At 41.0% G+C, this 120,951-nt stretch overlaps 5 protein-coding genes and 1 long non-coding RNA gene across 12 annotated transcripts; 3 read left to right on the plus strand and 3 right to left on the minus strand.

Moving 5' to 3' along the window:
• Window positions 1-5,255: 5,255 nt before the first annotated feature.
• LOC111947661 lies at window positions 5,256-20,976 on the plus strand. Of its 2 annotated transcripts, XR_002873530.1 has the most exons (5): window positions 5,256-5,415; window positions 8,840-8,998; window positions 10,513-10,558; window positions 19,480-19,578; window positions 19,721-20,976. It is a non-coding gene; the product is annotated as an uncharacterized LOC111947661 (long non-coding RNA). The 2 variants fall into 2 exon arrangements; XR_002873529.1 differs by lacking the exons at window positions 5,256-5,415; window positions 8,840-8,998; window positions 10,513-10,558 and adding an exon at window positions 16,705-16,833.
• On the minus strand, window positions 13,210-17,345 carry LOC101175078 (dual specificity protein phosphatase 7). Its single transcript, XM_004070555.4, has 3 exons — window positions 16,648-17,345; window positions 15,891-16,298; window positions 13,210-14,895 (listed from the first exon to the last, which is right to left on the minus strand). Exons 1-3 carry the CDS (start codon window positions 17,015-17,017, stop codon window positions 14,594-14,596), a joined length of 1,080 nt encoding a protein of 359 aa, XP_004070603.1. The 5' UTR covers window positions 17,018-17,345; the 3' UTR covers window positions 13,210-14,593.
• A 4,112-nt stretch (window positions 20,977-25,088) lies between the features above and the next one.
• spo11 (SPO11, initiator of meiotic double stranded breaks) lies at window positions 25,089-31,116 on the minus strand. 3 transcript variants are annotated; one of them, XM_004070556.4, is made up of 13 exons: window positions 30,950-31,116; window positions 30,194-30,307; window positions 29,483-29,571; window positions 29,208-29,274; window positions 28,983-29,091; window positions 28,732-28,818; window positions 28,010-28,046; window positions 27,804-27,913; window positions 27,620-27,719; window positions 26,476-26,513; window positions 26,178-26,254; window positions 25,745-25,856; window positions 25,089-25,393 (listed from the first exon to the last, which is right to left on the minus strand). In XM_004070556.4, exons 1-13 carry the CDS (start codon window positions 31,087-31,089, stop codon window positions 25,274-25,276), a joined length of 1,200 nt encoding a protein of 399 aa, XP_004070604.1. In that variant the 5' UTR covers window positions 31,090-31,116; the 3' UTR covers window positions 25,089-25,273. The 3 variants fall into 3 exon arrangements, with proteins under 3 accessions (XP_004070604.1, XP_020560439.1, XP_020560440.1); XM_020704780.2 differs by lacking the exon at window positions 30,194-30,307; XM_020704781.2 differs by lacking the exon at window positions 26,178-26,254.
• An 8,746-nt stretch (window positions 31,117-39,862) lies between these two features.
• On the plus strand, window positions 39,863-67,675 carry LOC101173146 (bone morphogenetic protein 7). Of its 2 annotated transcripts, XM_011477302.3 has the most exons (8): window positions 39,863-40,556; window positions 58,224-58,301; window positions 58,395-58,416; window positions 60,683-60,831; window positions 62,892-63,095; window positions 64,362-64,438; window positions 66,448-66,558; window positions 66,709-67,675. In XM_011477302.3, the coding sequence occupies exons 1-8, from the start codon at window positions 40,157-40,159 to the stop codon at window positions 66,856-66,858; spliced, it is 1,191 nt and encodes a 396-aa protein (XP_011475604.1). In that variant the 5' UTR covers window positions 39,863-40,156; the 3' UTR covers window positions 66,859-67,675. The 2 variants fall into 2 exon arrangements, with proteins under 2 accessions (XP_011475604.1, XP_004070841.1); XM_004070793.4 differs by having other exon boundaries at window positions 58,224-58,416.
• A 1,695-nt stretch (window positions 67,676-69,370) lies between these two features.
• On the plus strand, window positions 69,371-78,067 carry LOC101173390 (interferon regulatory factor 4). 2 transcript variants are annotated; one of them, XM_023956722.1, is made up of 8 exons: window positions 69,371-70,288; window positions 71,497-71,692; window positions 71,840-71,874; window positions 74,144-74,183; window positions 75,447-75,548; window positions 75,636-76,022; window positions 76,121-76,239; window positions 77,636-78,067. In XM_023956722.1, the coding sequence occupies exons 1-8, from the start codon at window positions 70,118-70,120 to the stop codon at window positions 77,744-77,746; spliced, it is 1,161 nt and encodes a 386-aa protein (XP_023812490.1). In that variant the 5' UTR covers window positions 69,371-70,117; the 3' UTR covers window positions 77,747-78,067. The 2 variants fall into 2 exon arrangements, with proteins under 2 accessions (XP_023812490.1, XP_023812489.1); XM_023956721.1 differs by having other exon boundaries at window positions 69,373-70,288; window positions 71,840-71,916; window positions 74,129-74,183.
• Window positions 78,068-78,071: 4 nt separating this feature from the next.
• On the minus strand, window positions 78,072-100,789 carry LOC105354405 (ataxin-1-like). 2 transcript variants are annotated; one of them, XM_011477303.3, is made up of 3 exons: window positions 98,602-100,789; window positions 80,485-82,220; window positions 78,072-79,670 (listed from the first exon to the last, which is right to left on the minus strand). In XM_011477303.3, the coding sequence occupies exons 2-3, from the start codon at window positions 82,060-82,062 to the stop codon at window positions 79,206-79,208; spliced, it is 2,043 nt and encodes a 680-aa protein (XP_011475605.1). In that variant the 5' UTR covers window positions 82,063-82,220; window positions 98,602-100,789; the 3' UTR covers window positions 78,072-79,205. The 2 variants fall into 2 exon arrangements, with proteins under 2 accessions (XP_011475605.1, XP_011475606.1); XM_011477304.3 differs by lacking the exon at window positions 98,602-100,789 and adding an exon at window positions 87,266-87,706.
• Window positions 100,790-120,951: the final 20,162 nt, after the last annotated feature.

Raw genomic sequence — 120,951 nt, forward strand, 5'->3', positions numbered from 1 at the left:
TGGCAACGTTGTAGATGAAGCTGGACCGAGGGCACTGCCAGATCGAGTTCCTGAGAAGGAAACAGAGGTGGTGAGTACCCCAAAGAGGCTTCGAAGGGGGATATGCCTGTAGCAGAGGAGGGATGAGTGTTATGAGCATATTCCACCCAGATGAGATACTTGGACCAGTCAGATTCATTTTGAGCCGCCAGACATCTGAGAGCCGCCTCCAACTCTTGGTTTGCTCTTTCGGCTTGTCCGTTGGACTGGGGGTGGTATCCTGAGCTTAGACTGACCGTGGCACCGAGGGCGGAGCAGAACGACTTCCACACCTGAGACGTGAATTGAGGTCCGCGGTCAGACACGATGTCGCATGGTATGCCATGGTAGCGAAACACATGATTGACAAGAAGGTCAGCAGTGTCAGAAGCAGAGGGGAGTTGAGCCAAAGGGATAAAGTGAACGCCTTTGGAGAAACGATCAATGACTGTCAGTATTACTGTGTGCCCCTGGGAGGGAGGCAGCCCTGTAACGAAATCCATTGCGATGTGTGACCATGGGCGACTAGGTATAGTCAGAGGCAACAGATGACCAGAGGGAGGTGAATTTGAGTTCTTGGAGCGGGCACAGATGGTACAAGCAGCCACATACTCACGGACGTCCTTCTCAAGAGAGGGCCAGTAAAACCGACGACGTAGTAGGTTGATAGTTCTGCGTACCCCTCCATGACAGGCTATCCGTGAAGCATGCCCCCAAGTGAGTACTTCGGACCTGAGAGAATCGGGAACATACAGAGTACCAGGTGGAACGGAAACATGATCAGGTATCTCACCCTGGGCCTGTTGGACCTTGCTCTCGATTTCCCAGGTGAGAGTACCTACAAAACAGGAGGTGGGAATGATGGTAGAGTCAGTGGTGGGTTCGACAATAGAATATTTCCTGGATAAGGCGTCCGGCTTGATGTTGCGACTGCCTGGACGGTAGGTGATATTGAAGTTGAAACGATCGAAAAACAAACACCAGCGAGCTTGACGGGAATTAAGGCGTTTTGCACTGCGTAAGTATGCTAGATTTTTGTGATCAGTCCAAACTATAAAGGGTAGCTCTGCCCCCTCCAGCCAGTGACGCCACTCTTCTAAGGCTAATTTGATAGCCAAAAGTTCGCGGTTGCCCACGTCATAGTTCCTTTCAGCAGGGCTCAACTTGCGTGAAAAATAAGCACAGGGTTTTAACTTGTTGGTCGACTCCTCACGCTGGGAAAGGACAGCGCCGACTCCAGAATCCGAAGCATCCACCTCAACGATGAATTGCTTAGTGACATCAGGTTGAATGAGAATAGGTGCGGTTACAAACAGTTCCTTGAGTTTCTTGAAGGCTGTGTCGGCAGCCGGGGTCCAGATGTAGGGTTTATTGATCGATGTAAGTTGAGTGAGGGGAGCAGCAATACTTCTGTAATTTCGAATGAACCTCCTGTAGAAGTTCGCGAAGCCCAGAAATTGTTGCAATTTCTTGCGAGTCTGCGGGATCTCCCAATGGGCGACAGCTTCAATCTTGGCCGGATCAGGTCTGATGTTACCGGCTTCGATAATATAGCCCAGAAACGGAATCGTGGAGGTATGGAATTCGCACTTTTCTGCCTTAACGAATAATTGATTTTCGAGTAACCTTTCGAGAACAAGGCGGACGTGGTGTTCATGTTCAGTTAGGCTGGATGAGTAAATTAAGATGTCGTCGAGGTAAACAAAAACGAATCTATTGAGGAAGTCGCGAAGAACATCGTTAATAAGCCGTTGAAATACTGCGGGTGCGTTAGTGAGGCCGAAAGGCATGACCAGATATTCAAAATGGCCTAAGGGAGTGGAGAAGGCCGTCTTCCATTCATCTCCCTCTCGAATGCGAACCAGATGATAAGCGTTCCTTAAATCTAGTTTAGAGAAGATGCATGCCTGTTGGACTGCGTCAAAAACAGAATCTATTAATGGGAGTGAATATTTATCTTTGACCGTAATTTGGTTCAACTCGCGGTAATCGATGCAGGGCCTCAGGGTTTTGTCTTTCTTCTCAACGAAGAAGAAGCCTGCACCAACCGGAGAAGTAGAGGGGCGGATGTGACCAAGCGAAAGAGCCTCCTGGATGTATTTTTCCATAGCATTTTTTTCTGGACCAGATAAATTGAATAATTTTCCCTTTGGGAGCGGTGCGCCGTTTAGAAGTTCTATGGCGCAGTCATAGGGCCTATGGGGTGGAAGCGCGCTAGCTTTGAATTTACAAAAAACTGCCTTGAGATCATGATAGCAAACGGGTACCTTGGAAAGATCCATTTCCTTTTCAGCCTCCGATGTAGTAACGATGGCGGAGGGAATCGCGGAATGAAGACAGTTAGCCAAGCAGTAAGTACTCCAATTAGTGATTCGAGGAACGGCCCAGTCAATGTGTGGATTATGTTTTTGGAGCCAGGAAAATCCCATAATAATGGGGGTCTGGGGGCAATGGGTGACAAAAAAGCGATGATATTCTCTATGATTGCCTGATGTAAGTATAAGTACCGGTTTAGTGCGAGTGGTTATACGGGAAAGTTGTTTCCCACCTAATCCGGCTGCATTAATGGGGGAGTCGAGAGATTCAATAGGCAGTGAGAGGTGATTGACAAGATGCAGATCAATGAGGCTATGTTCGGCGCCAGAATCAATGAGCGCTTTGAATTCATGAACTAGGCTTTGATGCGCAATTTTGACAGGAACAAACAAGAACTTGGTTTCTTTGGCGTGAGAAACATTGCCCCCCCGTGGCCTGTCATCTAACGGGGGGTTCGGGAGTTTAAACGCCGTCCGCATTGAGCTACTTGGTGACCGGGGTGCCCACAATAAAAACATAACCCTTCTTCACACCTTTTTTGACGTTCCTCTGCTGTTAATTTAGAATGACCTACTTGCATAGGTTCATCCGATGAGGGAGCTGGTGGCTCATGGACTGGCAACGGGAACATGTAGTTAGGGGAAGCCTGATCTTGGGAGTGGCCCGGAGGCCTACGAGTGCGTTCGGCGTGACGTTCACGTAATCTGGCATCTGAACGGAGGGCTGCAGAGACAAGATCCTCGAAGGTGTTAGCTTCAGGCTGTGAGCATAAATGGTCTTTAATTCTTTCACTCAAAGATTGGTAGAATATCCCCTTGAGAGCGGGGTCAGGCCAGCCAGCCTCTACAGCTAGGATGCGGAAGTCGATCAAATGTTCACTTACCGAACGGTTGCCTTGTTTTAGATTCAACAACCGCCGGGTGGCTTCCTCCTGCTTACGAGGCTGGTCAAACACTAGCCGGAATTCCTCGATGAACCGGTCGAACGTGAGATGTGAGATGGGATGAGAAGCCAAGAACGCCTGGGCCCACTGGAGAGCTTTGTTTCTGAGGCCGTTCACTATAAGTGAAATTCTGCTGTGGTCCGTTTGGTAATGTCTGGGTGCCTGCTGGAAAATGAGCTGGCATTGAAGGAGAAATCCTCCACAGGCCTCGACCTCACCGCAAAATGGTTCCGGTTGAAGGCGGAAGTTTTCGGGGATCATGGCGGAAGCGGAAGCCAGGCTGTTGCCGGAAGAAGGAGCTTGAGCTGCGGCTGCAACATTGGGAGATTGTCCAGTTAATTCTGCAAGGGTATGTGTAATACTGTCGAGACGCCGAAAAAGATCTTGCTGAGCCGCCGACAGTAGCGGTTTTAGGCACGGGCCATACGGGCGATCGCCCGGGGCGGAAAAATGACGGAGGGGCGGCGCCAGCGGCTCAGCTCTTGTAAAATACTTTATGCATCACTATTGGTTTACTTATATCACAGAGTTTGTAACAGCCTGAAACCTGGCGGCGCCCCCGCCCCGCAGCTGCGCTCCCTGCTGTCTTTGAGAAGTAGACGCAAATGTGTGTGAGAAGGAGAAGGGAGGGGGCGCGGGGTGAAGAAGGAGAAGGGAGGGGGCGCGGGGTGAAGGGTGCAGGCTGAGGTGAGCACGGAGCACAAAACGCATGCGCAAACCTGGCTGGATCTTCTTCCAGGGGGGCAACGGTCGCGGGCCGCGGCTCAGTGCTTGATGAAAAAATAAAAATAAAAATTGCGCCGCCATGTAGCGAATTAGCGCCCCTGGGTGCAGCTGCACGCACTCCTGCTGGAAATGTTTGACGAACGGGAGGGGGGGGGGGCTGCGGGTATAAAAAAAGTATAAAAAAATCATGCTTTTTTGGTTATTTCAAATAAAAAATGGGAAAACAAAAAAAAATTCTTCACTTAGATGACAGTTGGTTTAGTCGACAGACTTGATACCTATGTCAGGACATTTATGCTAAATGCAAAAACATCTGAAATATGGAGAAAAAAGGTCAAAGCTGGTGCCCAATTTAGAAAGAAAAGAGAAGAAGAGGAGAAAAGAGACAAAGAAAAGGGTATTATCACATAGCTAGATGCACGTTTTCTAAATTCGAATGCTACCTGCCCTACAACAACAACGTTGCAGAGGAAAAATCTCTTGTTTGGTCTATCATGACCAAAACTGAAGTAGGCCCAAATATTGCAAATAACGTCATTTTTAAGATATTTATTCTTAAATGTTTGCTCTGCCTTAACTTGTAACATTAGTTATGATTCGTGTGTCTGTCTGCTCTGCTGTAACACAAAGTTTTTGTTGTGTTTTATTGTTGTATATTAGTTCATAATGTTAAATAAGCTGTGATGGTAGCATGCTGCTGCTGCTGCTGCTGCTGCTGCTGCTGCTGCTGCTGCTGCTGCTGCTGTTAGCTTTTCAAAACTCCAGTTGATCAAGTCATACCTGAGATCACCAATGTCTCAGGAGCAACTCACTAACCTGCTGTTGTTAGTATCAATCATTCAGGGGGGGAGCAGATTTCATATGATGACGTTATTGACAAGCTTGCACCAGGAAGGCCACAAAGGTTAGGTTTTAGTTAGTGTTTTCTCTTCTTAGTGCTGCAGTTACATTTATTCTAGTGTATTATTAGTGTGATTTGTAGTTTATAATATTTATTTCAGATTGTTTGTGTTTATTAAATATTTCCTAACTGTATTTTCAGTTACAATAAATGGACAAAGTGACTCTATGGGGGGGGGGGGGGGGATGGATTAAGATGGTTTAATTCACAGAGTAGTTAGGAGTCTTGACGTGGCGTGGCGGCTGACTGGAGGTAAGCGGCAGGAAGGTCCAGAGAGCGAGACTTCGGCAGAATCCAAGGAGGAGAGCGAGAGCGGTGGACAGCGACCTGAGGTTCACCCGTGAAGCGGACAGTTCCTGAGGGTGGAGAAGAGATGAAACGTTAACGAAGCTTGGACTTAAACAAGGGCACACAACGTGAGCTGGCCAGACGTAAGCACCGAGGAAGGAACAACGGACTGGCGTTGAAAACAGGTCCTGGATCTCCTTAAGTAGGCGGGGATGAAGATGAGGTAAGTGAACCCAGCTGGTCGCGTGCAGGGCAGAGCAGGAACGGGGGAGGGGGAAGGTAATTGACAGAGGCACCATGTCAAAACTATAATTATTTTGTTTTAAAAAAAAAACACGTTCTTATTTTTTGTTTGCAAAACAGAGAAAAAAAAACAGTTTTTCTGAGACAAGAGTCTTTTTACTTTCTTAAGATTCAGTTTTTTTTGCAGTGAATGTGAATGTGAAGTAGGGTGTGTTGTTCTCTGTTTGAACAATGGACAGCAGTAGCCTGACTGATGACAACATCCAAAGGCCCATCCGAAGACCACATCCCTCCACCTTTGGGCGTTTCTATAGCGATTCTGGCAGCTCTCAAATTGAGTTAAATAAAACACTAAACATGCAGTAAACCAACACTGATTTGCAGGGCTCTTACCAATACATTGTTTTCTCAAAAAAGATGATTTTATTTGAAGCAGGGGGAAAAGAAAACGTCTTTTCTCACACAAATTAGGCTGTTCTGACAGCTCAGATTTGAAATGGATCAAAAGCGGCACCTCCGGCATGGAACAGGATGAGGACTGCACACGGGGCATCATCAATGGGAGGCTGGGCAGAAGCACAGCAGAGTGTGAATGAATTCTGGGTGTGGTGCTCTAGCAGCAAGTCGGGTGGAGAAGTGACTCACTTATGTAAGGCAGGCTTGATGACTCATGCATGCTGTTATTAAACCACACTGCGGTTATAAGCCTGTGGATCTCGGGGACTTTTGTGTGCAGCACTCACAGTTTCTATAGCACTGACAGTGGAGCTTAACTTCATGGGTTACTGTAAGCTATCAATATTATATAACCTCCTTCATTCAGTTTTACTTTGCCAGCAAAGAAGTGGGTTATTCCATCCTCTAATAGTAGTTTAAGCCCACATACCGCGTTTACCCAATTTTGACTCAATTATTGAAAGCATAGATCACAGAATACTCGGGACAAACCATAAAACTGGAGCAAAGCTGTTCCACTAGGCTATATCAGCAGTGATGTTTTCATAGCTTCTTCCAAGGCTCAGAATGATTTATGGATGTGTAAAACCCCCACAAGAGAGTGGAATACCCCACACACGATTTAGAGTTTGGAAGACGTTAACTATTCATGCCATCTTTCAGACGCCCACACAGGCAAGAGCTCATTTGAAGCCAGCAGGCTGTTGGGTTTAGAGGATTCCTGTTTTTCTTGCTGCTCTACATCACACAGCTTTTGGAAGTTGTCCAGTGCTAGATATAACAGATTAGTCTGGAAATTTCTCCTGCTACTCACCACTCTCATAGGCACAGAACTAATGAACACTAGCCATCGAATTCTCCAGACTCACTTTAACTACTCAGACATGCAGTGCAGAGGGACGTTTATATTTGAAGCTCTCTGTTATTAAAAGTTTATCTCTGAAGCCTGAAAAGCGGATTTCTATCATCCGCTTCTCTGCTTTCAGCATAAAAATTCAGTTTCCGACAGGAATTTCAATTGTTCCAGCAGAGCTAATGGTTGCTTGTTTTCGTTGTCATAAATACACGACGGTGAAGTGGAGCACTGTAGACAAAGAGAGAGTGGAAGCGCTGCAGATCAAACTGGAACAGACAGAATATTGTATCGTGACGCTCCATCCCACTTCTGGTGCGGAGAACACTGAAGTACTGTCTCCGCTCTGACCCGCCATAATGACCCATGGAACGACAAGATTACGACACGGCAAATGCTAAAATTCCACAGACGCTGTTCACTGATTCGAGTGAATAACTGCGATTGTTTTTTCATAACAAAGCAACAACTTGGTTTGTCTCCGTTTTAACCACCAAACAGAAAATTTGCTGCTGGAAGAACGTTTCTGTATTTCGAAGGATGTGTCAACACTCATGGATTTTAGACTCTTCATAAATATATAATGTTTAACTGATATAAGATTCCTTATCATTTTTTAATTGTTTCAAATGAATTTTCATCAAAAAATTAATAATTAAATACAAACTTTACAAATAACCTTTAAAAAAAAGTTCAGTAGAGCCATAAAATGGATTTAGGTCTGTGAAATATTAACTATGGCTGTCATAAATGCGTGCCCTTTGATAAGCTTTCTTTTAGATTAACATTGCACCAAGTGAGATAAGATTTGCCCTTAAAGACAGAGAGATGTTCTTCTTTTCTGCTCTCTGAAATCATTAGTTTAAGGCCCAGATGATGTATAGGCACTGCTAGAGGTACAGGAACAATCTCTGTCAAACTCAACAATTCAATACAGTACACAGCCTCATATGCTGAGTGTGAATGGTATTCCATACAGCTCACCAGTTCCGGACACGGTCTTCCTTCAGGTTACTGTGCCAGAACACATGACAGACGGATGACCTTAGCTTAGTGTCGGCTCTATTGGGATGAAGGAATGTTCCCTTTCATTCACGCTGGCACAGATTACAACCACAAACAAACATCACTTTGTTCTTTGCGCTTGGTGAACGCGGGGCTACTGTACATCACCGGATGGTGAAATTGGCCACGAAATGGGAGACTTCTGGTGATAACAGATGGCTGCCTCGGCTTGCCAGGAGGATTTCCATGCGGCTCCGCTTTACAGATGACCCAAAAATCTTGTTGCCAAAACTCACACTTCTCCTTGTGACTCATTGAACATGTCTGTCATTTCAGCTGAAAGAGGCCTATTTTGAACAGATAACATGTCTATGCTGGAGGTTTCCTGTCTTATATTCTGTTTTGATGATAAAACTCCAAAACAACATGATAAAAGCGGCCTGCTTTGCCATTAAATGAGTCCTCGGTCTCTACGCAAGTTAGGGTCAAAGTCTTAGTTTCTCAAGTTCCATTCACAACACATTCTTTTTTTTTTTTTAAACTTGTTCTGTCCAACAAGTGAGCAAACAGATGAGTGCAGAAGGCCTTTTGTGTTGGACAGGTTTTACTCTTACAAAAAGGGGTTATGAATCTTCGGATAGCCAGGGTCTAAATTTGCATAAACCCCTTTTTGCTTTTTTATTATTTTTTATTTATTTGTTTTTTTCATTTTGTGTTTTAAGTATATATAAATATTCTTTTTATTAAAGGGGAGGGAGAGGGGGAAAGTGTGTGTGTGTGTATGTTTGTGAGGGGGTTGAAGAAAAAGAAATAAAGAGGGAGGGGGAGAAAGTGAGGGGATTCAAGTGCTGAGTTGCTAATTTGAATATGTTATGATTTTAAGCTGTGAAACATTTATGCTGGATCTGCAGAAAGGCAAATATTACATCCAAACGTGAAATTCTGGCACTAAGATAAGTGGAAGATATCTGTCCATCGATACACTTATGGTTAGGAGGAGGGATAAAGCAGACAGGGAGCAGTCTGCCGGTGGGCACGTGCATGTGGGGGTTGAGCTACACGCTGCCAAAGTAAACCATGTGATCATCAGGGGAACCAGATCCTCCCCAGCCCGACCAGCCAGACCAGGAGAGAGGGGGAGACCCCCGGACAAGGAGCGTCTCCAGCGACGGGACCCAGGCCGGGACCCACCCAGCCAGGTGCAGAGGGGGCCGCCCTACAAGGGCCCCTCTGGGACCGGGAGGCACAGGTGAGCCCAGCGTCAGGACCCCCAGGCCACAGGACAGGCGCGTTCCGCTTCCGGGATCAAAACTTTCGAGTTCACACATAGCTACGCCAGTTTCTAGGGCCGTTTTGGGCTCTATGTACAAGACATGCATCCATTTAATGCAATTGAAAAGTTGAACTTTGACCAATTAGGGATTTGGCATTTGTAGTGACTTATGGATTATAGGACACCAAGTCTTTCACATATCGGAATAGAGCTGTTAAATAAAAAGCCTGGAGCAAGATTTGGGAGATTTGCACTGCTTCGAAATTTCGCTCCAAGGATTTTCCAGCTGCACCCCTAGTATCTGGTAGCAACAGTCCAATGCAGACACCTTATGCGTTCTTGAATGCGCGTCACTCATGTGGGAAGTTAAAAGACAATAACTTGGAAATGCAAATCAAGAGTCTTGAGAATTAACTGGCCAACTATTAGTATTTTTAGTTAAATGCAATATAAAAAATAATGTTTATAAAATGAATCACATTTGTAAAAGGACTGGATCTATTTACTTCCTGCTGAATGAAGAAGCCACACAGAATAATGGAGAAAGCGTCCCTCATGGCACAACATCCATGATGTCATCCTCCTTCCACTGTGTAATGGCGTCAGACACAGCATCAAGCCAAATCCTGAGATTAGGATTATTTTCTGAGGTTCTTAACACCTGCTGTGCACAAACAGACCACCATGAGCTGTAATCCCCACACGAGGGGCGTGTTGTTCACACGAGAATAGCAAAGGCAAATTACAACAACTGGGACTCTTTCTTTTTCTTTTAAAGTGTACGGGTGCTCGCTAAAGACTTGATCTAAAGAGTTTGAAATGGAGCTTTTCCTGTCTTGAATCAGAAGCAGCTGTGAACTTGCTGTCAGTATTCCAGTATTCTAAGTATGTTGTCATGACCACAGCAGGTGTGAACCAGCTCTAGTTTAGTTCGGCTTCAATGCCGTTTCACCAATACACAAAAGATGTGCACCCGCCCTCCAGAGCTAAAATCCAGCTTCAGCCTCGAGCACATCTGCTTCTCCAACACTGACTGCTGAGTAAGCACCACATTAGCCTCTGCTTCCCTTCAAGAGGAATCACAACAGGACAGACACGCCACCAACATGAGCGTCAGACACAAAAAGATTGCCTAATATGGAAGGAAATATGGGGTCACACACAATGGCTTGTGTTTTTACGTCTGTTGGTCTGTTTTTGTTTCCTTATTGGTGGCTTTTTGTCATTACTTGTGCAAAACTTACTTCACTCTGAACTCTTTTTACATTTGCTAACACATGCAGATTGCGTTTCTGGTGGGAGATCATGTGACTTTTATGACTGTAATCCTCTTTTAACTTAAATTTTCTGGCACAAATATTTTACTTACCAGTTCAGAAATTTAGCATTGATTTCACAAAAAACACTGGAAAAGTAGAAAGTTTTGAACATAACTATATCATTCTCATTAAAGACTCGTCTGACTGATGGTTTTGTTTCTTTGTCTCCAGGCGTTCGATGTCCTTTCACAGACCAAATCTCAGGTTTTCCCTGCAGGTATGTGGCACATCATGTTCAGTCTTGTTGGAAAATCGTATCATCCAATAGTTTCACAACTGCTAGGTGTTAGCAGGCAAGTCTCTTCATGCTGAAGGTTTAGCTTTCAGATTTCTTTAGAAGTTCTCATCCCTTCATCCTGAAGCCCATTCTGTTAAGAGTACAAAAAAGCATGACATGTTGCACAATTCTTAAGAATTTCACTTCAGCCAACAGCAGTTGTTTTGGAGCTTAGAACTTGATTTTTGGAATAGTTTTTTCTCCTTTTTCACAGAGCAAAATTTAACTTTCAAACATCTTTATGACAAGACAGGAACAACATCAGCAATCTAAGACTGGAATGAACTGATAGAAGTCAAACTTTACATTTGCTTTTGAGCAACAAATCTATAAATACTAACTTTATCTCTTTCTTTATGGCAAATCCATGAAAGGGACGCTCAATTAAACACTGTTAAAGAAAGTTTTGACTAATAATGATGCATATATTCCAGATTATTTTCAGATTTTACTTTTACTTAACAAAGCAGATGTATTTTTTAAGAAAAATAATTACTATTGTGAGTCTTGGCATTAAAGAAACATACCTTAAGCTGATTGAAACATTGAAATATAGAAGTTTGTCAAAGGTTTTTCCTTTTCATCTTTGATGAAAAAGCAAAAATGTGAAAACAATGCGAGATATAAAATAAAAAAAATTTATTTATGTTTTCCTATGCTGCTGTCACACAATAGGCAAACGGCTGGTTCCAAGTGCAGCAGGTTTATCAGCACAGCTAAAAGTCCATTAAGCTAAATCAGGGTCAGGCAGGCAGGGGTCAATAACGAGCATAGGAGCATCAGAGAAACAAGGAGAATAGTCAGGATCCAGACCAGAGTCGGGGCAGGTGGCAGGTAAATGGAGTCAGAGGTGAAACAGGGTTAGGAAATCAGAAGATCAGGTCTGGATATAACACTGTAATGCAGGCAGACTGGCACAAATAATACTTTGCACTGAGTGAGGCTTAGCACAGTGCTTTAGTATGCTGTGAGTGATTGCAAATGAAAGTCAGGTGTGCGGCATCCAGAAACTGTGCGCTGGGGTTGCTGGGAGATGAAGTAATTTCAGATCTCTGGAGACAGTTCCCGCCAGTGACCAGAGGGGGAGACAGAGCTCTGACTTCTGACAGCTACGTTCACACAGGGCATGTGACCAGCGTCCAAGAACGCGATAAAAGCGCATTCTTGAACAAGTGTTTGGCACATGGTGTTTGCAATGGTGAAGCAGGGAAGAGATTCTTTTTCTTTTTCTTTTGCTACTGTTTACTAGCGCATCTACAGTTGGACGAGGCTTGCTGCAAAATGTCGAAGCTGTACACGTCATTAAATCTTGCTCCAAGATCAATTTTGAAATGATGGAGCCCCAAAATGGTTGTAGAAAGTTGTGTAGTGACACGTCAACGCGAGATTTTTAAACGCGGAAGCCCAAAATATGGATTTAAGCATGTTTAAAAAGACTTTTGCTTGAAAGTGGTGGCTTGAACATGCGTTGTAAAGAGCGGAGTGCATGTGATTTCATTGGGAATTCCCACCAGGTGCTGTCAAAGAACTGAAGACATGATAACAATATCAAGCATCCCACAGTATTATCATAATGGTTTTGTCCTAATTCTCTCACTACTCACTGCTTAGTGCACTATATAGTGTCTTTGCCATTTTGTAGGGCTATCTGAATGTATATTTCCAAAATCCAGGGCCCTGGAAATTTCCCAGAAGTCTCTTCGAAAAAACAGGATGAATCGATGCTCAACAAATTGGCAAAAATAGACCACAAAGGATTACGTTTAAACAATTTGAAAAAAATGTATTTAATATATTTTTTTTAATCATCAAAGTTTTTATCATCAGAAGACAGTTTTCATGGTTTTAAATAGTCGGGATATTCTCACGCAGAAGACAAATTCCTGGTATTTTGCAATAAAATCTTTAAGGCAAATGTGACTGTCCGCCCTGCAGCTTTAACCTTTTCAGAATCTCCTAACACATTTAAACCGTCAGTAGTTCAAATCAGAAAATTATTCCTTAAATCTGTTTCTGAAACTGTGAACTAAGATGAACTTCTCTGAGTGTCTGTTTTCCTCCCAAAAAGATGTGAGGACCTAAAGCGGTCAGACAGGAAATGGCGTGTTCATGTCTGACTGCCTTATTTTGAAGGTTTTCACACTTTAGACAGTAAGTTATGAACTTCGACACAAAAAAAGAAACTCGTCCGGTTGTGAAACAACTCGAGCCTTATCATTCAAGCTGAGTGAGGAGATCTTGTCGGAAGTTCTGCCTCTGTGGTAAACGCTGTGTCATCTTCCGCTTCCTTTAAGTGCAGTTTGAGTGACTGCTGGCGGGCGTGTCTCCGCTCTGTTATTGACAGATTTGGTTTTTGTTGCTTGTCTTTGTGTCAAAACGCCCCAGGGGACAGGAAGTCAGGCATCCGAGTGGACAGAAAGCAGGCGTGTAAGCCGCACCTACAGCTCTGGGCCCCGGACTGCATACTGCGGTTGCTTGCATCTCGATGAGTGTTCTTTCGCTTTGACTAAATCCCACAAACAGCTTTTGTTTTTAGTCTCCCATTCAAACCCCCCCCCCCCCCCCCCATCCAACAAAGAAAGACACTGATCTTCAAATAAAAATAAACAATATATTTCGTTGTGTATAAACTTGTACAGAATGCCTCATAAGCTTTACATAAAGGTTCAGATAAACTCCATATCCTTCATGATTTACAGAAAACGTCCCCCATAAACCACATTTATATATACATCTTTACAAACACAGAACAGCCGTTGGGAGCGCTTAAAGATGCATGGATGACATACAGATGCCTGGTAGAAAAATCCCTGAAATGTCTCTCTTTGAGGTAAAAACAGGCTATTCAAATTCACTTCCTTTCATCTCCTCGCACGCATCAAACTCATTCATATGTTCGGAGGCAAGACCGGCAACAGAGGACAGCTGATCACACGTCATGTCTCCTGTAATAATGTGCCAGTGGAGTAGCTGCAAGCTGAAGAGTTAAAGGTAAAAAAAAAAAAGGTGAAAATCAATGTATTTGTGCCAGAATAACACAAATGTGTTCCTTTCTACTGAACGTGGAAGCTCAGCTCTACAGTCAGGAATGGTTGGAGCCTGACATACGAGAATAAATGATGTAAAGGTTACAAAACAGCATGAAAAAAACAATAAATCTACTTACATATGTATTAACCAAAAGGTTATACTGTGGGTCAAAGCAGGGTAACAATTACAATGATCACAGTTTGAACATGTATTTGACATTATTTCCTCATCTAGATTTGTAAAGACTAAGGCTGAGGGATGTAAAAATGGATTAATCTTTACCTAAAAATCAATTTGGGTTTATCAAATCCACTATTTGATTTTTCTTTAAACTCATCAAAATAACAGCTTCAGTTACTTTTAAGTGTAAAAAATTTAATAAAAATTGCACCTTCTTTTCTGTTTGCATTACTTAAGTAGGTCAGAACTTTACACAATAAAACGGGTTTTGAATGAAAATGTCAAAATAAATTGACATTGTTGTGATTCAAAGTTAAATGGATTGGCTATTTTGGCTATGTGTTAGTGAATGTACTCTAAGAAAAGCTGACTGTTGTGATTTCCTTAAGGCATGTTCAGGAAATTTGTCATAAGTCCAGATTTGATCTAATTAGTAGTCTATTTTCTTGGTTTGAGTAATGACAAAAAAATCTGACTCCCAAAAAAGCATTCTGACTTGAAAAATACTTTCATTTTTATAACTAATCTGCAAAAGAAATGTGGTGAAAATAACAAATAAAAATCTGGTTTAAAAAAAAAAAAAGCCAATGATATTACGAATGTTCCACAAAATCAGTTAATGAGAAGACAGTCTCCCATTTATTCTAAATTAAGGCATTTGAGTCTGTTAAAAAAAAAAAAAAAAAGTCAATCTTGCTCCTTTTTGGTACGAATCGCCTGCTCGCCTCAGCAAGTTGGCCAGTCCGACAGGCTCAGAACATCCTCTCATGCTGACTCCAGCTGAAAAACATTGTGATTGGTTGGCGTGGTGAAAAAAAGCTGCTCGTCGGTGGTGGAGCGGTTGTCGCAGGGAGTGTGGCGCCCCAGCGTCCTCTCAAAGTCCAACAGTTGACCCATGAAGTTGAAGTTGGGCGAAATGTTGGACTTCTTCCTCTTGACAAAGTCGTAGGCGTCGTTCAGGGAGAGGTTGAGTCTCTGCATCAGGTAGGCCACCGTGACCGTGACGGAGCGACTGATGCCGGCCAGGCAGTGGACAAGGATGCCACAGCGCTTGGAACGAGCCTCGTCTGAAAGACGGCAAGAGTTAAAACTCAATTTAGCTGAGCTCCACTTTTAACGGAACGACTTTATCTTTCAACGTCAGCCCTAGACCTGCACAATAAATAGCAAATTTATCGTCATCATGATATCAGCCTGTGCAATACGTGTTTTGTAAAAGATAGCATAAATTGCAATAAATGGTTAACTTAACCATTTACAGATATGGCAGCTTGAAGTATTTAACAAATCAAATCAAACCCTTTACGCATTGGACCAATTGGATGAAGCCCTTTTATCTTAGATGCCTGCCTCATATGTAGATGAGGGTCATTTCGAGTATAATTTCTTTTGACTTGTATTTAAATAAAGCTGTTGAAGTGAAATGGAAATGATGTATCCATTTTTTTTGTTTTGCTATTTGTTCATGTACCGCAAGTCGTATTATCATCGCAATACTGATCACTAAAGCCGTACAACTTAAGTTATATCAGGTATATATTATGCAGCCCTAACCCTCGTGGGGTCGTCTGGAGCCCACAAGGTAGCACAAGGATTAATCTGCCCCTTTATCCCTTTTTCAGTGGGATTTTGATTCTCCAATAACAAACAGAAACATGTAATCATATATATGGAGGTACACTGTTCTGTCAATTACATAACAGCTATCAAATTGTAGAAAATAAATGGAAAAAAAGCAGCTCTGTAGAGTTGAGAGGCCCGTACTTCCTGGTTCCTCTTTTGCTTTGAGAAACTAGTTTCTACCACAGAGCCTAGCAACCACCAAAAAAACAAACTGTGGTTTAGATGGAATCATCGGTAAAGACGAGGTCAAAAATCAAACGACACCATCATGGCTGAGCATTGGCCAACAAAACTTCAGTACAGCCGTGTTCAGATAATCCTCTGTGGGCTGCGTCTCTGAGTTAGTTACATATGTTGAGACTGCTTTCTGACTTTTAACAAATTGTCATTTAACACTTTGAATGTATGCTAAAAACAACAACAACAAAATGTAGCTCACCAATAAATGATATGGCCTCTGGGAAGAACTGGGACAGGTTCTGACTCCAGTGGTCCGAAATGGGGATCTGCTTGTACCTGAAGTGGCCGTCGTGCTCGAACATGTTGGGGAGATTGGGCGTGACGTTCAGGATGTAGGTGATGTTGTACTGGCCCAGCACATCCAAGTTGGCGGAGTCTTTGGCACAGCCCAGGTAGAGGTAGGGGAGGATCTGGACGGGGAAGTCGGGTTGATTGCTGGGGAAGGGGCTCTCCTCGGGCTCTGTGGACTCCCCGTCCGAGCAGTCGGAGCTGATGCGGAGGTTCCCAAAGCCCAGAGCCGACACAGGGGGAGAGGAGCTGGGGCAGGAGCTGTCCAGGAAGGTCTCGCAGTGTTCTGGGTACTCTGTGTTGAACTTTACAAACCCACCTGGGGGAGAGACCGAACATCCTTTAGAACCATGAGCACCGGAAACACGGTTCCTGTGTGAGATCAGCCATTTTGGAAATTTCATTGAGAAACTTCAGAACAGTAAAGTGACAAGTAGGCGCACGAGCCACAACAAAACTGCGCCCATGCGCAGTCACACTTTCATTTATTATATAAAGTTTAAACCCCCAAAATGTAAAATTCAAAAGGATTAAACCACCAATAAAATAGCAGTTTAGGTAGATTCAATGTTTAATACAGATGTTTAGTGATGCTGCGTACTTTTGTGTCGTAACCCCCCCCCCCCAAAAACAAAGTATTTTCCGGCAAAATTATATGTTTGCGTTACCTTCCAGATAAAACGCCTTACAACCGTCTTCCCACAATTTCTGAAGGAGGACGAACAGAACCGACGCCGGCGCTCCGCTGGCCGGCCACTCCGCCGAGCACTCATCGTACAAGACGACCGTGTCGGTCTTGCACCTTCCGATGAACTTCTCCTTCTCCTCGTGTTTGGGGATGACGGTCTGTATCGGTATGTTGCCCTTCTTGAACCTCCGCAGCATCAGCCCCGTCATGGCCAGGTTGATGGCGCTCTCGATGTGGGAGGACTCGTACAGCTCGTGTGAGCGGCAGTCCAGCAGCAGCAGCGACGAGCCGCCGGACTCTAACTCCACTTGCAGCCACTCCACGCTTTTACTCGGTGTCCTATTACACATGTCGCACGCACTATCATGCTACAAGAAAGCGGAAACTTTTAGTCCATATAGTGTTATTCCGAAGTGTTGGGGGGGGGGGGTAAAAACCGTTGCCCCGTCAGTTTCTTCTTCAGGAGCGACGAGATTCCCCCACTTTCCTTCGCTCTCTGTCCATCAGACGGCGAGTCCCGGAGAGCCCAGGGAGGGACGGGAAAGCTTCCTGGACGTCGCTAGCTGCCACTTATTTCCTCATCTGGGTGAAGTGCTCCACATGGAGCCGAACTCTCGCCATATTCCAGTGGAGAGGCTTTTCTTTCTTTTCCTTTCTTTCGCTCAGTTGACAGAACAGCAACTCGAGAGGGAGGAGTTAGCTTAAAGCCACAGCCCAAACAGCCAAACTTTCACACTTACACGAAACAAGGAGAAAAAGCAGGGTTTATTTTATTTTTTTAAACTTTACCATATTTTGTTGACATGTGTCCCTTCCTTCCTTTAAATCTCTCTGTTTGGAAATCTACAGTTTTGTTAAAGCCCCCACACTTTTTTGTGTTTTTTTAACATGCTTTGTCATTACATATTAGTTTAAAAAATGGCTTTTCTGAGTATTCTTTATTCAAATTATTGTGAATTAGGATCAAACAAAAACAATTCCGTAGGTGTGACGTAGAAGCTACAGAAAAGCTCCATGCTGCACTCCATCCTGATTTAGCCACTTTCAGAAAACGTCTTTGTTTTCCTCGTCTGAGCTGGCATATGCCTCAAAACTATATGGCTTTTTAACACCAATATTGCTCGCCATTTTTGTTTCACGGGTAATGGTAGGTTGGGGGTGTGAGGAGCTGCAAGGGAGAGTGTAAATGAAGGGATGATGGGTAATGAGTGTAGGCTTACTATGCACCCCAAAAACGAATTTCTGAGGAACTTCTGCAGTTCTGCGGAAACTACGTCCCAAAAAACAAGTTTATTTTTTCACATTTTGGCTAAAATTTGAATTATGACCTTAATAATGAATATGAATAATAAATAAAGAAAGTGACTATTTGCACATCATTTTCTAAATGTGCAGTCAGTGCTGAACTTTCTTCTTGACCACACGGACCAGAAGAAAGGGTTATGGTTAGGATTCTGGTTAAGGTTGGGGATAATACATCACATGGTTCCTGAGCGTGCATGTCTGCAGCTCACCGCTCCACCAGGGGATGGGTCAAGTGCAGAAAACAAAGGTGTGCGACAGCTAATGGGACTTTAACTTTAACTTCAATTTTAAATACCAACAGCAACATCTGGCCTTGGACACGCTTAAAATATGTACGGGCAATGTAGCAATGTGCATCTTCGCTGCACGTATGACGTGTGACCAATATGAATTTCCGTCAGTTTTTGTGCCATAAATAAAAAGCCACTGAGAAGGATTTTACCATACTGATTTTGCAATTTTTTTCCCCCTTAAATTCACACATTTTGCTGACATTATTTTAGTTTCTGCTATAAAAAAATATAGCTGCTTGGCCCTTCCACCCTGACACTCAGTTTCAAAATCTACTTCATTACATTTGTGTTAAGAAGTCACGACAACATTTTTGCCAAATGCGTATTTACCCACTTTAACCCCAGCTGTGAGCCGCTCTTGGCACACATGTGTTAAAGGCCTACAAGCTAACACAGGGCAAGCTGAACAAGACTGTACACACAAGACTTTCTAGAAGAGGGACGGAGTACGACAAAGAAAACTTAGAATAAAAATAAAGATGTTATTTAAAAATATACTTGAGTTTTAGAGTAAAAAGATAACAGTGGGAAAATAACTACTATAGCTACTTAAGTAATGAGTAATCATTTAAACACATTTGATTTATCGTCTAGAAGTTTAAAAAAAAAAAAACTACTTATTTTATTTATTTATAAAACACTGATTCCCAACTGAGGTTGCGTCTCAAAGCGGGACACACACATGATGAAAACACTTAAAAAACGGTAAAATATGTCAAAATAAAAGTATAATTAGTCACAACTTATATAACAAAATGTATTCCAAATGCCATAAGTTTGTTATTGTTTGATCCAGATCACACCAGCCAAGAATAAGGCATGCAAAATATGTAAATAAATACCCATGTTGGTATTTGAATAATGCAGACTCAATAACCGGAGAACTGACGATCTATTCATTCAGAAGGAGTACTGTCAATTTATGCGAAAATTAAAGGACTTATGGTCTAATAAATACAACAGTGTTATTCTTAAATCATTAATCTTCTTCAATACAGGAAAAATGTATGGTAAAATGTTTAAAAAATTGGTTCTATAATTATATAGCACATTACTAACATCTAAAACCCTTTGGGGTAAAACTTTTACAAAAAACTATCCAAGTAAATTTTACTGAGTAAATGGAACTCACCTCTTCCTGTTTTGAAGGAGTTCATCTTTGTTTGACTATGTGAACAGAACATTTATCATGTGACTGTGTCTTTGTCTATCAGGGCTGTCCGAATCCAGGCCTTGTAGGCCGACGTCTACCATGTTTTCCAACCAACTTACCAATGTTGAAGCTCTTTATTGGCTGAACGCACCTGATCCAGGTAATCAGCAGCACATAAAGCAGGATTTTTGGAAAAACAGTAGGAGGCCATGCAGGAGTTCTGGTTTAATATGGTAAAAAATGTAATCATGTGTCTGAACTAGTATATTTTTGCTTTTTGTGTTTCATCTCTCTATTTTTAGGATCTCCTCGTGGTTTCTTCCAGAACAGAACACCAGTTCATTACTTTGGGTGTGTTTGTGTGTGTATGTTTTCATTGTTTCTATAACTCCAAAGTTTAGTAGTTTTGGCTCTGTTTGCTGCTGTTTTCCTCATATTTAGTCAAGCAACTCTTCATGTTTATGACAATTGTCTTGTTTTTTTGCACCACTAAAATATGTAGTTCTACGAAAATCCTACCAAAATCTGTTGTCTTGCTAATTTTGAACAAGAGGTAAATTTTGTTTTAGAAAAATCTCACATCGTAAGGATTTTGCCATTATTTGGGAAGTCTTTATCAGATTAGACTCCCTTCATGCTGACCCCTTTCTCAGTTTCTTCCTGAGTGGATTTTGTAGAGGAAGCTTCTCTTTCTTCCAGTGTGGTGCAGCTGCCTCTTTTCCTATATTTTAGACAAATTATCTCCAGTCATTACTGATCTGTTTTCTAGTGCAAAAGAATGACTAATCAGGAGAATCAGTAGCGGGTGGGGAGGAAAAGAAACTGAAAGGTGAGCAATGGGAAGTCAAGACATTTTCTGTGCACACACACACACACGGAGGGGATGCAGAGTTTACACTGAACGAGAAATGGAGCAAAGCCTTCGCCCATGCGTGTCTCAGATATTGGCCGACTCCAACACCCTGCACCCCACCACGTTTTTAGCACCTGTTCTCAAAAGGCGGAGAAGAATCCACAACAACATCTGATGCCCACATGACTGCTGCTCAAGCTGAACTCTCATTCTGGAGGGTATTGGACCTCTGCCACTCTCTGTTAGAAGGAACTAAGACCCATTTATCTTACAAATATGTAAAAAGAAGGAGAGAAAAAAAAATTAAGTCAAGCAGACCTCCCATGCTTTTTACTGGATTTTCAGTCCAACATGAATGTCTGTTTTTTGTTGGCATCCTCCGGTTGGGAAGAAGCTGTCTGTGATTTCAAAAATCCACCAGTTATCCTACATCACTTTCCACCAACACTTGGGTAACATGAAAGCATGAAAAGAATGAGTTTATAATTATTTTCCTAAAGATAAAAGGGGGAAACATTCTAACTCTGCCTCATCCTGCTCCTCAGGTGCAGTTCTGCACTGAGGAACTGTCATGCAAAGGTGGTGGATACTCAACGCCCTTATGTCGTTTCCAGATGTCCAGCTGAGTGAAATCAGACCTGAGATGGACTTACTTCATTTATGCTTCTCTTGATGTAAAACTAAATTAAAACAAAACCAAAAAGGGTTGTTTAGCACAAAACATATCATCAAAAATATCTTAAAAAATGGTTAGTTGTCTCCTTTCAAAAACCTTATTGACTGAAATCAGATTTAGCACGTTTGCTCGAAGACATTCATGCTTTTCAAAGATCAAAGCGATTCTACACGTCAACTGGGTCGGAAATCCAATATCCTGAAACCCTCTAGTGGTTCATGCAAAAGCTGCTGCTCTAGTTATGAGTCATCAGCACAGGAAGGAGGGATCAGATGTCAAAGCCTCACAGCTCCACTCCAGAGATCCACAATGCCTCCATGCGGTGAAAGGAAGTACAATTCAAAAATCCATCACCGCCCAGCCAACCACCAGGTTTCTTTGAAGATATTTTCTGCTCATTAAATCTTTACTGAAGGAAGGGTGAGTGAGCTGTGTTCAAAATAAAACCATTTCCTGTATTTTACATTTAATCTCAGGAGCAAATGTCAAAGGTTTCCGAGTTATAAATAGCTATTCACAACAGGAATTCACTTCTAATGACAGAGATTTGCCAATAGTGATATATCTTAAATGAAGAACAGTAATGAAGTAATAACAGCACTTAGAAAAGATGCAGGAAAAGACAATCCGACCTAAAAATATTCTCTTTTTTACAAGCAGACTGGACGACTTAAGTTTTCTGTAACTAAAGACATCAGAAATTCTGGCTAAAAAACTGTTTGGATTATTTTATTTAACCTTTTTTTTAATCCAGTGAAGACAGAGGAAGAGACTATTCTTATTTTAAACTGTGGCCTAAGAAAAGGCAAGACTTTTTGAGAAAGAGTTCCAGGAGACACAGAAAAAACTAGGATAAACAGCAATAACACAATCATTAACCCTTGTGCTATCTTAGATGACCCCACCCTTACATTGACGTGTTCTCCCTACCATGACAAAGGTGGATGAAGGTGGAAAGATTTCATGTAATCCATGGACACCAGTGATGATCACAAATCATTGAAGAAGAAAGGTTCAGAGCACTGTCTAGTGGGTCTAGATGACCCAACTCCCAATGTCAAAGTGCCTAGAATAGCACAAGGGTTAAAATAATTCAAATTATTATAAATTTTCCAAAAACTTTGGAATTGACTAATACACACTTTGTTTGAAAAGCATGAAAGTGTTATATGAATAAAGATTGATTGATAGAAAAGCATAAAGTTAAGAGCAAAAAATAAAAATCGACAACTTAAACCAAAAGTTGTAGCTTTATTAAGTGTGCCCAAACACTGAAAAATGCTTAAAAAATGTTAAATGTTGATGTAATTGGAAAATATTCTATGTATGTTTTAATAAAGGTCATGGTAGGACAGCTTAGCTTTTTCAATTTGAACGACAGTACAAGTGAAGCACTTTTTGGTCAAACAAGTTCAAGGCGAGGATGTTTAACCACAAGGCCTCGCATCTTTGTGGAGCAACACAAACATCTGCACAAACACCTCACTGACAGACGAAGCAGAGGGTCCTTCCGGGGCTCCGTCCACTAAAGGAAATAAATGTTGAGCCTTTGCGCAAGTCATCCAGAACGACAAAAACCCAAACCAACAAAGTTTAAAAGAGAATGTCCGGTTCTGAGAGGCAGAAATATGTGTACATAAAATGATGTGCTATTAAATCTAAAAACGAAAGCACAATGAGTATCATGTTTTTTTTTTTTTTTTTTTAACTTGTCCTGTCCAACAGGCAGATGAGAGCTGACGGCCTCTTGTGTTGGACATATTTTACTTTAACAAGAGGGGTTATTAATCTTCAGACAAACCAAAGGTATGTCTGAATAAACCCCTTTTGTAATTGAGGCCAAGCTATATTAATTTCAATCATGTTTGAAAATCTTTGGTGTTGGACCGGACGGAAAAGGAAAGAAGGGAAGAAGAGAGAGGGATGTTAGAGGGGGGGGGGTAAGAGGGTGATAATAAGAGGGGGGGGGGGGGGGGGTAACACCATGAAGCAGCATAAAGCAACAAGTTTACTGGTTGTTTATTATTAGGGTAAGGTTCAAATGTAGTACAAAAAGGGCGGGGCCTGTCCACACACACACTCAAATGTTATCAACACACCTGCTGGCTGAAAAAATGTCCACATGTCAACATGTACACAAAACAGATAGTGTTCACACACGCATACTTATGCCTTTAAACCAACTAGTGTGAAATATTTCAGTCATTCAATCATGCAACCTGTTAGTGCAAAGGTGAGCTAACACCTGTGCTCAGGTGAGTGTTTATGTTTTTCTAAAATGGACGGTGGAATGTGAAAAGAAGGAAGGAGAGTGCCCAGCCATCCCCGCACCAAGACCCCCGCCGCAGCAGCAGCGGCAGCTGGAACCCCCAACGCCACACGGCAGCATGCAGGGAACAACCGCCCCCCGGGCGACCAAGACCGCCACCCAGGCCAGGGCCAGCAGGGCCGCCGCGAGGCCCCCAGAGCCAGAGAGCAGGGAGGCACGGAGGGAAAGGGAGCGCCGCCCCAGCCCAACCAGAAGAACAGCCCCCCCGCCGCGCCGGGAGAGCCAATGCACGGCCCCACCCGAGAAGGGCGCCCACAGCCCCAGACGAGCAGCCCATCACCCCCCAGGAGTTCCGAGCATCCCCCCGCCCCAACCCCAGGTACGAGCCAGGACCCCCCTAGGGAGACCCGCTCCGCACTCCAGGCAGCCACCCACCTGGCCCACGGTTGGTCCAGGGAGGAGCAAGGCAGGGGCCAGCCGCCCCCGCCCAGGAGGGGAGCGCCCCGGGGAGAAAGGGGGCCCACCAGGGGTGTTGTAAACTTGGCCCGACCATCATAATATCATGTTTTTCTAAAGATACTCTTTACAACCATTTAGATTTTTCAGCCAACTAAGTTGATATGATTTTTTAGTATTTCTGAGTAGAATCAGCAATGAATACATCTGAGGAATAGCTCATGTGGCGACCTATTCAAAGTGTGTCCTGTATTCGCCCATCAAATACTGGGATAGGCTCCAGCAACTCAGCATCTCTCAAAGGGATTCAGTAGATTTGTAAAATGGGTGAACCCCTCAGGTTAGATGTTCTGGAGATAAATTGAGGGAGGTGGAGCCAGATGGTTTGGACAAATTCAAAAGAGGGACAGTGATTATGTCGGTAAAAGAAAGGTTAAGGCCAACAAGGACGTTCATGGATGCAGTCAAGGAGGACAAAAGGGTTGTTGGTTTAGAGTGTGGAGGATACAGATAACAAATACAGATGGAGGCTTTTGATTTGCTGTCACAAGCAACCAATAGGTAATGTAATGCTGTTTTGATGGAATTACCACTGGATTTTAAATGGATTCTTTCCTGTTGTGCCTTTTATGCTTGATACAGTACTGATGAGGCAGCTCAGATGAGTGGTGAAACATTTAAGAAAGAAAATTTTAAGTCTAGATTACAAAATGTGAATGGGATCTATTTACTTGATTACTTTAAATAGTTTTGGACATACTAGATACAACACGTGTCCATATATTTCACATAAATAAAATAGTTTTTAACAACTAGAAACCTTTTGAAAAAAACCCACACATTCCCTTCAAGTGGATAAACAATCAAGTATTTCTGTTTCAGCTCAGTGAGATGGAGCGAACAGTTAGTGTGTCTCTACCGTTCCTTCAACTATCCATGCAATCGATGAACTCAGACGCTGCAATCTGTGGAGTGGAAGCCTCTGATTTCTCAAGTAGTCTGTGAAGGCGGCTGGAAACACTGATGGAAAACAAACTTACTTCTTGACAATTTTACAACCAAAAGCTAAAACCCAATGTGCCAATAAACAGGAAATCAGCCAAAAAAGATACAAAAAAACCAACAACAATGCGTTAGCAATCATTTTTCTACTGTTAAGCTTCATCAGAACTGAATAACTGCATTCAGCTCACTCCAAAATCCTTTGCACACAGTTATATTCAGAGCCCTGCGCCAGACTGGCAATCTGTCCAGAGTTTACCGCCCCTTTCCCCTACAATAGCTGGGTAGGCTCCAGTGACCCTTTGACCCTGAAATGGAATAAGTGATTGCAGAAAATGTCTATGGTATTTAAATGTTACATCCCTAATTCTGTTTTTGACCCCAAAACCTGAAATAAATCCTAGAGGAACAAAATCTGTTGGTATTTCAACAATTTAGTGTTTATTTCCAAAACTTCCAACAGTCCATAGAAACAGAAAATCCTCAAAACATCAAAAGTCTGTGCATCAGTTTTCTAGACAACACAAGGTCAGATTTACAGATTTCAGAACCAACTATCTGCACCTTCATCGACACTCCACTAGGTGGCAGGATTGTGCTCATAACCAGCCTCCAAAACGAAGCTTATTGGGCAGGTAGATGCTTGTGAGGAAGTCAGGAGCAATATCTGCCAGAGACTGTATTTCAGCTTTGACTTTACTCTGCTGCATCAGCTCCATCTGCAGAAAAAGACAATTACACAAAACTCCACGAAAAAACAACAAAAAACAAATGTTTATCCAGCAGCGGAACCATTAAAGTCTAGGAAGCGGGGTTAAATTATTTAAGAATACATTTCAATCCTGATCTTAGAGGAATGTTTGGAGAAGTTGTCTATTTAAATGGAAAGGATCTTTCTTCATGAATCACACTCTGTAACTGTTTTCCTTTCTTTTGTAGTTGCACACAATCCCATTGCAACACATGCCATTAAAAACCTATTATACGCAGATTTGAGTATCTGCAGCGACGCCTTTACACCCTCTAAGCCAGACTTTACATTTTCCTCCTGGCCTTTCTCTTTCACTCACTTCTTTTTGCCATTGGGGTTGGCTGGCGAAGTACGGGCGCTTCAGAAGGCTGTTGAGTTTGTTTTCGTCTCTCCTGGTGAGGGGAAGTAACGAACGTTTGGGAACCATCAACCTAAAGACACACAATTTCAGTTTCACTATTCATGACAAAGTTCACTTCCTAAAAACTGAGAGCAGCAGTTTCTGCCCAATGCTGCTTTCCCATACCAAAGCCTTTCAGGGTGTTTGTTTTTTTTAAAAAAAAGACAAAACGGAGAAGTTGTTCAGGATACAAATGTATGTATCTGAAAAGAATCCATTTAAAGTCTATATGCTTTCAATAGAATTCATGGAAAAGAAAAAAAAAAGTCAAAAGCAACAAAAACAAACAATTCCTAAGAATATCATCCCAATTAGAGGCAGGAGGAGGAAGTCGTGATTGTGGAGTCCAAACCTCTGTAAGTCAGAGGGGAGGAGGCCTAGCCACATAACGCTGGGAACAGTCAGACTGTGGGCCTCGAACGACATGGCCTGTAGACAAACACACACACACACACACACACAAAAATAACGACACACAATCTAACTTCACAATGTGGCTGTGCTCTGGAACTTCATCAACTACATAGTCACAGCAGAGACTCCAACCTTTCTACATTTTCAGCTTCATTTTCTTACATTAAAATCGTTATTTTTACCAACATGAAGAGAAATTGTTATTGCAAAAATAACTGGCGTGTAGATGCACTCACCACTGATCCATATTTGTAGATGCACATGATCTCAAAGCCTGACAAAAGTCAAAGGGAGAGGTATTCTGCAATCACTGACATACCAGAGCAATTACCTTCAAAGACGGGCTACAGAGCAAAGAGTAAAGCAAAGCATTACGTGGTTCCTGCCATGAAACCACTGACTGGTAGGGATACCACGACCCTGGATCCAAAACCAAACTGAATGTTAAACTGAATTGTGGAAAAAATGAATTTACTAGTATGTTTACGTTGGAAGCGTCAAACAACTGTGCTAAATTTAGGAAGGAAGGCTTATCAGGAAGTAAAATCATCAAACCGCAAGAATCCCCCCCCACATACACACAAAAAAAAAAAAAAAAAAAAAATCGAGGTTTGAACTGAATCGTGGGGAAGGTGAATGGTTGCATCTCTATTGGCTGTATACGAGAACTGGACTAAGCGTGTGACATCATAGAAAATGGCTTACTTCCGACTCCAACGAAATTTTGTCCATTCAGCTATATTTCTGCAAAATGCACGCCGCCACCTTGGAGCCAGTTGATGTCAGTGAGCAGTAATGTGCCTGAGTCAACGTTTCTATGGCAACCACTCTCGCCAATCAGGAGTGAGCTTGTTGGAAGTCCACACCCCTTCTGCTTGAAAGCGGCCTTGAACATTTCAAACGTTTGACATGAGACCACATTCATTGATTGAGGCATCTGATTGGCCAGTTTAGAACTTGAATACGGTTTACTACAGAAAAAATATGGGGGGGGGGGATAGGATTAGCATGTTGAAAAAAGGTAGCAGATGAAGATGAAGTTTATTCTGATAAAGCATAAAGACTTAGTAATAGCTGTTTATTACTCTATAGAAGTCTAGTGGATTTTGGAGCCTGTGGGTACTTCCTGTTTGGAACGTCGGGGGGAGGGGTCACTCAGTCCAGTTCTTATATACAGTCAATGACATCATGTTTAGCCCTGCATGAAAACAAAATACAAAAAAAATGGAAAAGAGGCATGGTGATGTCTGGGGCAGGTGCTGCTTTAACAGAACATTTAACCCAGCTGTGTGTAAAGAGATGAAAGGAAACTGATAGAAAGGCTGAATTTTGCGAAATATGTGGGTGACTTAAGTTGATTAGCCTTCCAGTGATTCATACCATGAGGGTCTGCGTCCACCAGGGCAAAGATGGGAATCTGCAGCGTGTCCCACAGCTTTTTCACCATCAGTCGACTGTTGACATCCGGCACACCTTTACCCTGACTCACAAAAACGCAGAGAATCCTGGGACATTCTGTTCCCACATACACGTAAAAATAACAAATTAAAAAAACAAAACCAACTGTAATCATGATGCAAGGAGAGAGTTTTCTGCAGAAGTCGTCGTTTAACAGCCTCTGGAAGGTTGCGTCCTTCTCAACTATCATGACAAATTTGGCTGATGACACAATGTCTGGATGTGGTCAAGGGAAGGTCGCTCAAACTTCAACAAAAGACACTCACAGCATAACAGCTTGAAGAAAAGTCTGCAAAAACAATAGAAGGATACTTCTAATGCCGGAGACATTTGACGAAACTGAAACAGCCTGAAATCAGGAAAACATGAGAAAGAAGAAGCATGAATCCTCAAGAAGTTCCTGAAGCTTTTGAAAGCTGATAACAGTAAAAAGTGCCACCAAAAACAGTTAAAAGCGCTACTTTTTGATAAGGAAAAAATGTATACAGCATGTTTTGCTAAAAGCAGATGGGAAATTGACCTTTGTTTTGTGAGTCTTCTTTACAGAAACTTTCTACAGAAAGCGTTTTTACCAAACGCTTCAGCAAAAAGGGGCGGTTAGCTGAGCTTTGATGTGGCTCGTGTTATGTTGCTGTCACGGTCAGCGTTGGTAACCTGTGCTGAGGATGAAAACAGATCTCCACAGCTGCATCCTCTGCACACCTGATACAGATTTGGTGTGTGTCCATCCATAAAGAGGGATTTCCTCTCCTTTCCGGCTTTATGCCGAGTTGTCTGTTCTCCACATCGAGGGTCAACCCACAGATGGAGTCATAATCCATATATAATGCCAGAGCGGCCTGCGGCAAATTTGTTCATAACATCTAGAGGCAGACTTTATATAAATGAAAATGTATGACCCACAGATCGTAGCTCAGTCTACTACTTACATTTATGAGGTCATGCTTTAACGCCTAAGCTTAAATCTATAAATCTATAGGTGATGGTTACGAGAGCACTTGTCTCGCTCTTGCAGATGGTTTTGTGGAACTCACAGCAGAGCTGGAGCGGCAGTCGATTCTGGTGCCGTCTTCTTCCAAGTAGCAAAGATCCCCAGCAATTAAGCCTTTAGATGTGGCCATCTATCGATAAATATAAAACACAGGAGAATTAAAGCTGGTTTGAGATTTCTTTACTCATACTGCCACAAAACTTGAGTGATTTTGATTTCTTAAGTAGTAATCTTGCTCCAAAGAAATGTTCTGCACTCCAGCAAAGTGCTTTCAAAATAAAAGCGTGAACATACCACATGCAAAGCCCTGCGAGAAACCTTCAGCATGCAGGAGATGTCATCTACTATAGTGTCCACACTTCTCTGTGACCCAAACAGCTGAGTATTGTTGTAATACACATCTCTAGGAGCAAACCACAAAATGAAACTTTAAAAAACAGAGTAACTGTATAAGGATAGGATAAATAGGCAGATTATTCTTTTTATCTTTAACACAAAGTAAATAAACAACAAAATAACCTCTTTGTGGCGTAAGAGTTGCTCTGCACAAGTCTGTATATGACCGAGAGAATCTTCAGAATCTGTGCTTTAAACAGAGACCGAAAAAAATGACCAGCATTATTATCTCCACACTGCATAAATCCTGAGAAGGAATCTTCAAAAAACTGTTGAAGCATCTTAGTTTCATCAAATTTAAGCAGGTGATGGATGCAAACATCATGAATACAAAAAAATGTGTTTGGGGTGAAGCTTAACACAAAAAAACAAAAAAAAAAACCACTCCATTTTCTTACCAAATTTGGTGACAGATGCTGGACAGTTGCTTTTTACAGTGGTGACAGAATGTCCTGAGCTCATCTGAAGCCCTACCCCACTGTCAAAACTAGACAACGTAAACACAGGAAAACAAATGATCAATACCTGCTTTATAGTTGCTATTTTCCTGAATCATCTTCAGGAACCCCTGATTTTTTAAAAGGTTTGGGATGCATAAACCTGAAGCTGGAGTTGGGCAATGAAGATCTTTTTTTCCCTTTGATAATAAGACTCCACATGCAGGTTTAAAAAAAACATTTGTTTTTGTTTTTCTTCTTGATTCCAAATCAGGTCTACCATCTTTCGAGTTCCTGAAAACATTATTTTTCCCCCAACGGCTTGAATTTTTATGAACCAAAGCTAAACGTTTATTTTTTTCTTTACTGATTCCTCCCACAGTTTGTTTAAACCACACCTTGCACAAACAGAGCTGATGCTAAACTGTGTATTTCCTTTTTGCGAAAATTAAACATAAATCAAATCAACTTGTGTGGCTTGACGTCCCACCAAAAACAGTGTAGGTATACATTTATTTATTTTTTAGGAGGCACCTCTAGTTGTGTTTATGTTTGAAAGGGCAAGAGGCTTATAAAGATGTCATATTGTTGGTGTGAACAAAAAATGACTCAAGTTTTTCCAAGCTATAGAGCAAGTCACTTAACGTTACAAATGTGTTAAAAACAACTTACTCAACATTGGACCAACTTGACCTGTTGGGCAGCTCCAGAACAGGGGCCTCATTTTTAGATAGACTTTCCACTATTCTCAAAATGACGCTTTCAATCCGGCTCAAAATCTCTCGCCTACAGAAAAAAAAAAGACGGCTACTATGAAATTGTTAATTTTTTTAAATTAAAACCCACCCTAGTTTATTGAGATAAACAATAAATAAACAATATAATCAGTAGATTATACAACTATTAAATATATATATATTGTAATCATTCACCCCTATACCTATACCCATATCTATAATAACATCATTAGCATTATAATTTCACAATAAATGAAAAAGCTACAGAAATTTACAAATGACATCTTTAACACCATAATTATCAAATTAACATCAATGTTTGTTTGTTTTTCCTTTTTGCAAACAAGCATACATAACATCCAGTTTACATCAAAGTACATAAAATGTTTACTGTTAGCTTAAGACTAATATAAGAATATGCATTTTGTAGCTTACCTAGCTTACAGTGTATGTACTTTTGTACTAGAACTTCATAAACCACATGATAGCAAGGGGGTAAAATTCTACTAATAACTCTTTCAAATGCTATAAACGACTAAATGCGCCTTAAACAACAGGCAAATCTCACACAAAGCAAGAGATTGTTCATTTTCAACAATCAGGAAGGCGGTTAACTAGCATTAGCATTCTGTTTACACCAACTAGTAAAGAGATGGCGGCAGCTATCAGCGTATTAAAATGACGAACTTACGGACTAATTTCCTCTTGAAAATAGTCTTTTTCTGTCGCACCTTCGATACTGTTCAAAAGCTGAATGCGAAGCTTGTCAATTAGGAAGAAAAACTGAGTACTGCCAGACTCCATGGTGCAGCTTATTTGTTTTCCCAGCATGCCCCTTGTGGCAAGTTCCCGCCTCCACGTTTGATTTTGTTTTGCTGATAATATTTACATATAAAAATATTTAAATATCATATATATATTTTATCTTGGTATTTATTCTTATCCTTTTTTAATTTATTTGTTTTTATTAAGTATTTTTATTAACTTTTTTATTATCTATCTATCTATCTATCTATCTATCTATCTATCTATCTATCTATCTATCTATCTATCTATCTATCTATCTATCTATCTATCTATCTATCTATCTATCTATCTATCTATCTATTAATATAAAGTAAAAAAAAAACCTCTTATTTAGATGCATACAGATTTTCTAAACACATTTGTTGAAATTAAAAACATTTTGGGAAAATACTTTCAGATGTGAATTACTAACACCTTTAATCAAATCAATGCATGCTAATAAATCTATATCTGAATTACTGGTGACCTCCCTGCTTGATTCTTAATCAAACTAATGGAAATTATTAACAAATATTGACCAGAAGACAAAAAAAATGACTTTCTCAATTATTCATTGTGATTTTTAATAAATTAAAAGCAGGCGCTTTAGTGAAAAAGTATATTTCAAACTTATCTGTAGTTGATGCAAAGATCCAAAGTAGATCCAAAGCAGTTTGTGGAGGTCAGAGGTTAGACGTTTTGTCTAGAGAACCTAAGGACTCCTTGACTGGGGTTTAAGATCAAGCAATGCAATTTGAGTGCAATTGATCGACTCTCAAAGCTACAGCCACTACACACCAACAAACCGGACCAATCTGGGAAAATGCTTCAACAACAACAAAATGAAGAAACTATACTTTTTTTTTTTATTTGTCTCACATAAACCAATGTAAGAGTAGACAAATAGTGGCTCCTATAGTTTTAAGACCACAATTGATGTTGTTAAAAAATACTTTTTTGTTTTTTTGGCTGCACTTCTTTTGATGTTCTGTGTCTTATCCCACTGTGATCATTTTTTAAGCATTCCCATGTTTAGTCAAAATCAAGTAATTTTTTCAGACATGGTTTATGCAGAGCAGCAATATTTCATTAGAAATAAATAAACCTCTGTGTTTTGGGCTGTTTTGAGTTAATCTTAACTTCCTTAATACATGTCCCCCCATCATGAAAATATGCAACAAAAATACTTTTAAAACTCCAAAATTTGGAATTGGTCTTTAACTCTAACTGTCAAAGGCTCAGCAGTTTGAAAACTGTTGTGTGACATTTTGATGTGGACCCAAGTAAACAGTTTGTTTACCTGTAGCTTGTGACTCCAGAACAGCTGAATCAACCTTGAATAGAGATTTAAAAATTGTGCATTCTTATTTATCTTTGTTTTGTTTTTTTACACACATAGAAAGCAGGAATACAACAATTATGAGAAATGTCCTCATTGGCATGAATACTCAACAAACAAGAAATATTGTAAAGTACTGTAAATCCTCTTGAATTCAATTTGTTTATGACACGGATGAGTACCGGTATGTCAAGCACAGTTTGCACTGCATCCTTTTAGACAAGATTGACTTGCTGTAATGCTGTCTTCAGAAATAAGTCAGCTCCATATCAGAAATATCCCTTCACATCTTCACTCGTGACCCAACTTGCTTTTAGTCCACAAACATAACTGTAGTGCCTTGATTTAACCTACCTTTTGTGTTTCTGTTCCCTTCAGGTTCTATGTATTTTATTGTGCTTTTAAGTGAATTATGGCATCCTTCCCTACTAAAAAGACAATTTATGATGAAGATTATAATGATCCAGGCTTATTTATAAGTCATGTGCTTCTTCAAAGATGCAGAGAGTGAATCCTAAATTGTTTGTGTTGCTGGAAAAATCCCCATTTTGTGTCCTCTGTGGGCTTTAGGGATGAGGCTTTCTGTCTAAACTTGCTGCTACTTGTCCAATGTGCCTCTTTGTTTGTGTGAATGTTGTTCATTTAAAGACCCACTCCCTTGAAAATTGTGTTGTTGGTGTCTGTAACATGTTCTTGTGTAATTTTCTGATGATGAAAGACAAATATAGAGAAAACTAAGCTTAACATTGCATTTCTGAGCGATTCTTTATTCAAATTGTTCTGAATCAACAGCATATGCAAAGTGCTGTTTTAAAATTTGTGTATTTGTCACATAGAAAATACACTGGGCGGGTCACAAGCTTCCTGTTCCGCTCTATTCTGATGCGTCCACTGGTAGACGACTAGATCCACGTGGGACTTTGTTTTCCTCATCTGAGCTGACATCTGGCTCAAAACTGTACGGCTGGATAGTTTCAATATTCCTCACCTCTTTTGTTGCACTGGTAATGTTAGGTTGGGGTTATGAGGGGCTGTGGGCTAACAGAAGAAGGTGTCAACAGATGGAAAAGGGGAAGTGGGGGCGGGGTTGCTTTGCACCAACAGTCCTGCCCCCAACTAAAAGTCAAATTTATGATATCTACTGCCGCTCTGCAGGAATTATGTCCTAGAAAACAACAGGTTTTTGATTTTGATTAAAAACAGCATAATCAAAATAAAAGACCAAAAGATGATTGAAGTGGGACTTTAAAGATGCTTGCTTGGTTATAGTCACGTCAGCTTTATTTGAAGTAAATTTAAAAAAATGTAGTGTTTGTGTTAACCATGGAATAACGGGATATATCTGTTGACAGATGTTAACATATTGCCCAACGATCTCTCTCAGAAACATGTGTTTCAGGGTTCAGTGAGAAATTGCTCAGTCCCTCGATAACACTTGAGTTTACTGTTTCACTTCTAGCAGCTGTTTTGAGGCCCAAACATTAACATGACATTAAATTAACGTGTCAGAGAATTTATGCACGTCTTTGAAACCCGTTTCTGTTTTGACATCAGAAAAAAATATTTTCCTCACAAACAGCAGAATGTGTGGAGATTGTATACTGATTAGGTCATTCAAGCTCCCCACCTTTTAAGAGTTGCTAGAAGGCACGCTGTGTGTGTTTGCAGAGGTGCTGTGGTCTGTCCTTTATAGTGTGAAAGCCCAGTCAGTGTGTGTGGGAGCCAAGATCTAAAGAAAGGAGGTCCATGCCCCTGACCTGACCCTGAATATTTTCTAATGTGCTGGTTTACTAAAGTATCCGTGTCCCCTGAGTGGCTTTGACAGGCCGCTTCCGTAGTAATGGCTCTTAATTTCTTCGTAATTGCTATCTTTTAGCAATGACAAGTGACCCTTCACTTAAGCTAAAGCAATCTTAATATGTAGAAAACCACAGGTTGCAGGGGTCCTTTTGCTCCTGTTCCAGAAAACCCGGGACCCCTGCTGTTCCTTTGGCCTGGGAGAGATTTGCGTCGAGTGTGAGGCCCTAACCTGAGGAGACAGAACGCATTGAGTCATGTGCTTGTCTCGGGATGAGTGTTTGTGCTGGGCAGGAGGGTGGAGAGGAGGGGGAAGTAGAGGGCTACAGGGTCAGAGGAAAGACGGAGTTGGGGGTGGGAGCGCGACTGCTGCAGGTGAGGGGGATTAGCTGCAGCTAGAGGCCCAAAGAAACTAAATACAGATCTGTCAACCTAATCCTCACAAATACAAAACAGAGCTGCCCTCCCTTCACAGTCCACATAGTTCAGCACATCCACCTCCTGCTCCTCTGTCCCTAACCTTCAAACATGCACATTTTCTACCCCAGGCTCATTTCATCTCTGTTTCTGATCAGCTTTTGGCCAGGGCCAATCTGGCTTTGCAGCCCCTTCTTTAGCCAAGCATCCGCAGCAGAGAATCTAAAGGATTACTTGTTGTTCTCCATGGCTGACAGAGCAGGGCGGACTTACGGAGTGATGAGTGCAAGAGTCAAAGGGGCAAGGCCCTCTCTCTGCACAAGCCGGAATCTTAATGGGACCTCTGTCTGGAGCTGCATTAAAGTGGCCGGACCTTTATCAGGCCCACACACCTCAGTAATGGATGCTGATTGGTTTTAGGCTGGCTGAGGAGGCCTTTTCAGTGTCAAGCCCCAACTCTTCCCTAATGACGCAAGTGACAGACTGCGTGAGTGATAACATCCTGCAATAGATCACCGCCAATGAGCAGGGCATTACGGAAAGCTTAACTAAAACGGTGTCTCTGACTCTCGTCAACAGCAGCCATAACTGATGGGTCTGGCCGGGCCGCTGAAGGCTATAAATCGGATCCAAGTTACTCTGGTGTTCCCAAGTGGCATATCCAGTTGCAGACAAACACAGGGCGGACAGGACATACCTCACAGAGGCGAAAGTAGGCAGTGAGTGAAGGCAAAGAGACCTGCAAGGTGCAGCATTTCAAATGAGATAGATATTTCCTTCAAGAAAAGCCATTTTTGACATGTGATAAAACAGATTTGTTGCAGAAGTTTTAAGCGACTTAAATGATGAATGACACACGCTTCTCGTTTTTATTTCTTATCTTCTCTGACTTTTTATTAAAATTCCTCCAAACCTAAATGTGTTCCACAAAGTTTACCCTTTCAAAGCTGTTTCTTATAGCCACCCTCTCTTTTCTCCTGCCGGTCTCACAGCTGTGTCTCATATGTTCTTGAGGCCCCTGGAAGTGTGAGACATCAGAAGGGGAGCATTTGCAAAAAGCTCAGCTCCACCTGGTTAGACTGTTTTAACAGGCCATCAGTTTGCGCGTTGTCCACAAAGGGGCTCTGGCAAAAAAATAAAATGCAGGCAAGAGAGAAATAGAAGGTGGGGGGACATTCAAATAATTGCGCCTGCACCTCTTTGTGTCCTTGCACCCGGACCTCACACTGCTTCCGCTGAGGAGGGGTTCACCAAGGACAAAAAAAAAAAAAAAACACGTTTTGCTGTCTCATCTGCTTGATCAGACACCCCTCCGGTTAACCTCATCCGCCGCCTTGCATCCACAGGTCTTCAAAGGCGCTTCTGCTCTCTGAAGCAACACATGAAATAAATATTAATCTGAACTCTGACCACATGTTTAAGCTGCTAAATAGAGCTAGGCAAACAGGCTGGTGTGTGGTAGCTTTCAGAGTAGATAAAATGAATGATCTTCAGATGAGTTTTAGAGCAAAATGAATATTTTATTGTGCGGCTGTGGTCTACTCGGAAGGTGGTGACAAGCTGTAACCTGTTGGTCTGTGATGAAGAAGTATGTATTTGCGCACTAGCCATAATGAGGAGGGTGAATGTGCAGCAACAACGCCCCAGGTGAAATGCTTTGTGTTGAACCTAAAACCCTTAGAAATTGACGACTCTATTCTTCTATTTAAAGTAAATCCAAATATCAGGTTTATCCTCTATTTTTGAATGTTCACTTAAATACAGTATGGTTCTGTTTCCTTTTTGCCGCCAAACGTTTCGTTTGGTCTGGCACCTTGAAGGAAAAGGTGAAGATTTTCTTGTGACAGCTTTATCTTACGTGCTCTGCTGATGGTTTTTTGAAATCTTTTTTTTTTTTTCTGCCTTTCTGCTTTATTTCTCCCTGTCAAAGGCCTCTCAGTGCAGCTCACCCATCCTGGCCTCAGCTTGTGCCCACTGTTTACCAAGGCTGTCACCGGGGCCTTGGACGCCTAAACAAAGGGGGGTCTGTTTCTTTTGTACCGTCCAAGATTGTCAGTGCCCCCATGGGCACAAAACTGAGCAGAAAACCTGGGGAGGGGGTTGTCGGAAAAGTGCAAAGCCGAGGGAATTTGACCACACATCCTAAAAGCAAAGGGAAAGAAAGTGAGAAAGAGAGAAGGAGGTGGTGCAGTCGTGTCCTTTTGGATATTTAAAAAAGAAAATCTGGGATAAGGAACGGCAGAATGTTCTGGCACTTGAAGCAGCTTGCTTGTTTGGGGGGGGGGGGGGGGGGGGGGGGGGGGGGGGGGTAGAAGGGGCCTTTAAAGCCTTTAAAGCAGAAACAGCCACTTTAAAACAGACAGGAAAGGGAGCAGAATTAACTAAGGAAGACCTTAAAGGCCTGTTCACACCGGGACGAATTTCGCCGCCGAATTTCGCCGACGTTTAACGCCTCGTGACTAAACAAAGGGCACCAATGAGAGTGTGCACACCGACGCGAAAAAACGCCACGCGCCAAAGCGTCAAAAAAAAAAAACGCCTCGGGTTCGTTTTTTTTTTTCGACGCGTCGCGTCGAAATCTATTCGACCAATGAGAATGGCGCTTTTGCACACGTGTCTGGAGCTTCTGAAGTTACAGTAAAACACAACTTGGGGGCGCTCAAACACAAAACTGCCTTGCTGAGCACACATACCAGCGAAGAAGATAGACGCCAAGTAGCGTCAACACTGCCGCAAAGAAATAATGACGGACATTCTAAAATATCCCCTTACCAAGTACCAGTTGGAGCTACTGGTGCTTGAAATATTCATGTTTTCTTTGTTTGATTCTGACAAGCGTGTAAATACTTGCTCTCTTCTTCTGAGTGAAAAGCGACTTTAAGAAGCGTAAAGTTGCGCAGCGCCACCTTGTGTACAGGAGTATTTCTGTTTTACATTAAGCGCCATCTAATGTCAGGGAATGAAATTGCATGTTCGCTCGGCTCACCGTCAGCGAAAATCGCCTGGGTGTGAACGCAAAAAACGTGGCGAAAAACGCTGGCGAATAACGCCTGGCGAATATTCGTCCCGGTGTGTACGGGCCTTAAGACAATCTTTTCTCAATTACTGTTAAAGCTAAATCCTTTGATGTTCTGTTGAAGTCTATCATCAAATCAAATCAAACTTTATTTATAAAATAGCGCTTCTCATGCATTGCGCAGCTCGAAGCACTTTAACATTATAAACAGAAAACACACAATATTAGAATAAAAACCCAACCCACCCTTCACCTTTCCCACTACCCTCTGTTAAAACATGCAACCCATGACCCCCACGTACAATGGATAATGACTATGTAACTTCTAAAAAAATAAATGAAAAAAAGGCTTGGCTCTAAATGATCACATGTCTTTAAGCTCCGACAATCTTCAAAAAAAAAAAAAAAACTGCACCCAGTAAATCTCTGCAAAGTTAAACTCCAGCCGCCCCAGCAAGGGCGACAACCACGGCAACAACCACCGACCAAGCCGGCAAGCCCTGGCAGAAATGATCCCCACAAGAACACTGGGGCTAAAATCATGATAAGATTCTAAAATGAAAGACATAAGATGTATGTAAAAACATAAAATTGAGAATAAGATGCATAAAATGAAATTAAATACATAAAATAGCCTATACTAAAACTAATAGAATAAATTATCAGTTAAAATCAACTAGAAATTAAAAAGGTGGGTCTTGAGCCTCTTCTTGATAATCTCTACAGTCTCTGTGGCCCTGAGGTTCTCCAGCAGACTGTTCCACAGGCGAGGACCATAATGGCAGAACAAAGCCTCACCATGTGTTTTGGTCCTCACCTCAGGAACAACTAAAAGGCCAGTACCGGAGGACCTCAGGGTCCGCGAGGGCTCATATTTTAAAATAATATAATATAAATAAGAAGGCCTAGACCATTAAAACATTTATAAACCATTAAAAGAATTTTAATGGTCATCATTTAAGTCCCACTCCAATCATCTTTTGATCTATTTTAAAAGCATTGTCAGTGTTTTTTTTTTAAATTATGATTGTTATTTTTAGGCAAAACAAAATAAATGTTATTTTCAAGGACATATCGTTTCTTTAGAGTGGCAGTTGCTCAATAGAAATTCGCTCCTTCCCCTCCCGTTGCTGAGAGCTCTCTGTTTACAATCTCTGCTTGCTTACACACATCCTCACATCCCCAAGCTAACATTAGCAGTGCAACAAAATGCAAACTACATCGAAACAATCCAGCCGGACAGCTCTGAGCCAGATTCCACCTCAGTCGGGGAAAAAAAAGACGTACTTGGATCTAGTCCCCTACAGGCAGATATACAAGAATGGAAGGAAGCAGGAAGCTTTTTGACCACCTTGCGTATTTCTATATCACAAATAAAGTGGATTTCTGCAACTGCTCCTAATTCATGATTTAATTAAGAAATACTCAGAAATGGCGCTCTAAGCGTAATTTTCTTTATAAATGTCCTCCATGATGAGAAAAATGACACAAAAAGATGTAGAAAAAAACTTCAATAACACAATTTACATCTGAGTGGGTCTTCAAAAAATAAAACGTGCATATTTTAGCCCGAATGAATGTAAACTCAAAAGGCTAATAAGGCTCTCCTCTTGTTTAACTCCTTTTGGGCCATCTGAAAACCTTGACAATAAGGATCAGGGGCGTTCGATTTAAAAGTTGTGTTTAAGAGGTGCCAGTGCCAGGGGTACAGATGGGGAAGTAAGGCAGCCGCCGAACATCTGCACCTCTCCTTTGCAGTCTGCACTTTTGCCTTTGTCGCAAACTTCCTGCTCTCTAGCAAAAAGGCGGACGTAGAAAGCTGGAATGCCTTCAGAAATGCAGTAGGGCATAGCAGCTGCTGGGTGCTTTGAAAGGACAAGTGAGTTTAGTCCCCAGGTGTTGGTGCACCTGCAAGTCACTCACCATTATAACAGCCATGCCAACCTATTATGAGGCATGTGATACATAGTGAATTTATGCTAGAAAGCATGCTGTTAAAATACAGATTCAAGGTTTGGAGTCTTTTTGTTTCTAATTTCAAGGGACTTACGCAACACACTTCATTGTTTAAGCACTTTCTTCAAGTTTATATAGAAATATTATCATTATATGTCCAACTGAGCTTTATATTCCTCATGTTCAAAGCCAAACGTCCTTAAATTCAGGTATAGAAAACAAAATCACCCTCTTTCTCTGTACCCCTCCTCCTGCTCCTCCCAACAGTTCATGTAGCGCCTCCTCACAACTTTCCCAGTCAAACGCGTGTGCTCTCAGCCTCGTCTCTGCAGTTGCAGGCTGCAGCACAGATGGTGGCTTTTGATGACCGCTGGTTTCGTATGAGGACTTAAGTCCACGCGACCGTCCCCCATTATAATCACGCATTGAATAAGAACGCTCTTTCGGTGGGCGGATGTGTCAATTGGACGTACCTCCCTCAACATGAAGGGTTTCGGATTCTGAAACAGTACTGACAGGCTTTTGCTTCAAGTTAGATTTGAGAGTGTCGGTGGATAGATCTGGGCGCAATTACGCACGGACGCACAATGGCACCGGGTCTGGATAGACGCGCGCCGGCTCTGCTTTTAGTTTGGACCTTTTGCGTCCTTGCAGACACAGTTTTTACAAACTTTACGCTTGACAATGAGTTTCACTCCAGCTTCATCCACCGCCGGCTGAAGAGCCAAGAGCGCCGGGAGATGCAGCGGGAGATCCTGTCCATCCTTGGGTTGCCGCACCGGCCGCGACCCAACATCCACGGAAAGCACAACGCTGCCCCGATGTTCATGCTGGACTTGTATAATGCCATGTCCACGGGCGGAGACGAAGACAGATATTCCTATCCTTATAGGCCCTTCTTTACCACCCAGGGCCCTCCTTTAGCCAGCCTGCAGGACAACAACTTCTTGAACGACGCAGACATGGTCATGAGCTTCGTGAATTTAGGTAAGAGCCCTTTGACCAATGGGATAAACCCTTTTAGAGCAACATTTAAGAAAATAAGCCTATTAAATAACAGTTAAAACAACTCATTGTGTACTAATGTATTATTTACCTCAACTACATAAATGAATAATGCTTAATCTTTGTGAACCATAAAATAAATTGATCCAATTTGAGAGGGAAGTTATTTTTCTTTCACTCTGTCCTTTGAGAAATTGCAGCTATTTTTTTCTGTACTATGCGTCAGAGGTATCTGCATGATTACTGTAATGAAACTGCTTAAGAGTACACACATAAAGTAAAAAGAATACATACATGATCTTTTTTTCTCATTTTTTGCTTCTTCACCTGCGCCCATTCATGAGCACAATAACTGTGTTGACATGCAAGTGGGTGCAGTTACCCAGCTAATACCAGGAGTGTCACATTCCAAAAAGCCCTTTGTTAAACAGCTGTGCAGCCTAAATAATGTTCAGGTGCTCTTGCTGCAGATGAAGGACTGAGGAGCAGCTAATACATCACTCATGTGTTATCTAAAGAATGAGTAAGTCAACAGCATGAGAGGGTTCAAAGTGCACTGGATCCTCCCTTTATTCTAATCTAGAGAAACCCCCATAGGCAAACAGACCACGGAATAATGCTGCTCAATAATAATTTGAGCTCAGAAACAGTGGGATTCTTCCAGAGAAATACACTTTTTTTGTTGTTGGATACACCATTGTTGCTTTTCAGCTCTGCTTGATTTTAAAGTGTAATCAATCTGACTGAACTGAGCAGGTTGTGAAGACAGAGAGTCACATTAGGAGACAGTCAGATGGATCAATGTGCTGCCATACTTAAGTGTTCTCAACTCATAATATATGCAGCATTAGTTAAATTTTCTTTTCAGATGAGCAGATGCAACATATTGATTTGACAAACAAAACAACCATTTGAATTTGTGTAGTGGACAAATCAAATTACACTTTTATGATCCAATTTTTTTTGTTTTTTAAAGTCCAACTCTGATCATCTTTTAATCTATTGTAAAAGTGTTCTTAGGTCTTTTGATTGTAATAGTGCTGTTTTTAGCTAAAATAAAATAAAAAACAGTCATTTTCTAGGACATTGTTTCTACAAAGCGGCAGGGCTTTATTAGAAATTTGCCTCTAAGTTGTGAGCAAGATTGTTGGCGCGGTGTAAACCTGCATTTATTTCCCATCATCCTTTTACTGTTGCAGCAAAAATGGTGGCAGTATCGTAACTATCCAGACGTAGACTTTTAAAGCCAGATGCCAGCTTTAAACAGAAAAAAAGACTAACATGGATCTAGTCATCTACAAGTGGAGGCATCAGAATGGAGCGGAGCGGGGAGCTTATGTCAGCTAAAGTCTTTTCCAAGAAGAACTTTTTTGATATACATACATATATATATATTTGATCTATTGAGAAACACAATTTTAAAGCTTAATTTTCTCTATATTTGTCTTCCATCATAAGAAAAAAAGGCTACAAGAAGATGTTAAAATACAATTTTCATTGGAGTGGGTGTTTGAAAAAGAATTTCTATGTGGAGTTAGGAGGTTGGTACTCAAATCCTTTAAGGATCATTGGAGTCTCTTGGCAAAAAAGAGGGAGGTGACACTGGCTTCTCTTCTGCACTGGGTAATTACTGTGGGAGCTGCTGCATTGTGACTATTTTCAACAGGCTACAATACGGAGGGATTCAACCACAGAAACTCACAAAGTTAAAGCCCAAGGCTGCACTCCCTCTGATGGAGTTGAGGGGTTCTTCTGAGTGACAATAGATATGGTTAGTCTTATAGGGCCCTGAGCTGGTTACATCTGGAGAACATTTGGTGTTCTACAAAGCTTTCAGGAAGTTTCTCCTGTCTTCATGTCACGCTGTTAATGAAATTACTCGGCCTTCTCCGCAGGTTCACGTTCAGCATTCACATAAATGTCACATATTTGGACACAAAGTGGGCATTTGTTGCTCCTTCCTGCCACGTGTTAAAAATGTCAGCAGGCTTCATTGTTGGGTTAGTTCCTGAGTCTCATGTGATACCATCAAATATTTGTCAAAGCGGCTTGATTCAAAACAGCAGTACGCAGTTTCAGGATCTTTCACGTGAGAGGTAGAGAGCGACACAGAGAAGACAGAGATGGGTATCACTTTCCACATGTGCTTTCTGTGGAGCTTTCTGTCTTATTTGGGATATCTGGGAGAAAAAAAAACACAAGATGTTTTTTTCTTTTTAAAAGCTGGCCTTCAGGAGTCTCCTTGTCTCCATAATTACAAATCCACAAGTAGCAAAACATTGTACCCTCTTTCTCTCTTTGAGACAGGCCTGCTTTACATTTTCAGGGTCCCCAAATAAGGTAAAATACACATCGCACAAGAACTAAAAATATGTGTAAGGTTTTTTGTTGAAATAATACATACCGTAACTCATGTTGGAAAACTTGTTACTTTGTCTTTAAAGTCCCACTCTGATCATCTATTGATCTATTGTAAAAGCGCTCCCAGTTGTCTTTTAATTATGTTTATGCCCTTTTTTAGCCAAAAAAATAAAAATAAAAAATCTGATTCATTTTGTAGGACATAGTTTTAGAGCAGCAGTTCATCAGAAATTTGTCTCTGAGCTGTGGGCGGTACTGTTGGCGGAGAGTTGGCCCGCCCCCTTCCAATTATCCACTCTCTTCTGCTAGCTAACAGCCCCTCACAACCCCTGCTCAACGGTGCGACAAAAATTAAAGCGGATGCATTAGAAGGGAGCAGAGCAGGGAACTTATGGCTTGCCAAATTAGCTTCTACGTCACACCAGATTTTTTCCAGTGGCATTTTTTTGTCTGCTCCTGATTCACAGCAACTTTAAAAACAAAACACTTAGAAATGAAATTTTCCGATTCTTATCTTATATATAATTCCTCCATCATGATAAAATCGCCACAAGAACATGTCAAAAACACGATTTTCATTGAAGTGGGTCTTTAACCCTTGTGCTATCCTAGGCACTTTAACGTTGGGAGTTGGGTCATCTAGACCCACTAGACAGTGCGCTGAACCTTTTTTCTTCAATGATTTGTGATCTTCACTGGTGTCCATGGATTACATGAAATCTTTCCACCTTCATCCACCTTTGTCATGGTCGGGAGAACACGTCAATGTAAGGGTGAGGTCATCTAAGACAGCACAAGGGTTACAATAGTGCCACATTTGTAGGAAACATGCATCTGTGGGATGAGCAGCAGAGCTGGATATGTTTGTTTCTCCCATGAGAAATGTTCCAAACCTACTCTGGAAATCCCAAACAACTTATTCTTCCTTTGTTTGGTGTTTAGCAGATTGCAGGATTAAAGTGATTGTGTCCGTCACTCTGGCATGAATGGCCCACTTACGTTGATTCCACAAGTGTTTAATGGATTTAAGGTCAGGAAGGGTGGCAGGCCATGACATCCTCTCCACTCCCATTTTTAGGAGGTATAGTCTCTGATAAACCTGCTCTGTAGTGGAGTTTTAGAGATCGGGCCCAAGCTGTGGGGATATAAGATCGTCTCTGGTTGTCAAATCTAATCTCTATATTTCTGCGCATTGAGATTACCTTCAATGAAGACATGCCTCATTTTTTCCGTGAGGGAGGATTACCATCCGGCAAAAGTTCCAGTTCCTGGCCACGTGTTGCCGACACTAAATAGGGGTGATGTCAAAAGGCAGTCATAGCAGGTCTGATGCAAGCCACCAAGAGCAGAGATTTACTGGGTGCAGTTTTTTTTTGGAAGATTGTCTGAGCTTAAAGACATGAGATCATTTAATTCCTAACTGTAAATTTGTAGAAGACACCAAAGGGCTGAAGAGGAGAAGAAACAGACATGAGTTGAAACTCAAAGTCTTGTTACAGAAATTTACTGACAGTGGAGCACCTGATGGTACCAAAGGTTCAAACAACAGTCAGTCACAACAGAAATATAAGCAGAATAACACTGGAAGAGAAAACTTGAACAATTTTACATGTCCACCCACAAACACTCAGTTCTGCTGGTCACACTAAAAATGCATTTCCCATATAAGTGTGGCAAACTTTGAAAGATAAATAAACATATTAATCAACAGTTTAGGATTTATTGTCAAGAAACATTTATAAATTATTTGCCAATCACTAAACTCTTCACTTTTAATGCTAGGTTGAGGACCCACTGAGATGAAAATTGTGTTTTTGGTGTTTTTAACATGTTCTGGTGGCCCTTTTTCAATGATGGAGGACAAATATAAAGAAACGTAAGCTCAAAATAGCATTTCTGAGGAGATTTGATTTGATGACATAGAAAATGTGCTTTGTGAACCACATGCTCTCTGCTGTGCTCAATTCTGATACATCCAAAAATAAACAACTAGATCAAACGTCTTTATTTTCCACATCTGAGGTGGCATCTGGCTCAAAACTGGACAGCTGGAAAGCTCCAAAATTGCTCCCCATCTTTGTTGCACTGTCTTGTGGGCTTGTGAGGGGCTGTAAGTTAGCGGGAAAGTGCGTAAACACAAAGTTCTCAACAAAAGGGGGGGGGGGTTGCTGTGCACTAATAGTCCTGCCTACAACTAAGTGGCGAATTTCTAATGAATTCCTGCAGCTCTGCAGTGACTATGTCTTAGAAAAAGACACCGTTTTTTTTATTTAGACTAAAAACGGCATAATCATAGTTAAAAGACAACTGGGGATGCTCTAAAATAGATCAAAAGATGATCGGAGTGAAACTTTTCAATATTCTTTTCCTTGCTGACTGTCCTCTGAATCTGAGACCAACTGGGAGGGTGCAGTTTTTTGGGACAGACCCCAGGCCAAGGACATCCTCTCTGTGAGTGACATCAGTTTTAAAGGCCCAGCTGTGTAAATGGCTTACAACACACACTTAAAATGCACCCTAGTGCATGCAGCCCAAGTCACTGCAAGCACTGGGCATGCGTTCCAAATGTCATGATAATATGCCAGCAACCTAATACAACACCCAATCCTGAGAATGGCCAGCCAACCTAACACCTTCAGTCTGTTCTTAATGAATGTTTATTGTAGTCTCTGGCAGTGGTTACCACCAGCCACGGTCAGTTTAAGCATTTTCTCTCAAATCAATTGCAGGTTGCCATGTTGCCACTATTATTGCCTGCGCAGTAAAGTTTGTATTAAACTGCAATACGTTACTGTCATCCTCAGCCAACCAGTCAGGTGATATTAATAAAGTTCATTCTAAAATGTAAAAGGAAACATCTGTGTTTTGGATTGTGTGCAGTTTGAGTCCTGAATGACTTAAAGCAGCAGTATGCAATATTATCACCTGTGCTTGTGTATTTGTGTGCATGTGTGTATAAAGGAGACTGGGAACCAAATCTTTTACTTTAAGATGTTATCAAAAGATGAGTTAGCCACACCAACCTTGTTTTCCCTGTTCTCGTGCAACGCAGGCATTTAGGTTTCAGAGCTGAAGAAAGAGATTGACTCCAGATCAGTGGAGTTACAATGATAAGCTTTTTATCCCATCATTGATCTGAGATAAGGGTGAGACTTGGATCATATGTTTTTTTTTAAAATATTATTACAATGATGTAGAGCAGCTATGGCCAACCTCATTCGTCAGGAGCCACTATCCTGACTCTTATCCTTCCTGCGCATCACCGGATCTGTGGCAGTCAGTCATTCACCCGAGTTAGTTAATCAGCAGCAAGCGGTGCAGGGTGAGCTAGAAAACAGACTGAGCTGTAGCAGAGGATGCTTTTACACTTGGCTTTTTGGTACTGACTATGGTTAGGCTCTTTGGATGCTTTTGTTGGGCATGTACTAGAGTTCAGCTAACCTCTGGCACAGGCCAAATCATAAAACCCTGAGCTACTTGGGTCTTGGTTTGCTGGTGTGGTTTTGAGAGAGTTTGAAAGCAAATGCATTTTACCAGGATGGAAAAAAGTAGATGAAAATTAAAACAAGTGAACTAAATGGTGAATATTTGAGTGGAAGAAAACCCCAAAAAGCTCTGATATGAATATAAGTGGATAAAAAAAGGTTGGACAATGTTTTATCTGTCGTCTCATCAGATAGTTTGTCCTATTGCAGTCCATAGAATAGAGAGTGGATTTTATATGCCAGGCTGTTGTGGTATCGAATCATCCTAAATTCATTTTCTATAGAAAAGATAGACCTCAAAATGAAATTAAATTGCATTCCATTTCCAGATTTGGAAAAAGAAACACTATCGTAATTTGTGTGCATTGTGGAACTAAAGACTCCATCAATATTCAGAGATGCTTTATTTTGCGGCTAGACTTCCTTTAGTGTGGTCAGGCGTCATTTGGAAATAGTTCCTCGAATAGAAAACCATTGTTACCTTTTCCAGAAAGTGTGCTTTGCTTCCATCTAGTGCAGTTTCACTTTCACCTTTCCTCCAATGAAACAAATTTTCTGCTCACTAATTTGTAAAATAAATCTAAAAACTGATTCCACTAACACATTTTCTTGCATCCTAGAGTAAGATTATTCTCCCCCAGATTTCCCTTGTCATTGCAGCATTTTGGAGGTATTACACATGAGTTGTTTTGTCTTATTTATCATGCGCTGCTTTCTGCCTGTCACATTTGTCAAGCATGGTTACAGTCTGAACTGGACTTTTTAATATGTCTGTGTCCTTCCCTACCCAACCTGGTGACAAAACCAGGAAGCGATCATGGCTGTCTATGTGCTGGATGCTTATACAATTACAAATGAGTAGACAGATTAGCCTAGGCTGCACTAATGTAAGTAACAAAGACACATTTTTATTTTATAATAAAAAATATAATTAAAAAAATATTTATATTATTATTTCTAGGGACAAATGAGACAGGATGACCCAACCTTTGATCACTCTGTGAAACTGAATTGCTCATATCAATAATGAGTTGTAAGAGGCTTCGTTACGAAATGGTACAAAATCTTGCAAACAGGGCACAAAACGGAAACGGTTTGGTTCATTGCTAGCATCCTTGCAATGGTGGATATGGATAACCATCATGTCAGGAGAGTGACCTGGGTTTATCTTTATTTGAAAAACAAACACAGACGTCGTCAGGCTCGTTGCCGTGTCCGGGTTAACCAGATGAGCCAGCCGTGCTCTGAGTTTGTTCATTACCGAAACTGAGTCTGTGATTGGTCAACCTGATTTAGCTGGCAATGCTCGTTCTCATGTTTGAGAACCCAAAAACGATCCTTAAAATTTGCATAGCTACACTTGAACACAAGAAGCCCGAAATGTGTGTTAACATAGACTTTTCATTGGAAGCGCTCGCTTGAATGTGCGTTACCGAGTGCGGTGTGTACATAGCATGAGGCTGGTCTCACAGAGCTGGTAATGCAATAAAGAAAACATTTAAGTAAATAAATGCCGAGCCACTGGAAAACATGTGCTTCCAGGGAACATTTAACAGTTGAGTGTTGTGCTGCTGTTTATCAGGCCCAGATGGCATACATCTACTCACTTCAAAGCAGTAAACAATCAAAGATTCTTCATTTTCCTCCTGTCATTTCTGCTGTAGTTTTAGACAATTCAAAGTTGAGATCTTAAAACTGTTCTAGAGTGTTGTCACGTCAGGTTTGGGCACATGACCTAGTGATCTCAGACCGGAATGAAAGTAGTTAGAATTAGCGCATGGATGTGGCACCAAACATGTCATTTTCATCTGTGTCAGGCTGATGACCTAACCGGACGCCCCCTGGCCCTCTAGCATTCATGGGCTTCTATAGGAGCTGGAACGCACTCTTTCCACTTTGTTGTACGGCGTAATAAGAAGATTACAGAGGACAGCGAGCGGAAAAAACGCCAAACTGGCAAATTAGTTTGGATACATTAGAGGCCTTGGCTTTCAAACAGAATTGTGTCACAAACTCTTGCTTTCTCACGACGGCACAAAGCTCTACTTTCACAGCTCTCAGTCTCGTGTCTTCTCCGGTAAGATGTTCCGGTGTGTTATTTTTTAAAATCATACTTGTCTCTCATGTTCATTCTCTCCCCACCCTTCCTTTCATTGCTGCTTGCATTCCTTTCCACAGTAGGGTGCTTGTGGTGCTGAGGTTAATACAGATGTTTCCCTCTGTATGCAGGCCAAAGCAGCTGTGCAGAGAAACATTATCTTCTCAGAATCCAACCTTCTCTAACCCATTCCGAACATTGGATCATCTAATGCAGAACTTTCCTGCCGGCCCTCCTCCTCCAGCAGCATATTGATTATCTGCACCAGCCTGCTAGTTTTAATTACTCTGTCATCATATGGTCCCAGCAGGGTTGGGAGGTGTTTTGTCTCCGACCTCCTGCTCAGGCCTTCACCTCCCCAGAGGTGTAACCCTCCTGCGCTCCCAGACATAAAACATTTCAACACTTTCTCAAGTTCTTTTGCTTGTTTTTTCATTCCCTTTTCTCATACATCCACACACAGGCACTCGTTGAGTTAAAATGTTTTGCACAGCGGTAAATCAGTCCGTCATTTACCACTGTTTTAAACACTTCTGTGTGAGTCTAACTATGTTTAAGCAGGTTTTCTCATACAAGGACAGTCAAAAAAAAAATAGTCAGGCAATGAAAAGTATGTGTTGTTGGTTGTTTTTTTTCTTGTGCATGCAGCCTGTCCTTGACATGGTTTTGTGTGCCTTTCTTCCTGCTTTCTGAAAACCGATTCTGTGTATACTTCTTGTGCCCTGAAAACACGTGTAAGTACATGCTTACTTAGAAGGTTAGAGATGAACACTCCTATTTTAGCCAAAGGGAATGTCTCTGGAGGTAATTAGTGTTATTGGGGGGCATGTTTTATTGCTTTCTGCTGGATGGGGAGTGAGCAGAATCATAGGAATGTAACAGTTGGTACAGAGAGCTCAACCTCCCCATCAGGTAACTTTTCATAATGCACTTGACAATGTGGTGTATTACACGGACGGGCTGCTGTGCAAATAAATACCAGAAAAGCCAACAAAAAAAAAAAAAAAGGAAAAACAGAAGGAACTTTCTTTTTTGCTTTATTTTCAAAGTACACAGCAGGAGAGATCCAGGAAAATTATGCTTTTTTTCCCCCCCTTCGTCCATTTGTAATTCACCTGCTGAACCAAGGAATCCAGAATGACATCTGGATGTTCACAGTAGAGGCTGAGAGCATTTGGCCAGGCTGAGACACTCGCTGGGAGAGATAATGAAAAAACACAGCGGGTAATACTTGACAATATGGCCGATGGTCAAAAAGCCCAGATGTACAAAACAGCAGGTGTTGCAGCTCAGCTTCATTGATGGACTGACCTCCTTCACTGCCAAGAATGTAAGACTCGTCGTCTCTTTTTTTTCTTTCCCCTGATAAGTTTGAGCTTGGATTCGTCCTCAGAGCGAGCCAACATAGTTAGCCTTTCATGTTGCAGATGCAAAAACTGCAGAAGCTGATTCAAAAGGTGAACCAGTAACTCTCAATGTCAAAAGGGGGTAACGGAATGGTTATTGCAGTCAACCATCCGTTTACTGCTTTTAATGTTTGGACCTTATCAGCGGCCAGCTGCATCTGAGCCTCCCTTGCTCTGCTATGACGACAGGTACCAAGCGGCGAAGCTGAGAGGGCAGATGTGGGCCGGAGCACAGCCGGAGATCCTGGGACCAATAGCTCCGCCGCTGTGAAAACAAATACAGTACTTTTTTCCCTTTGGTATTGGGGCACTGACAGGGCAGAGAGGAAAAAAAAAAGGCGGCAAAAGAAAAAAAGAAACATGGATTTCATTAAAGCAGTGCAATTCTGTCTCGTTTCTGTCTTCTCTATGTTGAAGCTTTGTGTCACAGCAGTTCTGCATGTGCTTGTGCATCATAAAACACTATTTTAAAGCCACCTAACCAACCCAGCCACCAGCTGCACTGTGTCATGTGTGTTCACTTGCCAAGCGGAAGATTGTGTTAGCGGAAGCCCGTAACTCTGACCACATTCCTCACCAGGCTTTAAGCTTCAAATCAAACCTTGTAAAAATGCAGCAATGTCTGTGCACAACTTACATTATGATAAGTGATGAAAGACTGAACAAACTGTGGTAGGTTTCTGCTGTTGGTTTGGACTGAATCCCCCCCCCCCCCACACACACACACAGCTTTGTCATTATAAAATGAATAGGCTGCTATTAAACAAAAAATAAATGAACAACATGTTGTTAAAATGAAGGTGCCAAAGCGCCCATCATTTGTGCACAAGGTGCCACACACTGGGATGCAGCGGAAAACCTGAAATAGTTTGTGCCAATGAGAGTGTAGCATGTGACATTTTCTTGAGGTCTATAATAAGAGGTGGTTTGGCTCGATGAACAGGGTGTGGCCCCATGTGGCCTCTAAATTAAAGAACACAAAAACAAGGGGATGAGGGCAAGAGTGGATGAGTGGGGTAAAACTGAATGGCTGCGGTTTCATGTCTGCGACTTGTTCCGTCCTGCACTTAAGAGGAAATGCAGATGGTCAGAGTGACATTAGCGCATAGCAACTCCTTACTACTTGGCACAGTTCGCTCTTCACTCCTTGACTCCTGTTGCACAGAACTTTGCATCAGAACAATGACTGATTAAGGTTGACATTATTGTTACTCTGGCAGCACTGTTGCTCCCTTAATGAGTCAGCAGAATTTTTAATGTCTAATCTCAAATCATAGTCATGATGAAAAAGAACTTTGCAATCATATATATATTTTTCAAACTTTATAATTTTTTTTAACATTTTAAGTGGAGGAACATCTTTATAGTTTTGATGTCCTGATCTTAATGCACACACCAGTTTATTATTACACTCAGAGACCCAGGACAAAATGCCAATTCACATCCATCAGTTTACTCAAAACAGAGCTTAGCTTGTAGTTTGACACTTTAAGAGCTTTTGAATAAGAAATATATCAATAAAATCTACATGTATGTACTTTAATAATTGCTCTGTAATTGCTTGGAAAGCTCAGCTATCAGTCTGTTGACTTTGAAAGTGCAAACGTTCACATTTATGCGTAAAACCTAACATTTAGTGTGACTGTATTTTGGTTAAAGTGAAAAGCCATGAAGCGAGATTCAATTGGTTTCAGACAAAGGACGTTGGTGTATACAGTAGCACTCTTTAGCCATGTTTACACCGCCCTCAGCAACGTTTAAGAGACCACTTCCAATTAAGTCTAAGTAAACGCGAGTAAATGCACGTTTTGGGCTTCTGTGTTGAAAACTCGCGATCGCACGTAGCTATGCAAGATTTTCAGACTAGTTTTGGACTCTCTGCACAAATGCACAGCATCTGAAAGCCCATTGAAAGTTAAACCAGGGCAAACATTGACCAATCATGGACTCGGATTTGGAACATTAAGACATATGGATGGCGTCCGCTCTCAGTCACATAAGTGCCAACTGTTTGAAAATTGATCGTGGTGAAGAATTAATTATTGTGTTTTGTCCCCGGAAGGAATTATGAAACCAAGTCTGATATTGGAATAGAGCTGTGGAAAAAAAAGAGGCCTGGAGCAAGATTCGTGAGATTTGTGCCGTTTTGGCATTTCCCACTAAGCCTTTTCCCACTGTAGGTGGTGGACATGTGCTGGTATCAGGTAGTGACAGCCAAATATAAACACCATGGGCTAAAGAAGCGTTCAGGAACCTGCGTTTAGCCCATTCTTGAACGTAGTCACATGCCTGGTGTGAATGTAGCATTAGGTTTATGGTGCCTTGTGAAGATAAAACCTTAAACAACAGTGTATATGTGAGGAAGAAGGGTTTTGCGTGGTTGAATTAAGAGAGAAAAAAAAGCTTAGTGAAGTTGCGGTGAGTGAATTCTAGCCAATGTTCTTTAAGCTTGAAAGGTTGAAAATGTTTGGTCTGACCACAACTCCTTAATGTAAAGATCTTCATCCTGTGGTTGTTTTATTTACTTGAGCGCAGGCTTTGAGGTGAATAGGCCAAGACACACATGCTCACATGTGCACGCACTGTGCGGAAAGCTAATGGCCGTTATGTTTGAATAAGTTACAGCATGAAACCCCGCTGACCTTTTCCTTGGGAACCACTTCTGTCAGAACCTGCAGTAGAAATACGTCCCACAGGAATGATGTCATGTGTGCTTTCTAGCAGCCAGGATGTTTCCTAACGTGATAATCGCCGTAATGTGGAAAGCCACTGTTCCCCAAGAGGTCAAACTGTCTTTACTCTTTATAGGATAAACATCTTGAACAGTCCACCCCTTCCCCGTGCTGTATTTTTTTTTTACTGGTCTCTATTTAGTATTTGGAAACTATGATGTCTTTCAGGAATGGAGTTTGAAACAAAAATAATTTTAAAAAGAAAGGTAAACTACTGATATTTGTGTCCAAGTACATTAGGGCTAAGCTGTTCTTTATGGGTTTTCTTAAACAAGAGGAAAATGTTCATTTCTGACTGACCACTAATTTCTGGTTGTGGGTACCAGGTGTGCTGTGGAAGTTAATAAGGTCTAAAGGGGATAGAGAGGGGGGTGTGGAGAGCAGTGGTTAACTCAAGGGATAAGAGGGGGCAAAGCCCCTCGCCATCAGCGGGGAGAAGTGACAGCGGTGCGAGAGGTGAGATCTCCCCATACTGAGTAGCGGAAGCGTGCGAGGCAGAACTGAGGGGTGTGAGGGTGCAGAACAGACACTTTGGCTAATGTGAGCTGAAAGATCTGTCCGCTGCTTCGCTTAAGCCTGAGGTGTCGAAGAAGTGTCTTAGGTCCACAGGCTAGCAGGATAAAAGGAGAGGGGGGCAGAAGAGGAGGGGAAAAAAGAGAACAGTCAAGCTGAAAGAGTAAGGGTCAGGCTTTTAAAAACGTTTTAGGAAGTACTCACATGGTTGCCCTGATCTGTTGAACCGTCCTTAAAACACATTTTTCCGTCTCTCCCGAACCCCCACTGGCCTGTGCACACATTGATCTTCGTTTATCTGCATCTCATGCTGGGCTAATTGGTGTAAGCATAATTCACATATTAGGCCGAGCCTAGGAAAAAGCTTTACAGTTCATTTAGGAACACTTACCTTAACATATACCTTATACACTTAGCTGACATTCAATTAGATTTCTTGATATTGACTGTTTTTTTCCTCTAAAGTTGCATGAACTAGCAATCTTTTCATTAACTCATCAAGCTTAAAGTCAGATCATCTTTTGATTTATTGTAAAAGCGTTCTCAAGTGGTCTTTTAATTATTATTATGCAGCTTTTAGGCTAAATCCGCCTGTGTTGTTTTCTTGGACATAGTTTCTGCAGAGCGACAAGGGTTTATTAGAGACTCATCTATGAGTCGTGGGTGGGACTGTTGACATTTAGCTATCCCACCTCTCCCTGATACCTCGGTGAAGGAGCTTGTGGCCTGCACTGCATATTTTCTACATTGCTAAAACAGTCTTTTTTAAATGGCATTTTATCATCTGCTTCTGATTCAAAATAATTTTAATAAAGAGATACTCAGAAATGTGATTTTAATCTTCTTAATATATGTCCTCCATCATGAGAAAAATGCTACATGTTGAAAACAACAAAAACATGGTTTTCATTGGAGTGGGTTCTTTAACTCACCAGCGTTTGAACCCCAATGAGCAGAATGGTGCCTAAAAAGTGTATGGTGGTATGAATGACCAATGCCTTTGGTATCCATTCCATGACTCTGTTTTTCTGGTATCCCTGCCTGAACCAGGTGATAGGTGTGTTAGACAGAAATATGGGTACTTGAGGACCAGGTTTGAGAAACATCACCTAAAAACAATAACAGGGTAAATACAACAAAGTTTTTACAGAACTAAAATCAATTATATCACAAAGTCAGAACACTAAACACTAGAGCAGAGGAGAACCAATTTTACCTCAGTGAAGGTTGTGGGGGCTGCTTTTGTTTTGTGCATGAGGTGTGCTTTTTAGTCACATTGGTTAGATTTAGTGTTCACACTTAGTTTTTTTTTCTGTAGCCTTTTTCTTGTGATAAAATCTCAGCACTACCCTCTCTAATCGCCTAAGCTGTTTCTGTTTGATGTATATTTAAGCTCATGGTTTTAGTTTCTCCATGTTAGTTATCCTTTTTTGTCAGCCATCTGTTCCCTGACATTTTTGATTTAGTCAGGTTCAGGTTTTGTTTGCAGTTTCTTTTTGTGGTGTTCCAGTGCGTTTATTAAATGTTATAAATGTCCTTCCACTATTCTCCGTGAGCTTAAATGTGGTTCCTCATCACCATTACAAGAAGAGGCAGAACGAGGGAGAAATCACAGCAAGTGTTTTTTAGTAGCTGTTCCAAAAAATAATCAAAGCATGTTTTTATGGTTTCCATTTATTGAATTTTATTCATATGCAACTGCAGAGTTGAGGATTTTCTCTGATAAACTTTTCATAGAAACTTATTTTGTTAATATGCAATCATTCTTCAAAATCTGTTTACATTCACCAGCACCACAAATGAAAAAACGTTACCAAGAGATGAATTGACTGACAGTCCCCCCCCCCCCCCCCATGACTTGTGATAGGGGAGGAGTGGATTTAAACCCAAGGTCACAATTTGACAACAATTATTTTCATCAGAAAGAGTGATCGGGGCATGAAGAGGGCATTTTTCTGGTGTTGGAGCATGGAAGGTCCTTTTTTTTCCCCCCAAGGCCATTTTTTAAACACGCAAGCATTCTCTTGAATGCATAGTCTGGTTCTTCCAACCTTGGTTGGGGAATTTTTAGACAAAACAGAGACGCTGTTTTGTTTCCTTCAGTTTGGCTCTATGCGACACAGACACAGTACCTCATCTGAACAGTAGGGGCTTACGAAGGTGAACAGAACTTGAACTAGTTGTAGCTTGAGGTTAAATGTGTTGAAGGAAAATCTTCTGAATGGTTAATCTTTTTTCTGTTTTTTCCATGAAGCAGGCCCCACTAACTAACATGCACATTTTTTCTATGGGCATGCTGCAGGCGACAGGCTGTGGCGAACACTTAAACAACAAGTAAGGGTAACTTAGAGTGAAGGTGAGACGCAGGCATGTCGTATTAATTTTCCATTTATTCAACCCCTCCCAAACCCTGCACAAGAGGCCTGTTAGTGCTGTTCAAGTGATAAGTGCGCACTCATTGCTTGTAGATTCACTGGTAGAAAGGAGCAAAATAGACAGAGTGTAGTTGGTTTGGGCATCCTACTGGCATCTTATGGGCATTTACACATCACCTGCACAACCCACGCACACCTAGCTAATAACTAGAGTACGGTGTAAGGACAGCGTACAACAGCACATCTGGACGAAGTGTGTGAAACTTTAATTATCCTTACAAATACTTCATGACACACCACACCCAGAACAATCATATGTTCCATTTTCACGAAGTCCCTTTAGGTGACTGCACGACCTGCGCTCCTTTTAAGATGCAGCTGCTTCTGTCTACGACCCTCCACGGACCCAGACAACCCAAAAATTCATAGCACGCTTACAGGTCAACCCCACGTACGCGTGCATGTGACTAACCCCTAAAATGTGTTTAAGTTCACCCACAAATAGCTGTAAAAAACGAGATACACAGAATATGAAATAGTAGTTAGTGCTGTATTTAGACCTAGAGGATGGAAACACTTTCATTCGACCATCTCTGATGTCCTCCCAGTCTATGCAGATGCTGTGGTCCGTCAGCAGCTTTTTTAAAAGACGTAAATCAGACGTTAATAAATGTTAATCACAGCTTACCCTGGTAGAGTGCGTTTTTATCTTTGCATGCCGCACCTGTAATTATGGACTACAGCACGCATAATAATTGTGTTACTGCACTGTGACTCACCAGACAGGTAACTCAACAGTCCATGCTTTAATAGCTGTGTATGCTGTGGACTGTGTTAGGATGCGTGCATCATTCTGAAGAGCTGCAAGTCATTTGAATGCTGACTCCTCAGAGTGACGGATCAGACGACATCACAGGGCGTGTTTGCCATTCTTGTGGTGTGTGTGACACAGGTGGGGGGGGGATACTCACTTCCTCTTGCAGGAAATCATAAATGCAACCCACTCGCCTTTAACCATGCCTCTCACTCATCTAATGACTGCCATACTGCCGTAATAGTCTGTATGACAGCAAAGCTAAAGGACAAAGGCAAAATGACTGCAGCTTGAGCTACGCCATGGGCCATCCTTTTGTTCTCGTATTGTAAAAAACAAAATTTTTACATTAAAGGGTAGAAATGAGGCAAACAGTTACTGTGTGGCTTAATAGCAGTATCCAGCTGTTCTCTGTGGAACAGATAAAAAGGCTTTTACTGTAAAGGGGCAGGCCACCGCTCCTGAGGCTTGAGAACAAGTCTCACTTTCTTCCCAAAGGAGTGCACCTGCAATGGCAGAAGTTCAAGTGTAGTGGGTCAGAATGCCACAAGTAATGTTCATTTTTCAGCGTACCAATAAAAATACTCAGGTTGCTGAAGGGATACTAACCCAAAAATTCCAGTCTAAACATTTTTTTTTTCTGTAACGCCTTTTTAAAGTGAGCAAAGGTCATCTCTTATCTACATTGCAATAGTGCAACACCTCAAATTTAGTTGACAAACCACACAAAATAGCAATGCACATTTTCAGGTCAATCAGTTGACCATGCAGGGCAAAGGCTGGAGGGGATCAAATAATGGCTTCAAACCAGGTCAAAATTCATGTTCACTGCTCATTGAATGGACACATGTTTTACGTAGTGCCCATGTGACTACTCGAGTATTAAACGTGGAAGCCGGAAACATTACGTGTCTTTAGACTTTTGATTGAAAGTGGTCGCTTGAGGGCACGTTCCTGAGCCTGTTGTGAGGCCTTTTTCTTTCCAATCTGTCCTATCCTAGAGAAACTAGCCTTATACTTTTGATAAAACAACTGTTGTTCTAAGCAAATTGAAAATTAGGGCCCCATCCTTTTTAAATTAGTTTTGGAGCATACGACCTGTCTAAGAAACCTTGACCATCTTTAATTATGTTTGTTTAAAGATCTACAACCTTGACAACAAATGCTCTCTCAAAATATATTTTCGAAATCCCCAGTAGGATTTGGATCAATGGATAAAAGCTGGAGTTGTAGGTTTGATGGCTTTTGATCCCATGACCATGAGGCTAAGAGTCTCTGTTCTTGGAAAAGGGGTTTTGGAGGTACTGAAAGGACTGGAAAACCAGAATGTGACAAAAGCAAAAAAGAGAAGTGCATGGGGTACACAAAACAAAATACTGCCCAAGCTCATAAGAAACAGATGAAGGGCATTCTGGATGACTCTCTGGAGCAATGAAAGGAAAAGCGAGGAAAGAAACAGACACATAAAAATGTCAAGAGTCTGCCTACATCTCTCTATCCTGTGTGTGTGTGCCAGATGCATAGCTGCTTGTGCTAGTTCACATAAATGTTCCTTCAATCATAAATCAGCATTTGAATTGCATGTCTGTAGATGTGTCTAATCTGGAATTGCTCCACAGATTGACAAGCTACAATATGTCAGTTTATTGCTAACAACTGATGACTGATGGGATATGGGGGGAGGGGGGGGGGGGTAGAGAACACAGAATCTCTGACCACTTACTTACTTTCTGCGTTGTTGCAAACACATTTTTTTGGCTTTTCTGTTGAGCTTGCGGCTCAATAGCCACTAAAGAGAAGCTTTTATGTTTTGTATAAACTTCAGTCATTTTAAGGGGAATCTTTTTGTGCTTCTTTGTCTTCAGTGGAATACGATAAGGAGTTCCTTCCAGTTCGGAGGCATCGTCGAGAATTCAGATTTGATCTGTCACGTATCCCAGAGGGTGAGGCAGTCACTGCTGCTGAGTTTCGCATATATAAAGACTTCATCCATGAACGTTTTGATAACGAAACCTTCCGTGTCACCGTCTACCAAGTGCTGGAGGAGCACTCAGACAGGTAAGCTTAGCTGGAGTGTCGGAACCTTGTTGGTTCAAGTTGTGCCAGCAGCAGCTGTCATTTGGCCAGTTTAACACTAGAGTAAAAACTACACAGCTTGACGGCTTTCTAGTTTTCCATTTTTTGGGGAGTTTAACAAATTAGATTTCCAGTCAAAATTCCCAATGATAGCTGACTAAATTATGGCATGAAAAGAAGCTACCCTGAGAGTGAACTCTGATCCTTTTTGACTAGTTTCCAGCTGTTTATTTTGTTTATAATTGTCAAATCAAGAGCTCTAGATCATCTGATCTGAGAGGGCTAACTAGGAATGACCTTGATGTAATTAAATTACAATTTAGCACTATGAGTAAGTAAGACCAACAGCATTTGAATTTACCGACAAATTTGCTGCTGCTCCTGTGAGCCATAAAAGTCAGTGAAGTGCAACCTGAATAAGATTACAAGCTTTTTCAAATGGTATTGTTTCAATACCATTTTCAATAAACCAATTTCAATAAAGAAATACACAAATGGAGTTCTAATTTTAATTTTCTTTATGAGTCCCTCATTATGAGAAAAATACCACAAGAAAATAATAAAAACATCAAAAGCACAACTTTCTTCATCAACACTTTTCTTCAAAGTTTATTCTGATATATGACCAATTTCTTTTCATTTAAACTGATGTTAGGTGCATATAGATTATGTGGCATGAAGTTACTTTGAAATGGTAACACTTTATATTAAGATTCCTTAATAAGCTTTGTCAACACATTAACAAGCATTATAATAGAATTTAAAGGGTGTTAGTAAGACATTTATTAGTATAATAAGTCGAATAAGATAGGAAAAATTACTTAGTTAACACATTTGCAAGCATTATTGTTAGGATGTTTTTAAGATGCTAATGATACATTTATTGGCATTATAGATGCCTAAAAAATTTGTCAGTGTTAATGAGCATAATAAGATTTATTATCAATCTTAGTTAATAAATCAAGAAGTATTATTATTGTTTGGGGTTCTAGTAAGACATTCAGCATTATAGACGTCTCACACAAGCCTAAATCTTAATAAGCTTAATATGTTTTATTAACTAACTTAACAAATGAATAGGCTTTATTCATGTGTAAGAAGCTAGTAAGATATTTATTAGCATTACAGATGTCTTTTAAATACCTGAAAGTGTTAATAAGATTCATTAACATCTAAAGTCAGACCATTGTCTTCAAAATCCATCTTTCTTAACTGCTTATAAGCTTTACAAATGTATTAATTGACTTTGTTAACAGTTTATTAATTGTTTTGCTGGAAACTTTTAAATTAAATTCTTTATATGTAGTAAACTTCATTTATAGTTTGCCTTTTCATGTGAATTTCTTACCATGTGTGTCACAGTAAAAAAAAAAAAAAAACATTTTTTCTTAAAAGACCAATTTTTTTTCTTCCAAAAAACTGTGTGACATTACACAAAAAACAATTCGGGCCAATCAATTAAAGTTATGAAACTAATTAATTAATATTTAGATTTTAAAAAAGTGAAACAAGAATAGTATTTTATTAAGCAGAGAATATGCCTTCATTTTGTCAGTGAGGTTAATCTGGGCCATTGGAGCCCATGTGCTGCCCTCCTCAGCCCCTCCTGAAGGTTTCTGTTGTTTGGAGGGAACAACACAGTCATTTATTCTTTTGCCAGGGAGAGGCCTGGGTACATGAATGAAGCAGAGCTCTGTGACACATTATCTGTTCAGTCAGAAAATGGGTCAGGATGCACAAACGGCCACATAAAGAACACAGGATTTTACTCCTCAGTGGCGACAGAGCAGAGATGTAGAGTTCACTGTCAGACAATAGCTCTGACTTCGTCACGCACTATTTCTCTCACTGCTTTTCACACAGATTTTTTTTTTCTGTTTCACAGCTGTGTTTTATTTTTCTCTCTACCCCTCTCACTTATTGGCTTTCTGGCTCGCCCACAGGATTCCATGTAGTGACAGACTGTGAGCTGCGTACCAAAGAAGTTCTCATTTATAAAGCCATTATCTTCAATTAGGAAAATGAAGTGCTCCCCAGGGCCTCACCATCTGGAGACCTCCTAACCTTCCTCCTTTACTCCCTGTCTTCCTCCATCTCCCTTGTCAATTCTCTGTAAAACTGCTTCAACTCCATCAGTCCTCACTACTTCCATTTTTGCTTCATTATTTTTAAGTTTTTGATCTTAGTTGTCTTTTTGTATTTATTTTACAGCTGTATCAACTGTGACTGTGCTTTTTGTCCTTTCCAGAGAGTCAGACCTTTTTCTGCTGGACTCTAGAGTGATTTGGGCAGCAGAGGAGGGCTGGTTGGTGTTTGACGTAACGGCCACCAGCAACCACTGGGTCTTGAACCCTGGCAGAAACCTGGGTCTACAGCTGGTCCTGGAGAGCACAAACGGTGAGACACCATCATGGAGGTGTAACCCATAAGACATAGATGTGTGTAATATGGGTGGGGCAGGATCTTTCCATAAACAGGTAGTTCGATTCGAGGAAAAGGGGGCAAAAAAGAACAACTCTACCACAAAAAACTGTTATTGTTTTCTTATCTGATGTTCATTTTAGGGTGTATTCAGACTGGACACATTTTGTTCACTTAAACTGAACAGTTTGTGTCCCCCGATGGAGCATATTTTTAGTCTGAAAACAGCCAAGTGGACCCTGGTCCAGGACCAGGTACCGCTCTCTGACCCATCTTTCGAGGTGGTTTCAGTTTGTTTCGCTCCGGTTGGCTCAGAGATTCATCAGTCTGAACAGACTCTATGCTTGGAGCAGAACATCTGGACCAAAACGGCCACCAGAGCCGTTAAACAGAGAGCAGCGGACAAACGTGGAGCAATGATGAGACATAGCAACTTACTGAAACGTGGTTGAATGAATGTGAGCTCATTAAAGCAACATTTAACGTGATACATATTGCTTCTCACACTATTTTCCAGTTAATCTATATGTCATAAACAGCGGCATGTCTCTGCCGTACCAAAGTAGCAAAAGTAAATGTTGTACCTTACTCTCTTTATGATTGAAATAGAACAATCGTAGGTGACAAACAAAAACCCAAACAAAAACAAAAACGCAACGGAAGCGTGCATCATCAGGAATTAACGCACACTGTGGAAGCCTGGTTGCTTCTCCAAAATATGTTTATTTCTGATAATGCACACTTCGAAGGCCAATACCCGCTTATACCATGGTCACTTACAAAATAAATAAATATTCAACCAGTTTTTAGTACTTTATTTTTCTGTTTATTTTTCTGCTTTTCACAAACACCGGACTATTTCTTACGTGCCAGCATCAGCATAGACCTCGACTGCAGCGATACATATGCTGATCATCACTATGGGTTAAATATAGCATCAGTTCAGAGAGAAACTTCACCACTTACCGCTTGTTTTTGTCCAGATGATGATTTTTGTTTTAAAAAAGCCAGCACAGTGACATTTAAACTATATGACCTGAACCTTTTTTTAGGTGTGCATTATCATTGTGGATTATCACTTTTTATTCCACACCCAGCAGCCAATCACAATCGAGTATTCACCGGGACCATGGTATAAAAGATGTTTATGTCATTTTTTGACTAAACAAGATGTTTTTTAAAATGATTATAGACTAAACCATGTATCAGATGACTTATTACTAAATACATCATGGCATGTACTTAGATGAAATATTGTAAAGACTCATTCAGCCTTTGCAGTTAGCATCTATCAGAGTCCATCAGTCTACCAAACATGAGGGTCAAAATCAGCTGATTGTTCCCAGAGTCTCTGCAGAAAACACCTCCTCTTCATTCATCACCATCCCGGACCCTCATGCCCTCAGCATCACTTGCAGGCATGTGGGAAAATACACTGTTATCCCGTGTCATCATCAGGTTCCAAATGTTTGTCACTGAAAAACCTTATCTCAAATAGCAGGCAGCAAAGGAGTTCGCTCAGAATAATATCATTCTCCTGATGGCAGGATGTTACACGCTAGGTGAGGAAGAGAGACACTGTGGTCCTTTCAGCTGCTGCAGAGGATAGATTCATAGCTGTGTGATTGCATGTTGGATCTGCTATGAAGCTTTATGGGGGAGCATGTGCAGACAAGAACACGGGACATCCTGTCGCCAGCAACGAGCTGAAGCTTTGATAAACCACGGAAGGATGATCAGACACGTACTGTTTCGCAGAAGAGGAAAGAAATATGCACGTGTTCACTCACAAACACACAAAGTCAAAAGGCTTTGATGTTGCTGCTTTGTTCTTGGCATTTTTGAGAAGGGATGAGAGAGAAAAAAGGGAAAGTACAGTAAAAAATGTATGTTTCAGCACAAATAAATGTAAAGCAGCTCTGTGTTTAGTTGATGCATAAGCTCTGTGCATTTTTTTACCTTATAGGAAAGAAGTTTTTTCTGGTTTGCTGACATTAGCTTACCTTCTTCTCTGCTCCCCCTCAACCCCCTTACAGCAGAGAGCATCAATCCTCCTTTGGCGGGGCTGATTGGCCGTAATGGACCTCAGAATAAACAGCCCTTCATGGTGGCCTTCTTCAAAGCCACTGAGGTGCACCTGCGAAGCATCCGCTCAGCTTCTGGAGGGACCAGACAACGCAACAACAACCGATCCAAAAACCCAAAGAGCCAAGAGGCACTCAGAATGGCCAATATTGCAGGTAAACAGAAGGAGGCTCACTCTGCTCCGCTCCGTTGGGATTTGTTGGTAATTAGGAAAATGTTCATGCATATTGAGAAAGAAAAAGCCTCAGTTTTGGCTGCACACAAACACAGTGAAGCTACGCTCAAACCGGGCAAGAATGCGCTAAACGCAGGTTCTTGACCATGCTTTCGGTCCAGTATTCACACTGGAGCGCGGAGAGGCTTTTCTTCTTTTTCCTTTTCTTCTATTTTCTAGAGCATGTCCGCCACCTACAGTTGGAAGAGGCTTACTGAGAAATATCTCAGTGGTGCAAATCTAGCTTTTTTCACAGCTCTACTTCTTTACATATAAGACTTGGTGTCATAATTCTGGCTGGGTGCAAACTTCAATTATTAATTTATCTTCCACTATTGGTCAAAGTTGAACCTTTTTTATCTTTCAACAAGTGTTAAGTGGCCACACGTTTTTTACTAACCCTGAAAACTGTTGTAGAAACTCTTGTAGCGAATGTTAGAGTTTTGAATGCAGTAGCCCAAAACACATGTCTGCATAGACTTTTCATTGGAAGTGGTTGCTGAGGGCGGTGTGAACGTTGCTTTAGCTTTATACTGTGACAATGCATTGTTGGTCGTTACTCCTTCTCGGCAAAACGTATTGAACATCTTTGTTTTGGAGGTGTGAGTGGGCTATGTTTATGTGAAATGTTAGAGTGCTCCAGCTTCAAATACCCCTCTGCTGTCTTTGTTTATTTACACAAGCATCACAGAGCAGCCGGGGCCAAGTTCCCTGCATGGAGGTAAGGCAGCACAGGCTTTTATGGCAGAGCACATCTGCAGACCAATGTGGGGCAACTTGGGCCACCACTCATGGGCCAAATGGGCCTGTTTGGAGATTTGAATACCGGTGTTCTTTAACTGGATGATGAGAACCAGTCGTTCCTGATCATGTTAAATGTGAACAGCTTTCAAGAGCTAATGTACCACAGAGCCCCAGTGTTCGCCTGAGGAGCAGAGAAACCACTGGATAGAAAACAGACCGCTCTTTTTTCACACATAAGGGAGAAAGAAAATAACATCGTTTTGAGTAAAATTTATAACAACTGTACGCAAAGGCTTAAGTCTAACTTTTTTACAAGGAGATGATTTTAGTCTTTTATTGTTCATTTGCTGTTTGGGTCTGATTTCCAACCATTTTCTAGATGTCGTTTTACCACACTGTGTATGTTAAACAATGTAAAAGAGTTTGTTCTGTTAAATAATACATTTTTCTGTGTGTTCCCCAGAAAACAGCAGCACTGATCAGAAGCAGGCATGTAAGAAGCACGAGCTCTACGTCAGTTTCCGCGACCTGGGGTGGCAGGTACACACACATACTCTCCATAGTTTTTCATCCTAAAAATACACCCTTGTAGACATTGTTTTAGGCTGTTCCCAACACCTATACATTTATGTTGAATATCATGAATGTAGAGAAAGGAGAAAAGCAGCAATTTTGCATAAGTAGGTTTTATTGTTTAGTGAAGAGGAAAATGACCCATAAAGTGCCACCCTAAGTATTTGATTCCTGGTGAGAACCAAGTTTCAATTTTTTTTGGTTGAAATGCCGGAGTTGTTGTGCACAAATGAGAACCACTCCCCCCACAAGGATCAAATTCTCCTCGTATGACAAGAATCGACAGATGTTGTTCCTTTGTGGTTATTTGGGGTTGACAAACAAAGATGTGATGGAAGACTCTGGTTTGTTGAGACATTAGAAAGTCATCATTTTATGCTGGCTGTTGTCAAGGAAAGTCTGTTGCAGCCCAAAAACTTTAACCTTATGGCTCAGTGAAGGGCGTTTGACAGTGGCCCGTTTGTCTGCACCTGAGTTCCCTCACTCAGATATTTAGCTGCGGGCTTATAGTCACAACTGCCCATTATGGGTGGATACGTGTATGGGGCATGAAGGTAGCCCAAAGGAAATATCAAAGTCGTAGACTGCTCAGTGAGCCCGTAGAGCCTAAATGTTCATGCACATTTTCTTCTACGGGCATCCTGCAGACGACAGGTTATAATGAAACACTTAGATAACACATAAGGGTGAGGTAGATGAGACGCAGGCATGTGGAATAGATTTTTCTGTTGTTTTTTCAAAACTCCCAATATCTTGCACACTGCACAAGGGCCCTGTTAGTGCTGTCCAAGTGAAAAGCACATGCTCCTCACAAAACATGTGGGTCAAAATCATTTAAAAATTAGGAAATAAGTCAATCAGAGTGCAGTTTATTGGCACTTATGTGTGGCGTAGGCGCACAATCAGTAGGGAGGCAGCGCACTTACCTTGCTAACGAGAGTGCGTACAATAATATCACCTATACATCATAAGTGCCCATACCTTACAATATTCTTTCAAATACTTGGTAAACAATGGTACGTTCCATTTTCATGACGTCCTTTGAGGAGGTCGTGCAAACCTAAAGGGAACTGCAAGATACACCTGCTCTCCTAAAATGCAGCCGCTCCCCCTCCTAATCCAGGCCTCCAGGGCCGGCCTCCTGCTGGTTTTCCAGAAATCCTGCCTTATCTGTTGCTGATTACTTGAATCTGGTGTGTTTGGCCAATAAGGAGCTTTATTGGCAGGGTGGTTGGAAAACATGTTGGACACCAGCCCTCGACACCTGGAATTAGACACCGCTGCTGTATGGGCTTGCACAACCCAATTAGGTAATTTATGAAAAAAGGTGTATTGGTTCACTTGCTAGTGAACTCTGGTGAGATTCAGTTCAGTGTGGATGCAAATTGACAACTGAGTAGAAACAATAATAAAAAAAAAATTAAAAAAATAAAGCAAATGATGTCAAATAGACCCATAAAAAAGAAAAAAGATATTTACCTAAAAATGATGCGGTCAGAAGGTGAGGGTGTTTAATTAGTAGAAAAAAAGTTTAGAGGACTATCTAGTTTTTTATGGAGGGGTTAGGGGTTGTTTTGAGCAATTGCAACCCCTAACAAAGCCTCACAAATGTCTGACCTTTTAAATGAAGGCACTCTCTTTGTGTGAACGTAAACTTAACCAAATATATGTTTACAGTTTTTTGCATTCGCCATCCAATTGATCCAAATCAGCCAGACTGCCCTTGAGACTGTGTGTTGCTACAGCTTTGGTTCAGGGAGCTATGTCACATCTTGGCTTAAAAAAAATCAACTCTTGCTTTCCACAAAATAAACTGGAAATACAATTCTTCTGACTTAGCTTTTGTTGAAAGTTTCATGCTAGAAAAGGTTTTAAGGCCTCTCTGGTCACATAGGATGATATGTGAGGAAAGATACTGCTTCACTCTGCAGGAAAAACAAAAAACAAAAAAATACTGACCTCTGCTTTACTGCCAGGACTGGATCATTGCTCCTGAAGGATATGCAGCGTTTTACTGTGAGGGAGAGTGCGCCTTCCCATTGAACTCCTACATGAACGCCACAAACCATGCCATTGTGCAAACCCTGGTGAGTAACCATGAAACCAGAGACGAAAATGCTGTCACATTAGGAGACTAATTATCTCATCAAATGTCAGGAAAGTGAAGCCACTGTTGAAAACACTGTGTCCAGCCATTGTGTAAAGTGTTGTTTTTACACGACTCTTCTTCTTCTCAGGTTCATTTCATTCATCCAGACACGGTGCCCAAGCCTTGTTGCGCCCCCACACAGCTCCATGCCATCTCTGTGCTCTACTATGACGACAGCTCCAATGTTATCCTCAAGAAATACCGCAACATGGTGGTCAAAGCATGCGGCTGCCACTAAACCTCCCAGTATCTCTGTCACTGACACAGACAGTTTGCTCTCGGTGACAGAGGGAGCCAGGCTGCTGTCATTTGAAATGCTGCAAAAAGATCACAGAGACATTTATGTGGAAATGACGTTGTGGGTCCAGACTTTAACCGGCTTTCAAAAGGACATTCACACCCACATCAGACAATAAGGATTTCTCTTCTCTGCAGTTTCTTTTATAGTTCTCATATTTTTCCTAATTAAAAACAAAAACAAAACAAGAACTTCAAACCAAAAAATATATTCATTTTTGTGTTAAAGTGTACACTCCCAACACTCCCAACACACACATTCTTTGTGCTTTCTACTGTGTATGCATTTCCAGCAGTGACTGTACTGTATAGTCAATCATTTTTATAATTATACTTTAGTATGTCATGTGTATAAAATCAGAAAGGTGGGGAGGTTTCTGTAGTTCGTGTACGATAGTGTGTAAATATTTTTTTATTTTTATTTTAAACAAAGCAAGTGTATTTATTTCCTGGTATGTCACCCGGATGTGTGTTTTTTTCCCTGATATATATGATGCTGCTTGATTTCTTTCTTAACTGGACACAAACAATGGAAGTCAAATGAAAAGAGGCTGGCAGGAGCTCATTCTCGGCATCTTCAGGTTTGTTTTTCTCTGCTGTAATGTAATCCGACATATTTAAAAGTAAAAAATAGGGGTTTTATTTATTGGGAGCCAGCAGCATTGTTCCATAGTTGGCTCCAATGGTTATTCTAACTGCTGAACTGATGAAGCAATAAACTTGGGAGGGAAAAAAACAAAACAACAAAAAACAGCAAACCCAGTTTGAGATTTCTTTGTGTAATTTGAAGGAAAGCAGAGTTATTATGGTGGGAGGACAACATGTAATACTCTTACAATCCCTTATATTTCGTTACATAAATATTTGCTGGGATTGTGGACGTATCGTTTGACTTGCTGGGCTGAGGTTTGCCATCAATGTTCCCATGATGAAAAGCAAACTGAAACTTGTCAAGCAAACACTGTGTGGTCATGTCTCTATCTGTGGTTTGTTTCTCTGAGGTTTTTCTGCGCATGCATTGATTGTGATTAATATGAAGCTTGCATTGTGTTTTGGTCTGATAGTGTCACGTAACTGCTAATTGCTGATATGATTCTTTTGCATTTCTGATGCACAGCATATAGAAGTGATACAAAACAGTACTAAAGGAAAAGTTGATGACAAAAAGACATAAAAAAAGCAATTGATGGGCCTCAAACCAATTACAAATGCTTTACTGCGTGAGGAAATATGAGTCACAGCCTCAAAGAGATGTCATAGATAGAGTACGGTCATATGCAAAAGATGGTCAGATAAACCAGAGCCAGTAAATAGAGACTGATTGTTTCTGCATGCTTTTAGGTTTGACAAAAGCTAACCCAGAGTTCTTGCAACTTTATTTATATAGCATCCTCTCAAACAGAAGTTGTAACAAAATTCACTTTGAAAATCAAAGTTTGTAAAATAAAAAAGGAAGCTTTATGAATTGTAATAATGCATATCCATCCATTCCATCCATTTTCTTAATCTGCTATATCCCTTTCTGGATCACAGGGTAATTTACATTTGAATGAAATTATTTTTGATTTATTTCATTTATATTCATGTCTTATTTAAGCAATAATAGATTTACAATTCTAATATTTAACATTCAAATGAAATAGACAAAAACAATCCTGACTTTTAAGAGATTGGAGATAAGACAGACAGCTATTAGATAATAATAATAATAATAATAAACGTTTAAGCTTTTCTAAAAAAACTAAAATAAAATAAAATAAACTACATTTTTTATGCAATTAATTGACTTTTTTTTTACTTTACAGCAATTATCAAGTAAAAAAATGGGAATGTGTAAAGAAAATATGCAATTAAAACAGTCAAATAAATTGTTTACACATAAAGAGTAGTTCTGATGCTGCTGTAATTTTTGCGTGTTACAAAAATCAAAAAGCAAGTCTGTGCAGTCTGTTATGTGCTTTGTTGTCATTTAAAAAAAATTATAGCCAGCAAACCTTATTCTAAAACTTAGAATATCTATCTATCTATCTATCTATCTATCTATCTATCTATCTATCTATCTATCTATCTATCTATCTATCTATCTATCTATCTATCTATCTATCTATCTATCTATCTATCTATCTATCTATCTATATATATATATAGATATCTATCTATATATATATATATATATAGATATCTATCTATCTATCTATCTATATATATATATATATATATATATATATATATATATATATATATATATATATATATATATATATATATATATATATTATGTATGTGTGTGTGGGTAAAACCATTTATTTTAATCTAACTGAAGAAAATCTCAAACACAAGTGTTGAATGCTGCTCTCTGCTGGAGGGGACAGGAGCTTACAACTTCTCCTTTTTTTTGTCTTGTTTAATTTAATGAATCATTTACTTAGATGTCTTTTTTTTTTCAAGTTCTTCCACTTTGACTTCGGGTATAATTTTCGGTCTCGCTTTCCACCGTACCTGTTGAGCACACCTGAGGCATCGGGCTGACAGTTCCCTGGCTGATAGGAGGAGCCTGTGTGTCAAACAGAAACTTCCACCCACGCAGCCTGCTGCATTCCTCTTTAAATGAATCTTTCACTTCGACTTTTTCTTTGCGTTTTCCATTCTTGTCAATAACCTGCAGGTCACTTGCGGATTTGGTTTGACCTAAAAACTCACTTTCTCTTTTATTCTAGTCTTATCACAATCCTAAAACTATTAAGACAAACACACAAAGGGTTTCCGAAGAGTGTCATTTGATAGATTGGGGTGTTTTAATGTAGATCATTTAAAAACTGCATAAACATTTATATTTTTGTAGGTTAAAATGTTCATTCAAACGCCTCCAGTCAGTTAACTGAGAAGCGATTCGTTTCTTCAGTTTAAAAGCAAACAACGGAAACTGAAAGTATCAAGTGTCTCAAAAAAAAAAAAAAAGCTTTCGCTTTCGCTTGAAGAGCGCACTTTTATCCGTGACTTCTGCATTCAAGTTTGCAGTTAGACCAGTCAATCCTAAACCTATCGATCTGGTCAGCCAAAGTACTTCATTTCGACGTGAGAACTTGCGGTAGGAGTACCGTGATCGGGGCCGCCTTTTTCGTTTGTGTTTTGATTGTATTTTCGGAGCGGCTGTGCACATGTGACATGTGAGAGTGGTTCCCGTGGAGCATGTGCTGAAGATGGATGAAGGGACAAAGCTGCACCTGAAAGAGTGGCTGGTCGCGCAGATAGAGAGCGGCAGATATGAGGGCCTGTGCTGGGAGGACGAGGCCAAAACCATGTTCAGAATCCCGTGGAAACACGCAGCCAAGAAGGACTACAAGCAGACGGAGGATGCGGCTCTGTTCAAGGTCGACGCGACTTAAGTTAAACTTTCGGGACACTCGGGACGTGGAACTCAAGTTTTAGATCTCCAAAATTGTATAATTTGAAGAGAAAAAAAAGTTACAGATGTATTTGAATCAATTGAAAGTTTACATGTCCAGTTACAGTGCATATGTGCAATTAGGTTTCCAATTTTCCTCTTTAAAAAAATATTTTTGATGATTAAATAACGTTTTTTCGTGCATAAATGTTGTTCCCTTGTAATTTACATGAATGAACAATCTCAAAACTGCAGCAATGGATGGAGTCGTGCGTTTTTTTCTGGTTTTGCGTCACTGACGCACGTGACGCACCTTTAAATTGTACTCCTTTCTGTAGAAAAAAATTATTCGTTTTTAAAGAGTCCGGCACAAAAATAGAGGATATCTACCTATGAACTGATGATTACATGAAGAATATATTTATATTTACAAATCTTGTATTTCTTTTAATAATGATGTTTGATTTTTGTAAGGGGGTGAAAGTTATTTCAGATTCAAAGATTTTTTTTTAATTAGGAGGGAAAGATTTAATATTTCTGTCTACATTTTACCACAAGTGTCTGAAGTCTGTAAATTGCATCAATACAAACCTAAAATCCAAAAAGAATGAGTTCCTGCAAACTTTTAATAATAACAATTATTAGAATAATAACTCTTAAATAAAAGCTGAGAATTACAAGCATTGTGAAATGTAGAACACAACTTTAATTCCTAAATATTTATTATTAAGTGGGTTTGAGCGTAAGTATATTAGTTTGACCACTTGTTATTTTAGTTTGCATTATAATGATATTATAGGAGAATGAATATATTTTTTTTAATTATTTCTAATATAGAATAGAATAGAATAGAATATCATTAATCCCACAAGGGGAAATTCACCCGATTTTGAAATTGAAATATTGAAAAAAATGAACACAAATGTAAACACAAATTTTTTTATGTAACCTAAGGTTTAAAAAAAACAATGTTTTTTATCTTTATTGCACGTTAAAGAAAGCTAAGTCATTTTTTTTAAAATAAAACAGTTTTGTACAGGTAAACCAAAAATATTTTCATCAAAATAACTTATTTTTTCCTGATGGGTTCAATTATATTACCCCAAGATGCGTATTTATAGAAGTTGTCCAATAGACCTAATTTTTCTAATAGATACGATTTGTATTTTAATAAGGATTCTTGTTCACATTTAGGCCTGGGCTGTGTACAAAGGCAAATACAAAGAGGGCAGGGACAGAGCGGATCCCACCATGTGGAAGACCCGCCTCCGCTGTGCTCTGAACAAGAGCACAGACTTCCAGGAGGTCCCTGAACGCAGCCAGCTGGACATATCAGAGCCCTATAAGGTCTATCGCATCCAGCACCATAATTTCCAAGTCAGCCAAGCAGGTGGTTATGGAGAAAATTATACCTTCTGAATAATTGTGCTGAGATTTTGTGTTTCTGACCCCATATATTACCTGTCCTCTTGATGTCTCTGGGTTTTATTTAACTATGTGTAATATTTTTTTTCCCTTTGCCTTGTCTGTTTGTCAGAGTTTCACGTGACAGAACATCAAGTTATCCGCAAGGTAAAGCCATTTCCCAGAAGTCCCAGCTGTCCAGGCAAACAGGTATTTTGTTACATGATTATAGAGACTGAACCTGATGTTAAACATAAGGCCATTTTGGCAATTACAGAATATTCATGACACCTAGGACATCACCCACCATACTTGGGTTTTAAATTTAGAGTTGTGTCTTTATGCACCTAAAAAAAGGTTATAAAGTTATTATGCCTTATCCTCCTATTGCTCCTCATTACCAGATGATAAACAAGTCTTTCTATTAACTTTCTGTGGTTAAAACATGTTTTTTATAGCAGTAAAAGCATGAAAAAAACCCACTATCAGTGGATGTCTTGTATAATGTAATATTTAAGCATGTTACAAACACATCAGCCAGTTTGAACTGTTTTAAAGACCCACTTTGATGAAAAGTATGTTTTTGGTGTTTTTACATGTTCGTATGGCATTTTTCTTATAATGGAGGACAATTTTAAAAAAAGTTAGGCTCAACATTGCATATCTGAGAATTTTTTTTAATTAAAATTGTTATGAATCAGGAAAAGACGAAAAAAAGGATAGTGTTTGAAAAAGCTTGTAGTTTTGACATAGAAGCTACAATCGCTTACACTTGTAGACGACTAGATCCATGTACGTCTTCATTTTCCTTGTCTGAGCTGGCAGCTGGCTCAAAACTGTACGGCTGGATAACTCCAACATTGCTCGCCATTTTTGTTGCAAACGCTAATGTTAGGTTGTTGTTGTGAGCTAGAAAGACAGCGTGTAAACAGATGGGTGATGGGAAGGGGGGCGGGACAGGTACTGGTACTGCCCACAATTAAGATGCAAACTTCTAATGAACTCCTGCCACGCTGCAGGAACTATGTCCTACAAAATTTTTTTATTTGTTTAGGATAAAAATGGCATATTTATAATTAAAACACAACAGGGAATGCTCTTAAAACAGATCAAAAGATAATCGGAGTGGGACTGCGATTTCAAACAAAATGAAATATGATCTGGCAAAAGTTGTAGAGAGAAATAGAGAAAAATAGCATCAGAGTAAAAATCATAAAAGACGCATCTTCATATTAAAAAAATGTTTTTCACATGAAATTCATCCTTATGCTGTCCTAAAAAAAGGTACATTTGTCACCTTGGTGGAGAGAAAAGCATAAAAGCTTCAACAAATGATCAAACCTGAATATTATAATCTAAATGTGAAAACGGACGTCACGTTTTCCCAGCGTTATATCTTGAAACAGATTTCAGCTCTTTAAATTCTAGTTAACTTACCAAAAGATTTCTTAATACTTAAAAAAAAAATCTATATTGAACTTAATATTAGTTAAAGAGGCGTGGCTTTAGTTGTATTTGAAGACTTGGAAATGTCAGAATCAAAAGGGATTTACTGCACTCATCTTTTGCCTGTAGTAAAATGTGATCTCTTAACACATTCATGACACAAACATTAAACTTTCAGGAATCGGTGCTCAAGGATCAAATATGCAGGAGCCATAAACACTGAGTAAATAAACTTTGACATAACAAAATCCTGAACTAAGGCCCCAACAAAAGCCTGAAAACACAAACGACCTGACAATGAAGAATTGAAAAAAAAAAAAACAGACTCCTAAATAGACTGAGGATCATTAATTTAAATGAAGACAGCTGTGGATAATCAACAACTTGAAGCAGGTGTGAGTGTGACGGTGGGCCAAACACCCAACTTGAAAATAGAACATGCAGAAAAAGAACCGAAAAACAAAACTAAAAGGGACCATCCGTACTATCTGACAGCTATTTAATCATCTATTCTCATTGGACCATTCTAGTACAAAACCATGCAATGCGTCATATTAATATACCCTTTAAGTTCTGTTGTGGACCCTTAAAAAACAGAGTTGATTAATTCTGTTCTTTATATTTCACATTCTCTATATCAAAGAGTGATGGAAAATTTTCAGAAGCACCAAACTCACACCATAGTTTAAAATACAAACTATTCTAAAGTAAACTATTAACATGAAATAATAAAACTAACTGTGGCTCTTGTTTTAGATAGTAGATCTTATTTCACGAAAAAGTAATCATTAAAAAAAAAGAACAACATTTTATTTGGACCAAAAATGCTATATTATTCCGAAATATGCAAAAACAGCATGTCAGTGGGCGGATGTGCGTCCGGGGGGGAAAACATGAATCAAATTGTGTAATATGAAGAATTTCTGGCCCCTGCAGTCTAACCTTGTTTTCTGTTTTTTTTTTTTTTTTTTTTTAGCTTCTGTGTCAAAAGGAAGTGTTTCAGACAAACAGAGAAGAAAAACCATCAGCTGGTAAGAGAAAAGTTTTCATGATGGAATCACAGCTAAAGAAGTCTCACAGAAAATTTTTGTTTCTCAGCCACAACAAACCAAACGTTTTACAGCTTGAGACAAATAAGTGCACTTGGGAGATGGATTGTTACTTCCTTATTTTAACTCACAAAAAGTACAGAAATGACTCAAAGAAGGATGTTGTTGTTTTTTGGGGGGTGGGGGCGTTTTGAACTATTGAACTATTGAAAAAAACATTTAGGTAATACTTCTGCTGTAACATTCACTTTTTTATTCTTTTGAGAATAAGTTTTCACTTAAAACCTGGTGTTACACTCAAAAATCAACCTCAAATGTTTTTGTTTTTTTATCCTTTTTTTTTATTTTTTGTGATAAGAAAAAAAAGTTTTCCAAGACAGGTCTAGCTGATAAAGCAGGAAGCAGTTTAAATATTTTGGTGCAACACCTCTTTCCTTTTAGTTTTTCCTTCTGGGTTCATTTTTCAAAACCATAACGACCAGTCATTCGTGCATGTTCTTTGGCAGAATCACCTAAGTTCTCGTATTTCCGCAGCTCAATGACCCAACGACTTCAGTTACAAATGTCCCACAAAGAGAGGAAAACGATCTGAACCTATAAGAGGTTTTTTAGTTAGTTTTTCCAGGACTTGATGTAGTGAGTTATGAGCAGTTTTAAGGGCCTCCAGTAAGGTTTTAGTTTCATTTTTATTTTTGCTGTCATGGAGATTCTGCAGTTGAAATGCAACTCTATGTAAAATGTTGAAGTTAGACAATGTGCCCTTGAAATAGATTGGGAAGAATTCTTTATAAATTGTCTGCCAAGGAGAATAAATTATTATTTTAGAATTCAAATAAAGATAATTTTCAACTTTCAGTTCCCCAATATTTGCATGGTTTTACCTTCTACACGTTAAGGACCCACTCAGATGAAAAATGTGTTTTTGGCATTTCTAACATGTTCTTGTGGCATTTTTCGAATGATGGAGGACATCTATGAAGAAAATTAAGATTAAAATTGCATTTCTGAGTATGTCTTTATTCAAATCATTTGAATCAGGAGCAGAAAAGGTGTTAAAAAAGCACTGGAAATGATTTTAAAATAGATCAAAATATGATTAGAGTGGGTCTTTAATGGGGCAAAAATCGGCTAAAACAACTAATTCGAATTAATCGATTAATCTTCCTTGTCTTTTTTCAGGAATTTTGATTGTTAATTTGCTAAAACTAAATACCCTGTCTTTGTTTCTCTGCTTTGCTTCATCAGTCCTGATGATGGAGCACATGTACTGTGGCTTATCAGGGAAAAAACCCCAAAGGGAGGCTCGTGCTCCTTTAGCCTTCCTCACTCCACCTCTTGAAATATCAGGTAAGACAAAGTCCAGGATGTACGGTAAATTTAACTCCTTAACTTGCATTGTCTGTAATGATGTTGTTTTTATTTTTTATTTTCCAGACTTCCGCCTGCAAGTGACTCTGTTGTACCAGGGCCAGACAGTTTTGAAGGCGACCACCAGGAGTACAGATGGATGTTTCATTCTACAAGGTCGTGTTCCTTTGGGAAATGAGAGCATTTATGGACCCTGCTCTGCCCAGCAGCTCTCTTTCCCTTCCCCAGGCTCCGTATCCCTGCCCCCCTGCATGGGAGAAGCAATGAATCGCCTTCTTTGTCACTTGGAAAGAGGTGTGCTATTATGGGTGGCCCCAGACGGAGTGTTTATCAAACGGTTCTGCCAGGGCAGGGTGTACTGGAGCGGCCCCATGGCCGAGCACACCAACCGCCCAAACAAGCTGGAGCGAGAAAAGACTTTCAAACTGCTCGATATACCCATTTTTCTTCACGGTAATGCTGCAATAACATGCGTTCCTTCAGTCTGTCATGAAGATATTTTGGTTTGTATGTCCAACTTATGTGTGCACCTTATCTTCTTTTCATTTTAGGGCTTCAGAGCTGCTTACAGGGAAAGGGCCCCCCACCTCCGTATAAGATTGAGCTCTGCTTTGGAGAGGAATATCCAGACCCCGGTGTGCCGAAAAGCAAAAAGCTCATCATGGCTCAGGTTAGCTGAAAAGTTAGGAATAAGTCTCCACTGTGTTCTCTAGCCTTTTCACTCACATTTGGCCTTTATTTTGAAATGGTCCAATAGAAATGCACAGTAATTGAAATCCCAACTAACAATTTGAAATCAATAAAAAACTAAAACTTCTAATTCTTTCAAAATTAATGATTTTGGGGGTTTACAAAATGTTATTTGTTAACAACAAATGATGCTAGTTTTTCAAGCATTAATTTAAGAAGTTTTTTTTCTTATACTTTTGAACATACATAATATAAAGTATGTCATATCAATCCTATGATGCCAAAATAGTCTTTGTGGTATTTGTTTTCTCTGAATCTAAAGGAACGTGTGCCTACTTAACAAACTATTTATAAAACATTAATAAGACCATAACTTAATGACATCCGGGGAACCTGTACAGAGGCTTCGAGTTTAGTAGATGATTAGTTGGTGAAAGTGCAAAATTTAGGCAGATTTATCCACAATTCTTTAACTTTTTCAAATCATTTTTGTCTTTTTTTTTTTTTAGCTGGAAACCCAATTTATGTAGAAATAAACAAAGAGATATGTGAAATTAGGCCTGCAGAAGAAACCGCAAACGTTTATTATGCGCATAAATTAAACAGTTGCAGTGAAATAAAAATTATGTTTTTGTTTTTTGCTATTTCTTGATGTATTGCAAGTTATACTGTCATCGCAATATCGATCACTAATATCCCAAATCACAAGTTTTCCTCATACCATGCAGCTCTACTTGAAAATAAATAAACAGTGGGCCCTAAATCTATATTCTATTAAAAATGAATTATTTTGAAAAAGAATTGTGAAAACAATACACTTTTCAATAGTATTCAATTTTTTGCTGAAGGTCTGTATTTATTAAGCAGCTACAAAATGCAACAAACGCATGTCTTTATAAGCAACATCTTCACACTTTATCAGGCGTAAGACATCCACCAATGCTAATAAATGTTTTATAAATAGTTTGTCAATTCATCTTATTATGCTTATTTACTTCTTAAAGAGCCTTACTTAGACATCCATTAATGCTAATAAATGACTGATAAACACACTAGTAATGCTCCTTAATGTTTTATAAATTGTTTGTAGTCTTTTTAAGCCCCTACTTTGATGGAATCAACCTGGATAAATAAAGATCCACCAAAACTTGAAGCTTAATCCCTAATGCCTAAATGTATTTCCAGCTGTAAAAAAAATGCCACTCATCTTTTTTCTTTCAAGTAGAGGATAAATTACGGTAATTTTGGAGCTAAAGGGGTTTGATGCAGATTTGCATAAATAGGCGTCTTTTTAATTTTTCTCTCGCAGCAGCAATAGCATTTTCTAGCCAGTAGAGGTCCTCGTTTGCTAATAAATTGTGTCCCTTGCTGCCTAGGTGGTTCCCTTGTTTGCAGAGGAACTGTTGCAGAGGTTCAACTTTGGAGAGATAGACGAGAATCGCACCCGCATCTTCAAAACAGAAGAAGAAAAAATGCAAGAACCGTGATGATTCTTAGAATGAGGCTAAATTCCATTAGATGATAAAAGTGTATATTGAGCTTGTTAATATGCAGGGCCTCAGCTTAATTACAGTAATGTACTTTATTTAATGTTTTTTTTATGTATTGTACTGGTGGGTTGAATGTGCAGCAAGATTTGCTTGTAACGTATGAACATCTGGACACATATCTCCATATATAATGCTAATAATATGCGGTCAATGTGAATTTTTTTTAAATCCCTGTGTTATGTGGCACCCATACAAAGCAAATAATGTTTCCAGTTTATATGACACAATACAGAGAATAAATTCACTCTCATAAATAAATCTCTAAAGCTCATTTGTTCTTTTATTTCTAGCAGACATCATGTAACAGATTCACAATTTTTTTTAAAAATATACATTTTTGTAGCTGTAACATTTAAAAAGAAAGACAACAGGTATCTTTTTTTTTCTTCAAGTAAAAAAAAAAATACACAAACTAAAGTGAGAAAGAGTGCTGAATCAGATGATATACCCGTATCTGAATTTAAAATACTTTCATTATTTTCCCTGCCTTCAAACAATTACAGTACATAAAAAAATGAGATGGGAACAGAAGCATACAGTACAAAGGGGTCAAAAGAATTCACAAAGCATCAAGTTCCAACCTGTTATTAGCACCATTACTCTTTAACCACACAGTACGCTTTACTCTTTCCATCATTCAGTTTTTAATGGAAAAAAAAAGAAAACAGTCGAGGCGTTGTGCCACAGACCTGTCTGTGTGGGCGGGATTGTCTGTTACGCAGCTTCCATTTAGTGTTCTCCCTTTCTCAGAGATAATGTTAAGAACATTTTGGAGAGTAATGCCTTGACGAAGACGTTTTTGAAAGGACTCCCAGCGATGAGTTGAAAGAAGGCGAAGAGTTGCTCATACATTCACCTTTGCCCGCCTGAGCCGACACCAGAGCATCGGACCAAAGCGAGAAACCAAAGAAAGAATAAGGAAAGAAAAAACAAGACTGCATTGCAAGATTGACAGAAATTGCATCAAATCTGTTTAGCATATTTACTGTATATAACACCTGTAATGTAAGATATACCGCCATGTTATTTATATATTTATACCTTCACTTCTTTAATATTATTTCATAACACTGATTAAAAACCCTGCAGTGAATACTTTCATTCAGGAGTGTAGGACAATCATGACATAAAAAGAGTGAACAGACGAATGTTTGATTGTCTCACACAATGTCTTCAGTGTATCTGTTGGGAGTCATCCGGAAATCCTTGAGCTGTTTTTTCTTTCCAGAGCTGGGAAAGGTTAGGTTAAAGGAAAGGCAAAGATCATGTGTCAATTTGCGATTTCTTTTTATGTTGTGATCCTTCCCTGCAACCCTACCTTGAAGCCTCTCCATTGTTTTGTCTTGGCGGTGGGGCAACAGAGACAAGGAGGGTGTGTATGTGCATGTGCAAGTTTCTACTGCCACTTCACTAGCTTAGAGCCTCGAGGTAAATCCAAAGGTTTTTCATCAGGTCCGGTTAAAGGAAGGGTGTCCGGTGCCGACCAACGCCGTTTCCGGCGACACTGCTGATCCCTGGCCGGAGGCTCTGCAGCCAGAGCGCGCTGAAGGACCGGGGTGGGAGCAGGTGCTTGGTGAGGAAGAGGGGGAGGAGGAGGTGGGGGTGGCATCTCCTCCCTGTGAGAGCTGCTAGATTCCCCGGTAGCTTTGGATGGGAGATGGGGGCGATGCGTTCTTGAGCTGGTGCGCACCTGTGTCCAGTGAGTTTGGTTGGGTGTGGGGGTGAGGGCCAAGCATATGTCACCCTCTGAGAGCTGGCGGCAAGGCAGGCCATAAAGCTGTGTGGTTCTCTGGGGAGAGCAAGAAGACCAGCCCCTGTCTTGCACAAAGAACGGGTATTCCACCAAGACCTTCAGTGACTCCTACACAAAACCACAGAAAAAACACAAACAGAAAATATTGGAGCCATCCAGTCGTACAGTTTTGAGCCAGATACAAGCTCAGACGAGGAAATGCAAGACATACTTGGATCTATATGTCTGATAGTGGATTTCAATTCATTTTAACCCTTGTGCTATCCTATGGGGTCCAGATGACCCCATCCTTACATTGACGTGTTCTCCCTACCATGACAAAGGTGGATAAAGGCGAAGAGGATTTCATGTAATCCATGGACACCAGTGAAGATCACAAATCATTGAAGAAAAAAGGTTTGGCGCACTGTCTTGTGGGGTCCAGATGACCCAAATGTTAAAGTGCCTAGGATATCACAAGGTCAAATTAATAAATGTAAAAATTTTCTTTATAAATGTCTTTCATCATGAGAAAAAGGTCTCAAGAACATGGTTTAAACTCCAAAAACACAATTTCCACCAGATTTGGTTTTAAACTGATTTACTAAACTATTTCACCAACTTCATGTAAGGTTATGTTAACAGAAAAATCTGTTCCTCTTCCCTTTTGTTCTGCTTTTATTTATTTATTCTATCTTATTGTTTTGCTGGATTGGTATGCAGCATCAAAACTGTATTTATGAAAATAAGATGTGAAGCAGCACTGAAGCATAAGCAATAAGCATCAGATGAAACTCAGCAGGAGATTTGCTATAAAGACAGGACTTAAGTTAGTCAAAAATTGCAAAATAACCAAATTTTTTTTGTAGATTAATACAGGTAGTTATTTTCCTGTTATGCATATGCAATTATGGATAAACTTAATCCAACTTTGTAGACTGACCTGAGTATTACGATCTGTGAGGTGCAACTGCAGCTGGCTGAAGCCCTGTGCACTGCTGGGCGATATCGAAAGCACAGTGCATGTACTGAGGTGGAATTCTGAGGATGTGTCTGCGCTTCTCAAGAAGTCCTCGGTCCGCAGCTCCTCCACCCGCTTCAGCCTCCCACTGGCCAGCTCAATCAGAGATCCTTTGGTGAAGTGAGGTAGGAGTGCAGGGGGAGATCTGTGAAGGGTCAGGGATGGGCTGTGAAGACGGGAAGGAGATGATTCGGTTCCCCTGTTGCATTGTCTCTCACGCTCATTGTCTTTGTCTTGGTCTTTGTCGTGATGTAGTTGCTTCTCTTTGTCTTTGCTTTGTTCTTTGTCCCTTTTTAAGACTTTTTCTTTCTCTTGGTCTCGGTCACTGTCCGTTTGTGACCTCTCATGGCTGTTGGGCAGACCCGGGTGTAAGTGAGGAGAGTTCCTTGGATTGTGCTGTCTTGGGCCTGGCTCTTTGTGCAGGTTATATGGCGGAGTTTCTGAAGAGCTGTAGAGAGGGTAGGTCTGGACCTGAGGATTGGGGTGGGACACTGATCCCAAGGAGTAGTAAATTTGGGCTTTAGTTTGTGTGGTCCCCATATAGTCTGAAAGCCCCCCTCTGCCAGGCCTGGGATCCGGTCCGAGGGGATGGGGACTGGTGGAAAGTAACGCCATACTCCCTTTCTCATGCTGATGTCTGTCTAGCACAGAGGAATGAGACTCGGGGGTCTCCTGGGCTTGAGAGTCTGACAGGAATTGCCTTCCAGAAAGAACACGGGCTGTCAAATCCTCATGTTGCCTCCGTCCGCCATTAGCATGGGAACTGTGTGGACTGACATCAAGCCTGGATCTGTTGTTGTTGTCGCAGTATTCTCCTGTCAGCAGAGGTCTGGAGGCTGAGGCAGTCCTGCTACCTAGCCCATCCAAGCCATTAGGCCTTTTGTTTAAGTACCTGGGTCTCACTTCTACTAAGTTTGGATCTTGAGAGTACAGATAGGGAGGGTTAAACAAATAAGAAGGAGAATAAAGAGAGGAACAGTAGTCCCGCCGACCACTGTTAAAGTAAGACCACATCTCCCTGGAGCTGGCAGGGTAGGGAGTCTTGAAGGAGGGGGACGGAGAAGACGATGGAGAAGGAGGCAAAGATAAGGGGGTATCCCCTCTGAGCCACCTGGAGTGGTGGTGCAAAGGTGCAGGAAGTGGATCGTCTCTCCACGTTGGAGACCTCGAGTTCCTCCTCTCACCCATTTGCCCAGAAAAAAGGGGAAGGGAGCCAGAAGGTGAGTAGTTAAGGGGCCATTGTGGGGGTACAGGAAGGCCTTGTGCTGATGGGGGCAGGGGTGTGGGACTATGCAGAAAATGGGGATTTGGATTAGAGAGAACTCTCTCTCTGTCGCAGGCCTCTCTGCTTCCTTCACCTCTCCCATTGTTTGTCCGACTCCGGAGAGGCACAGGGGGTTTAAACTCATCTAGGGGGACATAGTGGTCCGCTGATCCTTGCCGAGACTCCCTCTTCTTTGGAGGGAGACACTCTTTGCTGCGGTCAGGGCTGGGATTCATGTGTGGGCTCCAGCAGCAGTAGGGGCCCCCTTTGTGTAGGTGTAGGCTAGGTTACATGGGCCTCACGGGAGAACGAGGGGCACAGGCAGATGGGAAGGCTGACACACAGCATCACTATCGGATCACTATTGATGCCTTTGTGTCAATGCACCGCTTACCTACAAAAAAGAACACAAGAGGGAAGGAAAGAGAAAAAAGTTTAGGCAGAAAAATGAGAACGTGGCGCCTGTTACTATATTTCTGCACCATGAGACAACTTAAAAGCCTGTGGGACAATCGTGACATAAACAGAGTAAACAGACAAACGTTTGACTTATCTCTGACTCTTGTCTCGCTTAATGCACCCTATAGTTTGGTGCGCCTGATGCTATGTTCACACCGGGGACTTTCAATGAAAAGTCGGGCTTCCGCGTTCAAAACTCTTGCATTTATGTGTCGCTATGCAAGTTTTTAAGTCTGTTTTCAGGCGCACAGCCACTGAACACGCCTTGAATGTTAAACAAGTTGAACTTTGACCAACCAAAAACTCAGACTTAGTAATGACGTATGGGTAGCATCCTTTGTAAGAAGTGCCAACCATCTTTCATATATCAGAATAGAGCTGTGAAAAAGGCTGTGAAGGGCCTGTGAAGTAAAAGCCTGGAGCAAGATTGACCAGATTTCGTGTCAAACCTCTTCCAACTGTGAAGACTTGCACTAGTTTTGGGTGGCAACAGACCGGTGTGATCACCATTTGCTAAAAGCGAGCTCAAGAACCCGCGCTTAGCACATTCTTGAACACGCATAACCATTCATAGACCATTCATTAACTGTGCACATTATAATTCAGTGTACTCTATGGTGCGGAAAATACAGTAAATATTTAGCCTTCAGTTTGGCCACACATTATTGAAACAGATGGGAAGAAAAGTATTTCCAATTCTTTTCTCCAGAAGACTGAACAAATAAGGAGCAGTTAGTTGCTGATAGCTGTAGCTAATTAATCATTACCTATGTGCAGGGTGCTGAAACTACTCAACTTGCTAATTTCATTAAAATGCACCACTCCCACATGTTGGCTAAAAATATTTTAAAGCCAGAGAAGTTCAGAGGTATGTTTGCAATGAGTTGGCATAAACATCACTTCCTACAGAGGCAGTGCTGTTTGTGTGTACCGGTAAACACACACACACATACACGCACATAAAAGGCCTCCCAGCAGGAGAGTTTTCATCCTTGACTCTCTGGGGATGATTGGAATATGTAGATTGTTTTTCTGCAGCACTTCTATAAACCACCCCCACAACATCCTCGGGTGCTCTCTGTATTCTATATAAGCTTACAACTGACACCCCCGCCCTGCTCTCTTTCAAACACATAAAACAACAGAGAGATACTCCCTCAAGCTGCAATATACACATTGCCATTGATGGGTAAATCCATTGACCTCCCAGAAAAAGCTCACTGAAACACCTGTAGATGCAAAATATGTGTTTTTACCTTTAACAGGTGTCACATTGGGGCTGCAAGGCAACTTTTTTGCCTCTTTTAAATCTAAAAGTGTCTACGTAATGGCAAAAAACATCAAATGATCTCAGTTATCTTCAATCCGCTTTAGCTGTATTAGAGAATAGTTGCCTTGGTTCCTGTTCTGTGAAATATAGTTGATCTGTTTGAATTGTTCTTCAAAGGTATATAAAGTGTTCTTTTGAAATAATAGATCATCTTCTACTGCTGCTTTGGCTGTTGCCTGTACACCATAGCGCTGTACAGTTACTGAGCTCCACACTTGCCAGCAAGTATGTCAACTGCCGCCAACCAACTCAATGGCATTTCATTATATACCATGCGTCACCATGGCAACTAAATTCACACAAAATATAGCCTTATATATATACACGTATATATATATATATATATATATATATATATATATATATATATATACCAGTATATATACATATATATGCTCACAGTTAGGGAGTAAAAATGTAAAAATTGTATGACAGAATAAATGGAACAAAATTAACACGTAATCAAAAGCTATGCTAGTGGAGTAACCTTAAGTAGGAAATAAAAACGGATTATTTAGTTCAGGGACTCATCTACTCAAGACAGATGCTCCAAAGATGTAACATTACCAATTCAGGAAACTATTGATTAACTCTAGCCTTTTTAGCCTAGTTAATTATAAACCAGTTAAGAAAAGCCCTCCCACAGAATTTATCATTGTCTCTGGAAGATTGTTGTGTCTGGAGAATTTCATTATGCATTTGATGTTTTAGTCTCTGTTAGTTGTGGCATGCTTTTTTCCAAATCTCAGCATGGTGCTTGCTGGACTCTTCCAGAATCTTAGATTATGCAATGTGTGGATGTATGCAACACGTGTCACTGTCGGTCAAAGAAGCAGTTGTCCTTTTGCAAAGCTGTTTTGACTAGATCAATAGCAGGCTTTGCGAGGAACATAGAGTCAAGTAGAGAGCTCTTGCCAACTTCTCAATAGTCTTAATTTTGTCCCTTTCAGTGTGCCATATGGAGAGGCGGGTACACTGTTGCTCATCAAGCTACTTGGTCCAAAAACAGAATAAGTGTTAGAGTGGAGCAAGCTGTTCGTGCATCTGACTGGCAAACTGAAAACTGGTTGGTGAGAGGAGGGGAATTCATTGTCCACAGCGGTGACTGGATGGATGTAACAGAGCAGATCAAAACAGGCTGTGATGCACATGAAGAATACACAATGGGTTCGTACAAACATAAAGAGTATTTAAAAAAACTTTGAAAATATTTTTGTAACCCTCAGTTTTTTAATTTTCAAACTCGAAAGTGAGCTTTTGTGGATTCCTTAAGCTTAAACACACCATGTCGTTATTAACCTTACCTATGCTGAGAGCTAAGCTTTTGAGTTAAAAGAAGTCTCCACAGACCAGGAGGAGACAGAGTTCTTCCTTAATCAGATAAATAATTTAGAAAAAAAAAATGTTTTTGTAAATGACCTTATAGATAACAATGAAGGCAAAGCCACTGTTGAGTAAGATTCTACTTTAAGACCCACTGAAGTAAAAATTAAGTTTTGTTGTTTTTAGCATTTTCTTTTCTCATACAGGACATAAATAAATAGGCTCAAAATTTCTGAGTATTTATTTATTCAAATCGTTTTTGAATCAGAAATTGAAAAAGCTTGTAGGTGTGTCGTAGAAGCTTCCACGGCAACCACAAGCTGCCTGCTCCACTCCATTCCGATGCATCCACATGCAGACAAATAGATCCATGTACGTCTTTGCTTTCCTCATCTGAGCTGGTATCTGACTCAAAACTGTACGGATGGATAGTTTAGACATTGCTCGCCATTTTGTTGCACCGGTAGTATAAGTTTAAGGGTGTGAGGGGCTGTAAGCTAGCAGGAGAGAGAGTACACAATTAAATGATGGGATATGGGGGCAGGATTACTCTGCATCAACAGTCCCTGCCCCAACTCAGAGGCGAATTTCTGATAAACTCCTACCGCTCTGTAGCAACCATGTCCAAAAAACGGACGCAGCTTTTTTGATTTTGGCTAAAAACGGCATTATCATAATTATAAGACCAGTGGGAACACTTTAAAAAAGATTATTGGAGTGGGACTTAAAAGAGCACACATCAGCATTATCATATGCAATGGCATCATTTTGAGTTTGTCAAAAGAAGATTGTGGTAGATTCATAAAGTAAAGTCAAGAACGAAAGTCTGTTCCTGATAGAATGATACACAATGTGCAAATTCCTAGGCACCTTAACATTGGGAGTTGGGTCATCTAGACCCACTAGACAGTGCTCTGAACCTTTTTTTCTTCAATGATTTGTGATCTTCACTGGTGTCCATGGATTACATGAAATCTTTCCACCTTTAGCCACCTTTGTCATGGGAGGGAGAACACGTCAATGTAAGGGTGGGGTCATCTAAGTTAGCTCAAGGGTTAACCTGCAATCCTAAGTGAAAATTCAATATGAAATTTAATGTATTAATTAATTTAAAAATGGTTTTCATGCTAACATAACAATAACCATCTTTACCATGAAGAAAATCATGACTAAAGTCGGAAAAAAAATACTCAGCCTATGATTAGGATCTACATGGATTTTCCAATGATGATTTTATTAAGTCTAGGTTTGATAGAATATTTTTGAATGAGTACAAATTAAAAAAAAAAAAAATTGGTTAGCAAATTAGTTATCCAAAATTATCAACAAAATGGCTTTAGGCCAAGGCCAGTAACAAATTATGAAAAGTCTCATTACTTTATTTTTTTTCAACGTTTTTTACACATTTGTTAATTTTCTTTAATATAGATCGTCATTTAAATGAAAATTCAAGAACAATCCATTTTATTTTTTTATTTCTGAAAGTGTCTGTTTATTTCTGAAGGTGTCTATTTGACTGATTTACTTTAATTTCCATTTTATTTGGACATACAGGTAGTCACTAGAATAAAGAAAAATTAAAATAATGGAAACATTGTTTGCTTTAGTTTAATTTTTCCTAAAATGACCAAAAAGAGCAAAAAAAGATGTTGTAAACTTCAGAAGTTTTCAAAGGAACGTTCTGAAGAACAGACGGGTTCCTTTTTACCCAGAAGTGTTTATCTGCAAAATTGGCCCGAACTTATATTTTTTCAAATGTGTTTGTCCTTAGATGACTCTTACATCTTCATGAATCTGACAGCACTTCAAAAAATGCTGTCATGACAAATTGAATATAAATTCATGGGGGGGGGGGGGGGGGGGGGGGGGGTAAAATGTGCATGTGGAGGAGTTTCAAGAGATATGTCTAACAAAATACTCCTACACCATGTAGAAATACATGGAGTTTTATACTATAACCAATTACATCATTTATGGTGGCATAATTTTGCAAACACTTTGGTGAAGTTTTTCTTTTTTTTTTTTTAGAATGAATCCTGTTAAAAAAAGTTATTTAAGTAAGATTAAAAAAATGTTCTATTTGTATAAATAGTCCCTCTGAATTCACGCAACATTTCTTTATCCTGTCGTTTTTTTGAAGCTCATATGACCACAAACCTCAGGAAACACAATTACAAAATACTATTGCCTCCTCTTGCCTGTTATTTCCCCAACAAAAGTTAAATTAAACCTTAAAATGCAATAATTGGAAAAAAAAAAAAGCCACCTCAAAGAGAAAGGTGGACAGCAAGCGAGATCTCGCAGTTGGTTGCTGGTGTGAGACTGACCTGGGTTCAGGTTGAGCAGACGTCCGAGACTTAGCAGTCATTCATATCCACTCCTGAGCTTCTTGCTCTGCTACAGTGGGTCTACACAGCCCTGCTGTTGCTGGTCCCAACACCCGCAGACAGCACAACTTCCAGCTACACCCTGCCTCTGATCTCTGAGCGCGTGAAAAAAGAAAACCCGCGAGCCCACCAAACTGAAGGAAAAAGCTGAGAGCTCGATACCGTCTCTGTTGTTGTGCATGTGAGCATGTGTCTGTGAAGAAAGAGTGTGTGCTTGTGTGTGCAAAGAGCTGAGGAAATGAGTAATATCTAGCAGTGAGAAACATGTCTGCTATGCAGAGCCACACAGGCAGACCAGTTGCTGCTGCCGCCCACTTGCTTTAATCACTGTGAAGGATACAAGCATGCATACATAACACACTTACTAACATGCATATACATTTATTCATGAGTATTTGAACTCAGTTGTACAAACATCTTATATTCTGACTATATTGTCGTTTTTATGTTGCATTTTTAAAATAAATGTTGCCACCTCAGAACCAAAAAGAGACTGAATGAAAGAGTAATCAATGCATTTGTCTGATGAAGGTGTTTTTGAAGACATGCAGGCGTGTAAAGAAAAGGAGGAATGCTGGGAGGCAAAGAGACATTTGGCGAGAGACAGGGAGGGACACGGTAACAGGCTCATCCAACACACAATCTCAGATTCAGGCTTTCGCTGCTGCCTCTGACTCAAAACTGAACCTTACATCCATCCAACACACACCAGCAAACACTACTGTTGTTTTTTTTTTCTCTTTATCTGCAGCTTCATCTGAATGAGTATCCTTTGTTCTCATCACAGCACTTTGTGAAGAAGCTGCTTGTTAGAAGGGCTTTTATGAATACATTTTGATCTGCCTTTACACCCGCACACACCTGGAAACACACACTTACTGATGCTCATTCGAAAACAGGAGCACTGCAGGGGAGCTCTGAATGATCTGCTTCACTGAGTCAGGCAGTACGAGTGTGATGTGTTGGTATTGCTGCTTCGCTTTATCAGGACTGTACTGGTGAGTGTTCATTCACAGCAAGAAAAACGTCAGAATTGTCTGCACAGAAAGGCCGGCAGAAACCCAAACTTAAAGAAAAAATAAAAGTCCATTGATCCTTTCGGAGTAAAGAACAGGCTCTACACATAAAACAACAGATCAAAAGTTACACTTGTCTAACTTTTCAACCACAACAAAAAAAGTCACATTTTGAGATGTGAGCACAAAACCGTGCTTAAAGGCCATAAAGAAATGTTCCTGTAGCGAGGCGACAGCTGCCAAAAACATCTGCTTTGACATTTAGGTGAAGGTTTCTTTTAGATTTTCAAAGTGAACACTGATTGAAGATGATGCACGCTGAGGTTGTGTGGGCTTGAGTGCTGTCTGCGCCAGCAAGTTTTTTCTGTGTGGGAACCAATTCATGGAAATGCCACAATTAATGTACAAGTTCTTCAAAATACTGCAGGTATTTACCGTGGTAATTGGAGCACTCGGGGCAGTAACCCCCAAGCTGGAGGAGTGGCTACAACAGATACCTGGAAAGACCTCAGACCTCTCAGTCCAGAAAAGTGCAGTGCTAGGAACAGCTAAGATACTCAAGCTCCGAGCTCCCCTGTATGTCTCCGTGGTGTAGGAGTATTTTGTTAGATATAAATCGCATAGTATCGTAAATTGCATATATAGAAACGCCCCACTGACCCTTCCGCAGGTTGTTTCTTACCCAAGCTCAGGTCCTTTACCTTGGAGCTTGAGGCCTATACCTATATAGCGCTTTACTACCTTCTTGGCGGCTCTGCTGCCGAACACTGGCGTCAACCTACCACTTGAAAAGAGAATTGCCTACCATGCACTTTTCTGGACTGAGAGGTCTGAGGTCTTTCCAAGTATCTGTTGTTCGAGTGCTCCAATTACCACAGGCACCACCGTTGCCTTTACTTTCCAGGCTTTCTCCAGTTCTTCTCTGAGTCCCTGGTATTTCTCCAGTTTCTCATGTTCCTTCTTCCTGATGTTCCCATCGCTTGGCACTGCCACATCCACCACAACGGCTTTCCTCTGTTCTTTATCCACCACTACAATGTCTGGTTGGTTGGCCATTACCATCGTATCAGTCTGGATCTGGAAGTCCCACAGGATCTTTGCCCTCTCATTCTCCACCACCTTTGGAGGAGTTTCCCATTTTGACTTTGGGGTTTCCAGTTCATATTTTGCACACATGTTCCTGTAATTTTTTAAGTCTAATCTATCTATTTAGAAATGGACTATATATATATATATACAGTAAACCCTTGTTTTTCGCGGGGGTTACGTTCCAAAAAGGACCCGTGATAGACAAAATCCGTGAAGTAGAAACTAAGACACATCTATTTTTTTTTTTTTTTTTACAATTATTATACAATTAAATACTCTATTATACATTGAAAAGAAAGAACAAACCATTTTACCGGCTCAAACATTTGTTTCACTAATCATAGTAATTTAGAAATGTTTTTTTTTTCAACAAATAACTTCTGTACTGTACTGTCAAATAATAATTTTAATCGTCGATGTGAACAAAGGCTTCAAATCGTGGAGATTAGCCCCGCCCACCGGGACCCGAGTAATTGGATTAAACGGGAGAAAATTTAAAATGATTATGAAAAAAATACAAAGTACAGTCGGACAAATAGTGACTCATGTGTATTTCACTGCTCTTCAGACTGAGCCGCTGCATCCTGACACCGCTCTGCAGTGTTTTCTTCTTTTGTAGCCCGCGGTGCAGCTGTGTTTGTTCGGGAGAAGAACATAGTGATAGGCAGTTGTTGTCGCTCTTTTTTCTATGGGTTTTAGAGAAACTCGAAATTGCAAGATGATTTGCACGTACGTAATGTTAATTTGGCAAGCTGTTTTACGTACGTGTGCATATTAAACTGCAACGTTATTGACGCACAGATAGAGAAGAAGCAGAGTGACTTTTTAACCAATCAGAATGCAGAACACAATGCACGATGCAAATCCGTGAAGTAGCGAAACCGTGAAAGGGAAACCGCGTTATAGCAAGGGATCACTGTATATATATATATATATATATATATATATATATATATATATATATATATATATATATATATATATATATATATATATTAAAAAAAAAACGCCCCTCTCACCCTCCGCGGGTGGTTTCTCCTCCAAGCTCGGGTCCTCTACCAGAGGCCTGGGAGCTTGAGGGTCCTGCGCAGTATCTTAGCTGTTCCTAGCACTGCGCTTTTCTGGACTGAGAGGTCTGAGGTCTTTCCAGGTATCTGTTGTAGCCACTCCTCCAGCTTGGGGGTTACTGCCCCGAGTGCTCCAATTACCACAGGCACCACTGTCACCTTCACTTTCCATGCTTTCTCCAGTTCTTCTCTGAGTCCCTGGTATTTGTCCAGTTTCTCATGTTCCTTCTTCCTGATGTTTCCATCGCTTGGCACTGCCACATCCACCAAACGGCTTTCCTCTGTTCTTTATCCACCACTACAATGTCTGGTTGGTTCGCCATTACCATCCTATCAGTCTGGATCTGGAAGTCCCACAGGATCTTTGCCCTCTCATTCTCTACAACCTTCGGAGGTGTTTCCCATTTTGACCTTGGGGTTTCCAGTTCATATTCTGCACACATGTTCCTGTATATTATTCCAGCCACTTTATTGTGGCGCTCCATGTATGCTTTCCCTGCCAGCATCTTACACCCTGCAGTTATGTGCTGGATTGTTTCAGGGGCCTCTTTGCACAGCCTACACCTTGGGTCTTGTCTGGTGTGGTAGATCTGAGCCTCTATCGCTCTGGTGCTCAGGGCTTGTTCCTGGGCTGCCAGGATGAGCGCTTCGGTGCTGTCCTGTAGGCCAGCCCTTTCCAGCCATTGGTAGGACTTCTTGATATCAGCCACTTCAGTTATGGTCCGGTGGTACATCCCATGCAGGGGTTTGTCCTCCCATGAGGACCTGTCCTCCAGCACTGTATCCTCTGCTCTCCATTGCCCTAGACATTCACTGAGCACACTGTCAGTTGGGGCCTTGAGCTTGATGTACTCATGGATCTTGGATGTTTCATCCTGGATAGTGGCTTCTACGTGGCCACGATAGTGGCTTCTATATATATATATATATATATATATATATATATATATATATATATATATATATATATATATATATATAAATTGTTATATATAATAAAAACAGAAGAAAAACCACACATTTTTCTTCTACAAGTGTTTGAGGAAAATGCAGTTAGAAAAAAATTACCAAAATACAGACATCCCACACCTCTGAATATTATAAACCCTTGTGCTCTGTAATACCTACATTATAATAATTACTGCTTATGTGCTGCAATTCTATGTAAATGTCATGGTTTGTGATTAATTTAGGCTCAACAGTCCAGTCATACTAAAAGAACAGGATATAAAGGTTCCTTAATCACAGAGTAAATACTTCATTATAGAGCAAGAGAAATGACTGTAGGGTTTTAGTTATCATGCACACTTGAATATTTCAAACATCACCGATAGAACAAACACAAGCAAACATCAAGATGAGGAAACACAAATCTGAGTCACACCGTGCTGTAGAAATTAATCATTAATGATACCGCAAAGTCATTTGGTGTATATTCTTCCTCCATCTCTTCTCTTCTCATCTGTCTTGATCTGTGGTGCTGCACTGTTTGAATCTTTCCATCGCTCTCTCACAAAGGCAAACATGCAAACAGGGTCAGACCTCGACAAGAAAGGTCAAATGAGTCAGTCTGCATTCAACAAATCGCAGCTGAGGAAGTAAATGGAAGGCAAACAGGGCCTCGACAGGTAAGGCTCTGCAGAGCATTTTACCGGTCTGCCTTTAGGACTTCATTACAAAATACATCCTGTTTTCATTTTTTGTTGTTTTTTCCCCTAATTTTTCTCCCCTCCCTCTTCATTGTTCTCATGTGTAGCCTCGTATTGGGTGTCCGATCACGTTTCAGGCTGATGGTGGACGTCTGATGCAGCAGAAATTTGTTGCTGAATGTAACAGATCTGAACAGAGAAAGGAGAGGAGTAGAGGGTTTTTGGACTGATGACAAAGCAGACAGACCGACACAAAGTCAGGTATTTAACTCTAACATAGATTATCTCAACTATTAGCAAGAGGTGGACCGATAAAGTGATGAAAGGGAGGCGACAGAGGAGGCGGAGTACTACGTTGGCGGCTTACTCTACAAGAGCCTGGATAAGCTGATAAAAGGACGGGGTGATAGCTTCTTGGGCAAAAGGCCAGGTCAGCCTTCAGAGCCTTGACCTTCAGCAGTATGAGCCAGCAGCCCGGCCTCAACCATAATGAGGATGAGGTTGGCTCAAAGGTTACGCACGTGTGAATGTGAAATTGGAAGCAAAAACAATAGTGATGTTTTGGGGTGAGCTTCCTTCACTCGTGACTCCAAAGTTGCAAAAATGTTTTCTTAAAAAAATGTGACTCCTTGTGAATTCAGCAGAACCTTCCAACTTCTCGAGAAAATAAAAGTTCCTTTTTTAAGAAAAGCATGAGAAACTGAGTGAACAGGGAGAGGCCTGTCATGTATTGCTGGGTTAATCCCCATGAATCCTAACTGGTACGGCCTAAGGCGGGCTTAGTATAGTTCTGGGAGGAAATCCCCCTATGTGGTGGTACAGGCCATTAGTCTCCAGGGTATAAATAGGGCAGCTATGGCTCCTTAAGCTGGCTTTTACGCAATATCAGTTAAAAATATGACTCGACTAATTACATGCAGGTCAGCCTGTCAGCAGAAGCAAAAAAAATGCCTCCACCCCATCTTCCTGTTCCTCCGACATGCTCTACACACAGATGCGTGCATGCACGAGTCAACACAAAAACACGAGGAGCATATCACAGACACTTTTGAGGCTGACGTTTTCTTTTTTTCTTTCAGTGTTTTAAGCTGAAAATTCTGGGTTTTTCTTTAAAACCACTGTCTGTGATTGATAGTCTTTTGTGTAACATCTGAATCAGCTAGAAGTCAAACCACAAAGAGCTGACCTTGGTTTCGGTTTGTAGGTTCCATGTACATCACAGAGAGATAAAGCCCATACAGTAAACTTCAAATGTGCTACTATAGGTTATGGTGACAGACAGCCACTCTTATGCAATAGTTTGATGTCACGCAGGCTGATGCACTGTCATGCTTTTGATTTTCTTTTTTCTTTTTAATTTGCACCATACTTATTCCTTTCCCGAATGAATTATTCCACATCTTTGCAGGCATTTCCTCACTGCATGATCGTTAGCACTCGTAATCCAGGGCTGTGATTCAGTCAACCGACGTGTTTGTGTGTGTAAATGAGAAGAGGAACTATGTTTGCCTCCAACGACTTTTTTTTTGTCTTTTTGCCTTGGCCCCTTGGTGAGTGTCAGTCAAACTAGGTTTCTGCTGGCTCTGTGATTCAGCAGCAAAATGTCAGCAAGGTGTAAGCAAACATGACATCTCCACGGAGAGAATACAGCCCGGCTTCTCGCCGGTCGCTCGAGCGGCATTCATTTATATAGAAACTGTCTAGACTGGCTTCACTGATACTGTCTGAGGTGCTTTTTTTCACTGCCAGTGTTCAAGGCAACATTGCTATACAGTGCCATTTTTGCTATTTCTCCACAACCCCTCCCACACCAAATCTGCCGCCACAGTCACATTTATTTACTCCACACATTCCCTGAGCGGTTTGTTGCACAGGATTCGGTATGTAATGTGGAAACATAATGTTCAAAAAAGAAAGAATCCTGATGGAATGTTGAAGACAAAAGACATTACATAAAGACCAAACATTGGCTTTCTGGGCATCATCAGCACACTGGGCTGCAGGCTGTCTGAGATGTGACCCGCTTCGTACACTAATACCAAAACCAACACTGAGTAATCTGTCGTGTTTGTGTGCGCAGCTTCTACTTTTGAGAAGCAGTTGACATACTTGTAATGGCCTCTGTAAGGAGAAAGATAAGCTAGCCTGAAAAACTGTGGGTGTGCGTGGTGGGTGGCAGGGTTTAAAGGTCACTGACCCCGACTGCAGATGAAGTACGAAGAAGATGGAGCGCATACTGCTTCATCATGAGGTTAGCAGGGGGAGCGAATCATGACAGCGCATAGCTGACAGATTGGACACACTTACCTTGACGTGAGCGCACGAGCTCACCACAGATCTTTGTTTCATGTTAGTGTGTTTGAGGAAAATCGGTTTCTTTCAGGACATCGTCAACAGCAGGTGTGTCTGTCACCTTTAAGTAGTCTGGCACCGCGTCAGGTGTGTTCAAACACTTGCTTCTGTTTGGGATTATTCATCACACTCCTGGCTAAGCTCCCTGGCCAATTCTCATGGCACTCCAACAGGGACAGTGCTGAAATGGGAAAAGTGGCCACACAAGCCTCTTTGCTGCTAACTGATTTATGATCTGCTGCATCTTCAAATGAGAATGTCTAGAACCGTGTCGCCATGACAGCTGACCGTAAATTATTCCTTAAAGATACGGATTAAATGTTGACCTGGAACCATATGTGGACATGCAGCAGATGTAGTGTATATGCACCAAAACAACAGAAAAAGAACTGTTTAAAAAAAAAAAAAAAAGGAATAGTTTGAAAATGAAGTAAAGATGTAAGATATACTTGGCACTTCTTGCAAAAGTATGGGTAATATGCATTAAAGTAAATCTTGACAAACCATAAACAATATCTACAATGGTGCAAAATGCCTGCCTGCTTCGATGTTCTATTGCCATATATAGCCTGAAAAAGTGCTTCAAAAATTGCCAAAGCATCTCAAAACAAGCCGGAGTGTGTCTCAGACTGATTTCAAACCATTCCTGGTTTAGTTTCTGTGAATCAGAGAGTGTAGGCTTATAAGTGTGATGCAACTGCATGCCAGTAGTGCTGACTTATGAAACTAAACTCAGATATTTCGGGGGTAGGAATCAGCACTTGGGCCAAACTTGCAACATGTGTGCAAGTGTTGCTGGAATGAGGCAATTTTTCTACATTTTCATTTATCCCTTGTGCTATCGTAGATGACCCTCACCACTCACAAATCATTGAAGAAAAAAGGTTCAGCGCACTGTCTAGTGGGTCCAGATGACCCAACTCCTAATGTTAAAGTGCCTAGGATAGCACAAGGGTTACTTAAAATACTTTTCCGTAAAACTGTGCCTGTAAACTGTTGCACACAGTCACATCCCAGTCATAATAATAATAATAATAAACCTAAGCCTTAATTGGAGCAAGAGTGGTCCAACAAAATATTATTTTGATAGGCAATTCATACATTTCATTAAAGCTTGTGTTTTTCTTTTTTACTTTAATTGTTACTCTTAATACTTTACAGATATATTTTCTTTGTCTCATCTCTTCTTTTTTAAAATGTAGCTGGCTTTTAAAGATTTCATAAAAAAATATTATTCTGGCTTAATTATTATTTTTTATTTATTTTGATGATTAAAACAAGTGGTTAAACCTTGTAACATCAATAAATATTTTGTATAAATTTAAAATGTACCATGAAGGTTTGCAGACCAGTTGGATGCAAAGTGTTAAATGTTTGACTTTCTTAGTCACCAGATCACAAAAACTGAGATTTTGCTAATTTTTTAGAGTATTTTGGTATAAATCTTTTTTTTTAATATAAATTAGGCTCATGTCAGACAGGTTATAGAAGTACATCCCCCCAAAGTGAAGAATGGCTGTGCTGCTGTCTCAAAGAGGATGTAAAACAAGCAAAGACATGCTGTGGGGGTCTACTCTCACCCACAGGTGTGACTGTGATTGAAATGTCAGCTGCAGTCTGCTCATGCATTTTGCATTTTTAATTATTTTTTTCCTCACAACATCATTGTAATCTAGAGGAGGGAACCGAATGATTGCAAAAATAAATGTTTGGACGAGCTTTTGCAGGATTAGAGATGATGTGAATCATTGAGTAAAAGCAGAACTCTCTTAAAGCCACCTCATGACATTAAGACCCACGAGCACACATTCACTGATTCGTGCAATCATGCAAATGGCTAGTCTCAGCACCAAAGTGTACTTCACTCTTATAAGTTTCCCTTTCTTTGTCTTTCACTTTCAGTCTCCCCACCCCACCCACTCCTGGTCTCCCTTGTCGTCTTTCCCTCTCACTCATCTGTGTGGCTGGTTGAGAGCATACACTCAGCGTGGGTGAAAGTGCTATAGAGTAGAGTATATGACTGCTAACACGAGGTGCTGGGTGTGTGTGTCTGCTTGTCTGTGTGTTGCTGTAGGTGGGGAGGCACAGCAGGGCGTGAAGGAGCGCTGTGATAATGACAGGCCATGCATTATATAACATGCAGATTGCATAAGGAGAAGATTATTTTAGGTCCAGATATTGAGGATGTATAAGTAATTTTTTTGTCCTTTTAAAAAAACGTTATGTGGGTGAACAGCATTCTGTGCACCTCTAACTGTACGGTTGTGCAAAAATGTTCTGGAAATGTATTCATTTATGTGTTTTCTTTCTAGGAGCGTGTAGGTGGAAGAAAAAGAAATTATATTATGTGTTTGTAAGAAGGGGGCAACACTGCTTTCAGATTACTTTCAAAGCTATCTGCATATTAAAAACAAGTATGTGGGAATGTTGGCACTTTCGTATACAGTGTGCATAAGGGTGTCTTTACTGCAAGCTCCCACTCATTATCACTTTTAGACTTCAGAGAGATCCTCCTGAAAAGTGCTGATTCTCCTTGCCGGGTGAGAAGCAACCAAACAGCCTTTTTGACAGGTTTGGAGATGGAAGGCTCGCTCCCATTTTGGACAAGCTGTGAGTCTCCCTCCACGGAAGGTTATTGGACCTACAGGATGTGCTGTGTGGAGTCACAGAAGCGAGATACAGTCTCCGTGTGCTACTGCCTGGCTCCATGCATGAGTGTGCCCCTGTAAAAATAGACCTCTTAAAGGGCCAGCATCCACTTAACCCTCTTCCTCAAGAGGTCTGTTTTCCTCCTCAGGATGACACCAGAAACATGGGATGTACTTCTAATTTAACTAACATCCTTACATTTCTGTGTCAAAAAAGATTGAGAGTTATTTACAAGTGCACATAGGCGGTTATTGAAAATCACCTATTTTATTGGAAGTTGCTAAACCCAGCATGAACCCCTACAATCAGGGCTTTGAAGAGGCACAAATATCCCCCTGATATTTCAGGACATTCTTGATTAATTGCACAAACATCCAAAAATAAGTTCTTGCAACACATTAAACACTTCAATGCAGACATTAATACAAGCGGGCAGACAGAGACACAGGACTTCCTGTACGCTCCACCAGCTCATTCTTATGACTGAAATAAGTCAATTAGGTCTGTGGGGACAAATGTTGTACGTCTCACTTGAAGGATGTCTGTAGCTGTGAACTGTCTGAACCTGTTAAAAGCTCCAGCATGCAGCATACCGGTATGACTGCAGCAGAAGGACAGTGCCTGCTGGAATAAAAATAGACATACAGAAATCATAATTGTGCTTGCTGGTGGACTGAGTCTCCATCAAGAACGGCTAGAGAAAAAATAGAATTTGTGATTTTTTTTTTTTTATGACGAAACCTAATAAACTGCTCAGCTCTTTTGGCAAATGATGCAGAAAGGAAGTAAATGTGAGCTTTTGAGTTATAAAAGTTGAGGGAAGTTATTTTGCTTAACGTTTATGCATGTTTTTTAGATAAGAAGTTAGGTTACAGTTGCTCTGTAAATTTACCTCCACTGAACACTCTGTCACCCATCTTCCGCACACCTCAGATTCCGGTTCCCTAATCCTTTCTTCAAAATGTTCACACCCCAGCCTTTCCAGTCTCGAACCCATCCTTCCCAGTAAAAGCGGGCTCCTTGAGGGCCCCTCGGCTATCTCTGTACCAGAGCTATTTAAGCCCGCTGCTCTGATTCTGAAAAGCCCTGATCTCGCCGTCAGGCTGAGTGATAAATCTCCACCTCTTTGTCTGTCTTTTTCACACACTCGTTCACACACTCGCTGACTGTTATTGTCCTCCGTGCACACAAACACCCACACACATGCTGACTTACATGAGTCCCTGCAACACACTTCTTCACACACACAAACACTTCAAACATATTCTCACAATTAGAGGAGCTGACTCAGAGAAAAGCCGAGTACCTGCGCCAACTCTGGCTCCCGTCTGGCAATCACATGCTCCATTCAAAGTTGCCCAATACACCTGTGCTCCCTCTTTCCTACTCACACACATACACACACACACACACACACACACACACTTAGAGGAGGTAGAGCTGTGGTCACATACCTTGCAGGGTGCCATGGCGTAGCAGGTATCTGAGTTTACTAACGGGATAAGAGGAAGGCAGGCACGTCGGAATATCCAGTTTGGAGAGTGTGAGCCTCTTCCTCCTTTCTAATGCTCAGTCCTTCATCCTATTCCTGCCTCCCTTCCTTCTCACTCTCTAAACGCCTCTTTGCTCTGCCTCTCTGTATCTCCCTCTAAGTGTGCCGTTTCTCTCCCCGGCTTGCCTGATCTCTCCAGCACCCTCCCTCCCTGTCTCTTTCCCTGCTATCTGCTGCACACCTCCTGCCTTAACTTTGTCTACTCCTCTTGGTGAGTCTGTGACGAACAGCGGCATTTTAGAAGTTCTTATTTCCTCTGCCTGCATGCTCTCTGTCGCTCCCTGTCTTTTTGGGAGTGTATAATTAGACAGCGGTAAGGCTCATTGTGGGAGCTCATGTTTGGCTGACAGCCCAGTGACTTCACTCATTAACCTCCCTGGAGCAGCAGAATGGAGCAGCCCGTAGCTGTTGCGATTAGCTGCAACACCTCAGCCTGCTTGCTCGTCAGCCAATCCCAAGTAAGAAAGAAAAGGTGTGATCACGGGAAGCAGATCTTTGCAGGTAAAGAAGCCAAACATAACAGGTAAGCACTGGCATGCTGTGGTAGGTGAGCTGCAACACCAGCTGCTCCAATCTGACACATAATGAGAGCTTAATCGCTGTCATGGTAGTTCTCCTTTCGACCGAATCGCTTGTTCATGATTCGCGTGCAGCTGGCATCATGTGCTTTTCTTTTAGGCACAAAACCACAAAGGAGCACTCACGCGACTGATAATGAAAAACCGCGAGGTGTGGGAACATCCTGCGTAATGTACCAATAAGTCATATGCTCTCTTAACTGTACCCTGTGCTCCACTTCCCATCACGTATGGCCTGAAACAAACCCTGTGGAGGACTATATTTTTTTCTTTGCAGGAACATTAAGAAGCCTTTAAATAAAGTTCTCCATTTAAAGGCCAAAGTTTTTTTATTCATGTAAACCAGGAACTGTGAATGCTTGTTAATCCACTTTTTAAAAATCAAAATTTATTATTTATTGTTTATTTTTTTTCACCTGTGAAACAATTTTCTTAATCTCTAACAGGCTTTGTTTTTAATTGTTAAACAGTACTAAAGGCAGAGGCGTCCAAACTTTTTTTGCAAAAGGGGGCAGATTTGGTGAGGTGAAAACGAGGGGGCCACCTGTCTTTGAATCCTTATGTTAATGTTAATAAAGTTCACATTAGTTAATATTCATATTTGAAAACCAGAACTAATTTATCATTAATTTTATGACAGGAGCATTCGGGCCGGTGGAAATTTGAATGTGAGCTGTATTTGGCCCATAGGCCAAACTTTGGACATGCCTGACTTGAGGACTAAATACTTCAGTATGTTAAAGTTTCTACTGATATTGCACTAACTTCAATAACTTCATGTAGATGAAATAATCCTCCTTTTAAAACAAGACCTAAACAATCAGTTAACATCTGAACCTTTGTTCAAAATGACTCGTGTTTGTGTGTTTATGAGTGTCATTTAGAAATCCTATTTTAAAATTCTGGTTACGAAATGAAAAATCAGGAAGATATTATTTCTTAAACTTTGTTTTGTTGGAAGCTGGATGTGTGCCGGTAATCTTTGAAAGAAATTCAAAGAAAGAGCACTTTGTGCTTTCCTGTTAACCATCGTCAGTCCTGTTCAGCCACCGAACATGCACCTTGATCCATTTTGATTCAAAAGCAAAAAGGCAGCTAACTTAAGACTGTCGTGTCTGCGCAAAGTAGAAGCACTTTCAAATCTGAATTTATTCAGGTAAATTGAATAGAATAGAATGCAGAGAATCTGAAGAGGAAAAACCTTTGAAATTCCTTCAGGATGCAAAATAAATAGTGAAGTGCAAGAAAATGTGGTTCTGCTGTTTTCAATGTTTTAGATAGTTAATAAAGTTTGCAAATCAATTTTGTTTTAGTTGATAATTAACTTTATTTTGATAAACTTCTTGTTGCATCCAGAAACGTTTGGGATTAGTCTTCCCTGACATGAAAGGGATTCGCAGCAAAGATCGTATATTATTATTAATATTAATGTCACCAAAGAATGTACACTAAAATCTTTGCCTGAGGACCCACTCTGGTAAAAAAAATTATGCTTTAACATGTTTTTGTGACATTTTTCTGATGCAGAACAAATACAAACAAAATTAAGCTCAAAAGTACGGAGCCCGTGTCCTGACATTAAGATATAAAAATATATCTTTTTCCCACAGATTAATATCTTGTTCCCACAGATTATTATCTCGTTCGCACGAAATACTATTCCGTTCCCACAAGATACTATTCCGTTCCCACAAGATACTATTGCGTTCCCTCAAAATACTATTCCGTTCCCTTGAAATGATTAACTCGTGCTTTGCAGCCAATCATTGGCCAATCACCGTGTCCCTGTGACCAAGATTTAACAACAAGACCAATGATTGGCAGCAAAGCATGCTGGGAAACGTGACGTACTGCTATTGTTGTTATGCTACGGGCTAAAGGTAAGTGCTTTAGGCGAAGCAGCCAGCTTAATATGACATATTTCAGATTTTAATCGAGACAATAACAGATCGACCATTCTTGCTTTTTATTTTTACCCCTATTGCATGCTCACAGGGACACGGAAGTAGCGGCAGGAAGCGGCTTTTGCAGCAAGATGACTGAGGCCGTACCAGATCATCATCATCATGTGTATGAACGTGAATACGATGGATGCTTTTGTGCTTTTTGAAATAAATAAATCTGTTCTCTAAACATCCTCCGTGTCTTCAATGCAATGTAATGAGACACACACAGATAGAAATGTGAAGGTATCTGCTGTAAATCTATGACGTAAATTAATAACAGGATATGATTGGCTAGTCAGTTAGCATGTAGCCTAATAGCCTTCGAATGTAAAGCGACTGACTGCTAAAGTTAATAAAAGACAAGTCCTGAACATTATTATTCCTATTCGACCCTAAACTACAATATGAGCTGTCTGTCAACCGACCAGCCAGTTGCCCATCAAAGAGCTCTGCGGCGGCGCTAGTAGTAGCCTAGCAGGAGCTATCGTATGACAAAGCAGCCTAGTTATCATAAATCTTTTGATATTTTTCTTATATTCATTGAGACGGTAATAAAGTGATCATTTTTGTTTTTCATGTTCCTTTTTTGAACGAATATGGGTCACAGAGACACGGAAGTTACCGCTGAAAGCGGCTTTTGCCGGCGTACAGAGAGCATATCCGCGTGAATGACTTATGACATGAATAATTATTGCGTTCGAACGGATTAATTATTGCGTTCGAACGGATTAATTATTGCGTTCAAACGACATAATTATTGCGTTCCCACGAGTTAATCATTTCGAGGGAACGGAATAGTATTTTGAAGGAACGCAATAGTATCTTGTGGGAACGCAATAGTATCTTGTGGGAACGGAATAGTATTTCGTGCGAACGAGATAATAATCTGTGGGAACAAGATGTTAATCTGTGGGAACAAGATATATTTTTATATCTTAATGTCAGGACACGGGCTCCGTACAAAAGTACATCTATGAGAATACATTTATTCAAGTCATTGTGAATCAGGAGCAGACGGAAAATAAAATTGTTGGAAAAAGCTTGTAGGTGTGACGTGGAAGCTTCTCTGGGCAGCCACAATCTCCCTGCTGCGCTCCATTCTGATGCATCAGACTAGATTGATTTACGTCTTCGTCTTCCCCGTCCGAGCTAGCATCTTGCTCAAAACTGTACAGCTGGATGGCTCCAATGTTGCTCGTCATTTTTGTTGCATCCACATGGTCAGGTTGGGGATGTAAGGGGCTGTAAACTAGCGGGACAGAGCGTAAACAGATGGATGACTGGATGTGAGGGCGGAGTTACTGCATGTCGATAGTCCTGCCCACAACTCAGAGGCAAATTTCGGATGAACTCCTGCCACTCTGCGGAAACTATGTCCACAATCATAATTTAAAGACGTTTTAAAATAGATCAAAAGATGAGACTTTAAGATAAGGAGATGCCAAATCATCTGGGACCCAGGTATAAAATCGGAATATGACAAACTAGATTGGATTGCATTAAATTACCTGTATTTAATTAGACATGTCTACTTTCTTTGTTGAGACACCCAAGATGACCTGTGAACCTGCACTTTACAAATAAATAATGACTGATGTTACCTGACTCGAGACTCAACCATCAGGTATCCATTTCAAAACATTTTTATAGACATACAAATTCCCTGAAGCGCCCAAAAACATTCACTTGTCAGCTGAGCCCCTCATCTGGAAAAAAATAAATAAAACAAAACATCTGAGGGATTTTGCTGAAGGTCATTTTTTTTTTTGTCTGGCAAGAATTATCTTTTGAAAGTTTCAGTTTGAGTGGAGCTTAGGAGTGGGAGGGAGATTGTGATCAAACAACCAGAGAGAGTGGGAGGGAGTGACAACAGCAATAATCGAGAGGTCACATGGTGTCTGTGTGTGTTTGTGAGTCTCAGTGTGAGCTCCAATTCGTCTCTTTTGCTCTTGTGATCATAATGCTCTGCAAATGCCAAATGTCTTGGTATCGTTTCCTCTCTCCTTCTGTCTCTCTCCTCCTCTCACTTCTGCATTTACACAGCAGAATCCTTTAAACACGAATAGAACTGGGGGAAAATAATTTAAAAATACATATTTTTTATTGCTGAGTGAACACTCAAAAATTTTTTTTTGCAGCAGATGAGATTAAAATAATACCAGCACATTCCACGTTAAACTTTGCATTATGCATTCTAAAACACAGTGTTTCTTCAGTTCACTGAAGATAGAGCTGACGCGATGAGGCAACAGCAACTTACAAGCAGAAAAATGCACCACAGCAAGCGCTGGAACAATCAAAACCCAATACCAGCAGTTTTTGTGGCTTTTATATGAAACAGTTCATTCTGAAGCAAAAAATCCTGTTAACTTTTATTTAATATTGTGAAAAAAACAAGTGATGCACAAAGAGGCTAATTGATGATCTAAAGCAGGGGTCGGGAACCTTTTTGGCCAAGAGAGCCATAAACACCACATATTTTTAAATGTAATTTTGAAAGAGCCATACAATAATGTAGTGTCTCTTTCCCACACTGAGGCACGGAGACTTAATCTCTTTTAAGGTTCTTTATTCTGGTTACTGTAGACCACAACAAACGCCGTAAAATTAATTCAGCAACTCCTGAATCTCTCCTGTCGACACGAGACGAGAGAGAGCGCTTCTACCAACTTTATATTCCCCTGCTCCCGCTGCAGCCCTCCCATTTCCCTTATTCGGCCCATAGCTGAACCCCATTGGTCCAAACTACCTAACAACAGGCTGAGTGACAGAACTGAGAGCCAATCAGATCTCTGCTTGATGCGGTCAATGAACTCCAGAACTTTTAACGCGGCCCAACAGCCAAGTTAAACTCAGTCCGCGACAATATGTTTAAAACTAAAATACAAGTGAATGTGTGCATTTGATGTAATTTCAACATTTTTAAAGTACAATAAGTCTGTGGATTCTTTTTTAATAACATTGTTATTCTGTTGCTAATAAATGATGAGTATTTCTCGTGGTAGTTTTGCTGATGGTCTAGTCTGGTTTACGTGGTGAGTTTCTGCTTCATGCAGGCGTTGAGACTTTAAACGTGATCGTAGGTCTGAATGTTCTGTAGATGTGAGACAGACTGCTCACATGCAGACATGGAGCCAAACACACACTCACACGCTGCAGTGAATGACGGGCAGCGGGTTTTAGGTTTTTACAATCCCTGCGCGATTCACCTGCTGCCTGTCCCCCCAACACCTCAGCCCCCCCCCCCTGCTTTCTCCCTCACACATCCCGTCCCCGCAACTCCGCGCTCTTTCTCAGAGACGGGAGCGCGCACTTTTAGGCACGGCAATTCACAGGTTTCCAGCTGGTATAAACTCTGTGAAATAATAGATAATAGTAACTGATAGCGCTGGCGCAGATTTTTCTCTCCAAGCACCGCTACTATTGCGCGCCTCTGGCATCGCATCGCGCCCGAGAAGGACTGGACTAATGATAAAAAAAAGTATAATTAAAGATTTGTCTGCGAGCCACATGTGACCATCAAAAGAGCCATATATGGCTCGCGAGCCATGGGTTCCCGACCCCTGATCTAAAGCTACATTCACACCGCCCTCTGCAACGCACGTTCAAGTGACCACTTCCAGTCTATGTAATAGAGCATATGTCCATGTTTCAGGCTTTTGCGTTCATTCGTCGCAACAGAGGTTTTGAGGACAATTTTTGGGCTCAACGCACAAAACGTGCAGCCATCGAAAGTGACTCACTTTGACAAGCTGTAATAGCGTAAATAAGTTTATTTTCGAACAAATTGGGGCAATTTTGAGCCACCTTAACATGTCACTGCTTTAATTATAACAGGCTCTGGACTATTTTAGTAAAAACCAGGTGATTATAGGTGAGATGGAAGAACATTTGATCATCATTTGCAAAGCTAATCATGTGGCAGTGAGACACAAACCTGTGATTCTTTCCCACAAACGCTCCCTGAGAAGTGACGAGTCCAATGAAAGACAATTTCACAACTCTGTGTTCAGTGTGCAAACATGTGCTTGGGCGAACGCACAGTGAGTGTGTGCAAGTGTGTGTGTGTTTCTGAAAGTGACTCACCCCGTGTCAGTTACTCCTGGACTAAAGTGTCCTTTCCTTTTTTACTTCACACCTCTCAGCTTTGCTATTTTAGGGCCATGTTAGCAGAACTAGTAGTATGCAGAGGTTCTCTCTCTCACACACACACAAAACACACACACACACAAAACCCACTGGGAGTGTTTTAGGACGAGTGAGAGGCGCTGTGCATCTTTTATGCTGCTCTGGTACAATAGCTGATTTGGTAGAGCTGACAGAAATATCCAGGGTTACTCGCAAAGTGAAAAATATCATATTGCATAAGATGGTGAAAGGACCTGACCGCGTGAATGCAACAGCAGCTCTCCCCCACACAAGGCACGCGCATGCATTTACTTGTAAGCTGTGGGCTTGCATAGACACTGGCAGACACACAATGATGCTGTCCTCATAGTGTCCTGCAGGCAGGCAGAGGCCGACAGGGATAGAGAAACTGGAGCTGAAGCAGAGTGCTGACTCAGGGAACAAACCAGTAAGAGACAGAGAAACTGTGAGCGGGAGAGGAAGATATTATGCTGCGGGGAGACGCCTCGCCTCACAGAATGTCCCAAAAACCCAGTCTGCTTACTTTAACTCTTGTGCTATCCTAGGCACTCTAACATTGGGAGTGAGGTCATCTAGACCCCACAAGAACCTCACTGAACCTTTTTTTTTCAATGATTTGTGATTTTCACTGGTTTCCATGGATTACATGAAATCCTCTCCACCTTTATCCACCTTTGTCATGGTAGGGAGAACATGTCAATGGTCATCTTGACCCCATGGGATAGTACAAGGGTTAAATGAATTCGCTCACCACTTTGAGGTTAGTTGCCTGCTGCTGTGACAACAGAACTAGAAAGAAAAACAAAGAAGTTTTACTTTTTAAAGAATTTCATTCAGTAAAAAAAGAAGTAAAAAGAAGAAGTACAGCTTAATCTTCATCCTTTAAGTTGCACTTTATTACTGGTAGTTCTTTTTATTAAGACAATGTTTATTCGGTGCTGTTGAGTTCACTTCAATAAGGTTTTTTTTTCTAATGGTTATCCAGTCATTGCTCTGGACCCCTTCTTTAAAAATACATACAGCAAACACATATTTTACCGGTGCAGGATGGCATGCGTTAATAAGGGTTTTGAAACATTCCTGACACTAAAAAGACACATTGTTTTTACTATTGGAGGAAATAAAAAAAAATCTTTGAATCCCTTAAAATGTTGAGCATTATACTAAACAGAATCACAATGGTGCTACTAAAAAGTAAGGACTGCATTATCCAAAATTACCAATGGACCACATCACTGACAAATTTGTATAAAAATCCAGAAAACAAAACATTCAAGTTGCTGCCACCTCAAGATCATCAAGATTTGTTAGAACTTCTTGGAACTTGATCTCTGGATATCAAGGACCAGAACAAAAACTTTAACAGCAGCTTTTCTCAGTAAAACTCTCCAAACAAAGAGTTCTTATTCAAACTTTTGATTAGAAACACTTAAAATAATATTTTTTTAACCTTGGCAACTGCTGACATTACAGTATTATCCCCACTATAGGGCGGACAGGATTATAAGGCGCACCGTCAATGAATGGTCTATTTTTGAACTTATGTCACAGAAGGTGGACTGAACTATTGGATGTACTGAGCGAGAAAAAAACAAGAGTCATAGTTAAATTCATCAGTCAGTCAGACTTTACTACGGTAACTGCATTCACAGTAACTCTAGAACTTGTTTGTAACACACTACACAACAGTCACATCAGAAGCGTATTCACAATACCTTTAACTCCCAACCTGAACAGGTCACCAGTCTGTTACAGGACCACACACTCACATACCATCACCATTTAACCGATGAAACTTGTTTTTGGACTTTGGGAGGAATCCAGAGTGCCCCCCCCCAAAAAAAAACCAAAAAAAAACCTCTAATGCACACGGAGAACATGCAAACTCAACACAGAAACCTTGTATCAACCAGGGCCTTCTTGCTGGGAGGTGAGAGCCCTAACCATCACAGCCGTACCATGCAGCCCCTTGTTGTTAATATTGTTATTTTAAATGAGCGTTATTTATGGATTATTTTTTAAACCAGAGCTTTTTGGGATGTAGTTCCCACACTAGGGAAGGAATGGTAGAGAGGAAATCCCCCTTTTGATAGAGGATTTGTAAGAAACCTCCAGGAAAGAAGGACTCTGTTGGGGTGACCATGCTGTGACCATTTGATGTCTGAGAAGACAAGAAAAAAAAGAAAACACAATCACAGAGAACAATTGGCAGCAAAACTAAATAAATCAGTTTGTAACTATAATAGAAAGGAGAGAAATAACACACAAAAACATGAGGACAGCATGTAAAGAAAAAAATTACTACTTTATCCAATAAAAATCTGATGTTTCTTGTGCAAGTTTATAGAGCATTATTTTAGGCGACGTACTTGAGAGTCTACACGTGTGCATGTGTAATCAGATGTGTATATGGACCGCGCTCTAAAAACAAGAGAGCAAGTCAGCAACATCCAGGTGGTTTTAGTTTACGCTCAGATTTCACTCCTCCGCTGCTCTGTATCTTTCTCGCTTCCCTCCTCCCTTGTTCATCGCCCGCTTGTTATGTCCCTCTGCCTTTGCTGCTTCATTATTTGTCCTTTCTCTCCAGCTATAAATACACACTGCCCTGCCACCATAACAGATCACCTCAGAGAAAAATTGCAGCCCATAATAAACAGTGTTTGATATAGCAGAAGCAACTTCCACCACACAAAGGCACACGCTCCCTCACAGCCGTCCCATGAGGCTTTGGCTTGTAATGATGTCAGTGGATTGGTCCTTGTGACTGGGAGCTCATGAAAAAAGCTCTGCGTTGGTGTTTGTGCGCTACACAAACAGGTGCAGTGACCTCATGGGGCTGACTGAGCGTTTGGAGAGCTGACAATGTAGGGCCAATAGATACTTTAGGTCGCAGCAGTTGGAGTAAGAACAAATGCAAGGCTGCATCTGTGCTCCACCGCCCAAAGTAATGGGAATCTATACGTGTGAGAGGAGAGCAGGGAGAAGATTATGCACATGCATGTGAACAAATGCCCACAGGAACACGTGTGAAAATTGGTTTATGTGGAAAAGAAAGAGGAGGGGAAAAAAGCGAGGTTTGACAGGCTGCTCTTGTGACTTGTAAGAAAAACGAAATAAACAACAACTTCTCACTCGTGCTTTCACACTTGATGTGCAACTCAGCCGAGTCTGACAGAGACGCCGTAAGGTGCTACTGCACAGAGCTCGGGAAAATTTTCCTTCTTATTTCTTGTTCCCATGACAACTGTGCAGTGGCCTGAGGTGACCCCCGAAGACCGGAGGTGAGGGAGTGTAGCAGCAGTGTTGACTTCTTGCGCAGGTCATTGTTTGACTAATGAAAAGGTTAATAATCAGTGTTAAACATTAGGACTATGCTGCTTTGATTAAACGAACCCTCAGTATTGATTACCAGTAATACAGATTTTCATTCGCCACCAGTGGTTTCCATTCAGTTCTCCTTCACCTCTGGTACCTCTTCGGCCAGCTTGTGACTGGACTCCACAGCGCTCTACCTGTGTTTCAACTGGCTCTGTAGTCTCTCCGTCAGAGTGACATTTGTGCAGTTCTGTGGAGCCATCTGGATGCGTCCCACACACATGTGAGAGAAACCAGCCTGGGTTTGGATCTGACTCACATCAAACAGCCTCTCTGCCCACACAAACACACACACACACACACAAGGACACAAACACGAAATACTGATGGAGCAAACAGTGCGGTTTCCAGAAGCTAATATTTGACATTTAACAAATACTGAGGTGACAGAGAGACGCTTCACACTTAAGACTTTCCAATCACAACAGAAGGAGGCTCTTTGACAACATTTGCACGCAAAGCTGGGGACTGCCGCGCAGACCAAAAAATAAAAGACAGGAACCAATGAGTGACCTCCTTTCAGCACAGTCCTTTCTTCAGTGAGCTCAATGAATTTTCTAAGAGGATGCACTCTCTAAAGGTATGGGATGGCCCTGTGATGAATACAAAGGGCGAAACCTATGACTGTCAAACGTTGGCATAGCGAAACTGTGAATGTGGTGGAATAGCAAAGATAAAGATGAACATCAAACTAAAGGCTTCTCAAATGTTCAGGAAAGTCCCACAATGGTCATGTGTGATTGAGGCGATTGCTTTTCTCTCTGTTTCAACGTAGTTGAAATGTTTGCCGTGAGAAAATATTTTGCTTGTGCCCTTAAAACTGCCACTGGAAAACACAGCTAACACAGTAAATAATAAGCCACAATCAACACGAAGATTATCCACATCCAATAAATCTGTCCGTTTGGAATCAACGGTTTGGTCATTTTGAAACCTCAATTTGTGCAGGGTAAAAAGTATCGAAGGCCCCAAATACCTAAACACATCATCAACTACTCTGGTGTTGATTCTAAAGAGCTGCCTCTCTACCAATTTTCTATCCTGGTTTCACCGACTGTCTGTGAGTGTGGCTCGACATTTGTGAAAAACTCAAATGCAGTTTCACTATGACTTTGTTGGTGCAATGAAGCGTAGAGGAGTACAAGTGCACACACAAGATGATCCGAGAAACACGCTTTAGCCAATTGACTGCTGTTGTCATGCTGTGAGAGTTCACGCACGCCCGCCCATTTCAGCTCCCCGTGCTGAATTGTGGCCCCTCAGGGTCCGGGAGTCTTGTGCATGCAGGTTTCAGAGTGACTATGTCATGCTAGCTCACTGCTGCCTGCCTACCCCCTTCATGATGCTCTCTCCTTTCCCCCTACCTTCTCTCATGTATAATTGATTGTTCCCACCGTACCAACTTCATTTGCTTGCTGTGAATAATAAATGAGACATGGGGCGGAGGCGCTTTTTCCTCTCCAATGGTTTGATATTCGATTAACTGTTAGCAGTTTGTGCTATCTGTGCTCGGACACAAGGTTCTCAGAGTGGCAACCAGAGGAAGAATGTCAATAAAAATGATTTTTATTTAATTTCAATAAAAATAATATTAAGTATTTTTTACAGGCCAAAGTTGAGAGATACATTTTATTTATATATGACAAATTACCCTGCTGTGGTCCAAGTGAAGGTGGTGGTGGTTGAGACAGATTGATCAACCTCTGATTGGAAGTCCATTCTTCCTGTGTGTCCTTGGTTGGCTTGGACTGTAGCTCTGCTGCCCTCAGTGTGAGCAGGGGTGACTGAGACTTATATAAACCAGTTAGACCCTTATAAAAAGCAGACAAGATCCATATAAGTACATTTTTACAATCCATGTAACTACTGTTATACTATTATAACCATCTTTACAAATAAAACCAATTTTAGATACCTACACTAATAATAAGGGTGGGAGTGAGGGTTTCATGCCAGCCAAAGCTGACCCTGCCATGTTATTTATAGGCCTACCATGCTGCAGGAGCCTCAAAGCAGAGATGCTCACAAGTTGTTTTTTTTGGAAGTCCGAGGCTAGTCTTAAGCCTGTAGTCACAAGTCTCCGTCAGGTTTCAGGCTTCATAGCTAAAAATGAAAGTGTCGTGCTATAATGAACGTTAGCATTCACCCATTGATGATGACTGTGCATTGGCAATGTAACTGAAGGTGGCACAGTATTTGATAGTCTCTGCAATTTTTATATACGTAAAACAGGGAAATCTGATGTATGTTAACAACAATGTCTCATTTGAAAAGCAAAATTAAAAAAAATCCATATTGTTTAGACTCCTCCAAACTTCAAGCCAAAGTAAAATCTCAGGCACCTCACAGGTGCTGTATGCTGGTAAAGGGATGGTGGAAAATGAGTGCTGGCTTATTCCACGCCAACAGTCCCACCAACATTTCAGAGGTGAATTTCTAATGAACTTCAGCTGCTCTGCAGAAACTATGTCCTAATAAATGACACAGGTTTTTTGATTTTGGCTAAAAATTAAAATTCCACTGGGAATGCTTAAAAAGATCAAAAGATAATTGGAGTGGGAATTAAAAAAATGTTTGTGATAGAAGCAGAGGGGTATTTGGTGGACTGATTTGTAGAGGTGTTAGAAAATCGAGGATTACTGCCAACACCTGCTTTATTTGTCTCCTGACAGTTTCTAAAACTTGTCCCTGGAGACCGCTTGGATCGATGGATGCAGACAGCCAGAGTTAATCAAAGGCCAGACTGACTGTCTTCCTTATCTCTGCAGTCCTGCTTGTTTAACAGTGTTTTGACTGTAGATGAAATAGAACACACCCTTTCCAAAAAATTAGAATATCATGAAAAGGTATATTCATTTCCATAATTCTACTCAAATTATTAAAGTTTCATAGATTCTGGGTCCACTGTTTAAGTATTTATTTGTTTGTTTTTACATAAATTGGGGTTCTAGCTCATAAAACCCACAAAAACAGAATTTCAAAAATTAGAATACTGCAGAGAAATCACAAACAGATGTTCATCACAAACTGATGGAGTGATTGCTAGAGATTAGTAGCAGCAATGATTTCAATAAATCAAAGTGCTGGATTGGGATGCAATGTCAAATGGCTCATAACACCGTTTACTGTCTTTTTTTATTTTTATTTTAATAGTTACTAGTTTGACTCACTTTTTGTCTGGTTAGACATTTACGCATCAGAAGAGACAACCCTGAACGTCTGTCTGAACTATTATTAAATAGAGGCTGTCTGAGTCTGAACAAATCTTCATCTGCGAAGGTAGAGAGATGGAGAGATATAGTAAAAAGACCAGGAACAAAAGAGAACAAGAGTGAATGAGAACGAGGGATGCACTGGAGGGCAAAAAAACTCAACAGGAGAGTGTGCGAGAGGGATAAATAGAGATAGTGCAAGCAGGAGGAGTGGGAGAGCACAAACAGCAGAAGGTTCAGTGGGTTCAGTGTGCAGCAGAGAAGCTGAAAGATGGGCGTCAGATCTCCAAGCCCATAGGGATGGAGAGTGGTTTGTGACTCACATGTTCATGCATACATTCACACGGAAAAGTATGGAGGGGGACAAAAGCTCTGTGATTAGACCCATGCAAATGCTTCTTTATTTTCCTGCATGGACCATTACACACAGGATCGAGGGAGTGCCACGTTCACAACGGCCTCTGTAACACGCCTTCAAGTGACCACTTCCTATGAGAAGTCTACGTAGACGCGCATGTATGCGTGTTTCAGCATCCAAACTCTTGCATCGCTACTCAAGTTTTAAGTCTGCTTTTGGGCTGCACGCACAAAATGTGTAAGTAAGGGATAATGCCCGACGAAGTGTCAATCATCCGATATAACAGACGACACGGAGGCCTGAACTGCCCGACACACAGTGGAGGTGGGTTGCTTTTGTAAAGTCCAATAATTTCTGATAATGGACACTTAGAGGAACATTAACTCGCTTATACCATGATCCCTTACAAAATATTAAATCAGTTTTTAGTACTTTTGTCTTGTTATTTTTTTTCGGTTTTAATACCTTTTTCACAAAAAGCGGACTGTTTGATATGTGGTGCGGTGCTTTGTCATGGTAACAGCTCAGCCGACAACGACCTCGACTACAGGAAAGCAATATATATGCAAATGTCACGATATGTTAAAAAAAGCATCAGTTCAGAAAATAAGTTCACCTTGTACCATTTGTTTTTGTCTACATGATGAAGCTAAAGTTTGTTTTAAAGAAGCCAGCGCAGTGATATAGAACATTTGGCCTCCTTGACGGAACTTCTTTTTTTTGGGTGTATACCGTCACTTTTCATGGAAGGGACAATCATTTGAATATTGATCATGAAGGAGAAAGTCATCATTGCGATCTGTGCCCATCCTGATTTCTAGGATACTAGAGCTGAATCCAGATTGCCTCCCTACCCCTACGGCTTCTCCTTATCCCTACATTTATCCCTCCAAGCGGAGATATATGGAAAACATAGTGTCTTCAAGTTTGGATTTTACTACCGCTTGATGATGTCATAATAGTCGCCAGTCATCTACGTTAGCGCGTAGCTTCCAGCGCTCGGAAAATACATAGCATCATTGGTTTTATGCTTTTAAAAAGTTGTTCAAAAAAAAAAAGTCAATACATCTATTAAAGTGTAAACTTCTGAGCTTTGGAATACACCAACATGAAGAAATGAGTTTCTTCTCTACTCCCTGGATAACCAGCTCTAAGACGGTACTGCTCTTTTTAAAAAAAATGCTTTCGAACACCACGATCGCCCCGTACGATTGGAGCCAGAGGGAGGAGCCAGAGGGATAGGAAAGTAATTTGGATTCGGCCCAAGTCTTTCAGATATTGGAATAGAGCTGTGAAAGAAAAAGGCTGGAGCAAGATTGGCAAGATGTGCACAGCTTCGACGTTTTGCACCAAGGCTCTTCCAAATAGGCACATGCGCTAGTTTCACGTGGAACAGTCCAGTGTGAACGTTGTATGCTAAAAGCACAGTCAAGAACCCGAGTTCAGCGCATTCTTGAACATGCTAAACACCCCCAGTGTGAACGTCGCATAATACACAAATGTGGCGACAGTAACCTCCTCCAACTTTTCATTTACACCGCACCCCAACACATTTTCACTTCATATAACAGTGGTTATGTTTAGATATGTTGCACAGGAAAGCAGAACATCTGCAAAATATGCTTTATGTTACAAACCAATGTTATAATTTGTGAATTTCTCCTACTCCTACTTGCACAACACATTGTTTCATATTTCCATTAAGAAGATACACTTTCAGTCTATTTTACCTTCCTATCTCGAAATGACTAAAGTCCACAAAAAAATAACATACGTTTCTTCTTGTATCAGTGGCAAGACAAGTCAAACTGAAACCGTCAGTCACCCAGTCCAGTTTTCTCCACATGAGTCACCAGATCTCATTTAGACTGAAAAACACTGCACACCCTCGCAAAACTGACATTGCAAAACATCAGGGTGAGCCAGACTGTGTCTTACAAGGACACGCATTCACAGCTCCTTCAAAAGAGCAATGTGCACGATAAAGTCATATTAGTCCTGCTGCTTCAAATTTCACATTGAACTGATTGAAATGTAGAGCAAATTGACAATATGCGGAATTTCAGAACACACACAAACTGTAGCTATCAGATCTCCCGCAGAGACAAACAGAACTTTGAATGCCGCAGCTCTTTTGATCTTGTACGTTTGAGAGTTAAAGCGCGTTGTTGAAGCATCTGGGTAGAAGAAAATCTGTGATGCAAAATAGGTAGTGGAGCTCACATGTGCATGCACAATGCTGACAACTTTTTGGTCTCACAACAGCTAATTAACACCTCGATGGAGCTGTGCGCTCCCTTTCCTGAGAACAAAGGCACAGTTGCTGTCGCCACATCGAGAAGGCAGATGCTGTCAAACAGGGAGGCTCGGTGGCATAAGTTGGAACAGGTAGGCAGGTGTTCACATTTATGCATGTGGAACTTCAGTGTCTGTTGCCATGGTGACCTCTAGAATACCCCCACACTACACAATGTGATATTTTAATAAAGTTTGAAAGCATCGACTCAACTGTGTGGTGTGGTTAAGACATCATGAACTTGTCGCTGATCTGTTTCGGCTCAGCTTTGAGTCGTTCTCCCGGGAAACTCCAGCAGTTCATGTCGACTTCCTCACAGCTCTCTGCTACAAAATGTAGCATGAGTGCAAGGGAAGTACTATCTAAATACCAGGAAAAATGTGTGTGTGTGTCTGTGTGTGTAAAAGTGATTACATGTGTTTGTAATTCTGAGAGCATGCCACTATGTATGCGCAAATGTGGATATTTACCATAGTATGACTCATAAACCACATCAGAAACAGAGCTGCAAAAAACAGAGACAACGCAGTTTCAAAGAGGAAGCCGGCTCTGATAAAACTGAAAGAGCAACAGGCGCGCACACGCACACACACACACCTACACACACACACTCTTACACACTCTCGTACAACATTTAGAACAGGGACTGGAAATCCCCTTCGGATCACATGAATGAAGTGATCTAAAAGAGCATAAAATGGACTACTTAACTTTTAAATGTATACACTTATATATATGTATAATATATCAGTTAATTGTGATTATTGCTTGAACAATTTGCTGTAATCATATCAGTGATTGCTGCTAGGTTTTCTGAGCCACATTGCAGTTCTTCATGTGTACCAGCAGATGTCAGCATTAAGTCATAAATTGTGTGTGAAACTGACATTATAAAGGCCTTCTAACATTTAATTTATTTATATGTAATTACAATGTCAACATGCACAGAATCAGAGAAAAGGCAGAACAGGGCATCAATTATGTCTTATTTTCCCTTCAACAGCTTGAATGGTTTGCGAGGAGTTTACATAATTTCAGGGGTCATCAGAGGTCAGGTGGCAACAGTTTTTTATTTAAAAGTACAGTATGAATTGCTTCTTCAAAGCCTCCTATTAAAGAAAGGAATACCACGCTTTGCATAAAAAAAACATACGTTTTTACACCCCCACCACCACAATATGAGTAATATCTTTTATTGCACAACAGATTTTGAATATTTATATGCTAATATCAATTAAATCTGTGTTTAAACTATTTGTTCCAATTTCACAGGCCAAAAACACAGTTGACCTTCAGCCTTTCCCCACATGTCATTAGCATGCAGATACTCTGCTGCATTATTAAGTTGTTTTTTAAGGATACATCAAAGCAAACACATTTATTAAAATTATTTTTATTTTATTTTAATTTACACAAGGAAGATGCAAATTCTATGTTACACATAATCCTACTTTAAATTTGTTTTCACAACAGATACATTGCTGCACATGATACAGTGGCACAGTCAGCTTTGGGGGCACATAATATGAAAGTAATCTACTACAATAACACTACTACTTTTCACCGTAATCCTACGTTCACACCGGGCATGTGACGTGTGTTCTTGAAGGGCATGTGGTCTTTTTTTTTCTTTCTTTTAACTTGTCCTGTCCAACAGCTGAGCAGACAGATGTTGGACATATTTTACTGTCACAATAGGGGTTAAGAAACATTTGACACACTAGGTGTATATTTAAATAAAACCCCTTTTGTAATTTAGGCTAAACTTTATTCATTTTACTCATATCTGTAACAGTCTTTTGTTGGGCCGGATGGAACAGAAAAGAAAGGAAGGAAAAAGAAGAGAGCGGGAAGCCGGGGGGGGGGGGGGGGGGGGGGATTAAAGAGGAGGGGGGGGGGGGTAGAACCGTGAAGCAGCATAAGGCAACAAGTTGCTGGATGTTTACAATCATTACAGTCAGGTTTGTAAGAAATATAAATCAAAAAGGGGCGGGGCCTGTCCACACACGCACCCAAACCCCACAAACATACCTGTGGGCTCCAAAAATGCCCACATACAAAACATGTCAACATGTTCACATCACAATACAACTGATGTTCACACACAGATACTTATGCATTTGGACCAACACGTGAAATATTTCATTTACTCACTCAAACTATTTGTGCAAAGGTGAGATAGCACATGTGCTCGAGTGGATCTTTATGTTCTTCTAAAGTGGATGATGGAATGTAAGAACAAGGAGGGAGAGTACCAAGCCATCTCCACACTGAGACCCCCGACGTGGCAGTAGCAGCAGCCAGGACCCCCCCCCCAAACACCCGCACGGCAGCAGATAGCGAACAACTGCCAGCCGGACCATCACATCCGCCACCCAGGCCAGGGCCAGCAGGACCGCCACAGGGGCCCCCATAGCCAGAGAGCGGGGAGGCACCAGGGGACTGAGAGTGCAAGCCCCAGCCCAACCAGGAGAGCAGCCCCCCCGCCGCGCCGGTAGGTCTTTCACAGCTCTATACCAATAAATGAAAGACTAGGTGTTCTAAAATTCTTTCCGTGAACTAAAAAGGACACCACCCATACATCACTACCAAATCCAAGTCCCTCATTGGTCAAAGTTCAATCTGCTTTAACTTTCAAAGTGTTTTTTTATGTTTGTTTTGTATGTGAAGCCTGGAAATGGTCGTAGAGATTTGCTTGTGAACACAAGAGTTTTAAACGTGGAAGCCAGAAAGGCACATATACATTTACAAGCACATTTAGAAGTGATGGATGGCTGGAGCACGCATTACAGAGGTCGGTGTGAACGTAGCTTAATGACGTAGGGTTGGCATTTCTAAATGTATTCAATCAAAACAGCAAAGCCATGAAAAAATGTCACAAAATTATTGATATCCTTGTTTTCAGTCACCAAGTCATTTCATTCATTCCAAATGACTAAGCCAATGTTTTCATTAGCCTTTATAGACACAAATAATTTTATTTCATTTTTCCATCCATCTATCCGTCCATCCATCTGATTTTCCCTATAAATAACCGGGTTACAGGGGCAGAACCATGGGATTATCACAGATGCATCCTTCTGTTTTACTGGGGGAACCCCAGGATGCTCCCAAGTAGACCCATTTTGCAGATCTGTCAAATGCCTCCCTCTGGGAGGGGTCCAGGAGGCATTTGACAGATCTGCAAAATGCAAAGATGAAATCTTTCTGCCCACATAGCAGACCTCTTTCATTCTCTGGCTGCACCCAGAAATCCTACCCATAAAAGTTATGAACCGAACAAGGGATACAGGGCATAGAACCAACAGCTGTGTACTGTTCTTATGGGTTTTTGATTCACTGATTTTATCAGAATGCATTTTTGTTCAAGTTTAAATTTGGCACATAAGGCTCAGGTTTTTACTTTATTGTGTACACTCTTTTTTTCATTACAATTCCCCCATGTTCTAATAATTACAAACTAAATATAGATAAAGCCTTTAAAAATCTCTACTGCTTTCATGCTACTAAAAGTATGGAATATTTTTGTAATCACTAGAGCATCTTTGAATAAAAAACGAAAACATCGTAGCGTGTGTCACTTTTTTAGTTATTTTACTCTTTCCAGGCAATACAAAGAAAGTAATTCAGAAGTAATACAGAAGTCAGGTTATGAGTTAAAAATTCTAATAATATTTCAAGGTATTATAAAGTTGTTGGAAAATAGATACAAAAGAGGCTTAGTCTTTAAGTGGTGAAATATCAAGAGCAGAGGGACTCCTGCTGCTGCTAAATAATTGATGAAATTACCTCCTGAGAAACCATTAAGCCTAAATGTTATTATTAATAAAGACTTTCATGAAGGGCAATGGCTTCTTAAATTGTGTTAGGTCATCAGTGCAGCAATTCTGTGAATGTTAATAGGTTTTCATGATTCTTGGCTTCTTTTTGTTTAAGTTTATCTCCAAATCATCTATTAAAATTGAAACTTTTGATTCACAATTGTAAAACTGTTGTAGCAAACATCCCACCAGACAAAATCAATTTTTTTGGGTGGTATTTCTTGTGAGACAGCCTTGCGTTGGCGACACCTTCATCAGAGCGAGCATAATAAATAAATAAAACACAAACAAATGGTAAAAAAATCTCTATCACCCATTTTGCAATTTTTTTTAACTCTAAAGAAATCTCAATGATTGGTTTGATTGTGTTTTGGATAAGCCCCATAAATCCATTCAGTGGGATGTTTGCTTGGTAACAGGAGGCATACAGAATGCATGATTGAAAGCTCCCGTTTACATCAAATTGAAGAGCACAGACTACTTTAATGAACATATTCAACCAATGACAGAGTATGAATGCATTTAAGCATAAAATGTAACAACGCCGTCTTAAGGAAGTTGACAAAAAGCCTTCTATAACCTGTTTCTATTTGGAGAAATGAAACAAACATCCCTATAAACGTAATAGGGAGACTCAAGTTGAATGCGTAAACATTTGTGAGTCACACAAGTCTTAAAACTAAATCAAAGGCATGTCACCAAAGCCTTCATGAAAAATGCAGGTTACTCAGAACCTTCCATGGCTCCTGTAACAGTTTATGAGAGCTTGCAAGGCACATCGTTTTTGGGAAAAACAAAGCCATGACTTAGAAACAACTGAGAACATCTCTTTTCCTCATGATTCAGCTTGTTGAACAGTCTGTGACACAAGCACAATGCTTTAATTGCTTTACAGTAGCCCTAGTTGTTGCTGGGAACCTGAGAAAATTCTATTTTAGAATTGGTAAGAACTGCATTTTCACTGTACAAACGGCACCTTTGATGCATTAGAGGACGTTACTTTGTACGGGGCAGGGGGGGTTGACGGGTCGGGGTCTCCGCTGAGGCCATCGGCGGTTTCCCCGGCCGGTTGGCTGCCTCGGTCCCGTCGAGGCCTGACCAGAGCTCTTTTAGGGCCGGCGTTTGGGGGTGGGGGCCTGGGCTTGCTCCGGGGGGGCCGGCGCTTTCTGGCTCCTCTCTCTCTGTGTGTGGGGGGGTGGTGCTGGGCCTGGGGTGTCGGCGCCTCCAGGGGTGGGGCCCCTGGGCTGGGTGGGCCTGGCCCCCTTGCTGGGGGGGGGGGGGGACAGCTGTTTGACCACCGGGGGACAGTCTATCAGCTGTCCCCAACTTACCCCCTTCCTCATATAACCTCATAATAGGGTGAGGGGGTGGGGGGCTTAGCCTGCGATGAGCCTTGGGGGGGGGGTTTACTAGGCAGTGGCCCCCCTCCTATGGTTGCCGTATGGAGTGGGCCCCCCCTCTTTCGGTTTTATTTGCACCTTAGACATGTAGGGCCCTTGGTAGGGGGGGTGCTTGGACATCACTACCAGCAAGCAGCGGATGTCCTCCTAGCACCCTACCCGCCAATTTTAACCGCACCTTAGACATTTAGGGCCCCTTGGTGGGGAGGGTGAGGGGACGTCACTGTGAGTAATCAGGAGATGTCCCCTTAGTGCCCTACCCGCCAATTTTAACTGCACCCCCCTTAGTACACACACCCCTCCCCCCTCAATATATACATCCCAACATAAACACACACACATGCACACACACACCCTCTCACACACACATACACGCACACACATTTTGCAAGGAAGGTGGGACCTGGGTCCATCTGTCCCCTGCCTCTTCCCTGGTGGGGGGTACGGGCCCCTTTGCAACGGCGGCCGTGTCCCCGGGGTGCCGGCTTCCTGGGCCCGGCAGTGCTCTCTCCGCACGGTGGGGGGGTTCACATTACATCTGAGCCGGGGGTGTCTGGTCCCTGGGGGGTGGGTTCTGGTCCTCGCTCCTGAGTGCTGGGCCCCGCCAAATTTCCAACTGTGGCCGAGCCTGGTCGGGCCATATTTACAACACCCCTTGTGGGCCCTCTTTTTTCCCCGGGGTTCCCCCCTCCTGGGCGGGGGCGGCAGGCCCCTGCCTCGCTCCTCCCTGGACCAACCGTGGGCCGGGCGGATGGCTGCCTGGAGTGCGGAGCGGGTCTCCCTTGGGGGGTCCTTGCTCGTATCTGGGGTTGGGGCGGGGGGATGCCCGGAACTCCTGGGTGGTGGTGGGGTGCTCATTTGGGGCTGTGGGCGTCCTTCTCCGGTGGGGCCCTGCGTTGGGTTCTCCCGGCGCGGCGGGGGGGCTGCTCTCCTGGTTGGGCTGGGGCGGCGCTCTCTTTCCCTCCGTGCCTCCTTGGCCTCTGGCTCTGGGGGCCTTGCGGCGGCCCTGCTGGCCCTGGCCTGGGTGGCGGGCTTGGTCGCCCGGGCGGCGGTTGTTCCCTGCCGGTTCCCGTGTGGCGTTGGGAGGATTCCGGCTGCCGCTGCTGCTGCGGTGGGG

The sequence above is a fragment of the Oryzias latipes genome, chromosome 7 (assembly GCF_002234675.1).
Source record: "Oryzias latipes chromosome 7, ASM223467v1".
Classification (NCBI taxonomy): domain Eukaryota; kingdom Metazoa; phylum Chordata; class Actinopteri; order Beloniformes; family Adrianichthyidae; genus Oryzias; species Oryzias latipes.

Bases quoted from the DNA above. Each gene is read 5' to 3' on its own strand.
- spo11 (XM_004070556.4), bottom strand. From the start codon at position 31,089: ATGCTGGGAAAACAAATAAGCTGCACCATGGAGTCTGGCAGTACTCAG. The intron at 27,914-28,009 runs GTATCCTTCTAT...GACCACATCCAG, and splicing joins AAATGTCTCCGGCATTAGAA to ACATTGTGTCATCAGCCAAA. The intron at 26,255-26,475 runs GTGAGTGCATCT...GTTTGTCTACAG, and splicing joins TCTACAAATATGGATCAGTG to GCCATGTCGTTCGAGGCCCA.
- LOC105354405 (XM_011477303.3), bottom strand. From the start codon at position 82,062: ATGAATCCCAGCCCTGACCGCAGCAAAGAGTGTCTCCCTCCAAAGAAG. The intron at 79,671-80,484 runs GTCAGTCTACAA...GGTTTTGTGTAG, and splicing joins TCACAGATCGTAATACTCAG to GAGTCACTGAAGGTCTTGGT.
- LOC101175078 (XM_004070555.4), bottom strand. From the start codon at position 17,017: ATGTGTAATAGGACACCGAGTAAAAGCGTGGAGTGGCTGCAAGTGGAG. The intron at 16,299-16,647 runs GTAACGCAAACA...TCTCTCCCCCAG, and splicing joins TAAGGCGTTTTATCTGGAAG to GTGGGTTTGTAAAGTTCAAC. The intron at 14,896-15,890 runs GTGAGCTACATT...GCCGTCTTTCAG, and splicing joins AGAGGCCATATCATTTATTG to ACGAGGCTCGTTCCAAGCGC.
- LOC101173390 (XM_023956721.1), top strand. From the start codon at position 70,118: ATGGATGAAGGGACAAAGCTGCACCTGAAAGAGTGGCTGGTCGCGCAG. The intron at 74,184-75,446 runs GTAAGAGAAAAG...TTGCTTCATCAG, and splicing joins AGAAGAAAAACCATCAGCTG to TCCTGATGATGGAGCACATG. The intron at 76,023-76,120 runs GTAATGCTGCAA...TTTTCATTTTAG, and splicing joins TATACCCATTTTTCTTCACG to GGCTTCAGAGCTGCTTACAG.
- LOC101173146 (XM_004070793.4), top strand. From the start codon at position 40,157: ATGGCACCGGGTCTGGATAGACGCGCGCCGGCTCTGCTTTTAGTTTGG. The intron at 40,557-58,223 runs GTAAGAGCCCTT...CTTTGTCTTCAG, and splicing joins CATGAGCTTCGTGAATTTAG to TGGAATACGATAAGGAGTTC. The intron at 58,417-60,682 runs GTAAGCTTAGCT...TGTCCTTTCCAG, and splicing joins CTGGAGGAGCACTCAGACAG to AGAGTCAGACCTTTTTCTGC.